General features: G+C 54.1%; 4 protein-coding genes across 13 annotated transcripts in view; 3 read left to right on the top strand and 1 right to left on the bottom strand.

Annotated features, from left to right (window-relative positions):
- The window catches only part of SDHAF2 (succinate dehydrogenase complex assembly factor 2), an 11,973-nt gene extending 6,826 nt beyond the window's left edge, over positions 1–5,147 (top strand). Inside the window, exon 4 of the mRNA XM_081064337.1 lies at positions 4,318–5,147. Coding sequence (XP_080920463.1) covers positions 4,318–4,448 — 131 coding nt within the window. The 3' untranslated portion in view covers positions 4,449–5,147. The remainder of the gene's footprint in view (positions 1–4,317) is intronic.
- A 16,635-nt stretch (positions 5,148–21,782) lies between these two features.
- SAXO4 (stabilizer of axonemal microtubules 4) lies at positions 21,783–33,298 on the top strand. 6 transcript variants are annotated; one of them, XM_081063071.1, is made up of 14 exons: positions 25,578–25,646; positions 26,184–26,321; positions 26,765–26,882; positions 27,127–27,280; positions 28,125–28,253; positions 28,831–28,894; positions 29,352–29,464; positions 29,870–29,929; positions 30,062–30,148; positions 30,420–30,533; positions 30,615–30,709; positions 32,303–32,467; positions 32,897–32,981; positions 33,190–33,298. In XM_081063071.1, the coding sequence occupies exons 2-13, from the start codon at positions 26,213–26,215 to the stop codon at positions 32,967–32,969; spliced, it is 1,281 nt and encodes a 426-aa protein (XP_080919197.1). In that variant the 5' UTR covers positions 25,578–25,646; positions 26,184–26,212; the 3' UTR covers positions 32,970–32,981; positions 33,190–33,298. The 6 variants fall into 6 exon arrangements, with proteins under 6 accessions (XP_080919199.1, XP_080919197.1, XP_080919198.1 ...); XM_081063073.1 differs by lacking the exon at positions 25,578–25,646 and adding an exon at positions 21,783–21,853 and having other exon boundaries at positions 32,897–33,298; XM_081063072.1 differs by having other exon boundaries at positions 32,897–33,298.
- Positions 33,299–46,028: 12,730 nt separating this feature from the next.
- Positions 46,029–48,279, top strand: LRRC10B (leucine rich repeat containing 10B). Its single transcript, XM_081063077.1, has one exon. It carries the CDS (start codon positions 46,282–46,284, stop codon positions 47,158–47,160), a length of 879 nt encoding a protein of 292 aa, XP_080919203.1. The 5' UTR covers positions 46,029–46,281; the 3' UTR covers positions 47,161–48,279.
- A 2,281-nt stretch (positions 48,280–50,560) lies between these two features.
- Positions 50,561–113,216, bottom strand: SYT7 (synaptotagmin 7). 5 transcript variants are annotated; one of them, XM_081063605.1, is made up of 13 exons: positions 112,816–113,216; positions 88,751–88,854; positions 84,551–84,630; positions 80,919–81,050; positions 79,783–80,007; positions 75,656–76,024; positions 71,630–71,752; positions 66,758–66,893; positions 62,415–62,685; positions 59,076–59,245; positions 58,486–58,600; positions 57,763–57,962; positions 50,561–55,549 (listed from the first exon to the last, which is right to left on the bottom strand). In XM_081063605.1, the coding sequence occupies exons 1-13, from the start codon at positions 112,844–112,846 to the stop codon at positions 55,445–55,447; spliced, it is 2,061 nt and encodes a 686-aa protein (XP_080919731.1). In that variant the 5' UTR covers positions 112,847–113,216; the 3' UTR covers positions 50,561–55,444. The 5 variants fall into 5 exon arrangements, with proteins under 5 accessions (XP_080919731.1, XP_080919733.1, XP_080919732.1 ...); XM_081063607.1 differs by lacking the exon at positions 79,783–80,007; XM_081063606.1 differs by lacking the exon at positions 80,919–81,050.
- Positions 113,217–140,271: the final 27,055 nt, after the last annotated feature.

Here is a 140,271-nt window from a genome sequence, read left to right as displayed (position 1 = left end):
TTCAGTTCTCTGTTTTTGCTTCATATATTTTAAAGCTCTGCTATTATGTGAAGACATATTTAGAGCTATCTTCTTAATGAATTGATTCCTTTAGCATCATATAATATCTATCTTTATTGCTGATAATATTCCTTGTTCCGAAACATCTGATAGTAATTTAGACACTCCAACTTTCTTTCAGTTAGTTTTTGCATGGTATGTGTTTTTCCATCTATTTTAGTTTTCTATAACTGTGGAATAAATAACAACAAACTTAGTGACTTTAAACACCCATTTATTAGCTCATAGCTCTATATGTCAGAAGATGTGACCAGATCTCAGTCTGAAATCAGAGTCAGCTGTCTACTTTTCTGTCTGGAAGCTCATTCAGATGGTTAGGAAAACTCATTTCCTTACAGCTATAAGATGGAGAACTCCATTGTCTTGCTAGCTGTGATCTCTTTCAGCTCCTGGAAGCCCTCTCAGATCCTTACCATATGGCTCGCTCTATCTCAGCACTGGAGATCCTACCTGACATGGGATTCTTCTCATGCTTGAAATCGCTTTCATTTCCCCTTCTGTCACCTGCTGGAGAAAGCACTGCTTTTATAAGTAGGTCAGAAACACCTGGATAATTTCCCTGTCCAAAGGCCAACTGTCAGATAACATAGCCTAATCATGGGAGTGAAAACCATCATTTTCACAGTCCTGGAGATTATACAAGGCTTGTACAGCGGGGAGTGGGATATACTGGGGCCGACTTAGAAGTCTGCCTACCACACCATTCTTTAATTTCAAATTGTCTGTCTTTAAATTGAATTTCTTGTAGACAGCACATACAGTCTTTATTTTTTTAATTCAGTCTTATAGTCTATCTTTTCATTGATGTGTTTTGGCCATTTACAAAGAATTAATTATCAATGTGGTCACATTAAAATCTACCATCTTTTTTGAGAGTATAATGCTAAGCGAAATAAGTCAGACAGAAAAAGCAGAGAACCCTATGATTTCACTGATATGTGGTATATAAACCAAAAACAACAAAAGAACAAGACAAAATCTATCGTCTTTTTATTTGTTTCATATTTCTTCCATCTGTTCTTTGTTCCTTTACTCCTCTATTTCCATGGGTTTTTAATTGAGTATTTTAAATTTCATTTTACCTCCACTGTTAGTTTATTATTTATACCTCTCTTTATAATTGTTTTAGTGACTGCCCCAGGGTTTGCAGTATACATCTTTAATTAATCACGGTCTACCTTCAAGTAATATTATACTGCTTCATGTATAATGTAAGGACTTTACAATAGTATACTCCAGTTCCTCCCTCCCAATTTTTGTGCTGTTGTCATACTTTTTATTTTTACGTAAGCTGTGAGCCTATGTTACATTTGTATAGTTTTACTTTAGACAGTTATCTTTAGAGCAATTTAAAATAAGAAAAAAAATTATATTTGTAGATACACAATATGTATATGTATAACATAATGTATAACATTTATAATATAATGTACTAAGTACATTGTATTTTATATTTACCTTCATTTTAAATGCCTTTGGAGATCTTCATGTCTTTATGTAGATAGATACATGTTTCTATCTGGTATCATATTCCTTCTGCCTGAAAATTTTCCTTTAATGTTTCTTGCAGAGCAGTTCTGCTATTATGAATTCTCTCAGCTTTGTTGCATCTTTGTTCCTTTGTAATGTATCTTTTCTTTCTGAATGTTTTCAGTATTTCATCTTTGGTGTTTAGTTGTTTGAATATGATGTGTCTAGGTGTTTTTTTTTGGTATTTACCCTGCTTGGAGTTCTCTGGGCATGTTGGAACCATTTCACTTAGATTAGACTGTTTAATATTTTTTTTTACATTTTTTTTTACAGCTTTTGGATTCTCTGTTTTGTGTCTTTCACTCTTTTAATGTATCAGTTTGAATAATTTGTGTTGGGTATTATCTGTTGCCCTATCTTCAGTTCACTAATTCTTTCCTTGACTTTGTCAGATCTCATGGTGGGCCTGTTGAAAGGTCATTCTGCTTATTTGCCACTGTATTTATTTTTAACATTTCCATTTGACTTTTACAGTTTCTAACTCTCTGCTGGATTTCCTCATCTGTTCATATATTTTGTCTAGTTTTTCTGTTAGCGTCTTTAACATTAGTCATAGTTACTTTAAATTCCCTAATAGTTCTAACATCTGGGGCATTTTTTCATCCATTTCTGTTGATTGCTTTGTCCCTTCACAGTGTGTTAGGGTTTTTTTTCTTCTTTTATGTATGTGTATCATAATTTTTTATTGAATGTTAGACATCATGAGTATGACAATAAGGGCTTGCTAAATAGTACTTATGCCTAGGAAAGGGCATGTTTCTGCTAGGCTGTTAGTGTGGGGATCAAGTCAATCTAGTTAGGAGTTAAGCTCACCTTGGATTTTGTTATTGCTTTGGTTCCCTTCAATGCACCACCAGCCTTTGTTGTTGCCCTGTGCTTAGGGTGGGGGCTGAGTTTCCAGAGGGTATTTCTCAATGTTCTTGTTTTACCCTCAGCTTTAGTCTTCTCCGTATTTCTGTACCTCAAAGGGAATCTCTCTTCTTGCTTTTGCCCTCTCCCAGTGGTAGATTCTGGTTGCTTTCTACTTGGTGCTGGTTTGGGGGAGGGGAGGTTGGGAGGGCCTTCTTCATTATCCTGATCCAGCTTCAGTCCCTGTCGCCCTTGGTGCTGTAGGGGGGCTTTCTCAGTGACCCTGCTCATCCCCCAGGGGAGAGGATTTTTTTTTCTTTTACCCTCTCACCAGCCCTAGTGGGTCCTCATGTGTGCTCATCCCCCAGGGGAGAGGATTTTTTTTTCTTTTACCCTCTCACCAGCCCTAGTGGGTCCTCATGTGTGCCCTTTAGGAGACAGGATTTGCTGAGCTACCCCCAGTCACTTGAGGCTTTTGTTCTATAGAGGGAAGGGCCAGGCTGTGCTTTATGCTTTCTGTCCAGTCTGTCTGCTCCCCTTCTCCTGGCCTGCATCGCTGAGGGAGGCTTTCTCCGCCTCCTGCGCTGAACCCAGTCTGTGTGTGGAGCATATTCAGTCGTGGTTTGTTGAGAAGAACCAGTAGGCGGGTGTGAACCCCACTGTGTCTGTGGCTAGCCCACACTAAAAATTTTAGCTGTATTCTTCTTTCCTGCTTGTATAGTGCCCAGGGTCTCTTTTTCCAATGCCCTGTCTCAGGTGAGCAAGTGTTCATGTCCAATGTCTCCCTTGAGAGACCTGTCTTTCCTTCGGTTTTAGTCTCCTTGTTTGCTGTGTGACCTCGGCTCTCTGATGACTTCAAGGAAACGCATGATGTTTGTAGTTTAACTGGCTTTTTGTTGTTAGGATGAGTGCAGTGTGCTTTTCACCTTTCTGCCTCCCAGAGGGAAACCTAAATGTCCTTCACCTTATTTTGATGGTCACCAAAAAACAAAACGGCAGGCCCACTGGCTGCTAAGTCCTACGCTGAGTGAGGGGAATCAAACTTTGTTTAGAAGAGGTCCTCTCCTGCCGTTGTGTTTAGTCTTCATAGGAGGGTAATTCCAGGTCACATGACCTAGGCTTTCCCAGTGGGAGGCCCTGCTGGTAATTTGAATCTTGAGTGAATGTCTCAGGGTGAGAAGAGAGGTTGAAGGGGAGCAGCACACTGTCGGACTCGCTGCTACTAGACTGAGGCCAGCATTCCCCCTTCTGTCCTCGTGGTGTCCTTGTGCCTTCCGATCTGGTTCTTCAGCTTCATGTCACTTTTGTGTGCCTCTAGCAGCCTTCCAGTACATTCCTTTTTGCTTAAGCTTACTAGAGTTCTTAGTTCCTCTCACTTAAACAACCAAGGGCCTTTGCCTTAGGAACTTTATAGGTTAGAAGAGGAAACACAATACCCAGAAAACCACTGAAACTCCAAACGCAGAGCAAAGTAGTACAGCTAAGAGTGGACAGGCTAGAAGTCAGCAAACCTGTTCATAAAAGACCAGATATTCTATAAATATTCTAGTAAGACCAGACATTCTGTAAATAATCTAGTCTTGCTGCCATATGGTCTTTGCTGCACCTGCTCAACTCTGCCATCATAGCACAAAAGCAGCCGTGGATGATATGTAAACCAGTGGGAGCAGCTGTTCCAATAAAACGATTTGCAGGTACAGGCTGCCGTCGTTTGCCCCCTCCGGGTATAGGCTATCGTATATATTTAGAGGAAGAATGGAGACCATCTGTAGTATCTACTGAGGCTCTTAGCCAAGGCCAGAGTTTCGGGTTTCAAGATCCTTATGTCTGGCTATTGACTGACTGACATAATTCTTTCTGCCAATTCTTCTCTCACAGAAGCAAAACCAGCGCCAGAAATATTTGAAAATGAAGTCATGGCACTACTGAGAGACTTCGCTAAAAACAAAAACAAAGAGCAGAGACTGCGTGCCCCAGATCTCGAATACCTCTTTGAAAAGCCACGTTGAGCTATGTGTGCACCACTGCCTGCCCTGGAGGTTCGGTCCGTGGACCCTAACTGCTTAGACGGATGCTGACCTTGAATTCCTGCTTTTCCTTAGACACTCAGCCCACCTGGACCATTCGTCCTGCCTCAAATGATGGGCCCACCTGTCCCCTGGGCCATGTAAACGTTCATTGTGTCTCATTCTGACACTGTTGTTCAATTCTAGGCCTCAGAAGCGGTTTGTCAGTAGCCTGGCTGTCTCTCTGGCAGGCCTCTGCCACAGGAGGGCACTGCGGGGAAGCAGCTGGCCTCGCTCATTGCTACAGCCAGAAGCGGCCTTGTCAATAGAGGCAGCCCGCTGCGGGTGCTGTGTGGAAAGCTTCCCCAGCGGCTCAGCGCTTTGTCCAAGTAGAATTCCCCCCGCCAGCCCGGGAGGGTTCTTTCTGCCGACGAAACTGATCCAAATCCCCTGAGTGGAATCCCTCAATGGCACGGCAGGCAGAGTAAGGGCAGCAGTCAGTAATATGTGTATCTGCTTAAGAGTCAGCGTCCTCCTCATCCGAGTCTCTCCAAAATGTTCACTTTGTAAACCGAACAATAATTAGAATATTAAAGCATGTTTTAAAAAGGAGAATCGCAATTTCCCCACCCTCACACAATTATTTAATTTTGTCTGTATAATTCATAGTCATATGTTTATTATAGTTTTACAAGATTACCATCATGGGTTTTATTTGCATGTAGTACTGTAGCAAACGTTTTCTATATTTCTACAGCCTTCACAATTATTTTCATGGACAAAATAGCATAAGAAATACTATGTTAGAATGAATTAGTTGAAAGTGTTTAGCCCTAGGGCCAGAAGACCTCTGTGTTGCTGGGGCGGCCTCACTGGAGAGCGTTTGCCCTCGGAGCTGTGTCCTGTCAGAACAGCCATCACCCAGAGCTGGCCGGCACCGTCGACAGGTGTGGACCTGAGGCAGGCAGGCCAGAACTGATAAGCAGATGGCTGGTGATCGTAAGAGCAGCACGCAGGGAGGAAGTCCGCATTTCCAGTGTTTCCAGTGTCGTGGGGTTCCCATGGCACCTCCTCATGGCTCTGCCTGCTCTTGAGTGTCCCTGGCTAAGGAGAAAAGACACAAGGGCCAGCCTTTACTTACATGATCTCATTAAAGCTTCACAGCAGTCCTGCAGACACGTGGTATTATACCTATTTTGTAGAAGAGAAAGGAGGGCTCAGAGAGTCATTTGTCCAAGGTCAAGTAGCTATTCTGTCAAAAAGCCAGAATCTTGTTTAGCTCAGCCTGCCTCCAAAGCTTGTGTACTTTCTTCTGGAACACGCTACCTTACTGGTGGAAACTTAGTATAAATCTACGCTTTGAAAAGTTACAGCAAAGAAACTTGGCAGTTCTGAGCTATGCCCTGCGCATCTCATAGCAGGCGGGGAACTGCCAAATGCTTCCCCAAGGAAGCACTCGATCACGCAGGGTCGGTCACGCAGGGTCGCTCTCGTGAGTGGGGACGCAGCACAGGCACTAGTTACAGGTTCAAATCCTGGCCCTGCCTCTTACTTGCTGGATAAGTGAATCGGCCTGAGCCTCAGTTTCCTCATCTAGAAAATGAGAAGTGACACCCCGTCTTCCCCAATTGCGAGAATCAGCTGAGAAGGGATAAAGCATACGAAGTTCTCACATGCTCCCCAGCACACAGCAAGCTCTCGCGAGATAGTAGGGGTCAGCGTTTGGTCGTGGCCTTAGTCTGAGACTTAAAACCTGTCTCCTAGCAAATTGCCTGGTGTCTCGGGAAGGTCACCAGAGCTATATGCAGGGCAGTCTCGTCTGCAGATGAAAAGCCGAGCCTATGAAAGAACCACGGGGTGTCTTACCAGCCAGTGAAGACGAGAGGAAACACGCTGGTGATGAGACCTTTGATGGCAAAATCTATGGCATTCACCCAAACAAGCAATGGGAATGGGATTTAAAAGGCAGAACCAGGTCAGACGAGAAGATAGGTGTCACCCTGGGAGCTTACCACAGACTGGCCATTCTCTGAGGGGGCCTCATTTGATGTACTGTGGGGTGGATGTTAAACAGGCAGAGTTTATGTAGAGAGATATATCTGGACTGTAAGAAGTGCTCATGAATTGGGCAGCGGCTTGCTCATCCATCCTAGACACTTACGCAACAAACCCCAGTAGCCAAGTATGCAGTTAGGGTTTTTTTCTCCCTGGGGTTTGATCTCTCCTTACGCTGATTTTTGTTTTATTTAACATAATGTTCAACTGCTGCCACTTTCACCTGGGGATGGCATGCTTCTAAAGGAATTGTTTTCTTCCCAGGCTGCTGGCTTGTGTCATCTCTGAAAGTGAAGAATCGTGCTAACTTCAGCTGCTCAGTGTCAGACCCAGGGGTGCTATGAAAACAGTTTTTCCCTTTATTAGGCATTAAGAAAAACTAGGCCGGCCACAGTGCATTAAAATAAAAATTAATAAACATATAGCAAGGGCCAGCTGCCCCCCAAGGGCCCGTGATGGGCAGAAGCTAGCTGCATTCCTCTCGGTTGGACACCTCACAGCTCGCTGCCCTCATTTAGAGCCGCTGCCAGGTGGATGAGCATCTGGCCTTCCCCTGCCCCAGCTGAAGTGGTCTCAAGAATGCTATCTCCAGGCTCCCATATGATACATCAAACTGGGTTAGTAAAAGCCATTCTCTCCCCATCGTTTCCTCACTTAATCATTTTAAGTCTTCAAAATCCATAAATCCAACACCTTTTGCCCGAGCTCTGTGCATTCGATGGAGCGTGTCTGTTGCGGGTCATTGTAGAGGCACGTCTTGCGGGCTTTGGGCATTATCTGGATGTCATCTGGCCTGTCTTTCCAGCTCCAGCCAGGGCAGCACCGCCACAAACCTGGCTCCTATTTTCAACATCACTAGGGAAAAGAGTTCCTCTGGGAAAGCTGAGTCTCACATTTATCCTTCAGCCCATCTGCTGCTATTGTGGCTAGACAGGAAGATTCCATGATATGGAAGCTTGAGCAGCCTTAAATGTGTCTGGGAGACTGAGCTGACAGCCCTCTTAGCACAGCCTGTCGCGTCAGAGGATGGTGGACTTGCCATCCTGCAGCTTTCAAGTTGATGCTGATCAAATTCCAGTTAAGCCACCTTGTGACACCTCAATTTCCCAGTGAACCCTCTGAGTGGTGTTACACTCTTCCCCACTTGGGTAAAATGGCATTGGGACAGGTAGCCTAAGGCAAGTAGTGCTTTTTGCGCTTAAGAAACAAATGTCTATTAGCAGTCAGACATCTTCGAATGGACAGTAGAAAAGCTGAAGCTATCCGAGAGAACATCAGGCTTCAGAGGAGAAGACGTGTAGAGAAACTGACCACCTTGTAGCCTAAAACCATAGAAGGAGAGTCCAAGTCTTGCTGGGTCCCACGTCTTGCCTGAATCCAGATACTCCTGCCAAGGAGGAGACTGTTCTCTTTCAAAAGGGCAATTGAACACATCTACCCATCACCGCACGTCACTTTAAAAAGCAAATTATAACATTGAGACACACATTTTATTTCCCAGTGGATTTCAGTTTAGTTAGTTACCATACGAAATGTTCACATTTGGTGATGCCCTGGGATACGTGACCCACATGTGGACAGAGCAATTAAGGGTGGCTGCTTGGGAATCAGACCAACGTTAGACTCCTGGCTCTACCATTGGTCAGCAGGTGACCTTGAGCACATTATTTAATCTCTCCACACTGTGTCTCATCTACATAAGGGGGGAAAAAAGCACCTCACCTCGTGTGGGTGTAAGGGCTAAGTGAAGTGTGTAAAGTGCTCAGTGCCCTGTTAACACTCGGCGGTAACAATGGCTAACAGTGTTTGCTTATGGTGTGCCCAGCACCGAGCTTTACATGGATTGTGTTACTCAGTGCTCACAACCGGAAAAGGTGATAGGCACAATGATCATTCCCCTTCCACAGAGGAGGAAAGTGAGGCTCGCTGAGAGTCAGCTACTTGCTCTAAGTCACAGATGGGAAGGGGTGGAACTAGGAGCCAGGTAGTACTTAGGCAACATATGCTACCCTGCCTCAAAACGTGGGAGCCATCGTCGTTATTCTGCCACTGACTTTTCATCCTGGACCTTTTCTTGGTCCATGGAGGGCCGCCGTGCGGAGGACTTTGCAGAGACCCTCTCTCGGTCCCCTGTAGGACTCCTAGGACCATCCTCACAGAGAGGATGTCACCACCTTAGCAGCCCCAGCCTTAACCACCTGAACCTTCCAAGCAGGACAAGTGGAACCTAGCTGTTCAGGTGATGGAGTTCAGAGAGACTTCCTTTGGATTTGGGGGTGGGTGAGGAGAGCCAAATGGCAGGGCTCCTACTCTGCCCTGCTTCAAGGCTTTCGTTCTTACTCTGAGCCACAGAGATGAGGTTGGAGGCTTCCCGGCTCTCCCATCACTGTCCGTCCTTTCCCTCCATGTTGGAGGCTGGCTCTGAGAGCTGGGTGGATCTGTTCAGGAAGGCTCTGGGAAGCCCATTCCAGTGGCCCAGGATGAGTTGCCCAACTTGTGTCGCAGCCACTGGCTCCAGCATTTTGCTGACAAGCCAGAGGCTCTGATGCCAGGCTCCTTGTGAAGAGGCCCTCACTTCCCTGTTTCTCTGAGCTCCCACCCCCTTGTCAGTCATCCAGAGGGAATAGGTTTCAGTGTATGTTGCACTAGATACTGTGCTTCTAACACAAGTAGAAACAGGCAGTCAGCTTGGTCGAAATAGGAAAAGTGGTACTCAGAAATCTAATTTGAAAGATACACTGTAATGGTCTTCACCAAATACAGGGATCAGAGAAGCACGTGTCTTGTCTGTCCTTGAGGAATTCATTGTTTATTCTTTCACTCTTGACTTCATTGAGTCACAAGCAGAGGTTGTCTATACTAACACTATGTGCTAGGCCCAGTGCCAGGAGACACAGAGATGAATGGGATATCGCTCGTGTCCCAGAGGGCCTCTGAAGGAGGGATAAGTGAAGAGAAGAGAAATGACATTGGTCGGTGTAGCCCAGGCACTGACCCAAGTGCAGGATGCAGGACATCCAGCCTTGTGTGGCACGCCTGTCCCCACAGGAGGGCCATGGAGCTCTGAGACACCTACTTTAATAACTTAGAAACAGTTTACCTTGTCCTGAAGTCACCCTCACCAACCAACCTTATGATTCTCTGGTAGATTCTTAGTTCCTGTATCCACGCCCTTTGCCATGTAACTTTTCAGGGTCCTCCCCTGTGACTCTGGGGTGAACCAAGGACCTGCCTTGGCCAAGGAGATGTCAGTAATCATGAAGCAAACAGAGCCTTGAAAAGTGCTTGCACACCTGGGCTTGCCCTAGCTCTCGTACCTCTGCCCCCACCTGAAAACCTGCCCAGGTTAGCCTTCAGGAGGATGAGAGACATATGTCCATGTTACCCCAGGCACCTCAGCCACGGGCAGCTGACAGGTAAGTGAGCCCAGTCAAGACCAGAAGAATAACCCAGCTAAGCCCAGTCCAAATTGCAAACCCACAGACTTGTAAGCTAAATAAATGCTTATTATTTTAAGCCACCAAGTTTTGGGATGATTTGTTAGGCAGCATTATTGTAGCAATTGATAACTGATACAGATGGTAATTGGGCTTTCCCAGATAGGTTTGCTTACAGAGAAAAAAAATAACTGGCCAGTACAAGTGAGTACTCTGTCTCTTGGACAGGTGAACCTCTCACTTTAATGTTTTTAAAAATGTGGCTGCTTAGCATATCAGACTCTTGTGAACTTATTATATCAGTCTCATATGGACACATGTAATTCCTCTTCCACTATTTGAACAGCGGCCGTAACAGCTAACATTTACTCAGTGCTTATTCTAGACACACATTGGGCCAACACTACATGCATCGACTCACTCAGTTTTTATAGCAGTCTCATGAAGCAGGTTGTACTGTTATCTTCATCTTGTCAATGAAGAAATTGAGTAACTCCCGCATGGTGACACTGGCTTAGCAGTTGGACAGAAGTGAACAGAGAAACTGACATAGGACCCTCAAAAGGCATGCCTCCTATTTATTTTTCCAAATAGCCATTAAGGAGAAAGGGAGAGGTATGGAGGAGAACCAGCAAAACAAGTCAGGCTCAGGAAATATGTCTAGGAAGAGACTTTGGGTGGCGTGGCTAGTGGCACATGGAACTGACTAGAAACAAATCGGTTAGAAGCCAACTAAGTCTGCGAAGAATTGTATTGCCAAGGGAACCAGGAGCCGGGGATCCCCTCCCCCTCACAAATTAAAGTCCTCGACAGTTTTCAACTATAAAACTATAAACTATAAACTTAAAACCTTTGGACCTCCAACCGCCCACCAGCAGGAGGGAGCGTGTGCCACCCCCAAGGAGGGCATGCTCTGCCATGCCCATTTCAGATGTGGCCAAAGATGGCCAAGGGGGAAGCTCCTGGAGAGAAGAGCCAGGGCCAGGGTGAAAGCGGATGGGACAGTCTCTCCTGGGAGCAGAACCAGAGTCCATGAAGGAGGATCCCTGCAGTTCTCTCCCGTTCCACTGCTGCATGAGGCGGAGCGAGGGGTGCACCTTTCTTGTCTTTTTAGTTCATGAGGGAGCCTCTCATGAACTAGTTCAAGAAGAGCCTCATTGGATGAGACGAGACGGTGGCACCAGGGTCCCCAGAGACCCCGGGCTTTGAGCCAGACGCAGGGCTGGACAGGACTTTGGATGGTGTCCCTTGAGGACAGTGTGTGCCATGAGTGAGAAGAAACACTTGCTGGTTTGGCAAACGGAAGGGTGGCCTGTGACAGCGACAATAGCGTCTGCCCACCACACCGGTTCTTCCTGAGCCTGTAGGAAGAGAGCATCCCTTGTAATAAGGCTGGTGCTATGTGATTGAGACTGGCCAGCAGAATGCGCAGGAACGTAACGAGAGCCACTTTTAGGCCTAGTCCTTAAAAACATCCTAAGTGATCCCCAGCCTGCGGTCACCCTGCTCCAGATGTCCAAGCCACATGTTCCTGATGGGGTGGCTACACAAAGGAGGATGGTCACCTAAACTCCTTCAAACTGTGTCAGTGAGACATGAATCAAGACGGGGGCATTTTCTGCCTTATGCAGATCTTCATCCCGGCCTATTCTATCCTGAGTTGCGCATCTTGTATCACCAGGGCACCTTACTGTAGTACATAGACAACACCTTGGGCAAACTCTCGGTTTCTGTGCTCCCACCTCTACGATGCTCTTCAACCTCATCCTCTCCACAATGCCTCTCACCCAGGGCCTTTGCACATGCGGTTCCCTCTACCGAGAATGCTCTTTTCCTCCCTTTCTCTCTTGACCCCATTGTCTTTCATAGCTCAGCTCAGGTGGCCAGTTCCTCAGGGAAGCCTTCCCTAAGCTCTCAATTGCAAATCCATCTGGTGATTCTCTGATTGATGCCTGTCTCCCCACTGGGCTTTAAGTTCCATGAGGACAAGGACAAGATCTATTTTTTGTTTACCTTTATATCCCTAGCGCCTGGCACGTTGCTTGGCTCACACAAGGTGTTTCTAATTATTGAAGAGATGAGTAAAAATAAAAATTGATATGTCCATTCGATTGCAGAGCTCAAAGCACAACTTCCCAACAGCAAGATCTGTGGGTCTGCAGGAATCAGAGGTCTCTTGGGCCTCCTGCTATGGGGAGACCATCCCCTCACCCCAATCCCAGCAGTTCAGAGTGCTTGAAGGATTGGTCCCCAGCTTTCCAAGTGGCTGGATGCTCTTGGATGAGGGAGCCGGGTTTTAATGAATTAGGTCTGTCTCACTGTGGAAAATGGAGAGCTCTTGGTTCTCTGCCCGGGCCTCTGGAAGACCTGGGATGTTAAAAGCAGCAAAGTTCCAAACCCAGGCGTTCTTCAGGAAATGGACCCGAGTGTCCACCCACCACAGCGGAGGGTAAGCATCTCGTTTCCCACAAGGAAGATGTGCTGCAGAAGCAGCAATCACGGAATCGTGTCTGTGTGGGCGCTCCATACCAGCTCTCTCTCGGCTTTCTCCCCTGGTGGCCTTCTTAGAGTCTCTCCCCAACACACGCACACACGCTCCCTGCCCCACTGTGTCCTCAGACTGTAGTCCCAGATAGCAATGTTCTCTGCCTTTCTCGTGTGCAAGGAGGGAGGTAACACTGTGACCACCCAATAAGCTGTGCTTTCCCTGCTCTGTCTCATTCATACTCACCTCCCTTCAGAGGAGGCTGCATTATCCCATTTCTACATGAGGAAACCGAAACCCAGAGAGCCTTGCCACGCTCACACAATAGGAAGCAGCAAGACAGGTTTTAAGTCCAGGTTCCCCTAGAACTTGGGTATTTCCAACACCCCCTTGTCCAAGACCGATTCGTTTACTTCTTGTCATCGTGAACTTTGCCATATTCACGTGCCTTCGATATTGGCCATTCATATATCTTCTTTTGTGGAATATCTGTTCAAGTCTTTTGCCCATTTTAAAATTTGGTTGTCATTTTATCATTAATTGTAGGAGTTCTTTATATATCCTGCATGCCAGTCCTTTGCCAGACAAATGTTTGAAAATATCTTTACCCAGTCTGTGGCTTGTGTATTCATTTTCTTAACGGTATCTTTTGAAGAGCTGAAGTTTTAATTTTGGTGAAGTTCAATTTCCCAGCTTTTAAAAAAATGGTTATTTCTTTTTGTGACCTATTTAAGAAGACTTTATTTTCAAGTCATAAAGGTATCTTTCTATCTTTAATTAATTTTTAGGTGTGATGTGAGGTAAGGTTTGAAGTTCTTTGTTTTTTCCATGTAGATACCTGGTTATTCCATCATCATTTATTAAAAATACTTCTTTTTCCATTGTATTGCTGTGGCGTTTTTGTCAAAAATTACGTCTGTAACCGTGAAAACAAACACAACAACAGTGTTATTAAATTTTAAAAATTATAAATAAAATATTTAAATGAGGATTAAGTTCAAATACAAGTATTCTAATTGAGTTACACAAATTCATATTTAAAAGTAAATTCCTCACTGAGAAAAACGGAACTGGTTAGGACTAGTCTGTCATGAAAGGATGTTTGGTTTAATGTCGTTTATATCTGAAATGAAGACGAAGTTCTCCATCAAAATGCAATTCCCTTTTTTAAAACTGTGATATTATCCAGCATTGAGAATGCCAACAGCCATCTGTACGTAGGTGGAGAGAGCAAAAGATTTTAACTGATTTCTCTGATACAATTATTTATCAGTTCATCACATAAAAAATGGTTGTCAACGTCCAGAAGGAATGTTTGTTGTGTCGACATGTGTGTGAACACCCACACCCGTGATCTCTACCACCTACATTGTCCATTGGCCATGTGGCAGGAGGTTCTCGTGATCATGTGCTTGGTGCCCTGGTCAGTGTCAGGAAGACAGCCAAAACCATGTTTCTTTTAGGTTTATCCTGAGACTAATAATAGGCGCATGAGCTTATGGGCGAGGCATGTCTAATTTAGCTCATTTACTTGTCATAAAGAAAGGTAGAAGCACTTTGATCATCCCATTTTAACTGCGGAACTGGCGTGCCAAAAAGTTGTGCCACTTGCCTCGGGTCATTCAGCTGGTGAGAGGGGGAGGTGGGACAAGAAGCCAGGCAGCCTGGTTCCACACCGGTCCTCCCAGGCCCTCTGCAGTATTGCCTTAGCATAAGAAATGTACTGTTTCCATCACTAAGTCATTTAAGCACACAAATTGCTAAAAACCTGTTTGTTTACATCCCTCCTAAAACATCAGGGAGGGTGCCCCCTTTGGGAACCAAACAGGGCACTTTGGGGCCTCCTGATAATCCTCCGAATCACCTCTTCCTCAGGGTCACTGCCACAGCAGCCGCAGACTCTGATCTCTCTTTCCCCTCTGCACGCCCTCGGTTACACACACACAACTAACCCTCGTTATCTGCCTTGCTCTCTGGTTGTGGTAACACACAAGATACCACTGAATAAAATGGCCTTCATCTATGAAAACAACACCCTCTGCTTCAGCTTGCGAATGAGCTCCTTGAGGCATTTCGTGACTTATTCAGATCTGTACTTACGAAGGGAGCTGCGGCTGGGAAAAAGCATTCCAGGCAGGGGGAAGTGCCTGGGCAAATGCAAGAAGGTGGGACAGTACTGGCGGGCTCGTGGTTGACTGGTAAGGCTGGAACACACCTGGGGAGAAAGCGTTAGAGAGGAGGCTCGGAAGGGAGGATAGCAGATTTTCTGTCATGTTGAGACTTTTGCACTCAATTTTGAAATAAAATAATATAATAATGTTTAAAAATGATAAGGCTTAAAAGTTAGAGTGGGCGAAGTTGTGCTGTGATCACAACTCGCCCCAGATCTCGGTGGATCCAAACAGCACAAGGGTATTTCATGCTCACATTGGGGTTGTGTGGATTTCTCAGCCTACTTCCTGCTTGTGGAAGTTTCAAGTCTCAAATAGTCACAGGCCTTTTCTTTTTCTGTTTTCAGATTTTAATTTTTAAATTAAAATTTTTTTTGCTTCTCTGTTTTCCAGCTTTATTGAGATATAAATGGCATACAACACTGTGTAAGTTTATGGGGTACAACACGATGATTTGATATATGTCTATATTACAAAATGATTACTACAGTAAGGTTAGTTAATATATCTATCATCTCACGTAGTTACCGTGTGTGTGTGTGTGTGTGTGAGTGTGCATGTGTATGCGTGTGTGTTTAGTGAGAATTTTTAAGATCTCCTTTCTTAGCACCTTTCAAGTATACAACACGGTATTGTTAACTATAGTCACAATACTGTGCGTTAGATCCCAGAACTTACTTATTTTATAACTGGAAGTTTGTACCCTTTGACCACCTTCACCCATCCCCCCACCCCACCCCCACCTCTGGCCACTACCAATTGACTCTGTTTCTACGAGTTTGATTATTTTTTTGATTCCACATATAAATGAGACCATATAATATTTGTCTTTCTCTATCTAACTTATTTCACTTAGCATAATGCCCTCAAGGTTCACCCATGTTGCAAGTGGCAGGATTTCCTTCTTTTTATGACTGAATAATATTCCATTCTAAATATACTGCTTTATCCATTCATCCATCAACAAACACTCAGGTTGTTTCCATGTCTTGGCTATTGTGAATAGTGCTGCAATGCATGTGGGAGTGCAGATACCTCTTCAAGATAGTGATTTCATTTCCTTTGGATATATACACAGAAGTGGGGTTGTTGGATCATATGGTAGTTCTATTTTTGATTTTTTGAGGAACCTCCACACTGTTTTCCATCGTGGCTGCACCAATTTATATTCCCTCCAACTGTGCACAAGGGTTTCCTTTTCTCCACATCCTCGCCAGCACTTATCTCTTATCTTGTTGATAATAGACATGCTAACAGATAAGAGGTGATTCCTCACTGTGGGTTTGATTTGCATTTTCCTGATGATGATTAGTGATGTTGAGCACCTTTTCACGGACCTGTTGGCCATTTGTATATATATTCTTTGGGAAAATGTCTATTAATGTCCTTTGCCCATTTTTAAACTGGGTTATTTGCTTTTTGCTATCGAGTTATATGAGTTCCTTAGATATTTTGAATATGAACCCCTTCTCTGATACATGATTTGCAAATATTTTCTCCCATTCCATAGGTTAGTTTCTCATTTTGTTGATTGTTTTTTTTGCTGTGCAGAAGCTCTTGTTGTTGTTGTTATTGTTTGATCTAGTCCTACTTGTTTAGTTTTGCTTTTATTGCTTGAGCTTTCGATGTTATATCCACCAAATCATTGTCAAGATCAATGACAGGGAGCTTTTCCCCTATGTTTTCTTCTAGGAGTTTTATAGTTTTAGGACTTACATTTAAGTTTTTAATCCATTTTTTCATTCGGCTACAAGCTTTTTAGAAACCAGGTTCATGGTTACTTTGGCAATACTATTCTCTCAAAACTTCAGTAGGTCTCTTATCTATCTACTGTTCATATGATGGAATGTAATGGTTAATTTTATGTGTCACCTTGACTGGGCCACAGGGTGCTCCGATATTTGGTCAAACATTATTCTGGGTGTTTCTGTGAGGGGATTTTTGGATGAGGTGAACATTTAAATCAGTAGACTGAGTAAAGGAGATTGCCCTTCCTAAAGTGCGTGGGCCTCATCCAATCAGATGAGGGCCTGAATAAAACAAAAAGACTGACCCTTCCCCAAATACGAGAGAATTCTTCCTGCCTGCATGATTTCAAATTGGCTTGTTGGCTCCTTTCCTGCCTTTGGATTCAAACTGAAACATTGGCTCTTCCTGGGTCTCAGGCCTATTTATCTTCAGACGGGTACAATACCATCAGCTCTCCTGGTTCTCAGGCCTCCAGACACAGACTAGAATTAAACCATCAGCTCTTCTGGGTCTCCAGCTTACTGACTCACCCTGCAGATCTTGGGACTTGCCCGCCTTTATAATCACACAAGCCAATTCCTTATAATATCTCTCTCTCTCTCTCTCTCTCTCTCTCTCTCTCTCTCTCTCTCTGTCCCCCCGCCCCCATTGGTTCTGTTGCTCTGGAGAACCCTGACTAATCCACAGAATCACATCCAAACCTCTTTCCCAAGAAGTCCTCACATCTTCAGTTCTGCGGTAATAAACAAAATCCCAGACTCTAGGGGCTTGAAGCAGCAAGGTTTCTCCCTCGAGCATATCCCTGTCTGATGAGGGAAAGGCAGCTCTCCGGGGCAGCTGGTATCCATGTGGTGACTCAGTGATCCAGACTGCTTCCATCTTTTGGTTCTTCCATCCCAACATGGGGTCCCCACCCACTGAGAATGGAAAACTCACAGCTCCTCCCAACTGGGAGTACTGCTCCTTAATTTCTCACACAGCTTATTGCCCAGAACTGGCCACACAGCCCTTATCTAACTTCAAGACAGGCTGAGAAATGTAAAATCATTAAATACTTATTGACTGCTTTCTCTAAGCCAGGCTGTGTACTAAATACGTAAACATTGTCTTTTCTGAATCCTCAGCCTAACTGCATTTCTGCTGTGATCTCATCACACAGCTAAGGAAACAGGCTTCGAGAAGTTAAGAAATTCTGAGAGTTCCGACCTCAAGGTAGGGCTTCAAATTCGAACCCAGATCTCTGTGCACCCAGAACACACTCTCTTGACCCCATGCCCTGGCTTTTTTGCTGATCACTGCCAAGAATATCTCCATCCCATTGGAGAGCTGGGCTTATGTTTTGCTCCATCTCATTTCATCTTCCGCAAGAGTCATGAATTTTTAAACCTTGTGCGAGATGAACCAGTTCCCCCAGAGGAGATAGGAAAAGAACAGAACAGGCAGAAACAGAACAGCCATCAAATAAGCATAACAGAGTTCTTCCAGGAAACATCCACTGAGGAGAGGAAATGAACTACAAGAAGTTATGCTAGCATGGTGGGAGGTGGAGGGAGAATGCTCAGACCATCAAGGGAGCCATTTCCTTTTAGGAAAATCAAAAAGAGAGATGGGAATTGGGCCATTAGGCTCTGCTATTTCAGTTCCTGGTAGTGATAACATAGTGCCTCTAGAGCCCTTTCTAAAGGTGGGAGTTTGAGGACCCCACCCCTGGAGCAGCTCTCCTCCCTCACTAAGGCAGTGGTCCTTCCAGAAGCCCAAGTCACACTGCAGAGAAGCTAGAAAATCAACAGTGGAACCTGAATTCATCTGGCCTGTCTGCTGGCTCTCAGTCTTTACACCTGTAATAATCACAGCCCCGTCATGCACCATTGCCCACTGTGCAGGCACCACGCTGAGCAACTTTTTTACAGATTTAATTTCATTGTTACGACAGCCTAGGGAGCAGCTGGCATCCTGTTGTTCCAGGGAGGAAAGTGAAGCACAGAGAAACTGTCCTCGGAGCCAGGATTTGAACACAGGTGAGCGAGGTCCCAAAGTCAGGGCTCCTACCCTAACCAGGCCTTTCATACTTGGTAGCCTCTGCACCTACTTCCCCCGAGTTGGTTACCTGGCCATCCTTGGATGCACTGAGCCCCCACCACCTAGGGCTCACCTGAGAGGCAGTTGTGAGAATCCAGGCCACTCTTCTCTTCCCACCCCACGGACAAGAGGGCCCCATGGGCTTGGCTTTGCCCCGATCAGCCCTTCCTGCCATGACCCCCTGTACGCTATGTTCAAATTACTCTCTCCAACAGGGTCACTCAGAGCAGCTGAGCTCCAGGTGACTACCCAGGGTGGTCTCCTGGGCTGGGTGAGTTTTGTCAGGTGGTGTCAGAAGAACCTGGACTCGGAAACAGTGTTCCCATTGGCAGAGTGAGGAGTCTGGTGAGCTCTGTTCCACGGACCCTGTGGCCTCCAAAGACACACCTGAGGGTCTGGGCGGGGAGACACTGCCAGTATGGATCCAGCAGCCCCAGAGGGCCAGGCCAGTGTGGGCTGGGGTGAGGCAGACTCCCTTCCACGTTCCCCTAACAGGGCAGAGGGGCAGGACCATGAAAGAGGGTGGGCTGGTGTCCTGCTGCCTCACAGAGGAGGGGTGTGGAGGAAGAGACATGAGGACAACCAGCATTTTGATATCTGTTTGAAGAAAGAGTCCCAAGGCCCTGAGGTGAAACAAATAACGCATCTCAAACTAAAAACAAACAAGCCAAACCTCCTGTTCTGGCCCAGCCCCTTCTTTTCACAGGCATCAGGACCAGAGAGGGGTGCGTAATAAAGGAATGCCACACAGCACTATTTGTGCCAGAACCAGATTTCTAACCCAAGTTCTAGAAGAGACTCAGAAAGGAGCAGGATATGACCTCCTCACTCAAGACATTAGCACTCCCCCTCTTTGTTTCCATGTTAGGGCTCAGCCCAGGCCTTTCTTGGGGGCAACACCTGATCCATCCCTCCTCCCTAGTACCTTCTTGCCTCAGGACCCACCTGAAGCCAGGAAACATTACCCTTTGTTCCTGCCCCAGCCTCCAGCACAGGGACTTCAAAAGTATGAGTATAATATGAACCAGCAATTCCACTTCTCATATATACCCCAAAGAATTAAAAGCAGGGACTCAAAAAGACAATTGTACACCCCTGTTCATGGCAGTATTATTCACAATAACCAAAAGGTGGAAACAACCCAACTGTCCATCTATGGATGACTGGATAAACAAGATGAGGTATATCCATACAATGGAATATTATCCAGTCTTAAAAAAGAAGAAAATTCTGATACATGCTACAAAGTGGTTGAACCTTAAGGACATTATGCTAAACGAAATAAACCAGACGCAAAAGGACAAATATTGTATGCGTCCTCTCATATGAGGTTCCTAGAGTAGTCAAATTTATAGAGACAGAAAGTAGCTTGGTGGCTGCAGACGCCAGGGGGAGGGGAGATTGGGGAGTTCGTGTTTTGTGGGCACAGAATTTCAATTTGGGAAGATGAAAAAATTCTGGAGGTGGATGATGGTGGTGCAGTATTATGAGTGTATTAATGCCACAGAACTATACACTTAAACATGGCTAAGATGGCACATTTTATTATGTATATTTTACTACAATTTCTAAAAACGTATAGATATACGTTCCAGCCTCCTGCTCTGTAGGATTTAGTTCCAGGGTCCTGCTTCCCCTTCCCACTTTTTGAGCATCTTGGCCAATTTGGATAATTTTAAACCTTTGTTCTGTGGATTTTTGCCCAGCAGCGCCCAGCACAGACCAACGAGCTGGATGTGGGAGAGAGTACGAGAGGGATAAGTTTTTAAAAACTGTCATTGAAGGTCAGATTTTCAAATAGCCTGGAGAACCTCTAGCAATGTCAAAGTAGTCACCATCACAATTTTGGAGCCAGCCTGCCTGGATTCAGAGAATAACCCCTCCCCTAGTTTATTAGCTGTGTGACCCTGGACAAGTTATGCAGCCTTTCTGTGTCTCAGTTTCTTCGTCTATAAAATGAAGGTGCTGACACTACCGACACCACAGGAAGACACCACACAGTGGTGAGGTTTAAATGTGTTAATAGATGTGAAGCTTAGAACAGTGCCTGGTACCTAATGAATCCTGAATGAGAGTTTGCTATTATTGTCACTCAGATTCAAGCAGACTCAAACTTCTGCTTGCATGCCTCCTGGGATGCAGAACTCACTCCCTGCAGGGCAGCCTATTCCTGTTAGGAGGTTAGGTGTGGTAGGAAGCTTTTCCCACCTTTAAGAGATAAGGAAGCTTACCTTTTCCTGATAAGAGCCCTGGGCCTACCCTCTGAGGCCAGCCATGAAGACACACGTCAACCAAAGCAAAATGAGCCATGCTTGGTGCTGTGCTGTCTGTTTTGCCCAAGCTGGTCCTCCTTTGGGGGCCTGATGCTCGCACAGCCCAGAGTGCAGACATCTGTCCCCGTTTAGTACTCAGCAGCCAAAGGGTGGTGCACACTGGCCTCGGACACCTCAGGGCCTGTCCCCATTGGTCCCAGCTAAGAGTTCCATGGGTGTAATGCAGGGTCTCTGGCTCCGCTCCCTGCACCAGAACGCAGGATATGGTGAGGCCAAAAAGGAACACCCATGGAGCCATAGATAGGGGAGTCATACCACTGTAGTCTCGCTGGTGGCTGATCAAGACACAGGAAGCAGGAGCCACAATCTGCCGCCCGCTTCTCCGCCAACAAACCAAGCCCCTAGGCTAGCCACCGCAGTTATATCAGTGGCTAATGGCTAACTGGTTACAGCTGATGGCCATCTACTACCCAAGCCAGCACCTTTCCACGTGAGGCTGAGAGCCTGGAAACTGCTCTCTGGGACTCCGTCCCCACAATGGGCCAGGGCCCCAAAATGTCCCCTTGCTGGTTCCTGAGCCTCCACCTTCTGGGCTTCAGAGGGGAGGCAGCTGCTGTTGCCTAGGGCCAGCCCCCATTTTTCCATAGCCCTTCCTTCTCACATGAGGGAAACACAAGTGAATCTCACTGCTCAGGACTGGGCAGGTGTAGAAAGGAGAAAGAGGTCACCCATCTAGCCAGGGCTTTGAAAACCACTGAGCTCACCTAAGTGGTGTTGAGCCCAAGGCTACCTACCCAACACTTCACACCGAATTTGCCAGCACATTCCAGGAGGTTTGGTGCAGCTGGCTCCACTCTTTCCTGCCTGTGAGGCCTTAGGCACTTTCTTAACTGTAAAATGGGGGTAATAACAATAGTTGCTGTCTTGTAGGCTGGAGTGCAAAGAGTTGACTCTCAGCTCCGTGCCTGGCACAGAAGAAGTGGTTAATAAACGGGGACAGTTATGGGAAGAGGGGCTGGGCGGGCCCAGGATTTCCAACTTAAAATCTGGAAGGATTCTTCAGTCTGTCACTTCATTTCACAGATAGAAAATCTGAGGCTCAGAGGTGAGAGTTCCAAAAGTTACACAGCAATTGGGCTACCATTGGGACCAGCACCAGGTGAGCAGTGCCCCTAGGCTTCTTCCCATGGGTTCCGGACCCTTGCCCTCACGGAACACTCTGCCCAGGCCCGCCCTTTCTGTTCTGGAGAGCGTGGGGGTGGGTGAGGCTGGGCGGCCTGTGGGTGGGGCAGTCTAGTCGCTCTGCCCACTGCTCGCGCCTTGCACCCCTCCAGGAGCCCCCACAGCCTTGAGGGCAGCAAGGGTTGCATCTTCTGTAGTTCCGGGTTACGGCCGCTGGGTGTCGCCACACAGCAGGAAAAACAAAACAAAACAAAACAAAAACACTGGCTACCGGGAGGCTTGCAGCTGGTGGACCTAATGGGAGACTGGGAGAGCCTCCGCCTCTGGAATTCCTGCCCAGATCTTTTGTGGGTTCCAGCCCAGGCTGTCCCCAACAGCTCAAGAGCTCCCCTCACAGCGCTATGGGACTCTTTCAAATCTTTCTCAACCCTCCTAAAAGGAAACCCTGGCCGCAGCCTCCCTGGAGGCTGCCTATCCCAGCTGAGACCCCTCCCCCCCGCCCATTACAGTGCCCCAGCCATATGGGAGCACCTACCTCCCCGCCTTTGCCCTTGCAGGGCCTTCCAGATGGAGTGCCCTCCCACCACCTGGTGCAGGCCAGCCGCTTGCTAGACACTGTGCATAGGGTATGTAAAATCCACCAGCAAACTTGCCAGGCAGGTGCTGTGTTCCTTCCTTATAAGTGCAGAAACAGGCTCAGAACGGTGAAAGCCAGAGCCTCACAGCTATTAAGCGGCAGAAGAGGCTTTGACTTCAGTCCTTTCAGGTTCCTGAATTGAGCTTTCTTTGGCCCCATCGCACAGGCTGTGTCTGAGACTCCTGTAGGCTTTTGGCCCTGAGGGCAGGGCCACGTGGAATTCCTGTTTTTAACCCGTGAGCCCAAACCTTTGCCAAGGCCTTTCCATAACTCTTAGATGGCACTTCCCATCTAAGTGTGCCTGGTACTGGGCTAAATGCTTTCCATGTACCACAACCCCACAGGTAGGTACCATTATTACCTCCACTTTCCAGAGGGGGACCTGAGGCACAAGTAACAGGCACCAAAGTCTTATAGTTAGTTATTAAGGGGCAGAGCCAGGGCCCATGCCAGCTGGCTTCAGAGTCTGAGCTCTTGCTTGTGAGCACTTCTCTACACTTTGAGCACAAACACTCCTTCCCCTTGCACCTGGGTGAGCCGCACCCCCCTCCACACCTATGGCACCTTATCTTTTGTGGGTGGGGCTCACCTGAGCCTCTGTCATTAGACTGGAGCTCCTCATGGAGGGCAGGGCTGTGTGCATTCAGTTCTGTCCTTGCAGCTTCTGATCCCTGAACAGAATCCTGACTCTGGAGGGTGGGTGCCCACCATACCTCCCCAGGGTGCTGGTCACTTCTGAGTCCAGGGTCTCTCTATGGGGATAAGGTGTGAACACAAGCCCCCTTTCTGGCAGGCCCAGTCATCTCAGGGTGAGTGCAGCAACGGCATCTCCTGGGCGAGGGCAGCCCCTTGCCCTGGGCCTCCCCTTTATTCACACATCTCACTCCCCCCAAGGGCAGGGGTGCACTGGAGTCAGCTCTTACTGCACATGAGAGCTGAAGGTGGAACTTCCAGGAAATTTACAAGTTGATTGTTGAATTCAGCCACCGTTAAAAATTAAATTATACAATCTTGCAATTTAACAAATTAGAGTAAAAATCAAGGTAGTAAGTGCTTCAAAGTTATATCATCTCTCCGTGATGTTGCTCCATTTCCTGTCATTTATGCTCCAGGTTACTTCCATCTATGGTAGCTGTATGGTGGAAGTGCCCCTTATTTAGAGCACGTCTTCCCAGCTCTCCTGTTGTGTTCAGTGACATTGGGTTGGTTAGTAGTTTAAAAGCAGCCGTGATGGGAGTTTTTACACCCCAGAAATTGGCAAATGCTACAAATCAGGACTCCGCCACCCCACCCCCACCGGCTGCTTCCCAGAGATCCAACTTTTAAGTGTTAGAGCCACTGTGTGGCAAATGGGCTGTCTCAAGAGTAGAAGGGACTGGCTCACTCCCGTTTTTGTTGTTGTTGTTGTTGTTGTTTTACCAGGCTCCGCCTCCGCCAGCTGTGAGGCCCGAGTGATTGTCCTTGGGCCTCCCCTTTTCCATCTGCAAAATAAGGTTGAGAAGAGCAGCTTTAAAAACTGAGCATTGGGGCAGCCGAATGGCTCAGTTGGTTAGAGCATGAGCTCTCAGCAACAAGGTTGCGGGTTCAATGGGATCGTGGGCCGCGCCCCCTGCAACTAAAGTTAAAAACAGCAACTGGATTTAGAGCTGAGCTGTGCCCTCCACAACTGATGTAGGAGTTTCTCTGTGAGTCCCCAAATGATGTAGGGGACTTTGGAGTGAGTGAGTGAGTGCCAGGATCACATCTCGTGAGACTGAAGAAGGGAAACACGGACCCAAAAGAGGCAAAGAGTTTTAAAAAGAGGATAGTTTATTGAAAGCAAAAGGTCAGAGTTCCCAAGCGGGAGGGGGTCCCGAATGGGGGTGCCCAGTGACTGAGGCAAAAGCTCTTACTTTTATACCTTCCCTTTGCCTGTTTGGGGAAAAGGGCTGGAGCCTTCTAATGGAATTCTATCAGGTCTATCAGGTTTGTCCTGTTTGCCCATCCTGAAGGAATTAACGAAATAACCCATTCCTATCTATCAGATCTGCTCCTTTGTCTGGCCAAAAGGGATTTGAGATAATTTATCAACCTCAAGGCACGTTCTAATATCTTTGTCCTGGAGTAAAGGAGACATTCCAGAACGTAGAGTTCAGGATATGGCTGCCGTTTGCTTATTCCACCAGGGACCTTCCTGTCTCCGTAACGACATGCTAACCTGTCTTATAACAAGATTGAAGTACAACAACTTGGAGCTAATGGGCCTGGAGAAACACACTGTCCTTCAATATTCCCCAATAAAATTTATAAAAACAACAAAAAACTGAGCATTAGCTATCAGTCAGGTGCTGAGTCCTTGCTCACAAAATCTGCCTACAAGGCAGGTCCTGTTTCAGCCCTGGGTAAAATGAGGAAATGGGGGTGTTGAGAGGATAAGTATCTCATCAAAGGTGACAGATCCGGTTTGAACCACACTCTCCGCTGCTGTGGTTTATTGGCCCTGCAATAACAATCCCCAGTGTGCGGCGTGGTTTGGGGGATGATTATATGAGGAAATGTGTGTAAAAGAGCTTGGCACAGATATGGGCTCTAGAAGAACACAGTAAACATTAATTTACCGAGGGGCTGAGAGTGAGGTCTGGACCCACCCACGTCTGAATATCAGTCCTATTTTCTGATTGCAAGATCTCCAGCCACTTTGCTTGTCCAAACCTCATTTTTCCTGTGTGAAAAGAGGGATAATAATAGCTGCCTGTAAGAGCTACTAAGAGGACTGGATATAAAGAATGCAAAGTGAGAAGTGGGTGCTCAATAAATGGGAGTGATTGTTCAGGATTATCTTTTATTTCCTGTCACTCAGACAGCCACTCTGCCAGGCCCTGTCGGGCGGGAGGCTAGCGGTAGGGGCCAGAGCCAAGGAGGCAGGACCTTGCCTGGGCAGCTCCTGGCCGCACACCCTCCCAGCTAGGTCAGTCCCTCCGTGGGCCCTGGCCTTAGAAGGGCTTCAGAGGCAGGGACGCTGTTGCTAGGCACCAGTTGCTAGGCAACACACTGTTTCCCCTGGCCTGGCCACCTCCCTGAGGGCCCAGACTTCTCTGGAGCAGCTCCTGCCTCTGCAACCTCTCGCAGACCTCAGAGCCACTGTGGAGGGCAGGTGAGGGTGGGGCCAGCTGTGGTTGGGCCCTGGGGAGAGCGGAGCCAACTTCTAGCAGGAGGCAGCCAAGGCTGGGGGAGAGACAAGGAGCGTGGAGAGTCCAGCTAGGGTAGCCAAGGATTCCTGACTGGCCGGAGGTTGTCAGGCCACCAGTCCCCAGAGGAGGGCATGTCGGGTGAAGAGCAAGGGCTGAGGAGTCGAGGAGTCAGGTACCCTGGGCTTGAATCCCCGCTCCACCACCTATTATGAGCTAATCATCCTTCATCACTTGGAACTGCAGTTTCCCAGCTGTAAAATGGGGAGTTCATAATAAGATGTGGGAAAGGTGAAATGGGACGCAGTGTACATGAGATAAGTGTTGACAATGGCTACTCTTTTCTTCAGTTTGGGTGTGTCAGTAGAAAGGGACTGGCCCGGGGAAGAGGCGGCTGGGTGGGGTTTGAACACCACCTTTGGGATCTTTACAGCCTGGGCCTGGGGCCAGCTTGGGGCCCTTGGGCTGCTGCACTGATGAGGCTCTTTTCGCTTCCTTCCTAGGCCCCCCTGGGGCCCTGCCCCACAGCAGCATGTTGGGGAAACTGCCCTTGGGGGTTGTCTCCCCTTATGTGAAGATGAGTTCGGGGGGCTGCACGGACCCCTTGAAATTTTATGCCACCAGCTATTGCACAGCCTACGGTGAGGACACCTTTGTGTAGGAACCACCCCTAAGACATGAAGCAGGACAGGGGAGGCCCTCACGCCGGGAGAGCGCAGCCCTCCTGGCCCATCACCCCGTCCACTGAACTGACCAGTCCCCTGAGCGCCCCCGCCCCCTGAAGACTGTATCCACATCTGTACTGTTGGGCTAGGTCTGCCCTGCAGTCCCTTCCCCTGAATCCATCCTGTGGTCCCGCCACACTGACCTTGTCTCTGTCCCATCGACTCCATTCCTTCTGCCACAGTCCGGAAAAGCCAGCCTTTCAAGCTTCCCTTCCCACCTGTTCCTGCCCCTGGCTCTGTGCCTTCTCCCTCCCTGGACCCCTGGGCCTAGGGGGATGCCCACCCGGTCTGGGAAGCCCCACCCACTGGTCTCCCACTTGTTGACCTGCCTTCCTGTCTCCCTGCTTCCCCTCTGGCAGGTCGGGAGGAGTTCAAGCCCCGGATAGGCAGTCATAAAGGCAGCGGCTACGTATCAAATCTCCAGCCTGTGGTCTCATACCGAACCAGTCTCGGTGCCCTGGACAACCCAGCCATGGGGTATGGTCTGTGTCCTCTCTCCTTACCTCCTGCCCAACTGGGCCTTAGCTCTCAGGGACATCCATGCATCGGGACCCTGAGCCTTGCCTGCCTATGTCTGGGGTCCTGGGGGACTCAGGTCATGCGCCCAAAGGCAGGTGAACTCCTGAGGTATCTGTGGGAGGTTTGAGGGAGGCAGAAAGCTTCTGGAGATAAGCATTGCAGGCCCTGGTGGGAATAGCTCCTGCCCCTGCTCCTCCCTCAGGGAACAAATCCAGGACAATATGCAGACAGTAACCAGTCAGAGTTACCGCCCTCTCGAGGTACCTGATGGCACATACCCGCTGCCCTCCAATGCGTACCAGACCAGCTCTGGCTACTCTAGAGAGAAGGTCAATTCAGTGCCCCCCACCAAGGAGGTTAGTGCTGGGCCAGGGCCAGGAAAGGGGGGGAGCCCTAGGATGGGGTGGAGGGAGGACTGGGGGTAGAAAGAGTGGGGATTCCTCCAGCAGAGTGGGACTGCCTTGCCAAGAGTTGGTCCAGGCTGAGATGTCTGCGTGTGAAGGAGCCACAGTGTGGTCTGGGGGTCCGCTCACATTTATCACCTTTGAACTCATCCCCGCCCCCACCGCACCTCCGCCTCCATTTCTATCCCCAACCCTATCACCATGATCATCTCCACCAACCCCACCCCCTTTTCCATCCCCATCTCTACCATTACCAGCATCCCCGCCATCACCAGCATCCCCGCCATCACCACCATCCCCGCCATCACCACCATCCCCGCCATCACCACCATCCCCGCCATCACCACCATCCCCGCCATCAGCACCATCCCCGCCATCACCACCATCCCCGCCATCACCACCATCCCCGCCATCACCACCATCCCCGCCATCACCACCATCCCCGCCATCACCACCATCCCCGCCATCACCACCATCCCCGCCATCACCACCATTCCCACCTCCATCCCCACCATCACCTCCCCCTCCATTTCTATCCCATCCCCATCTCTAGTTCCATTCCCTCCCCACCCTAACCGCACCCCCACCCCCATCCCCATCCCCATGATCTCCACCACCCCACCTGTATCTCCAAGCCCACGTCACCATCAAAGGAGGACCATGACCTGACCTCACTGTAAAGGGACCCCCTCAGGCTACTGTGCAGATCCTGTGTAGGGGTGAAAGGCAAAATCAGATTCAGGAAGTGACTGCCATCCCCGCACGGGGAGGGTAATTGGTGGTTCCCTCCTCCCAGGTCAGGAAGGTCCATTTTGACACCCAGGACTACGGGGCCCAGGCCATCACGGGGCTGGAGCCTAAGCACGTGCCCCTGCTCCACCAGCAGCAGAGCAAGGGCTCACTGGAGTGGGAGAACAACCAATATGTGAGTGGGCGGCACCCCAAGAAGAGCTGTGGGCTGGGGGGCCAGATCCACCTCCTTCTCCCTCTTGTGCACTGACTCACCCAAGAAGCCCACTGGAGGTGGGCTCAGGGCACCAGAAACTGGGGCAAGCAAAGGATTTGATATTTCCAAGACAGCGCCCACCTGGTTCTTACACGTATCTTAGGATTTACACTGAGCTCCCTTCTCTCCCTTATCCCATCCAGACACCCGGGCACTGGCTTGTGAAGTGAGCACCCAGTTTCTCCCATCAGCCTTCTCCTCTCTTTGGGGCCCTCCTGGTGTGGGTCCTGGGGGCTCCAGGCCCTGTTGCTCATTACTTGGAGTTCAGTGTGGGATGTGACTTGGTTTTCATTGTTGCAGGGGAACTGTGCTCTTGTGGTAGAATTTCTGGCATTGGGATGCCTAGTTAGAGAGGGACTTGTGTCAGGGGTCCTGCCCTGGCCCTCCCTTCTCAGACCATACCACACATGTCTGCTCAGAGCACAGATAGTGCAAAGAGCCCCCTGCCAGGCCCTGGCCAACCTGTGTCCCCATGGTTCCACCTTCTGTGTTCCAGGGCCCACGCTTCATGACTTCTGAATATAATTCCAAGTATCTCAAGGAGCCTTCACACTGGCCAGGTGGGTGCTTGTCTGAGCTCATGCCCCCTTCCCATTATACCTCCCTACCCCCGACCCCAGGAGAGACCTCCAGAGGACCAGAGCTGGCCCAGCACTAAGAAGCCACCAGTGGAAGAAAGAAGGACATCCAGGCAGTGTGGGGAAACCATCTTTCTGGGCTGACCTCAGTGCCTTAGGCCTGCCGACCCCCAAAGGACAGCTCACTGGCCTTGTAGGGCTCCTTGAACCTGAGCGTGACTGCCTCCTGGCCTGTCGGCCCTGCCCTTCCTTCTGCTCCTCTCTTGTTCTCTACGCTTGATTCTGGAGTCCCCCTGGTTCCCACGGTTCTGGTGCTCAGTCCTCCACATCCTCAGAGCCAGCTCCCTCCCCACTCACAGGGACCCTGAGTCTCCGGAGGCCACGTGCGCGCGTGAGGCCAGCGATCCTGGGGCTGGCACGAGGGGGCTATCTGTTGCAGATCTCTTGCAGAAGAAATCAATTGGTGCCAAGGAGGAGACAGGCTTCACCAAGGAATCCACCAAGAACCCCATTGTCTTCCAGCCACCTTCCCAGGCCCTGCCTGGGAACCCAGTAAGTCAGGCTGGATGCCACTAGAATCTCAGGGTGACTGAAGCCCTCTAGTCTGGGGATTCTTAACTTTCTTTAAAAAAAGAAAGTGAGGTTCAAAACCATTTGTTCAAACACAAGATGAAAGAGGTTGGGTGAGAACCACTGCTTCGGTCCAACTTTCCCATTTTATGGATGAGAAGTCTGAGGTTCAAAGAGATGCTTCTAGCTGAGGCCACTCAGCATTCCGACAAGAACCGTGCCTGCTGCTGCCCATTCTGTGTCATGCTTCCCCTCACTTCTCCCCAAACTCTCCCCTTTCCTCAGTTTCCCCAAGGATACCCATTTGTGCTGAGCCCCTCTCAACACTCAGGATAAGGGGACAGCTGCCTCTGTTGGACTGATGTTCTTCTGCCGGCCTCTTTCCAGGTCCTCCTTCCCGGCCGGAGTGTCACCAAGTCGGACTATGTCCCCATGACCCACCCTCATGTAAGTGGAGCCTGGGGAGGGATGCTTGTCTGCCACAGGCTGGGGTCCTCTTTGGGGCAGTCAGGACAGTGCCCTGGAAGGCACAGCAGGGGCAGTCATGCTCTGGTGCCAGTGGACACTTTGCTGCCTTAGGGGGACGAGCTCCTGCCAGGGCTGGCCAGAGGCTCCGAGCGGGAGACAGGCTTCAGCCGAGTGAATGAGAGGACTCTGAATTCCAGAGTGAGTGGCCTGGAGCTCCCTCTGAAAAGGGACACTCAGAGGGGAGGAGCCGGAGTTTTCTTGGACTTGGGTTGGGCTCTGAAGAATGGAAAGAATCAGGGTACTTGGCCCCCTGGTGGAGGGCTGAAGGCCCAGGGGCTGGAAAGGGAGGGGTGTGTTAGAAACAGTGAATTCTGGGTCGTGGCTATGAGTGCCTCTGCCTGCCCTCCTCCATCCTTGCTGCCTCAGTCTGGCCACCCAGCCACCCTTCTTGTGGCTCTGTCCCCTGCAGGTGCCCACTCCTGGTCAAGGACTAAGCAGCATGAGCCATTGGCAATTCCAGCCACCCCAGCGGGTACAGCAGACAAACGTTGCCCTCCTTGGCAGGGAAACTGTGGGGAAGAAGGTGAGACCTCGGGTAGCCAACCCCATCCCAAATCCCCACCCCCTCCTGACCTGGCATGCCCCCTCTCTCCCGCTTGTGCAGGAGCTCACAGGGTACAGCCTTAACAACCCTAGCTATGTCCGGAGCCCCCCTGAGCCTGACGTGGATAACCGATACCTGACCACCTACAACCAAGGGTGAGCCTCTTCCCTCCCCAAATAGAGCTGTGAAGTGGCACCCCTTTTACAGATAAGGAGACTGAAACTGGGACAAGTAATGAGCTCACAGCCTTGTGAAGAAGACCAGCACTGAATGAATGTGGGTCCCCAGAGGTGGACCCTGAGCCCAGGATTTGAGTGCAAGCCCTTTATGGGGGTTTCAGGGAGGGGGGCAGAGGGAAGGCATGGGTGTGTTATTAAGCCAGGTATCTTATGGGGAAACTCTAGAAAACAATGCAAACACAAAAACTCAGAATTATTCCAGCCAAAGTGCGAGAAAGCTGGGGTATTCAAACCCCCACATCCCTCATTCATTGGTTAAGGGCTATCCCCAGGGCAGTATATATCCCAGGTGTCTTCTTGCCCAGGCAGAGCAGGCTCCCACAGCCCAAGGGCAGCCTTCCCACGTAGATGCAAGGCAGGCCATTGGTGGCCAGGCTTGTGGGGCAGGGGAAGAATAGGGGGGCCCAAGAAGGTCTTGGGGAGCAACAAGCGCATCTGCTAAGACACTACCTCCACTCCATGGCAGGCAGGCTCCATGCACCCTCAGAAGGGAAGTTCTGTGTGTGCCCCGGACAAGGAGTAAATGCCCCTGGTCATCAGGGAGGACTTCAAGGAAGAAGTGACCTTAGAGCCAAAGGGAAGGCTCCCTGGGCCAGGACTAGATGGGGGAGGGCATTTCAGGAGTGGGACAAAGGAGGTGTGATTCTTGGGACAAAAGTCTCCCCTCACAGCATCTGTCATGTGTGTGCCATCTGTCTCCACACTGTCCCTGCTAGGTGGCCTCCCAAGGTGCACCCCTGTCCTTGGGGCTAACACCTGTCTTTCAGATGGGGACCATTTCAGCAGGAGAAGTGGTACATGAGCCACACAGCAGATCCCTGACACGTGCAGCTGTTCCGGTTCCCACGGAGGGCAAGGGGGAGTGGCAGAAATTCACTCTGGGCATTGGTGGGGGGACAACTATGTCCCTGCCCCTCCCTAGGCAAATGCCCTCCTCCTGTGGTTCAGCCCCTGCCATCTCTGCTGGGTCCTTCCCCCACCTCCCCATCGGTGGGTGGTGTTTCCTGAGTTCCTGCCTGGTGTGCCCAGAGCCCCCCGGGCATTGTAATCAGTGATTTCCACATTTATCTATGTCACCCCCTTTTCACAAGCCCAAGGGCGGGCCCGCATCTTACTCATCTTGGTGCCTTCAGAACCCGGCCCAGTGCTCAGTGAATATCTGCAAAATGGAAGAAGAGTTCAATGCCTAAAGAGAAAAGGATGAGATGGGGTCCCCCCCCACCTAAGATGTCCACAGGCCAGGAAGGGGGCACCACTTAACCAGTCCTTTAGTCTCATAGTGTTGTCTCAGCAACAGGGGGTAGCGCAAAAGAGGAGCGTCCAGCTGAGGGCCAGAGGACGGCAGGCTTCCCGAGTAGGCGTTCACCGACCGGCCAGGGGCTCGGGGAGTGCACGGCAAAGGGAACAGCACGGGCAAAGGCCAGGAGGCTGGAGGGACCTGAGGTAGTTTGTGCTCTGCTGGAGAAGGGCACAGGCCAGCTGGCCTTCACAACCCCTCCTGTGCCACAGGTACTTCGAGAACATTCCCAAGGGTCTAGACCGGGAAGGCTGGACTCGAGGTGGCATCCAGCCCCAGAAGCCCGGAGGCTATGCCCTCAACCAGCCTGTCACACGCATGGAGGCCGTCACCAACCCTACGGAGAGCCTGAGGCGCCTGCACCCCCACGTGGGAAGGTAGCATGCCCTCCCTCCCGCTCTGCCCTGGGCCGGTTCCAGGTCTTTCCCCAGCCTCTCCTCCCTCCCTCCATCTGTCTGTCCTTCTGAGAGGCTTGTTCATTGCTTCTCCTGCCCACATGGGCTTCTCCCCACGTCTCCCCAGCGACCAGAGGCCAGCTCCGCACCTGCTCCCTGCCAGGCTATATGCAAGGGGGCGGGGTCACAAAACTGAATGGACTGTGGTTCTGCCTCCCTCTGACACCTTTCTGTTCATCTCAGTTCCTCCAAAATTACATTTATACCGACACTGGCCCCGGGTTGGCAGGCAAAGAATGTCTGTGGCTTCGCTGCCCTGGCGGAGTGCTGTCCCCTCGGGAGGGGCAGGCAGACAAAAGGCCTCAGCTCTTTGCCCGACCCGTCCCTCATCTCACCCCTTCTTCCCTGCAGGACCCTGATCTCAGCGGACCCCTTCTACCGCACCCCTCCGTCTCACAGCCGACGCCTCATCCCACCCAGCTGAGCTGAGGCCTGGGTCAGGGCTGGGGACCCCCACCTGCAGCTGCTCCCTGTGTGGGGGTGGCTATTGTGGGCCAGCCCCACCTCCCAAGCCCGGGATGAAGGAAGCCCTGCCTGGGGACCCCAGCCCCAGACTTGGGGGTGGGCCACTGGGGCCCTCTCAAGAGCGAGTGAGTGCACAGAATCACCCAGAGCCCCTCAGACCTTGTCTCCATTCCCCACAGGTTTGTCAACCCAAAGGGACAAGAGCTGGCTACTGTCCCTATTCCCACCCCATCGCCCGCTGGGACTCCCCTGGCTACTTTCCAACTGGAATAAAGAGCAGTGAAGCAGAGCAGTGTGTCTGTCACTGTCATGGGTGGCTGGGAAACGGAGGGGTGAGGGCAGGGCAGGGATGCAGGGCTGGAGGGGCGAGGGCCAGATGTGGAATCAGGGAGGCCCGATTGGGCCTGTGGTGGTACTATGGGCAAGACACTTCACTCTCGAGACTCAGTTTCCTCTCCTGGTAAGGGTTCTCCGACGACCTGTGCTAAGGGCTGGGTCAAGTGTGGAAGGGAAGAGAGGACGGCAGAAGTGGGACGGGGTGGGTTGAGAGGCCTCAGATACCTGCTCTATAAAATGGGGCAGGAGATCAGGGCAGGACATCTGGGCCCTTTTGGGTCCCACACTGGATGGTTTAAAGGAGAGGGGAGGACAGGGCACGAGGAGTCCCAGAGATCTCTCTCCAGAGACAGATGGAGGAGAGTCCATGATGGATGGACATCTGGGCACCAACACCAGGAGGTTTGGGGGCTTGATGAAAAGGCTGGTGCCTCAGGGCAGCCCCTTTGTGAGACTTGGAACCAGGCACTGGTAGGCAGATGTCCCATGTGAGCACCGGACCTAAAGAGTAAATGTCTTGTGGGAAGAGAAAGGCATCCCTTCTTCTAGGTGCTACACCTGACACCAGGGTCCTCTGCTTGCAAGGCAGAATCTGGGCTGCCTCTCAGCACCTTCTGTCACCTTGCCAGGTGCACTTTTGCAGTGCACAACTCTGCAACTGCATGCTGTGGTCCTGCTGGCACCAGCCCCTTATTTTATAAACGAGGAAGCTAGAGAGGGTGTGTGAGCTGCTCAAGGTCATACAGGACGTAAAGGCAGCAGCAGCCCTGGCTGAGGATGTCCTCCGTACCTTGCACCCAGCCCAGCATGCAGAGGGCTGACTCAGTGAGCCAGCAGCTGCCCCCCACCCTCCCCTGCCCCTAAGTGGGAGTCTGGTGAGTCGCTCTGCTGGCCCTAGGCCTGGATGTACCCAGCAATCTTGAGTAGAAGGCCTGGAAGCTGTCCGTGGTCTGGCTGGGGCTCCATGTGGGATGTGGGTGGCTCCAGCTGGCTCTAGTATTAGAGGAGGGGAGTAAAGGACACAGTCTCTCAGCTACAAACGAGCCAGACTCAGGACCCAGTGACAGTCCCACAGACTGTGGGTGGGGCCTGCTGGTCCATGACCCCCAGCAATAGGGGTCACTCACCAAACTAGAGGTTTGCCACCTGAGCTGGCCACAGTGAGGTGGGGGAGGGTCAGCCAGCCCCTCCCACCCACAGTCACACCCCCCCCCCCAAAGCACACACAAATACAAGCACACAGACCCCTGAAGACACGCATGTGCAAACACATACCGTATACATAGGCTCACTAACAACCACACACAGACACACATGGAAACAAACATGTACACATGGTTCTTCACATAAACACCCAAGATGCTTCTCCAGGCAGACACAGACACACACATAGGCAGACCTACTGACACATCAACACGCATAGATACAGACACAGACACTCCAAAATGGATGGACAGAGACTTATAGGACACACGCACACACACACACACACGCACACACACCGCTCCACTTTTCCATTTCCTCCCCAATACGGTCCCCTTACAGCTCATGTTTCCTGCTTACCCTCCCTTTCTCTGGCTCAACAGCAGATACAGTGTCGGGGACACTAGAGCCTGATTGTACCCTCTTTCCACCACCTGCCCCTCCCCCATTGCCCTGCACCCAGCTTCCGGCTCAAGTGAGCTGGGGTTGCTTCACCCTGTTTCCGGAGCTGAGCTGCAGATGCCACCCAAGGGGAGGGGGCCGAGCAGCACCTCTGTGATCCCTTAGCCCCTGCTTTCTCCTCTGCAGCCTCTCTCCGGGCAGCCCATCCTGGCCTCCCTGTTTGGGTCCTGGGCCCCAGCCCAAGGGGCTGTGTGAGGACAGAGTGGCCCAGGGCTCAGGGTGGCAGTAAGGGGACCTAGGAGGGGCCAACACCAAACCTGGGGGGTTCTGGAGTCCCCACCTGGTGCAGGGCCTGGATTTCCCATCTCCCAGATGAGAACACAGATGTGAAAGGTGGAGCCACTCACCGCAGGTCACACAGCCAGTGAGCACTATGGGTGGGGGTGAGACGTGGAGAGGGAGCCCAGAGTGGCAGTAGCTGGTGGGAGGGGAGTGGACCCTCGGGTACGTCAGCTTCCTGACCTTTGCCTACCCACTGAGTTATTGCAGGGCAGGCCCCGTGGGGGAGGGGAGGTGCGGCAGACTGAATTAAATGGGCAGAATGACCAGTTTGGGGCACTGAGGGAGGCAAGGTTGTGGGCAAGGACACAGAGGAGGGACCAGCCCAAGGCTTGGTCAGAAGGGGGTGGAGAGTGCGTGTGGCTGAGAGGTGGGCAGCCCCTTGTGAAAGGCGGGTTGGCCAGGTTTTAGTGACCTTGACGGCCATGTTAAGGAGCTTTCTCTGTTCCCCTCCTTGATTATGAAACTCAACAGGGTTACAGACCACATCTGTCTTGTTCAAAGCCGAAACTCCGAAGTCCAGGACAGTGACTGGCACATCTGTAGGCCCTCGGTAAATATTAGCTGAGTGAATGAATGAATAAATGAATGCACGAACGAACGGTGCCTGCCAGCAGGGGCACCAGATGTGGGCTTTTGGGTGTCACCTACCCTGGCCCCAAGATGGCAGTGAACCAGGCTCCCTTCATCTGTGCAGGCTGGCAGCTAAGACCCTGCTGTGCCCCACCACTCTCTCCTGGAAGCCATGGCTGTGGCCCTTTGGGACTGTGGCCCCTTGGCACCACCCTGTGGTGCCAAGGCCACCCCTTCTCTCTCTGCATGTGCTCCCCTCACAGTGTGCCTAGCTTTTGACCGAACCCAATCAAACTCCTCTGCAGTGGCCTGAGGGCCTCACATTCCAGCCTTGAGCCCTGGTTGGCCCCAAGGCCACAGTAGGGTCAGTGTCCGCAGCCTTCTCTGCATGGCCAGGCAGGAGGGGTGGACACGTCTCACCTGTGGCTACTCAGGTTACTGAAACTCTGTCAGAAGGACTGGCTTTTGCCGTCACTCCCCCTCTGTGCTATCAGGTGAGTGTGGATGCTGATGTCGTGCCTGCATTGTCAGGGCACCTGTCCCCTCCCCGCTCTGAGAACGGAGACTTCGGTCTGGCCCCAGCCAGCACCCGCCTGAGCTCAGGCTGTAGCAGAGTGGAGCTGTGCAGGCCTGAGCTCTAGAGTCAGACTGCCTGGGTTCGGATCCTAGCACTCCACACCCCGAGGCTGCCTCCTCCTACCAGCTGCGGAGGTCACCTGAGTATTCTGAGCTGAAGCTAACGGCAGTACCCACCTCGGGGGCTAAATGATAGTAAATGACGTAGAGAGCGCTCAGCTAGCTGCCTTGATGCTGGAGCAGAGGAAACAGAGGCCTAGGTAGGAGCGTGGAGCTGGGCAAGTTCACACTGCAGAGAGTCACAAGGTCTGCCTTTGTCTCCTCCTGCTTGGCCCTGGACAGGCCCCCTCAGGACCCTTCTCTGGGAGCAGGTCCCCTCTTGTCTGGGAGAGCCAGGGTGGTGATTCACCTGTACGGCCTTACCTGGAGGCCTCGGCTGCCTCTCAAGGGGGCCAGGCCCCACCCTGTCCCTGAGGCCAACTTCTGCCTGGCTCTCCTGGCTGCTGCCTGCCTCTCCCCTCACCTGCAAACCAGGTTTTGGGGGTTTAGGAGAGTCACTCTTTCCAGTGGGTGCCAATCGTAGCTGCTGCCGAAAGCTTCCTGCCCTCCCCACAGATATTTTAGGAACCATTCTGAGAGGTACAATGACGATGATTAGCCTTTATTAAGCCCCCACAGCCTGCCAGGTACTGGGAATTTTCCGTGGGCCTTCATCTTTTCAGCAAGAACACAGAGGGCCTCCCTCTGGGGGAAGTTTGGGGACACGGGTGGGTGCTGCGCTGACGGCACTGATGTGTGGGTGTGGAGCCCCGAGTGCTGATGGGACAGCAGAATAGGAACAGACGTTGGGTGCCACACAATCGGGCCCCTATTCTGATGCAAGCAGACATGTGTGAGGCTACTACGCGTCATGGCACTGCGGCAGCTGATGTTGACAGGTACCATCTGGCCTAGGTCACGTGGTGACATGCAGAGCCACCAGCTCATGGGCTTGACAGCTGGCCAGCTGGGAAAAGGCATCTGTCCGTGGGAACTGGAGACCGGGGGTGGGGGATGGCGAGAAGCCCAGCACGGGGAGGCTGCAAGACGGTGGGTGGGCTACATGGAGACAGATGGAGGGCCTGAAACTCGGAACCCGGTCCCTCATTTCCTCTCTGACCATCTGGAGGGCCACCCATTCCCGAGGAAATGTTCCCTGAACAGTCAAATATGCAAGGACAGAGGAGGAATCAGACCCGGGAAACTGCCAGCCAGGGCCTCTGATCAAGGTCAGAGGAAGGTCTGTGGGGCGTCCCAGGCATCCCAATACTCCTTGCTTCTGAAGACACTACTAGAGACAGGGCTCTACCAAGAAAATTCTTTGAGTTGTAAAACTTGACCCTGGAAGGACCTTTGTGAGACCAGGTCAGCCTGAGCCAGAGAGATGAAGCAAACTCCCCAAGCCACTGGTTGTTCAGACACGCTTGGGCCTCTCTGCTCTGAGTATAGGCCTTTCCCATCACATCACTGAACTGGGGCCTCTGGTGGGCAGAAGTGGGGACTTCCGTTCTTTTGCTGAAGAAAAGGTATGTGAATGTGAGTGTGTTCGTGTGCTTGCGTGTGCGTGTTGTGTGTGTGTGTCTTCAGAGGTCCCAGGTAGAGATCAGCCAGAAGGGCATCCATCTCGCTCGCTCACTGTACCTTAGAGAGAAAGGTTGGGTGAGATGCTGAAGGAATTGTGTTCAGGAAAGCCTTTATGAGGCTCTGGGCCCAAGCAGCCTTGCTATGGGCCCAACGACATGGTGTGACCATATGGCCCCGTTAGGTCCCTATAGTAAGACTTTGCAGCAAGGCTACATTCTCCTGGTGGGCAGAAGGCTAGCACTGAAGAACATGGGCAAACTTATTCCTGAGCACATCTGGGGCATGTGGCAGTGTGGGGACTCCTGGGTGTGACAGTAACGGCTCTGGGGCCATGGGGCAGTGGTTCCTCCACTATGATCATGTGACTTTCTTAATGATCGTGGGCTGGAGTCTGGCCACGTGGGCAGGCAGCAGTCAAGGAGAGCTCTTTGCAAGCTACAGCAGCCAACGTTAGCTAATCTGAGAAGAGGAATTTATTAAGATTTCAGAGCTCGCAGAATCTTCAGGTGGACCTGAGAACAAAGCTTAGAGGTTACCCAGCCGAAAAGTGGGTCCAGACTGCCCCATGGGTCTGAGCCCATGGTGACAGCATGCCTCACCCATTGCTGGGCACTGGACACCGCTTCTGCTGCTACTCCCCCACCCATCTTCAGAAGAGAATCTGCACCATCCCTTTTGCTCTGCATTTCTCACTTCCGATTCAAAATCAGGGGTGGATGCTTGTGATGGGTGGCTTCCAGGTCACATGCCTGCACCCAACTTGCGAAGGAAGCTGGGGAGGTCAGTTCCCCGCGTTTTCAGCTTCCACAGTGGGACTTGTGGGTTCTGTTTTGTAAGGCAGTTGGAATTCTCCAACTTAGGAGAACGCTGGGCAGCCCAAAGAGTTGGAGTGTCCTTCACATGTGGGTTGCCAACAAGAAGGCAGTGAGCACTTGTGGAGTGTCTCCTGTGAGCTAGCGCCTTACACACCTGCAGGGACACTACTGGCCCTGAAGGGCCCTGGGTGGGACATGGGAAAAGATGCCCTTCCTCAATCCCAATGGTTTACCAATCCACGAGGTCCCTGATGAAACGGGGCCCCTTGGACACGGTTCCATTGTGGGTTGCACAGTCTATCAGCCGGCCGTCAGCCACACCTTGCTCATTTTGGAGGTGCAGAAACTTCTGGATGCTCCCCCTCATGACACAGGGCTGTGTAGAGGATTCAGCAGAAGGGCTAGCTCACCTCCCTTTTGACTCTGCTGAGGCTTCTCCAGAAAGGTGGAGGGTGGGGGGCTTGTGGGAGGCCTGTTGTGTCCTCAGGCCACACCTGGTAAGGAAGTGCAGGTCTCCTCTGCCCTGGCGTCCCCCAAATATACCTGGGACTTTTTCATGCCACCCTCAGGTTCAGCCCAGACAGGGGGGCCAGGGACTCCTTTGTAGGCGGCATCCATGTTTAGGAATGCTGCTCTGCCCCTTCTCTCCCACCTGCTAGATGAGCCTTTATCTCCTTTTGGATGGGATCCTGGTTTCCGGGATGACACGTGCTTCCCCACTTCGGGGCTTACAGCATCAACTTCCTGCTCTTTAAGTTCAAAGCCAAGCTTTTGGACCTACAAAAAAGATTTCTCTCTCAAAACCCCACGCTTGCAAGGCTAGTCTCAAGTCTGGGATTCAAAGCCTCTGTTGCAATTCAAAGCCAAGGATTGGACTCTTTGTTCTGAGTTTCCCTTGGAGAGTGAGAATATAGGATGTCAATTTAACATCTCAATAGAGGGGAATGGATACCAGAATATGTGAGTATCTCACAATGACAATACCCAGCTCCCTATTATCTCACTGATGCCTCATGACAATCCTTCCTGGGGAGAGTGAGTGCACCCATTCCAGGGCTGGGACCAGGACGAGGTGGCTGAGGCACTTTCCCAGGCACAAAATTTGAAGTGTCAAAAAACTGAGTAATTTGGACAAATAATAGTTTCATGCCATCATTTTAAAAATCAAAATTAATGCAAAAGAATCCATAATGAACAGATGAACAAAATATCAAAATTTTAAATACAGACAGGATTAGACTACTGATTTTTCCTTTTGCCACCGGCTCCAATATAGTTCATTAGAGCACTGGCACTGATTCTGGTCTTTATTGCATTAAACGATTATTTACCTTGATTACTGAGTTTTTGGGCCCCTCCTTAAATTTTGTGCCTGGGGCGAGTGCCTTGCTCACCTCACCCTAGCCCCGTTCAGATTCATTCTTTAGATGTGAGAATCAAGGTTCAAAGAGTAGCTCAAGTGGAACAGATGGCCCCAGGGAATCTGTGGGAGAAACACGTAGGTCTTAAATGGGTGCAGTGCAGTAGCCCCGGGGGTGAGAAGGTCCGACTTGAAGCTCGTCACAGATCTAGGAAGGTACAAACTTGCGGACAGCTGCCTGCCATGACCCCTGTAGTCTCTTCCAGGAGGAAGGAGTCATGCTCAGAATACATTTTGGGAACGTGGAGGCCTCCCAGAAGCCATTACAATGGTCAGGTTCCCCTCCATGGTATTGAGCTACGTGCCTGGGCACCAAATCAGCTTTACTTCCTTGGCCCCTGTTGTTCCAGGTGTCATGTCCCTGGGAGGGATAGGGGAGGACTCTCAACTTTCAACAGACCAGGCAGGTCAATCTCAGAGCTCTGGTTTCAGGGGAATGTGATCCCTAGGGTGTATCTGAGGAGCATGATGGCAGTGGCTAATCTAGCCTCATGAGTTTGGCTATCGAATGATGGACTCTGAGCCAATGGTGGGCCAGTCATTGCCTGGTATTTGCTAATAAGCAAACCCTGGGCCCCGGTCACAGCCTTAGATTACCTCTGGACTTGGGGGCCTCTTTGCTCTGCCCTCTTGAGCTTATATTAGGGTTCTTAGGCTTGCCCTGTGGGTTCTAGGATGCCCCCAGTGGGGCAAACACACTGAGCCCCGAGACCTGGGATCAAAATGTCCAGGTGGGGCAGTCCTGGAAATCTTTTTGCTGTTTGCAGGATGGGGGCAAGCATTTGGACCTCCTGCATAGTTTCTTCAATTTCCCCCAGTGGAGAGAGGCAATAAGCCATAGGAGAAGTCCAGGCTTTGCAACCAGATAGATTGGGTTTGAATCCTGGCTTTGGCCCTTTCTAGCTATGTAACCTTGATCGAACTACTTACCCTCTCTGAATCCATTTTTCTCATCTGTAAAGCAGGGGAATTTAGTACCTGCCTAGCAAAGCTGTGGTGAAAGGTAAATTAGATAACCTGGAGGTGCTCAGCAAATGAGAACCATAATCATGTGTAGAAGAGGACCGAGATGAGAGGGGTACAAGTTACACAAATTCCTTCCCCCAACACACACACACTCACACACACACACACACACACACACACACATATACACCCCTTTCTTGCAGCTGCAGCCAAAGGGATCTTGTTAAAATGTGTGTCAGATAATGTTACTCTTCTGTTCGAATTCTCGAATGATGTCTCACTCCCAGGCAAAGCCAAAGCCTTCACAAAGGCCACGGGTCCTTGATAGTTACCCCTCCCCCCACTTACTTTCTCTCTCTGACCTTTCGGCAATGCTCCCTTGCTGCTCCATGACGTCAGGCACACTCCCACCCCAGGGTCTCAGCCCAGCCATCCCCTCTCTTAGAATGCATTTCCTCCAGACACCTGTGTGCATGGCTTGCTTCCTCTCCTCCTTCCCAGCTTTGCTCAAATGCCATCCTGTCAATAAGGCCTCCCAGCGACTCCGTTGCAGATGGAGTCCTCAGTCTTCCTCCTCTCTGTTCCTTGCTTTACTTCCTCCACAACCTGACCATCGCCTGACCCCCTCTGAAATGCCTTTTGTTGATTATCTCCACTCCCAAGTCCCACAAAGGCAGGTTTTTTTGATCTGGTAATACGTTCGCATTCATAGTAATCCCCAGAGCCTAGGCACACCAGTAGGGGCTTAATGTTTGTTGAATGAATACCTGGATGAAGGCGACATCCCGAGTTCTGAGGGGAGCAGGTAAGGGAAGTGGGCCATGGCATGAAGGATGTTGTCACTTTCCTTTTTTGCCACATGAGGGAGTTGCAGTAGACCCCGGGTGACCATGAACCCGTGGGAAGTGTGCACGTCATTGGGTGAGCCTCTGCCTCCATGTTTTTTTCTGGGACAAGGGTCCCTAACTTCCTGCAGACAGTTGACAGAATCTGTGCTCTCCCAGCGGAGCTAAGCACCCTCCCTGTTCTGACATTTCATGGCTGGGTCTAATAGGCTCAAATCTTTGATCTCTAAGGACCTCTGAGGCTAACGTTCCATGATCTTATTCAAGAGTCAGCAGCCACAGGGGCCCTTGGCCCTAAAGAGGAGAGGGGGAACCAGAGGGGCGCCGGGACAACATTGTATGGTGAGGGCTGGGGGAGGTCTGTGTGGACACAGGAGTGGAGACAAAGGAGACCTCTATATTACATGTGTTGTTTTCCTCCTTTCATGCAAAAGAAGTGGATTTAAAGCAAGTATGACTAAATGTCTACAATTGTCAATGCTGGATACGGCACAGAGGTGTTTAGCACAGAGAGCTTTGTACTTTTCTGTATGTCAAAAATTTCTTTAGAAATATAGATTTAGAGGTGGGCAGGACAGTTACAGCTTATGATTAGGAATGGGGACTGTTTCTGGGGGCCTGAGGGACCCGGACTTTGGGCATTTTTTCAGTGTGTGTATGGGCAGAGGGGATGGCTGGAGTCTGGGCCCATTCCTGCAGCTGCAAACCCACTGTCCTCCCTTGCTCCCCCTTCCCAGGTTTCAGTTTTCCTGCCTTCCTGGGGAGTGGAGAAAGGCTGAGAGGCCTCGTGCTGGGGGTGAAGCTAATTCATTAGTGACGCCTCAACAAGGGCTGGGAGCCCGCAGTGCCAGCGTGATTCATCAACATGATTGCCCGCTGCCAGCCTGCGTGGGCCTGGAATGCCAGCACATTTTACCTGTACCCACTGAGAAGGACCTGGTGGGAGGCAAAGGTACAGAATCTACCCAGAGCAAGAAAAAGACTCAGAAAAAGAAGAGGGCTGGTCCCCGGTGCCCTGGAACCTAGAAAGCTTTGTCAGGCTGGTGCTGGAGTTGCAGGGCACATGTCACTCTTGCCCATTCAGGCAGAGCCCAGGAGGGCCGCCTGGTGCTGGAGTGTCAGCTCCAAGCATGTGGTGAGGGGGGTGCTGGCTAGGCTTCCTCCTCCACAGCGAATGTTTCCTTGGGGGAACTGCTTGAGGGGCAGCAGGGGGTGGGGTGGGGGAGATGCTTATCCTTATCCTGTCAGCTTGGCTGGGCTTCCCTCAGCTTTCTGGTGTGTGAGGCAGCACTTCCAAGAAGTTCTCCCAAATGAGTAGAAAGGAGAGCGTTGGATTGGGGTTTAGGAGAGGTCTGGAAGGAGCGTGAAGCCCCTCTGGCTGGGGCTCAGAATCCTCCTACACCCCAGGTCTTGTGTCTGGGCTCCTCTACCTCGTTCTGAAGTTCTGTTTGCATCTTGTCCGTCTCCATCCCAGGACAGGGGTCCGGGCTAGTTCCTGGCTCAAAGCAATACCTGCCTCTGTGTCCCCTGTCCCCTGTTCACTCGATGACACCCCTTGCACGATTACAACAGCTATTGCTCTGTTCTTTCGTTCCTTTATCATATATACCAGAGGTGCCAAAAAATGTACACACGTTTTAAGAGATGTTAACACTTTGGTCAATGTTGCTCAAGCAGTAGTTCGCTGTAATCAGAAGTGTCTGGACCCTGATGGTAACCACTTTGAGCACCTCGTGTTGTTGCAGAAGTCAAACGTGACTTGTATTCATCTTTTGTTATCAGTATATATTGAGTATTACAATTTTAATATAGTTTTTTCCTTTCTTAGAATGTATATACAGGGTGGCCGGATGGCTTAGTTGGTTAGAGTGTGAGCTCTGAAAAACAGGGTTGCTGGTTTGATTCCCACATGGGCCACTGAGCTGCGCCCTCCATAGCTAGACAGAAGACAACGAGCTGCTGCAGGGGCAGCCAGATGGCTCAGTTGGTTGGGGCACGACCTTTCAACCACAAGGTTGCCGGTTTGACACCCGCAAGGGATGGTGGGCTTCGCCCCTTGCAACTGGACCTGGAGCTGAGCTGCGCCCTCCACAACTAAGATTGAAAGGACAACAACTTGGAAAAAATCCTGGAAAAATACACACTGTTCCCTAATAAAGTCTTCTTAAAAAAAAAAAAAAAAGAAAATGGCGACTGGACTTGGAGCTGATGAGCCCTGGAAAAACACACTGTTCCTCAATACTCCCCAATAAAAATTTTTTTAAAAATGTGTATACATTGTTTTGCCATATACATATGGCCAAATACGTATTACATGGGTGTTCACATTTGTCAAAAGTGATAATACTGTACACTTACAATCTATGCATTTCACTGTATGTAAAGTTTGCCTCCCTTTTTTAAAATGTTAAACATTTTCATTGAATACCTACAGTGTGCCACAAGAAAGATAAAGTTGCCTGCCCTGTGGAGCTTATATTGCAAGGGGTGTGGTTCTTATCTTGACGTTGCAGTGGCCACTGCTCTCAGTCCTTGAGCTAGCCGCCCTCTCCAGCTGCCCTGGAGATGGGAGTGGGGGTGGGTCAGAGGGCAGGGTGCTGCCCAGAGGTTGTTCCTTCAGCCAGTTACATGGTCACACGGAGGAGGCATGGAGCCTGCACACTCTGCTCCCTAACTGTAACCTCTACTCACTGTGAAACCTTAAGCAAGTGCCTAATCCCTCTGGGGCCACTTTCTTCATCTTTCATATGGGACTAACGATGCCTTCTTCGTAGTTCTGGCATGAGAGTTAGAGGCTCCATTATGAGAAAATTCATTGCTAGAGGTGGAGTCATCATTATTTCCACTTATTGGCGTGGTATATGGCTAAGAGCACAGGCTGGAGAGTCGCACTCCCTGGTTTCAAATCCTAGCCATTCATCACCCAGCGGGGTAAGTCACCCACTCAAGCCAAACGTCTCAGAGCCTCCATTTCTCCATCTTTAAAACTGGGGTAATGAGGGTACCTACCTCATAGGCATGTCGCAAGAATTCAATGCAATGCTCTCAGTAGTGCTGGGCACACGTCAGGCTGGCAATAAATGGGAGCCAGTGTTTCTGCCTGGAGCTTTGGCAGAAGGGCTCTGAATGGGAGGAGAGAAGGCAGGGGCACAGGGCTGGGCTGTTGGCGGGAGCATGCGCAACAGGAAGAGTCACAGAATGAAAGTGGTCAGCGTCGCTGGTGCTCAAAGGCGCTCACGTGTCCCAATCCTCTGTCCGCTGCAAGCACACAGACTTTGAGCATAGCAGGAGGGACGTAGCAGGAGATAGGGGTGTGACTACACTAACGAGGAACCTGTTGGGTAATGAGCGTGTCCGGGGCAGGCAGGGGGACGGAGCCAAGCCCCGAGTTCCTGAACATCCTCCGATGTGACCCACCCTGAAATGGGCCAGAAAGTAACACTGTGCCGAGTTACAATCCTGAAGTGATTCTAGCGGGAAGACCGGTCGCATGCCGCTGGACGTAAGTGGCCGGCAGTGACCACAACCCTCAGTCCCTCCTCGAGACCCACGTGTCCAGAGTCCTGGGTCGCGGGCCGGCGTCTTCTCCGTCCTCGGTCCCCTTCTTGGACTTGCCACTCTGGGAGCATACGACAGCACACCGAAACGGCTCGTTGTGACCGAAGAGTGGACAGCACCTAACGTCGGGTCTGTGTTGGCACAGAGCCTGGCTTGTGAAGAGCGGACCTTAGGTTCTTTCGGTTCGCGCTGGCTCCAGGGCGGGTCTGTTGGGCGGCCGCGGAGCCGGCCTGGGTGCCCCGACCCCGCACCCGCCGCACCTTGGCCCCGCCCCGCTCCTCCCTCCCTCCGCCTCATTGGCAGCCGCACGCGCGTCGGGGGTTGCCAGGGCGACGTGTCGCTTAGTTGCGAGTCAGCGCAAAACCGATCCAGTCGGCCACCAGCGGAGGGAGCTGGGGGAGGCCCGAGGAAGGGCAGCGGAGAGCGGCGCGCGGCGGCCGGGCTCCAAGCGGGCGCCTCCTCGCGGCCCCGCACGGCCCCCCTCCCGGCGCAGGGGCAGGCCGGGGCGGGGGGCCCCGGAGCCGGCGCGGCCTCGGCCCCGTCGGGGAGACCAGGGGGCCGCCAGGTCGGAGCGATGCCGGACGGCGGCGGCGGCCCCGGCTGGGGCCGGTGACCATGGGCATCGCCGAGTCCACTCTGGACGAGCTGCCGTCGGACGCGGAGGAGCAGCTGCGCCACGGCGAGCAGCAGCTGGAGCTGAGCGGGAAGCGGCTACGGCGGCTGCCCAGCGCCGTTTGCACGCTGAGCCGCCTGGAGAAACTGTACGTGAGCGGCACGGGGCTGCGAGAGCTGCCGGAGGAGATCGAGGAGCTGCGGGAGCTGCGCATCCTGGCCCTCGACTTCAACAAGCTCGAGCGCCTGCCCGACGGCCTATGTCGCCTGCCGCGCCTCACTCGCCTCTACCTGGGCGGCAACCGGCTGCTGGCGCTGCCCAACGACTTCGCACAGCTGCAGAGCCTGCGCTGCCTCTGGATCGAGGGCAACTTCCTGCGGCGCTTCCCGCGGCCGCTGCTGCGCCTGGTGGCGCTGCAGTCGCTACAGATGGGCGACAACCGGCTGCGCGCGCTGCCCGCCGAGCTGCCGCGCATGACGGGCCTGCGTGGCCTCTGGCTCTACGGCAACCGCTTCGAGGTGTTCCCGCCCGCGCTGCTGCGCATGGGCCGCCTGCACATCCTCGACCTGGACCGCAACCGCCTGGGCGGCTTTCCGGACCTGCACCCGCTGCGCTCCCTGCGCGTCTTCTCCTACGACCACAACCCGGTTACTGGTCCCCCGCGGGTCGCAGACACTGTCTTCCTCGTGGGCGAGGGCGCCGTCGAGCGCATGGCGGAGCGCGACGAGCCCATCCCCCGGCCTCCCCCTCGGCGCCGGGCCCGGGCCTTTGAGGACGAGGAGGAAGAAGACCTGCTCATAGGGGGCGGTGGTTCCAGGGCTCTGGCGCCTCCCGGGGGCAGCCTCCGCGCCCTGGATGCCGCTCCAGGACTGGGCACCTGAGCCTGTGCTCTGGGTGATGGGCTCGGCCACTCTGGGAGGAGGTGCTCTGGGAAGGTCTTTGGAAGCGGTGGGCAGAGGAGGGGCGTCTTTGGGTGAGCTGCAGAGGACAGGCAGTCCTGGGGGCCATCTTCAGACATTCTTGGGGAGTAAGAAGACTGCCTCCTGGATGGTCTCTGGGCAGTCATCAGACCAAGAAGTCCTGGCTCTATCCAGTCCCCTGTATCTCTGTGCTGTCCCTGATGGCATCGCTGACAGCACAGTAGTGGCGCCAGCTTCCCCTTGGAACCAGGGTCGCCACTGTCTGCAGAATCATCACCTAGGCTGGGCCGGATGCCTAGGATGCCAGCAGCCTCCCTCCTCCTGGAGTTTGGATCTGCTAGACCCACCTTTTCTGGTGCAGGAGCTGCTACCTCTGGGTGGACTGCATGCCGGTGTGAAGCAGGACTGCTCTTGAATGAGGGCCTGGCCCAGGAGTAGGGGCTTGGAGAGGCCGGTGCCCAGGACAGAAGTGAGAAACGGATTGGGGCCCTAACACCGCAGCTGCCCTTGCCCCTTCGGGGCTCATCGTACATACCTCCCTCCCCAGGCGCCCTAACATTTGTGTGGGGAAAGGGAGCTCAGGAGGCAGGATCTCCACGTCTGTCTTTGATTCAGTTCTCTTCTTCCAGCTTGTGCCTGGAATCTTGCTGGGAAAGGCTCTGCTCCCCTACCCACAACCTGATCCTTCCAACTGTCAATTTTGAAAAGAAGCCACTGTGCCTCTAGGCCTCCTGCACTGAAGAGAGAGACTCTGTGCTCTGGGAGGCTGCCCCAGTGCCTCTCCCACTGCCTGCACTCTCCATTCCCTTAAATGGGCACAGTCAGGGTGGCTGGCACGGCATGGGGCATGGGACGAGCACTGTGTGCCTCTACTCCGTCACCAGGGACAGCCTCAAGGGGGTGAGGAGTGGAGCCTCGCTCTGCAATTCCCAGAGCCAGATCTTTCCCATCCAAGCAATAATGGGAGGAGGGGGCCAGGGCCAGGGACACTCAGGGACACTGTCAGGGGCAGTCGCCCCACATGGTAGTGTTTTCTTTAGGAAGAAAAAAAAAACGAGCTGTAAACATAAATTACATTTCTTGGAGAAAGAATGTGCATTTCCCACATGCCTGTTTATTTATAAGCCCTGGGAGCACTGGGTCCCATTGCTGTGGGGACCCTGGGCTCCCTCTGGCGCTGCCCTCTGTCCATGTGCCCCAACTCTGCATTAAACTGGCCCAGCCAACTGTTAGGTTCTGTCTGGGGAACAAGCACTTGTCCTCAGTCACAAATGGCTTTGGCTGCTCAAAGCTGGTCTCAGGTCTTGCTGTATCTTACTCTCTGCTTCCCAGTCTCCCACTGCACCCTACTTCCTCGGGCTTCTCCAGTTTAATTCTCAGGTCCCTGACTCTTAATATGTTTTTGAATCTCCCTCAAGCTGGGCTGAACTTTCTGTATTTCTTCATTGGGCTGACCCTCCTCCTTCCCCTCTGTAACTCTATTCTTTCCTTCCTTATTCTGTTTTCTTCTGTCTCTTCATCTCTTTTTATTCAGTTATAGGATTACTTTCTCCCCTCACTGTTTAGGGGGGAAAATCAAATATTTAAAGAAAGGAAGAAAATTGTAAAGTCTCAAGCCTAGAGGCTCATCTCCCCTGAGACGATGCTGCCAGGCCACCATTACCATGGCAACAGGACTGATGTCATACAAGACCCAAAGGTCAAGCCTGGCCCATCAGCTCTGCTGGCCATTGGGCTGAGCCTGGGTTAGGAGGAGGTTGGGGATGGTCTGGAGCCATTAGCTTGCAAGTGAGAGAGAAGGCCTTCAAATGCACAGAAAGAGCTGGTGGATGGGGAATATTGGAGGCAGTGTCCTTGTTTAGGAGGAAGAGGGGTCTGGGGTCGCTGCAGACTTTGTCTCTCCCAGGGCTCCTCAGGTGCCCATGCTCCCCCTGTCAGAGGGTTCTGGGAACTTGGAGGAAGGAACTGAGATTTCAGATCACTCGGGTGGAACAGGAGTGGCAGCAGGCCAGAGACTCCTCTGACTCCGTGACTCATGTCATGCAGGGAAATATTCCTGGTCCTGGAATCAGAAGGTGTGGGTTCCAGTCCTAGTTCTGTTAATGACCGACTGACCTTGAGTAAGTCATGGCCCCCTGAGCCTCGGTTTCTCCATTTGCACAGGTGGAGTTGGATTTATTTAGATCTTATGTTGCAACTGAGGATTCCGTGCAACCTTGTGTTTGACCACCTTCCCTGTATGCAAATCTCAGATGGAGGGGGTTGGTAGTGCAGGTGGAGCCACGGTAACCCTGGAATAACTGCTGGCACTGCCAGCCCAGGTGTCCTGCCTCTCTCTGGTCTGTTTTGCTAATCCTCTTCCCCTGCTGCGTTTGCCTGAATACTCTAGGTCGGACAAAGGCCCACGATGAGCCCCCCCCTCTCCCGCCATCCTGACCCTGGGCCCCGGCTTTGCCAAAGACACACGCTTGCTCTCCACCATCAGGAGCCACTTTCTTCTGGAAGTTACAGAGTTTGCTTAAAGTGGTGCTGATCCCTGGCTTGAGAGCAATATTGAGGGGCTCTGTCTCCAGGAGGACATGGGGGAGATCAGGGTAGGAAAGGGGCTCTTGCCAGGGACAGCTGGGCATCATAGCTCCCCTTGATGATGAAGAGAGCGCAGGATTAGGAGTCCTAGCCTGCCCCCCACTTAACTGCCTGTGACTTCTCACTTGGCTTTGGGGGGCAGGAAGTAGGGGAGCCAATTTTGGACAGGCATTTGTAACAATGCTGTTCCTTCAGTTGTGTGGGGGTCGTCAGCAGGGTTAGGGCCATGGGGGAGTCGGGCAGAAGAGCCCTGGAAGAGTTATATTTGTGCCGGGCATGCAGGGCAGAGGCCAAGGCGATCAGCAGATCAGAACTGGAAGGCAGGCAGTGGGGACCGGAGCCCAGGGCAGAGACTGTAGCAGGGGCAAGAAACAGCCCAGGGAAGGAGACCTGCCCACAGTATGAGTAGGAGGTCTAACCCAGTGCTGGACCCATACCGAGTGAGGTCACCTCTGTCCCTGGCTGGAGGTCAGGTCTGGGTGTGGTGGTCATAACCTGCTCTTCCTCCCTCCTGGAGCCTTGAGACAGGCTTCCTGGCGAGCAGAGCAGGGAGGTGGGGATTGGATCCTTGCCTAGCTTTATTACGGCCATCTCCCTCTTCCTGCCCACCCTCAGGGGCTTGGGAAAGTAAGAACAAGGTGCTGGGGAACCGGAGCCCCTGCCCAGAAGCACCTCCCTGCCTCCAAAGCCACTGCATGGGCTTGCTCAGCCATCTGTCCCAAAGCTTCCTCAAGACTCCTGGGTACTCTTGTTCTGAGGATGGACATTTATTAGCACATCCAGGTGTGCCACACAGAACATGTATTCAGACAGGTGTCCCTGCCCAGGGGGGCTCACAATCTAAACGAGACACAACATATACACACAGGACACAAACACAGGAGGGGGGCATTTTAAGGGACACAGATGGTCAAGGGAACTACGGGCTGGGGCATACAGCGTGTTCAAGCATTGTCCTTCTGGGTGTCTTTGTGGGGGAGGGAGAGGAGAGCAGGACATAGCCCAGGATGGCCTTCCAGAAAGCAGGGGAATCCAGGAGGGACTTGCAGGAGAAAGTGAACACCAGAGGGCAGTGGTTTCAGGCACAGGGAGACAGGGGCAAATTTCTCAGTGTAGTCCTGGATGAAGAGACCCAATGAAGTAAAGGCAGAAGAACGAGGCAAAAAGTCCAGGAGAAGGCCCCAAGCCCATGGCAAGAGGCTGTCACCTCTGCCAAGCCGAGCTGTCCCTGTTTTCAAGCCGAGATTTCCGGAGCCGTTTTCCCAGAGAAAGCCTGAACAGAGGTTCCGGCAAGGGGCATTCTTGAGAATACTTACCTGACCTTGGGGCTCTCTCCAATCTCTGGGACAGAGATCAGAAGACAAAAGAAATAACTACCTTTTAACCAGAACTTTAAACCAGGTTGGCAGAAATTGATGGGGCAGGAAGGGGGAGGATGGGCAGCTTCGGGTGGGGGTACTTAGTGCAGCTCCAGGAGGCAGCTGCCGGCCAGGTGCTGGGGAGCAGGAGGCGCGATGACCTCCCTCACTCGAGTGGGGCCGGAGCCAGCAGGTGACACGTGACAACGGAGGGCACTCGTTGCCTTTGTGCCTATAAGAGAGGTAGCACCTTCCTTCTGAAGTACCCTGAGAGCTGCCAGGCCTCAGCTTCCCCTGGTGGTGTGTGGGAAGGAAGGGAAAGGGGCTGGAATGGTTATTGCTCCTGTGCAGTCTGAGGGAACTGAGGCCGGAAGAAGGAAATAGCTCACCCCAGGCCACAGTTGCTGGAGAAGGAAGACACTGGGGCTCAGTTCCCTCAGGCTGGGTCTGGCCATGGGCTCTTCTTAGTTGGAGAGAGTTTTCTAATCCTACAGGATTAAACCCAAAAAGGGTAGAGAGAAGCCACAGGCGCAGCCAACAGAGCTAGAGCTCTGTAGGGACCAGGAAGGAAGGGGAGAAGCTGACCTGTAACCACGTGGCCCAGCCATAGTTCAGGTAGTGTTGGATAGTGGAGGGTCCCCCTTTGATTTGTCCGACCTGCCTTGGAAAATGGGGAGGGTCCCCTGGGCACTGAGGGAGGGGATGTTAGTGTGGGTGAACTACAGGGGTACCCCTCAGACCTCAAGGAGACTCCACTCCCAACAAGCCTTGCTTCAGGCCTGATCCGGGAGGTGGAGCTGCTCCCTTGCTTTCCGGGCAGCTGGTGGGTTTATATTCCAGATCTGAGGACAGGCTGGAAGGACCTCATCACCAGTGAAGACACATCTCCAGGGTGACAAATTGAAGGGAGATTCCGCCCCAGGCTCCCCAGGCTCCCCGACTGCTGCTTCCCCTGGGAGGTGAAGGAGGGCTGGGACCCACGGAGGAAACAGCCAAGGCCCTACTTTTCCACGATCCTTTATTAATCAGAATGGGCCTCGCCACAAATAGCAGGGCCCATTCCCACAAAAATATGATTTTGCAAAGAGGAAATCTTGCTGGCTTAGAGGGTGCGTATGGTGGAAAATTTTTGTATGGTTCTTTTTTCCTTTTTTTTTCTTCAGTTTTTCTTCATTTCTCTTTGCTGCAAAATTTTTTTTGCGACAGTGGGTTTTTGTTTTGTTTTTTTATAAAACACTTGCGCTCAAGGACTCAAACACAATACAAACAATGGCCATCAACCCCCACCCCTGGGGTCCCAGCCAGGCTGGGGGCTCTGAGACCCCCCTTGGCTTTTTTGTGGCTGTTTTCCTGGCGTCTGGCGCCGGTGGGCAGGTGCGGGGTCCTGGGATAGGTGGAATTTGTACAGCAGTTCCGGGGAGATGGTCACAAGAAAGGATACATGAACAAGATAACTAAGTCTAGGGCGCCCACAAAGACGGCAGGTGACGCTCATGAAGGGACCAGGGACACAGTGGAGAAGAGACAGATAGGCCCAGGCCGGCCTTGGCTATCCCTGGAGGCTCTGTGGGGGGAGGGGCAAGTGGGCCTTGCTTTCAGGGTACAGTAATAATACTTTGCTCGCGGGTAGCACCTTCAGTTCTCCTGCCTTGACCCCTAGGTCAGGTGACGGCGGCCTCACAACCTCCCCTATGAGGTAGGTGAAGTATTATTACCATCATTTTACAGATGGGGAAACTGAGGCCCCGAAGTATGGGTGATTTGCCCAAGGTCCTGGGATGGTGGCAGGGCTCCGGTGCCCTCCCCCACCCTCAAGTTCCCCCATTCCCTGTTCTCCTATAGGCCTAGACCTTCCCCCCCGCCCTCACCCCATACCACCCGCCTCCTCCCGTGCCAGCCCACCCGGCTCTCGGCCCACCACTTGCTGCCCCTCCCCTGTGTCCCGGGTGGTAAGGATCCCACCCTGTTCCCGGGTACACATCTGAGGGCTGAGGAACCGTAGGAGGGTTACACCAACGTGCCTGGGTGGGATCAGACTGGGAACAGACAGCCTGGAGATGCTCTGCATATGATTGGCTAAGAGTCCCATGGGCGGGGCTCGGAGAAAAAAAAGGGACGCAGTTACCCCGCCCACTCTTTACAAATCGGTTCAATCCCTGGGGGCTCTGCAGTAGGCAGGGGGCCTGGGACGGGCTCGCTCAATCGTCCGCCTCCCGCGGGGTGGAGGGGAAGAGGGTCCCCTCTGCTTCTTGAGACATCACCCTCTCCGCTTCCCCCACAGCTTCCAGAATCTCAGCCCTCCTGTCCCCGCCGGGGGCTGGTCCCCAGCCCGCCCAATAAGGACGGTGCAGTTGGGGCAGACCCCCATTTTAAGCAAAGCTGCAATAGAGAAAAATTTGGATTTACAAGGAATGTGGGTGACTGTTTGCTGTTCATTAGCACTCTTCACTCTACAAAATAATTCACCTACTTTGTGATATTCCTCCGGATCCTAGGGGGAAGGCTGGGGGCGGAAGTGCGAGATTCAATATAAGAAAATTTTGATATGGGCAAAAATGTGACCTGTCTACTGTATAGAGCAGAATGCTCAGCTCAAAGGGGAAGCCTACTGAAGGAAAACGGTTCCTAAATGCCTATGCTTTTGCCATGCTCTGTAAACGGGGACCTGGGTCTCTTTCCTGGGGTGTCAACCCCATCTGGGGTAGAACTGAGGTCCGACGCCGCGGTCACAGACTGCGGTCTCCCGGCGCCACCTGGCGGTGTGTGTCGGAATGTCAGGCCCAGGCTCTCGGACCTCGGGAATGGAGGTTGTCACCAGCTGTCTTGTATCAGTACCAGGGCTCACGTGGGGATGAGCAGGCTTAAACAGGGATCATCCTGAAATCTGCTGTCTCCAAGGGGAAGCCAATTCTAGAGTCTGCAGCAGCCAAGGCGGAGAGGCCACAACTTCTTTGTATGGGGCAACCCCAGAACTCAGAATCCTGGCATTTTCCCTGCTTCCTCTGCCTTAACTGAGAGGGACAGAAGGAGCTGCTCTGAGGGACCCAGAGAAGTGCGGACGGTGAGAAGACATTCCTGCAGAAGGTCGCATGATGCAAGATCAGAGACCACAACAGGGAATAAAAGGGAAGGTCTGTGAGCATGGAGGGTGGAAGGGTGGAAGGGTGGAGGGGTGGAAGGGGAGGGAGGTCTGCACAGACAGTGAGAGAGAAGGAAGGAGGAGGAAGCTGGGAATCATGGAGAATATTGCCAACATGGCTGGGATATGAGATCTGGGAAGGATGAGGGTGTTAGGGGAAAGACTTAGTGGGGGCTTGGGAGCCGGAGAAGGAAAGGAACAGGTGACACCTCGTGGAATGGGATGCACACAGTAGGTCCCTAAAAGGTATGCAACAATGTCCAAGAGATGAAATTGCTGGGGAAAGAGCTACTGGAGAAGAACTGGAGGCAGAGAGGGACCCTGGGGGGGGGGCGAGGGCTAAGAGTCCCATGGGGGAAACGGCAGGAGGCAGCCCAGCTCTCAGCCCTCGTGTCTGCCCCTCTTTCCCACCCCACCCTGCCCCATCCCTGCCTCACTCACCCCTCCCCTGCCTGTCCTCTCCCACGCCCTGGCTCAGTGCATTGTCTTGTCCTCTCTGGGCCTCCAGCCTGGCCTCTCTGCACAGTGTAGTCTTCAGCACTGCTGGCGCCAGGGGGACAGGGAGCGAGCGCCTCACCCCATACACACACACACATGCACACTGTGGGCACAACACAAGTACACAGGGCTGCGGCTCCAGGACCCCAGAGGGGGCTATATACTATCCTTGGCATTCAGGGGCCAGCCGGCAACCTGAAACTGCCCTGGGACGGGCCTCTCCTGGCCAGGCCAGGACCAAATGCCTCAGCCTCCCCTCTCCTAGGCCCAGAACCGAGGGCTGTGGAGCGGGCAGCCTCTCTCCACTCCAGGCACTGCCTTAAAGAAAACGGGGACCGTGTCCACCTGGCGGGCCTCTGGAGGGATCTGCCTGTCTGGCTCTCACGCTTTTCCCCGCTTCTTTAGTATCAGCAAGTCAGGAAGGAAAGGGGCAAAGCAGGAAAATGGCTCCCAGAGCCCCTCCCCTGGAGGTGGACTGGTGGAGGATGGGGCTGGTACTTCCTAGAAATGGGGCCCAAATGATTCCTGGGACCCCCTCCCTGGCCAAGCCGTCAGGGTCCTCCCCTCATCCATGGCAGGGGGGCCAAGCCGGGCGTGTGCATAAAGTGGTGAGGGCATGATGGGGACCCGGGCCCTTGGTCCCCTGGGCCTCCCTTGGCCCCACTCAGGCCTTCAGCTGGTGCCACTGGGCCACAGGCTGCCGGGGACGGGCAATCATGTCCTTCCAGTGTTTCACCTCCCCAGGCCCACTCTTCCAGGACAGGTAGATCTGGGGAGAGAGGGAAGAGGACAGCATTAGTGGCACTCTCTGAGGCATTGTCCCCTGCTCCCACCAGGGAGTGACACTCCAGCTCCACAATGACACCCTAACTTGTGGTCATGGGGACCAAGGGGCCTTTGCATGCAGTGACAACCTCCCCCACAGGGGCCGTCTCCTCCCTCCCCCTGCCAGCCTAACCTAGTTTCCTTGTTGTAACTCCCCCTGGGGCCCGGGCAGGCCTGGCCCTTCTGAATTAGACTCCTGACCTGTTTTGCAGGGTGCGGGGGTTGAAGGTGGTGGTGGGGGGTCAGTTCACTTCCACGCCCTTCCCTGCCCTACCTGTTGGGGACTGTCTTTCCTTAATTGCAGTGGCTCCTACCTCCTGGGTACTTACTACACGTAGGCACTTAGCTAGGGGCTCTATGTACATAAATCATCATATTTTGACCTGTGAGGCAGGTGTATTATCCCCATTTTAGAGACAGAGAAACAAAGGTGCAGAGAGTTAAAAATTTTACCTACAGTCACAGAATTTATAAGTGGTGCAGAGGGATTTAAATCCCGGTCTTTGGACGCTACACGACCAGCCCGATCCTGCCGGCCTCTATGTTAGGTAGGGGCTGCACAGTGTCGGGGGTGGGGGTGTGCACATGACCTCCCAGCCTTGTGCCTGGTGGCTGGCTAAGAGCATAGGGCTCCCTGAGCTACCCAGGCCAAAATCAGAACAAACTCACCTCTGCCTTGCTTCAGCCAACAGAAGGTAGGACTGTTTCAAAAGGTATCTAAGGAACGCCCAACTCCAACAGGCTAAGCTACAGAAGAGCTTAGCAATAGATATGGTTCCATGGCCGTTGGCCTGAGCTGGTCAAAGAGGGGGTTCAGCAAGCCCCAGCCGCACTTAGAACACATGGTCCCGCTGGATATGGGTGATGCCATCCTGGAGAAATGTCTCGCCTGTGACCACCGGGCAGCCAGCCACGTTCCCTGAGCCTGGCTAGGTTAGCAGACGGGGCCAGCTCTGCTCTTTGAGGCAGCTACTTCCCTCAGCCCCAATAGATAAGTTCTCCATTCCCATCTGTCTTAGGGGCTCCTCCACCTTGGCCCCCTTCCTGGTGGGGACCTTTCTTGTTTTCCCCACACAGGGCAATGCCTTGGGTGACCATGTCTCACCTAGCTTGCTCCTGGTACCTACCCTTCCCATCCACCTGCTTTGATTGCTGCCTTCCTACACTGGTCAAAACTCCACGCCTGAATGGATACACATGCCCTTCGTAGAGACGTTTCAAAAATAACTTTTATTCTAACAGTAACTAACATATACATTCCAAGTACTGTGCTAAGCACTTCACCTGTGTTATTGAATCCTCCCAGCACACTGTGAGGTTGGGACAGTCTCACTCATTCCAAGAGGAGGACATGAGGCTCCAAAAGGTTATGGCTATTAAGAGGGAGGGCTGGGACCTGGACACTGGCAAACTGACTGCCAAGCCCACACTCTCAACACTAAAACATAAATAAATACAGGAATAGACATTTCAAAGTAGAACAATGGAAGGGTTTATGTCACAGAAGCACATCCTGGAAAAACTCAAGGCCAGGCATAGACTTTTTGGCTAATGTATGACAAGGAGAGGTCACTTTCTACAAGAACATCCACATATCTCAGGCGATTCTTACATCACCTTGTAAAGTGATGTAGGGTCAGTATTAGTAGCTCCATTTTACAAGTGAGAACACTGAAACTCAAAGAGGCAAGGGACTTGCCCAAGGACACACAGCCATTTAGCAGCCGCTGAGGTGGAAAGCAAAGCTGGGTTTTTGGAGTCTGACTGCAGCTCTCAACACTGCCCCCCCGCAACCCCCACATAGCTCACCCTCTGCAGATGGGCCCCTGGGTGACGTTGCTCCCAAGGTCCTTACCCAGAGGATCTTGTCCAGAAAACTCTCTTTTTGAGATCCAGGGCACTTTTTCCTCCCACTTACTTCTTTCCCTGCCCTTCCAACAGTCTGTCCTCTGCTGACCAATCCACAGTATGGCACTTAGGGAGGATCCCATCCAATCCCTTCATTTTCAGATGAAACAGGTCCAGAGAGAGGAAGGGACTGACCCTGTCTCTCTAGCTGTCCAGCCCTGCGCTCGGCCACTACGCCTGGGGCTGCTTGAAAGGACAGACCCTTGCTGGGCGCCAGCTGGTGCGTCACCCCACCTGCCTTGCCCCTACCTTGCCGATGACATCGTTGCGGCTGAGTTTGTCCTTGTCCATGACGGTGATGATGATGGTTGTCTCTCTCAGCTTCTCCGTGGGGATATCGAAGGCAAAGGACTCGTTGAAGATGGGGTTCAGGTTCCTCTTCATGGTCACTGTCTTCTTCTTCTCCACTCGCTTGTCCTTGTACATCAGCCACACCTTCACGTAGGGGTCTGGAAAGGAGGAGGGGAAAGGTCAGAGGGGCAGAAGGGGCTCTCCTGGATCCCCTTTTCTCTCCAGGTGTGGAAGCTGGGGCAGGAGGAGCTGTGTGCTTTCTGCAGGGGGCCAGGAAAGTCCCAAGTGAGAATGAGGGGGATCTGGGGGATCGGCAAATGTTGGAGCTGGAAGGGAACTTGGCCATCACCTTGTGCCCTCCTATGAACATGAACAAGGAAACCGAGCCCCATAGAGGCCCGGTCTCGCCCGAGGTCAGACAAGTAGTATCGAGCTGGGGTTGAAGTCAGGTCTCCCACCACAGTGTCCCCTTCTTCCTGATTCTGGGAAGGACAGAGTCCAAGATGACGCTGACTCAGAAGTTGCTCCAAAGTGGCCCACCCAGGGCTTTAGGGTAGAGGAGACGAGGCCGGATGTGGGGCATAGGGAACAGGAGTGAGGGGCACAGAGGGACATCCAGCACGGTTCCCGTGTCCCTGTCTCCCTGGCCCACCTTCCCTCTGCCTCGAGAAGCCCCAGTACCTGACGTGCCCCCGATGTCCATGGCTTTGAGGTTCCGGGCTTTGATGATGTTCACGATGATGGAGTTGGCAGAGGGGTTGTAGCAGAGAGACAAGAGCAGCTCCCCTCGGCTCCCCTGGGAGGGAGGGACCAGGGGAGGGCTGAGGCTGGGCCCTGAGGGCTGCTCCCCTCACCTCCCCTCAAAGGGAGACTAGGAATGGCGTGGGGACTAGGCAGGGGGAATGGTTTTTGAGCTCTCTGGTGGGGCCCCCTGCCCCAGGCCCCCTCCATCCTGACCTGGGTGTTCACTCCCTTCTCTGTCTGCCACCTCTGTCAACACTTGCTCTCCCCTCATCTGGTAGGTCTGTGCGCCGCCCCCCATGGCGCTCCCATACCCCCCCACTCTCTGAACAGAGCCCAGCTTCTTTATCACAGCTTAAGCAAGTCCCCCCAGGTGCCGAGCCCCAGCGCTGAGACTGCTGGTGGGAATCGCTCCATTGGGGCCGCCCATCCGCACCCCCCCCCCCAGCACTCTTGGCCTTCCTAAGGTTGAGGGGTATCTAGGACTGGACCTGCCAGCCCCCAGCCAGGGCCCTCAGCTGGGGCCTTACACTCCCATCGCTGCATGGCTTCAGATCCTTCCAGAAAGTCTGCATCTGGGTCAGGTCCACCTTGTTGAGGGGGATGGACACCTCCCCGATGGGGTCGTTGCGGCTGAAGCGGTCATAGTCCAAGACCTGCAGGTAGAGGACCCTCTGCACCACCTTCTCGTAGGGGAAACCTGGGGGACAGACAGTGCAGGTGAAGAGCGGGGCCGAGGGCCCGCATGAGGCCCAGGCAGGGCGAGGGTCCCGGGTAGGAAGGCCCAAGACGAGCAGGGACGAGAAGGACCATGGGTGGTGCCTTCCTGCTGCCACCCCCCTGGGCACAGCACGCCACACCTGGATTCAGACCTTCCTGAAGCCTTAGCAAGAACTGTCATTGTCTCATCTGTGTGTCTCTCAACAATTCTCTGAGGTGGACAGTATCTTGTCCATTTTACAGATGAGGAGACTGAGGCTTAGACGGCTTAAATCACTTGCCCAAAGTCCCACAGCTAATCAAGAGCAGAGCTGGGACCATTCACTCACTCATTCGTCATGTACCCGTCTCGGTGGCCGGGCCGTGGCCCCCTTGCTCTCTCGGCAGCCTTGCGACTGCCAGTCGTGCTGGCAAGTCTGGGCAAGTGGCTCTGTCTGTGATGGCCACAGCTGCCAGACAGGAAGCCCCAGGAGGACTCAGGGTGGAGGGAAAAGGGAAAGGCACAGAAGGAATGGACATGCTACCCCTTCGCCTCCTTCCAATGATCAGCCCGTCTGTCCGTCCTTCCTCAACAGGTCCCACAGCTGTCCCCTTCTCCACTGTCCCCTCCGTCATCCAAGCCACTAGCACCTCTTCCCTAGAGAGTCACAAGAGTCTCCAAACAGCACTCTCCGTTTGCTCACTTCTTCCTACTGTCCATTCTCAACGTAGCAGCCAGAATGAGCTTTTAAAAATAGAAATCACATCATGATACTCTGCTTAGAGCCTTTCAGTGGCTCCCAGTGCACTTAGAATAAAAGCCTCCCTTGGCTTCATCTCCTTCCACAACTTGGCCCGCTGTCCTCCACTCTTCACTCAGTGACGGCTCCGGCCACACCAGGCTTCTTCCTGGCCTTTCAGCACCCTGACTTTTTTTTGCCTCGGCAGCACAAGCTGGCACGGCCACACCCCATGTCCACTTTCTTTCCTGACATCCCTGATGGGGTCGGATTTCCTATTCTACACTCAAGCACTTTCCTTTCCCAGCTCATATCCCAGGCTGTAATAGAGATTTATCTGTCTGTTTCCTTGAGTCTGACTCTCTCACTAGGCTAGGATTTCCAGGAAGGTATCTCTATACTCAATCACTGGATCCCAGAGTCTAACAGTTTCTGGCACGTAGTAGGCACTCGATAAATATTTGTTAAGTGAATCAATAATTGACTAAATGAGTAAGTGCCAGTGAAATGGCCTGATGGAGCCGCAGGAGTGTGCTGGGTGGAGTGAGATGTAAGGCCTGAAGGACAGCTGGGCCAGGAGCTTGGATGGGAAGGAAAAGGTACTAGGAACCAGGGGAAAGTCTGAAGGTGGAGTCATTGGACCTTGGGAGGCTCCATTGGAGGAGGGGCCAGCCTGGGAGGTGCAGAGGACGCAGACCAGCTGGAGGTCTGCCGGGTCAGATCCAGGAAGAAGACAGGACACTCAACACCTTAGCCCGACTGATAAGAGAAGATGAAGAGCTCTGGAGGATTCCAGAGACACTAGAAACACAGAGAAGCCTCTGACAGGGGCAGGTACAATAGAAGAGGAAATCTTATGTTCTCTGAACCCCTAGCCTCTGAATTCCTTCGGGGCCCTTTCTTCATACTGAGGGGGCTATGTCTTGCTCATCTTGGAGTCCCCCAGGGAACTTACCCAGAAGACCCTTGGCATCTATTCAGGTGAAATGCACGAAGACAAGTGTACTGGAAATGTTGAAGGTTCCCAGAGGTCCCTGCACCTGAATTAATTCTCTTCAACACCAGAGGAGGCAGTCTCCTATCTGGCAAACTCCTATTCATCCATCAAAACCCATCTTGAATGGCCCCTCTTCTGGGAAATGTTCTTCAGCAACATTAAAGGGAGCTCATACTGGGTTCCTGCAACACCTGTCATGTGTTGGCAGAGTGTGGCTTAATTATCTATACATTTATATCCTCCTTTATACAGGAATGCCTTGAGGGCCACAATTCTGTTCTGAAACCCCAGTCCCCAGGAGAGTGCCCCACTCAGAGTTAATGCTAGGTAAATGTCTGCAGAATGGACAGGTGGATTGGGGATCTGCCCATAAAACTTGACCCACCAACTAGCTTCAAACACCTCCAGACAGCTGAGCCTTTTGCTGTCTGTGCCATCTCTAAACTGACCCCCATACTAACCTGGAGAAGAGGAGGGTCCAGAAACATACAAGCACCCACTAGCTCAACCCCAATGATTTATTTAGTGGATGAGCTGGCTGCCACTTTGCGGAAGGGGTGGAGTGCCAGATGGCTGGGACACCAGATGGAAAAATCCGTGGGGCATACTGAAGGTTCTGGAGAAGAAGGTTTTGTTCTCACTGGTTGAATAGGGGGTTGGGAAAGGTTTATGGTTTCTCTAAGTGGGGAGTAGGGTCTGGGCACCCAAAGAGCCTGGGACAGAAATTGCTCCCTGATCACATACCAGCTTCCTGGTTACTGTGAATCCTCAGAGATAAGAGATAAAGAAGGGCCTGCAGGAGAGAGGACATTTCCTGTGCATCTGGAGGGGCCTATCCCGGGTGGGGGAGGGGGGCCAGAGACTGGGAACAGATGAATGTTTTTAACATACAGTAGAGTGTTTGCTGCGTACCAGGCACAGCTGTAAGTGCTTTTATAATTTGCTGATTTGAATCCAAGGCACAGAGAGGTTCAGAAACTTGCCCCAGGTCACACAGCTAGTAAGCACCAGAGCTGGGATCCAAACTCAGGCAGCCTGGGCTATAGCTGTGCTCTTAACTACTGCACTAAGGCCACTTGAGACGCTCCATTTCTCGATCCTGTGGGTGCCTCCCTTCCTTCCTGCCCTCCCCAGGATGAATCCTGTGTTTGGGCTGAAGTCCCCATGGTGGCCCCGCTTTTCTCCTCAGCCTTTGGCTGTGATGCCAGCTCCACTCGATGCTATAACCTAATCCCAGCTAGACACAAAATGCATCAGGTTAATTGGGCTAGACACATGCTGCGTGGGTGTGTGCTAGTGCACATGTGCGTGTGTTTGTGTGTGTGTACAGCTCTACACGTGCATGTGTGCCCGGGGTCACATGTATACATGTGTGTGGTTGGGTGCGGGGGGTTGTGGAGGCGAAGAGGGGCTTTGGGTGGGCGGGGCCTCACCTTCGAAGAGGAAAGTCTCGTTCCAGTGGGGGTTCAGGTTCTTCCTCTTCACCTTGGTCTCCAGCTTGTGCTTCTTGTCTGGCAGCAGGTAGATCTTGACAAAGGGGTCGCTGGTGCCACTGAAGTCCTTGGCCGGCAGCTCCTGGGCCTTCATGATCTTCACGGTGAGCGTGGACTCCTGGAAGTTGTAGCCGACACTGAACTGGATCCGGCCCAGATTCTCTCGGCTGCAGCCCTCGTGAGCCTCATCCTCCTCGGAGCCTGGGGAGAGCTGGGGGCGGGGGAGAGGTCCGCTGCGTTGGGGAGGATTCTGCTTCCACAAAGGCTCCACTACAGCCCAGCACAGCTAGAAGGCCCCCTGTGCCTGAGGGCAGTCCAGCTGCGGAGGGCTGCGTGCTCCCTCTGGTCACCATGTGGGGTGGGTGAGGCCCGTCCCACATTCACACCCTGGAGGATTCTCAGGCAGAGGGCAAGTGCCTTGGATAGGGCCCCACAGGGAGGAAGGGCAGAGCCAGGACAGCCCCTGTCTGAACCCCAGGCCGTGTGCACCCCTCTCCCCACCTCTCCTGGATGCCCTGGGCCTGCCACCCCCTCTGCTCTGACACAGGCTGCCTTTGTCTCCCCTCATCACTGCTCTACTGGCTTGCCCTGGGTCCCCAGCGGCCTCCCCCAGTTTTCCGCCCTCCCACAGCCCTGCAGGACATTTTTGAATATTTTGTGAAACACACCAACACAGAAACTTGGGCTACCAAAGAGATGAGGGAGATTGTTCACATCTCCCAAGACTTTACCATGATACTTTGGAAAATGACTCTCTGGGGTTTTGAGGATGATGTGATTTACAAAATGAGAGTCAGGGTTTCAGGAGCAACGTCTATTTGTGTAAGCAGAGACACTGGAAACACGGACTCCCAGACCCAGTCGGATGAGCCTAATATGATGGGGCTGGAGAGACCTGGGGGTGGGGGTGGGGAGGCGGGCAGCAGAGTTGTGTAAAAGGAGCCTCAGGTGACAGTACTGCACCGTGGGCCTGTGGACCATGGGAAGGGAGGCCGACACCCGAATTCAGCCCCCTCCCCCATGGGTGGCACTTGGGCCCACCCAGCAACTGATGGACATGTGGAGGGTGGCACGCAAGTCCCATTCCTAGGCTGACTTTGAAATACTACTAAGGAATTGGGGGAGGGTCTCCCAGCCAAATATTCGCAGCTGTGGCTGCTCATCGGGAATACCTGGGGAGGTTTTTAGAATCCTGCCCAGCCTCAGCCACTTGGGTCCCACCCAGGAGCCTGGGGGTCCATGTGGCCCAGGCATCCCTTTACTAAAAGCTCCTCAGGTGATTGGATGACAGTCAGGGGTGGGGCTCCCGGTACCACATTTAAGATGAAATTGATAGCCCCTGTTTTCTCTCCCCACTTCTCCCACAGGAGTCTTCTCTGTGCCCTCTCTTTTCTCCTGGAGAGGTGGCCCCAGGCTCTCAAGTACTAAATGATACAGATGATAAGAATACGTATAGTGTGCACCTACCATGGCAGAAGACTCTTACATCACCTTCTTACTGAATCCTGACAACAGCGGGCGAGGCAGTTATCACCACTCTAGCTGAGGAGACTGGCTCAGAGAGGTTAAGTCACACGCCCAAGATTGCAAAGCAATATGAACCCTCTCTGACTTGAAAGCCCCTTCTTTCCATTAAAGCAAGTCCTCATCCCAGGGCAATATTGGGACTTCCCCCCAAGCCAGTGAGGACTCACCTGTCCCAGGTAAGAAGTATCCAAGTCGTACAAATAATAGTAACTGCCACGTGCCTGGCCCTGCCCTGTGCTGGGTGCTTGGCCATCACGCTCCCTACAGCCTCCCGAAGAGGCAGGCCTGGCTGTGTTCCCATTTGGTTTGGGGCACAGAGAGATTACTAACTTGCATCAAGTTGCCTGTGATAAGTAGAGTGGGAGCTCGAAGCCAGGTCAGTGCCAGCCATGAGTGCCCTTCCAGCTGCCCTCACTCTCACATTCAGATCCAGTGTCTGGGGCTTCAGCAGCCACACCCCTGGTTCCTCCCGGAGCTGGAAGGGGAACTGAGCTGCCTTTCCCGATCTTTCTCACAGTAGAAGGTCCCTCCAGCTCCTGCCCCTCAGCTGGATCCAGAGAACCCTGCAAACTCCACCCCAGGCCCGCTGAAAGTGTGGCTTCCCTACCCAGATGCAGTTTTCCCCTGGTGAGCCTTCCCTCTCCTCATACCAGCCCACTCCCTTTGAGCCTCAGTTTCTGCATCTGTAGGGGTCCTGGGAGGGTTAAATAGGTCCATGTTCCTTCCATAGTCCTGTTCCGCAGCCTGACCCCTGCCACTGATGCCATGGAGCCTGTAAAGACCACTTGCCCCTCCCTGTTCCTCCAAAATTTGGTGTGGAGTTCCCGGTGACGAGTTCAGGTGGCCCCAGACCCACCTGAGGACGCCCTGGTCACTTGGCTCTTGGTAGTCTGGAAGGTGGGTGGGTCAAGTGGGCTTCACGTTGGAAGCAGGCAGTGGTTTTGTGCCTGCTCCCAGCCTTCCAGAACCACAGCCCTGAGCCCTAATTAACCAGCTGGGGCAGCTCCTGGAGCTGTTTCCATGGCAACTGGGCTGGCCACCCCTATCACGCCCTGGGGGAGGTGCTGCCTGAGTTCTGGTGGAAGTAAGCATCAAACACCATTGGGGCAGTGCCCTGGGAGATGGGGCGGGGTGGCTCAGATGCCGTGTGGCCCGGCCTCCTTTCTGACCCCTCCCCTCAGGCCCTTCCTCTGGCCAGCTGTGGGTACCTGACTCCTCCTGACCCCCAACTTCTGACAGCCTGGGGCCTGGAGACCAGACAGCGGTATCTTCACTGTTGACGCTAATGACCTGGCTTTGGCCTAGGGCTGGCCAATTAAACCCTGCCTGCCCACCTCGGAGCCTCAGCTGAGAGGGCACCGGGCCTGCACTGCCTTCCTCTGCCTGTGGCTGTCTGCCCCTCCCGAGGGCCAGCAAGGGGCAGGCAAGCGGGCTGAGACAGGGCTGTCCCTTTTGGGAACCTAGCTACCAGGAAGCTGTAACCAATTAAGAGCCTGTGCAGGGAGGCAGGACAGACTGTGGTGACAATGGCTGGGCCACCTACATGGGTGGGGGACAGCGGAGAGCCAGGCACGCCACCGGGGGGTGGGGGGGAGGAGGGGAGGGGTGAGGAGGCCCAAGGGAGACCAGAACAGGAACAGGGAAAATCTGATGCTCTAATCTGCATCCAAGAGACATGCAGACTCTTTGGGCCCACCTCAGGCCTGCTGACTGGGAATCTGCATTTTAACAAGATCCTTGGGCTGGGCTAGAAAAGGGCAATGGGGATGGATGATTAGTCAGACAGAACCCTAAACGGCAAAGGGTGAGGTCTGGGGGCCCTGGGGGCCTCAGGGAGAGTGGGGGCTGCAGTGCCAAGGCAGTGGGCAAGGGAACTCTGAATTGAATGACATCAGCATCTTCCTTCTCTCTATGGGAGGGAGGGAGGAGGGTCCTAGTCCAGGGAAAGGAAGTAACTTGTCCCAGGTCATGTCCAGTAGGCATATGGCAGGTACTAGGTTCCCACCCTCACACCCTCCCCAAGCCTTCCTGGGCCTTCCGAGCTGCCAAACCTTGGACTGACTCCTGCATTCAAATCTCTAGCCTTTGAAAAGCACAGGCGGGGCAATTAGCTGTGACCCACTGCTACCACCAGGGGGTGCTATGTGAAAGTCACGACCTCTGCCTTGGTGAAACATGCCTGGGAACCCCAAGGCTGGGATCCTGGTGGGGTTGGGTGTGGACAGGAGAACCCCTCATAAAGATCAGGACCAGAGGGTTCCTGCTCTCCTGTTCTCTTTGGGCATTAACTGGCCCCCAGCAATGGGGCTTGGGGAGTATCCCTGGGATGGAGATATGAGACTCTCTCCACCGAAAGCGCTGCCTCAGACCTCTACTCAATTGGAAGCCACTCAGAGAGAAGGCACACCTTCTGCCCCAAGTCCTCTGTCCACTAGCCTTTTCTTCTAGGACCATAAAAATATCTCACATGAGTAGGTTTTCTTTGGCCCCTGTTCAACCCAGAAAGACACTGGAGGAAGATGGGTGTTCGTTCTTCTTCTCACGTGAAAAATGAGGAAACTGAGGCACAGAGAGGCTGTTTGGGTGAAAGAGCTGGGGAAAAGAACCCGGGCTTCGCTCACACAGTCACCATGCTGGCTCCCCTGCATGAGTGGATGATTCCTACAATGTCACCAGTTTCTACACATGCCCATCCCCCCGCCCCCGGGTTCCCAGCCCAGCTCCCATGTGGGCCCCAGGCCGCCAGCCCTTCTCACCATGAGCATCTCGCTGGTGAGGGAGTTGACAAGGTCTGAGACGGAGGAATGCGGCTCGGTGCGGCGGTCAGACTCATCGTGAGGCGTCTGGCTGGGCACTGGGGTTGTGTTCACTGCCTTCCCTCCTGTAGGCAACCTGGGGGCAGGGGGAGTCCGAATGAGCCTGGCTGAGGGGGGCGGGGCTAGGCACCACGGGCCTGTGTGGCGGCAGGACGTTCTCTGAGACCCAAGCAGCTGCCGTGTGCTGCGGCCAGTTGGAGCTGTGTTCTGGTCCACAGGGACCTGGTCTCCCCCCACCCCCACAGTGATCCTCCTTGACTGTCCCTGTGGGTACTATTTTAGGGGTGCTCCCACTCCTGTTCCCCAGAAAACCCCGCATCCTCCAGTCACTGCTTACGTGGTACTGTCTGAGTATGCCTCCCTCCCCAGAGGCCCCCTGTACCCCTGCTGGGAGGGAAGCCTCCGCAGGGGAGTTCCAGGTTGTCTCCCGCCTCATTACCCTCTGCAAACACACCCAGAATGCCTCTCTGGATGCCCCACCTGTTTGTTCAGGCTCAGCGAGAACTTAGGTGCCCTTCAGACACGAGACTGACCAGGTGAGGCCAGGACAGCTATCCACACAGCTCTGCCCAGTAGAACTTTCTGTGATGACAGAAGTGTTCTATATCTGTTATCCACGTGTGGCAACTGAGCATTTGAAATGTGGCCAGTGCAACTGAGAACTGAATTTTTCATTCTGTACAACTTAAATTCATTTAGATTTAAATAACCACCTATTGGATAGGGCAAGTCGTTAGCTTCTTGCTCCCCGGTCCCCACCCTTCTCCCACTCTGAGAACTGCACATTTGGGAAGGCTCTCGCCCAGGGCAAAACCACGGTCAATACTGAGAAGCCCCGGATATGACCATTGCACCCTGCCCTGTCTACACCCCATCTGCCTTGTCCATGCTATTTCCAGGAAGCCAGGCTCTCTGGCCTAGGTGGTGAACCCAGGCTATGTCCAGCTGGGATTCAGGAAGGGGGCACTAAAAGCCTGCCCAAGGACCAGGCTAGAACATCCCATGAGGAGGAGAGGTGGGGGCAGGCAGCAAGGAGGAGATGGGGAGACTAGCAGTGTGGCGCTTGGGACAGGCTACCGTACAAGAGCTTTGAGAGTACCAGAGCCAATCTTGGAGACCACACAGGCTGGACACAAGCCATGGGCCTCGGTATGGACCAGCCACCAGCACACAGTTGGCCACGCAGGCACAGACAGACATGCATGGAATATGCCAGGCCCTGGAGGGGAGACACCAGGACCCAACAGCAAGTGCATGCACACACACTCACGTGCGACACACACACACACACACACACACACACACACACACAAGCCCAACAGATACCCAGGGGAACACGGGGAGAATGGCACGGAGGACAAGGCAAGTCAACCAGAGCAGCAAGATGACACACATACAGCAATGCACACACTTCGATCACGAGAGGAAACACATTTGGACATGCCAAGGTGTGCTGGTGAAGTGGGACAAACTGAAACAGAAAAAGCAGGGAGCAGTCTCTGGGACAGACACCCTGAGAATCAGACACACGACGCACCTGCTGTGAGAACCCGGCCTTGCCTGGACAAGACGGAAACACTTCCCTCTGCCCGGGGACACACAGGTGCTCATCCCAGGGGCTCGGCCACAGCAGAGCACGCACACACATGGACACACATGTGCGGACACACACACACACGGACACACGCGCGGACACGTGCTTACGCAGGCAGGCACAGGGAGGAAGAGGAGACTGAAATAGCTGGAGAGGTAAAGTCAGGTTAAAAATAGAGGGGGAGAGGAGGAGAGAGCGGAGATTGACTGCTGAAGGTATGAGAAAGTTGGAGTTATTTTGGCCACACCACAGCGTCAGCGCAGCTGCAAAGCAGCCTGGGAAAAGATGGTCAGCGCCACTGAAGCTATTGGAGGTCACAGAACAGAGAAAGACAGAGAGACAAGTGCACAGAGAGGCAGAGGGAGAGGCGCAGGGGCCCGTCTGGCCCAGGGACATCCCTGTGAGGAGCAGATGGGAGGAAGGAGGGGGAGAGAGAGGCCAAGAAAGGTTAGTTGGAGACGAGTGAAGAAGGCTGCAGGGTGGACAAGGGCACAAAGAGGAGCGAGGCGGCCGAGAGGAGAGGCAGAGAGGAGGCGGGGACACACACCGCAACAGGAGAAACATGGTGGCTTTGGGGCAAGGAGAGCGATGGGGGTGGTCAGGTCCCCGCCCTGCCCTGAGCCCCACTCAGGTGGGGGTGGGGCCATGGTGGAAACCATTTGGATCCCAAGAAGCAGTGGTGAGAGGGATGGGTGAGAGCAAGAGGCTGGGGTGGTGCAGGGCACAATGGGTGACAGTGGAATGGGCACAGCACGGTGTGGGAGCTAGGACAGCTTTGGCCTCCCTCCTGGGCCGAAGAGCATTTTGAAATTCTTGGGGTTCACTGCACTGGGGCCCAGGAGCTGAGGGATCCTGGATGGGGGGTTCCCAGCCACCAAATATCCTCGGAGTAGGGGCAGGCACCAACCCTCCCATCTCGTGTTCCTTGCTAGAGGCACCCCCTTCTTGGTTGGGACCTAGAGTGGCCGCTTCTTCTCCTGGGGTTCTCCTGCTTGCAGACCTCAGGAGGTTGAATGTTCTCCCCAACAACAGCCAAGGGCCACCCACCCCTCACCCCAGGTCTGGAGGCAGAAGCTGAAGAGGAAGGGACAGCTGACCCAAGCCTAACATTCCAAGGTCCAAGGAGCCGGGAGCCCAGAGGGGTGGAGCCCTAAGGTGCCTGGGACCCAGCGGGTGTTGCCAATGCCAAGCTCAGGCTGGGGCGAGTGCTGGGAAGGAAGCGCTCGATTCTGGACACCCTTGCAAACACCCCAGAGGCCATGAGAAGTGAGCACCCAGGATGGGGTGGGCGTGACCAGGTGGGAATGGCAAGGGTTCACTCGGAAAGTCAGGCTGGGTCGGAGTGAGGTCCCACAACCTCCACCTCCACACCCACCTTTCCCAGAAAGGTAGGGGACAGCTGAGTAATGATCAAAAGGCATGCGTGTGTTAAAATATGGAATGAGACCTAAGTGGCAAAGAGGTAAAAATAGGCTGTGGGTGAAAATGGAGCCGGCTAATTAACACATGGGTGATGTGAAATCTCGTTTCCAGCCTGCATCTGCTCCCGCACACTTCACACCTTTCCAGGCAAGGGGCTCAGGGGCTTAGCAGGCTTTTCAGGGCTCCAGCCCCTTCCTGCAGCCTCTTAACCTTGGTCCCTGGCCCTCTCCCCAAGGCCCTCTGACCTGCCTGTGACCCAGCTCTCAGGCCCCAGCCCAGGAAGCCGGGACTCCTATGGCCCCAGGTGGCAGGCTCTGTTCCTCCTGCACCCCAGGACTTGGGCTCAGGGTGTGATACCCTCTGTACCACTGAGTGAAAGAACTGGTCCTGCTCTCTCCTCCCATTCTCTTGGGGACTTCCGACTTTGCCCCCCCCGTAGACATGTAACTGTGGATTAGGGTGGGAAGACATGAGAATGCTGGTCTCCAGAAGCCACCAGTGGGGCAGGCAAGTCAGCTGTCTAACTCCCTGCCTCTCCTTCCCTAACCCACAGGCCACTGGCAGCACCTTGGGACAATTCCTTCCTACACCTAAAGGCCTCTTAATGAGCAAGCGTCAGGGTCTCTGTCCGGCTGACAAGACCTGACGAGTGCCCCAGCCCAAGGGCCTGTTCCCACATTAGAAGCTTCCCATGTCTGAGCTGGAAGGGGTCAGCCTGTCCAATCCTTCATTTGATAGGCAAGGAAGCAGAGGTCTAGAAGGGGCTGTGACATGCCCAAGGCTGCAGAGCGAGGTTCTGGCAGAACCAGAGCTAGAAGCACGGCGTCCTGGCTGCTGGGCCACATGCACTGTCGGGCTTTGGTCTGACGAGAATCAGACCTAACCAAGGTGAGGAGCCCTCGTCTCATGACTACAGGTGTGTGGCCATGCCCAGCCTAAGGTCAAGTGAGAGAAGGCAGCCAGACCAGGTGCAGGACGACCCCGCGATGCTGACAGAGCCCTGGGACCTCCAGCCTTCCCCAGTCCCCTTCCTCTTGAGAGTTCTCCACGCCCTTCCTGAGATGGGGGCATCAGGGCATGCCTCCCTGAGTTCCCGATGGCTGTGGACAGTTAAATGCCTAGCCCTCTGCTCAGCCTGTGCTATGGCCACATAGGCTATTCCTGGTCCCCCCCCCCAGGGCCCTGAGGGCCAGCCGCAGGGCTGCCAGTGATAGGTTGCTCTGGGCCCCTCACCCTATGACCTCCTCTTGGTACGTTGGGCTCAGGGGCTGCCTTTCTGGTTCCTTCTGGTCACCAGGCCTCTCCCATGCCCCAGACCCTCCCCACCAGGGGCTCCTCTTCCATCAGCAGAGCAGCCGTTCACACCGTGTGACCATCACCCCAGCGGGGCCTCCAGGCAAGAGGGAGGTTGAGGTGGTGGGGATGAGGGAGAGCAGGCTGGCGCCCCTTCCCTAACATCCCCCCCATCCACCAACCACCGGAGAAACTGGGATTTCTGGGTCGGGGGTGGGGCAGAGATGAAAGATGAGGGGGCAGCAGAGGGGAGCCAAGCAGGAGGATGGGGCAGAAAGGCTGGCTTGCTCCGGGCAAGGGCAAACATGCCCGGGGAGCAGGCTTGATCCAGAATGGTCCCAGGACGGCCGCACTGGACTCCGACCCAAGGGACACCACCGGGGTGGCCGTGTGTGAGGGCACCGCCTGGGGCGGGGCTGTCCTCCCGCTCCAGCATCCATTGAAGACACACCGCCTCGTCCAGCTCTGCCGCCGCCACCGCGGGCCCTCGCCTGAGCTCGTACCTCTTGTCCCCCTGAGCGTTCTGGTTCTGCTGGGTTCCTGGGTTTTGCAGGTCAGGGATATTGGCAAAGTCATCCTGTTCCGAAAGCCCTAAGACCAAGGATAGCACCACCATCCGGCCTTCCCTGCCCGGGGCGGGCAGCCCACCAGCCGGGGTGAAAGGAGGAGGCCCCATGGACAGGGCAGGGAGGGGAAGGAGAGAGAGACAGAGACAGAGACAAAAAGAGAGAAGAAAAAAGCGTAAGAAACTGGCCCTGCAGGAGAGAAACCAAACTTCAGCACTGTCAACAGTTGCAGAGCAGAGTGGGGTGGAGGCAGGGAGGAGGGAGGGAATGGAGGGGAGGTGTCCAGGGTCTGAGACCCAGCTCGCCTGGGGACCAGAGCAAGATTCTCTGGAGAAACAGGGAAGGGGCTGGGCAGAGGCCTGCTAAGGTGGGGTGACTGGCACGGTCCTGAGGGGACACTCAGGGGAGGCTGAGGGGAGCAGAGCCCAGGCCCTGGGACAGAGACTTCCAACAGCTAATTCATCTGCAGCTGAACAAAGGCCAGGGAACACTGGCGCTGGCCATCCGGGCCCCTGGGAGGAGAGGGAGGACTCTGTCGCCATCTTGCTTCAGGACTGTGCAGGCAGGTTTGGGGTCCCAGCTAGGAGGTTCTTAGAAAGTCTGGAAATCCACCCTATGCTTATGGAAGACCCTCATAAAGACATCTCCAGGTCGTGGTCAGCCAGGTGTGCCTAATGCCAGGACTCGTCTTCGAGCTTCCTCCCAGGTCCCTGGACACACAGCCCACTGGAGGGGAATGGAAGTCACTTCTGGCATCTGGTGTGTTTTGGCCATGGTGGGCCTTCTCCTGTGTCCCCCTTCCTGGAGATCCAGGCAATAACCACCAAGGCTTTTGGATCCAGTTCAGGGGCTACTCCTTGGAGAAGCAGTCCAGAAGGCACCAAAAGACAAGGATGGAAAGACAGAAAGTACAGGAACTTGGCGAGGTCAGGAGAAATCCAGGCAGGACTCGAGGGAGCCTGTGTCTTCAGTGAGGACAGTCTGGAAAAGGCTGGCCAGTCCCAGCAGAGTGGCGCGGGCAGATTAGAAGGTGAGGACCTCTTGGCCTTGTATTGTGGGCAGCAGCATGGGGCCGGAGGTCAAGGTGTGACATCATTAGTATGGCTCAGTCTCAGAGAACCACTGGGCGACTGCAAGGTCACCTGCAATTTCAGGGATAAATGTGGCCCGCTGCCCCTCAAAGCCATTTGAGTTGGTGGGCATTTTCTGGGTACTGTGTGGAGCTCATCCAGCATTGTCTGTCATCTGACAAAGGGAGAAGAATTCTCAGATGGCGCAGGCATGAAAGCATCTCAAGAAGGGCCAAGGGAAAGATGGTAAGTAAACCTGGTGGAATGTTCCAGAGGGGGGCAGATCCTGGGAAGCCTACCATTTCCACCCCCATCCGGGAGGGCGAGGAAATGATAAGCAACTGGCAATGGCTATTTTCCAGACAGGTTATCAAAAGGGAACTCTAGCAGGTAAGAACCGGCCTCTGAGGGGAGGGCGGGAGCACAGGGGGCAGCTGGCAGTAGGCTCTGGGGAGGGGAGGAAGTTAAGTGGTTGCACTGCCTTCTCTGTCTTTGTGTCTTTGTCCTGGGCACGGTCATTCCAGGCTGACACCTGCACTGGCATCTAACTTTTGGGAAACAATCCACCCTTCCTTCAGGACGAATCCTCATTTTCTTTGTTCTCTGCCCACCGGTACTGTTTTAGAGTTGGTAAAATTCCATTTGCCTGCTTGGGAGCTGGTTGAGCTGGGGGAAGGCAAACCCAGTGAAAACATGTTTTTCTTTTGTTAATGCATTTTTCAGATACTCCTTTTGCTTTTCTTAAAAACAAAATGGCTCCTCTGCATAAATTCCCAATTTGTCATTCTCTCCAGATCGCAGGCCCCAAGGGCGGGAATGAAGGCAAGACAGGGAGAGTTGGGGGAGATATGGTAGTATTGGGGGGGTCACATCCATTAAGCAGGAGGAATGCCTGCCTCCCTGAGAGAAGAGGTTGGGATCTTGGGGGGCCTGGCTCGCCCTCTCACCCTGACACTTGACCTGGGCTACTTGTGTTTAGGTGAATGAAAGGCCTCAGAATCTAAACTGTAAGGCAGGGGTCCGGGGTCAGCAAACTACAGCTGGTGGCCTACGTTTTTATAGCCCACAAGCCAAGAATCGCATTTTAAAATGCGATTGAGGCGACATGTGTCCCGCAAAGCCTAAAATATTTATAATCTGCCCTCTACACAATTTGCCGACCCCGACTGGGAGGGACTACAGCGGAGGGGGTGTGGGGTTGGCTAAGCCCTGGCAGTGGCCGGCAGGTGAGGGGCACGTAGCTGCGGTGGGCAGAAGCAGCGTGGACAAAGGATACTGGCTCCTGAGAGCCGCTCGTCAAATCCTAGTTGACTAGGGGGGCGGTAGGCAGGGAGGAGGTTGTGAACAGAGGCTTTCCCGCAGCTGGCTACTTTCTTCCCAGAACCTGGGGATAGCCCCTGTCCCAGTCTGATGGCTGTGAGAACAGAAGGCAGGGCTGATGGCTGTGCAAGGAGCAGCCTGAGGTCAGGAGGAGCAGAGGGGTGCAGGGACCCGGCTGGCTCTGTTTTGTCCAAGCCACTGCAGCAGCAATTCCCTCGACTCTCCTAACCCATGCCAGTGCCACAGCATCTGTCTCAAGCCAGGAGGCTCTGCTGGGCATCTTGTCATGCAGGCGTCCAGCTGGATTCCCAAGGGTCCTTGGGTGGGGGAGAGCCCTAGCAGATGTGCTGCCCGGAACTGCCAAGTAGACTCACAGGCAGCATTTGTGGGCCAGGCTGGGGCCACAGGTCACTTGCACCAGATTGGGAAGCTGGTGTGGTAGAGCCTCTTCTGTTGGGTGCCTCTGCCAGGGGCAGCACTCCCGTCTGCCCTGGAAATTCGGGCTGGAATCTCAGTCGGAGAGACAGGATGGTCTGAGGGACCGGCTTGCCTTCAGGATCCCCATATCTTGCCAGTGAGCTGGGCCTTGACTTTGGCCTTCCCCTTCCTCCTCCCTTGCTCCTCTCCCAGGCTGGTGTGCTGATCTCCTGCTTGTGAACACTGCTCCCAGGAAAGAGCTGGCCGAGGGGAGTAATCCCCAGAGCATGGAAGGAAGGTCATGTTAGGCCCAAGGAGGTGGTGATACCAAGGACAGACGCCCTGGCCTGCCCTGGGTTCTGGGTGCGAGCATAGGTGCCCAGAGGGATGCTGGGGAGAGGGTGCCCTGGGTGGGGGGCCCCTACCAGCGAGAGGGGGAGAGGGGCACATGGCTGGGGGAATGGCTAAGGTTCAACACTGACGGTGAGTGGTTACTTCTCAGACTTGCACACCTGAAATAAGGCTCTGATTTAGAAACAATGTTCTCCGGAGCTTTGGGAAGAGCATCCAAGGTTTGTCCTTAGGGGACGGGTCATTACAGGAGCCAGGGCAGGAGCTAGAGGACAGGTGGCTATAGGAGGTCGGAGAGGGAGAGGACAGGGGAAGTGAGAGGGAGGGAGAAAGCATGCAGCAGGAAGGTGAGCAGAGTAAGGTTACAGGGAAGAAGTAAACTGGAGGGGAGGAGGCAGGGCCTGGGAGATGGAGTGAAAGGAGACCAGGTTTGGAAGGAGGGGATGAGAGAGGTCACAGGAGGAGAGGGCGAGGCTGAAGGGAGGCCACCAGCAGCGAAGAAGAGACAGATCTGGGGACCTCAGCAGCTTCCCTAGTGTCTCCACTTACTTTTAGGGGAGACCTTCTCTGAGCTCCGAGACACTGAGGATGGGCTAAGATCATCAAAGGGGTGGCTCAGAGACAAATCCTTTCACGGGGAGGCTCAGGCTTGAGCCATGAGCCCTAAGAAACTGGGGAGGGCATGGCCAAGTTTGCTTGGCACTCTGCCCAGGAGATGGAAGGCCTGCTGGCAACTAAGGAGATGTAGGGGAAAGGTGCTGGGTCGGGGAGGTGGGGAGTCAGCCCGCTCAAGGGGGGGACTTACAGGAAGGATTTCATGTCCAAGCCTCGGTTTCGAATCTGCCCCACCACGTGGTCCCAGCTGCCCGGGTTGGAGCGGCTACGGCCACCGGCCGCCCGGTACTTGGAGCCAGCTGAGGTGCCCTGCCGAACCTGGCCCCGGCCATAGGCCCGGGGGTTGTGGCCCGCCACTGAGGCCGTGTGGGCCTGCAGCTGGCCTAGGCTCTGGCTGGTGGTGGGCTGGCTGGGCTGCCGGCCCCGCTGGTGTTGGCTTAGCGGCTGCTGCAGGCTCTGCTGCCGCGTCAGAGTGCGGGGTCGTTGGCATTTCGGCTCTCCCGTGGAGCTGGGGATAGACTCAAGGGTAGTGGTCGTGGACAGAGTGGAGTCCTCGAAACTTGGGGCGGGTGGAGGAGAGGAGAGAAAGGAGAAGCAGGTGAAGGGATCACAGTGGAGGAGAAAGAAGCCCAGAGCCGGGCCTACGAGGCCCCAGTGCAAGCTGCGCTCTGCCGGACCTCGCCAGGCCTCCATTGCAGTTGTCACCGCTCGCTGCTGCTGTCGCCGCTGCCACCACCTCACCCAGGAGGCCACCCTGAGGCCCTCAGGTGGGCCCCGCCCAGCCCACCCTCTGTCCTTGATTCAGCTAGCGCCCAAATTCCTCCCGTCTGAGCCAACCTCTCGGCTGGTCTGAGTGGGCCACAGAAGAGGCAGAGGCTGCGTGGTGAAGGTGGGTCCCCAAGGCCCTGCGGCGGCCTGTCATGTTAGAATGGGAGGGGATGGAGGGAGCTGCTGCCTGCCACCCCCGCCCACTGTCTCACGGGGGGAACCCCAGGAAAGTCTGCCTCTGTGTTCTAAGTACTCCTGGCCTTTGGAGACACAAGGAAATCCAGGCCAATGCAGAGCTGGCCTAGTAATACACGGTGATTTGGGGGAAGGTGGCAATTCTTATGCTTTGTCCGTGGAAGCCGTGAGTGTCCTCAGGCTCCCACACTTCTGCCCTGTGGCCAGCGCTGCCTCCAGACTCAGGCTCTGGCACAGATCTTCGCCCTCCTTTCAGGGTTCTGTTTCTGAGGTTAAGGGACCCCTTAACCTCATGTCTTGGGGAATGACTCCTAGTTAGAGGAAGGGACCTTGGAAAGGAGCAGATGCAGTGGGAGCCCTAGGAACCACTTGTCTGAACGCTTTGCCACAATTTTGACAGAAAACAGCTTGACTATCCTGTCCTCTCTGCCTCTGAAAGAGGGCACCTGCCTCACGGGCCCACCAGCATCTCAGAAAAACGCTGGGATTGGGGGAGAAGGACCCACAGGAAACACCTGGCTGATCAGAGGCAGGATGAGGTCAGATACATTGGTTCAAAACCCTTCTCTGCCACTTCCTAACTTTGGAAAAGTGAGTCTACCTCTCAGTTTCTTCATCTGTAAAATGGGGCTGAAAAATAAGCCCTGCTGCCTCTGTCACAGCGTTGCCATGAGGACCTAATGAGGTTGGGCCCAGGGACGTGTGGTACAGTCAACACTCCCTGTGGCAGCTGCAAATGTCTCAAGGAGACGGAACTGGGAGGACTCAGAGCCTCCTGGCTCCTCGGGCAAGCTGCCTGCCTCCTGCCCTGGCTAGAGGTTCCAGCACACCTGACAGGCAAGGCCAGAGCCAGAGGTCCCAACGTCCTCCTCCTCTGTCCCTTCCCTCTGCCACCCAATCCAATGGACTAGGGGAAGATATGGGCCCTGGGCTACCTGTTTTTGTAAATCAAGTTTTACTGGAAGACAGCTACTGTCATTAATTTACCTCGTTTCATGGCACCTCTGCTTTACTGTGTTTCATAGATACTGGGCTTTTTACAAATTGAAGGTTTGGGGCAATCCTGGGTGGAGCAAGTCTATCAGTGCTATTTTTCAGCAATGAACTATTTTTTAATGAAGGTATGTATACTGTTTGTAGACATAATGTTATTGCACACTTAATAGACTACAGTGTAGTGTAAACATAACTTTTATATGCACTGGGAAACCAAAAACTTTCACGTGACTTGCTTCATTGCGACGTTTGCTTCGTTGCGACATTCGCTTTATTGCAGTGGTCTGGAATGGAACGCACAGTATCTCCAAAGTTTGCCTGTACATTCTGTCTATGCCTGCTTTGGGGCTACAATGGCAGGGTTGAGTAGGTATAAAAGAGACTACATGACTTGCAAAGCCTACGTATGTATTTCCTACCTGGCCTGTTACAGAGAGAACTTGCCATCTCCTGATCTAGGGCACCAGGGCAGCCATGTACCCCCAAGCTGCCCAAGGGAAGGGGCCCCAGGGCCCTTGGAGCCGCTTTCACCACTGCAGCCAGACCTCAGCTTTGCTCACCCCCAAGCCTACCCTAGGAACCAAAGGACAACAGTTAGGCTGCCCCTGTGGGCTGAGAGAGAGAGAGAAAGAGAGAAAAACAGTGATAGAAAGTCAGAGAATAGTAAAGAGAGAGAGAAAAGGAGAGAAAGAGAGAGAGAGAGAGAGAGAGAGAGAGAAGCGAAACATGGCTTTAGCTGGGGTCTTGGAGTGGGCAGCAACCTTGCCTGGCTCGGGCCTGGAATCAGGGCTACCATCAGGGGCAGGCCCAGGCCTGGCCAGCCAGGTAGGCTCGCAGCTCCCGGGGGCAGGCGAAGCAGGGGGAGGACAGCACCTGGGCGGCCGCCTCCTTTTCCTTGCTGACCTCATTTTGGTTTCCTATCATATCCAAAATTAGTCCAATTTACAACCTCTCAGTCACAGGCAACTAAAATTGGTTCCTCCAGGCCTTGAGCCAGCGGATGGCATGGAGGCCTCAGCCAGCCTGGAGTCTGTGGCCGGAGCAGCTTAGGGAGGGCAAGGTACTGGGACTGGATCTCAGACGTGATGTGGAGCTTCCCCCCAGGGTCCTCCTGAGGCCTGACGTCAGGGGCAAAATTGGCCTGTGTTCCCTCAGGCCAACAAGCAAATGAGACCTGGGTACAGTGGGCATCAGTGGTCCCCAAGGCAAGAATCACAGGCCTTTTGAAGAGAACCAGGAGGGCCCAGATTGAGGCAACAGGGTAGCCCAGCAGCTAAGAAGGGGTCCGGGTCCCCGGCCTTCTACATGAGAGGCTGCTCCATTAGCTGGGAACAAGGCAGTTCTAATAGCTGACAATGGAACTTATGTCCCAATGGTCAATGAGAATGGTCATAGTTCAAAGGATTTAGAGCCTGGAAGGGCTCAGTTGTGGGGAAATAGAAGGTTCTCAAAGCCAAGATGAGAATAAGGCTTCCCTATGGTGGGGGAGAGGGCAACATACTATCTGCTGAGAACAGGGGCCAGCCCTAAATCCATCGCCTAAGAGAGGGACTGACTATCTGCCTGGCAAGCTCAGACAGCTATTAAAAAGAAAATAGAAATTCTGTCTGACGTCCAGACCACCCTCATCAGAAAAGAGATGTTAGCTGGGGCTCAACAACCCAACCTCCAAGAACACACAATCCCAACAGCTGACAGTGGGACAGCCTGCTGACCAAGACTGGGACAGCCAGCGATGATGGCTGAGGTGACGATGAACCGATGGGGACAGCCTGGCTGTTCATGGTGGGCCTATGTAACAGATGGTGTCATGGTACAGGCAAGACTGAGACAAGTCAATGGCTCACCTGATGGTCAAAAATGGAACGGCTCAACCTCTGGGTCTAGAGCCATCTGCTGACTGTAAGAGGGAAGGCCTGGTGACGGATGAGTGGCATAAAACACAGGCTGAGAGTGGGCCAGCTCCCCAAGGATGGGATGGCCCAATGGCTGAACAACCACAGGCCTGCTCCCCATGGAGGGGTGACCTGATGGCTGAGATGGGGCTGCCAATCAAGGAGGATGGGATGACCCCAGGACTGAAATGAAGTTGCCCTGGGGGCAGAAAATGGAATGTCCTGGTCACTGGCAAAGAAAGAGACTGATGGGGGCAGTGCCAGAGGCTGAGACGGAACACTGTCTGGCTGCTAGTTGTGCTCAATGGTAAGGACGATGGGAGTCTCGTGAAGTAATGGAATGAGCCAGGGGCCGAGGACGGCACCTCTGGGGGCAGCAGCGGGCATGCCAGGGGTCCCGCTGTCCACCCTGGCGGGGGCAGGCCTGAGCTCACGCTCCGGCAGCCATGGGGCCATCACTCACTTGGACAAGTTGAGCTTCCCTGCGGCCAGGTGGCTCTGCACCGTGCGCCAGCGGCCTCTCCCCGCCTTGCCACCGCTGCCTGGCTCGCTGGGGGCAGTGCCGCCGCTTCTCAAGGCGTCCTCTCCAGGTGGCGGCACCGGTGCTGGCTTCTCCCCCAGCCGGCCTTCCCGCTCCACCGCCAGCCCCGCTGCAGCGGCCACTCTGGCGCCTGACAGGAGAGTGCCACTGGAGGCAGTGCCACGGGCGAGGCAGCCAGGTGAGGCACCCGGGCCAGAGGGGCACCGGGGGTGGCGGTGGGGGAGAGAGGGCAGGTCACACGTGGGGGTGGGGAGGTAAAAGAGGAGGAAACACAATAACAGATAAAAGGAAGAAAGAGACAGTGAGAGAGGAGGAGAGAGACAGACGGACAAGAGACAGACAGAGAGAGAGAGAGAGACATCAGCACTGCAAATGCGTTAACAGCAGAGCCTGCAGAGAGGAGAGAGGGGACCAGGGGGCCGGGAGTCGGAGAACAACGCACCACACAACGGAGGGGGGCCCCTCCCCACCGCCTTGGGCAGGGGCGGCAGGGGTTGGGAGAGGGCAGCCACCTCCAACTCTATCCCACAGGACAACGAAGGGTTAACGACGGAGGAAGAGCGGGCTGTCCAGGCCAGGAGGCCCCCAGGCAGGGAGAGAGAGAAAGCCGTGTTAGTCAGAGTTCATCACCACGACCACCATTACCGCCATCACCGCCACCACCTCCACGACCGACCACCGACCACCACCACCGAGCAGCCAGGGCAGCAGCACACAGCAGGGAGGAAAGCTGAGCCACACCGAGAGGGAGGGACCAAAACGGGCAACCCCATCCTGACTGCAGAGGGGGTGGGGCCACGGGGACCAGCTGGGGGCCAGTGTGGCCCTGGAAGGGGCTCTCCTGCGTGGCTGGCCCTGGGGGGTGAGGACAGGAGAGGGGCAGGCAGGCGAGGGGGGGCAGGAGGGGTTGCTCGTCTCCATGGTCAGCCTGCCCATGGGGTGCATGGGTAGGGAAGGGGGGGAGGAGAATAGGAGGGGGAGAAGTGAGGGGCTGGGAGGGGGAGGAGGACGTGCGCGGATACTCAGTACATATGATCAAACCAGGTAAAGTCACTCACTTGAGGGACAGTCGTGGGTCGCCATAAGGGGCGTAGGGTGAAATGTTTAGAATAAACTCCTTGGGAGGGTAGGAGCTCCATTTCTGCTGCACTGTGCTCTCATTGTTATTCCAAAAGTCTCTGTCTAGATCGCTGGAGGGGCAGAGAGAGAGGGGAGAAAACAGGGAGATACAAGAAGAAACAAGAACCGCCAGTCCTGCGGGGCAGAGGGGCCGGGCTGGGCACACAGAGGGCAGGGTGGGCCAGGGTCGACTCCTGCAGGAGGAAGAGAGGTGGGCAGGCTCGCAGCCGACGCCCCTTGCACGCACATACACACAGGCACACACTCCAGGGCGGGAGAAGCCGTGCAGAAAGGAGGCGAGCTGCAGGTGGGCCACTGGGGCCTCACACCCTGGGAAGCTGGTGGGAGAGAAAGATGGTGAGAGAGGAGGGGAGAGGGGACGAGGCCCCCGGGTGGGATGTGGTGGGGAGTAGGAGGAGGAAAGGGAGCTGGTTTCTGTCTGTAAAGGGCTGAAAGGTAATCAGACCCTGCTGCCAAATTCCTGGGCCCCTCTCCTCTGGCCTCAGTCCCCCTGCCTGTCAAACCAGAAGGCTGGCTGTAACTATTAAGCCAGTCAGCTATCCTGTGGCAGGATGGAGGCCCCAGTTTGGAAAGATCCGAGCTTCTCCCCTTTCATCCACTTCCAAGGGACAGGCCCTGCTAACTGCCCATCTTTTTCCTCTTCCCCTTGGCCTGAGGTTCCCAGCCTCTTCTGCTCTCTCCCACCTCGGGAAATGAAACCTTTACACAGATGGGCAGGATCTCAGCTGAGCTGGAGACCTTCTCTGCTCACTGCAAATGTGATGGTTGGGTCACTGCCCCCCTCCCCACAAAGGGAAGCATCTGCAGGCCTTCACGTAGCTGAGGGCATGACCAGGGTCACAGAGGCCCTTCAGGTCCTCTGTCCTGGGGCCTGTGTAAAGGGAGCCTGCGCTTCTCCGGGGGGACAGTGACCAGACTCAGCCTTGGGCCCTTGCCGTGTACCTGCTCGGGCAGCCTCTCCCTGCGCCCTGTGCCTTTCTAAGGTGGAGCTGCTTGGCCTGGAAGGGATCTTCTGCCCCAGTGTTCCCACCCGCTCCTGCTCGGTGACATGTTGTATGGAAGCACACAAGCCGTACAGAAGCTGCCAGAAGGCATGGCCTGGAAACCCCAGGAGCTGAGGACAAGTTTGACCTTGATTTTGGTTCTCAACCTCAGACTCAGAAACAAAGGAGAGAGAGACAGAAGCTGGGCTGCCACCACAGGACTCCTTGGGCCTCCCTGCTGTAGACAGAGTCTCTGTCCAGAATATACCTTGGAAATGTCTCACAGGGGACCCTGTGACCAGGGTTCAAAGCCAAAGCCCTGAGCCTGCTCACAGGGGCAGGGGGGCCAGGGATGCGAGCGGCAGGACCGGCCAGGCCCTCAGCAGTGGGAGGCCCCTGCCTGGCGAGGCTCCCTCAACAGAAGACCCTATTCCCACCAGAAACATCCATTGGTCCTCCCTCCCAAGTGTAACAGAGTGATGGGACAGTTGGAAGACTTCCTTTCCTTCCCGGCCTCCAAATCTCCAAAATCAGGGCCATCCAACCCTAGGTACCGGAGAGAAAGATTCACCCAGGGTCATCACTGCCAGGCTGGTTTCCAAGGAACATACAAGCCTATGTTCCAAGGAATTCCAGGGTCCCTCAGGTTGTCCACTGCCGTAATAGGTAGACAAGGGGGTCTTAAATTAAATAAGTTTGTGCAACACTGGTTCCTTTAGTGCAGGACTTCTCCAGTCTTTAAGGTGTCAATGAATACCAGTATCTCCGAGAAGGAGCTTGCTGTGCAGTGTTTCCCAAACTTAGTTGGTCATGGAACCCTTGATTTGTGGAATAATTATTATTTGTGGGGCATGGGTGCTTTGAGGAACACAGTATGGGAAGTGAAGCTAAAGAATGCAGCTTCCCAGAAACTCTGACAAGCCAGTCCCTTTAAAGGAAGCCCTACGGCCAGGGGGGAGATTGTGCAGTGGGTAAATCTTGCTTCCTGCCCCTCCCCTGTCTTTGGGCCCTGGTCAGAGGCACAGGCCTAGGAACCTGGGGTATGTAGACATGAGTGGTGTCTTTCTTCCTCTGAGGCAGAGGGTCTGACAGCTCAGCAGGGTGGGAGGGGGCAGGGGCTGCAGGGCTGTAGACAGGTGGAGGACAGCCCACTACGGCCCTCACTTTATCTTAGAGAGCCCTCATGCATTTGCCACGCAAGCTCTTGTGGGGAATCCTGTCTCCTCCCGTGGACCCTGTCCAGGACTCCTGCTCCTGCTCCACACCCCCTTGCCCAGTAAGTTATGGTCACCTGCCCGAGACAGCCCCCCTGGCCTACACCATGGCTACAAACTCAGTTCGGAGCTTAGCCTGGAGGCGGCACAGGTGCTGGGCTGGCCCAGTGCTCCCCCCACATGGTCCCTCCGCCTTCAGAAAGCCTGGCGCCTGGGCTCTGCAACAGCCCAGACCAGCCAGCTCTGGCTTTGAAGACTGGAGAGTGTGCAACAAAACCCAGCTTCAAAGGCTTCCCGCGGCCTCCTCAGGAGCCTTCTCCCATCCCCAACCTCAGCCTGGCCCACCTCTCCACTTACCCGCCCAAACAGACACACACCCAGCAGCTTCTGTGAAGGCCGCAAACAGTGTCAGAGCAAGAGATGGAAAGAGGAGGGGGCAAGGAGGGGCAGAGAGGGAAGGCCTTAGGAGGCTGGGAGAGGAAAAAGGGAAGTAGGAAGGGAGAATGGGAGAAGGGAGGGCCAGGGAAAGGCAGAAGGACAAGGTGGGAAGGGGGCAGAAGGAAAGGGGAGGGGAACGGCGGGCCTTTGGCTGGCAGGATAAGATGGAGGTGCCCTCCGGCCCTACCTCAGCCTGACAGCCTCCCCATGAAGGTCTGGGCTCAACAGAGGAACAGGCTGGGGCCATTGGCCAGAGGGCAGAGAGTCCTCTAGAGGGAGCCCCTATTTCCAGATCCCCCAACCAGGTGGGGCAAGGGGACTTCTCCTAGTATCTCCCGGTGACCCTTAGCAGTGGGCTGGCCCACGTGGTTCCCCGTGGAAGGCAGGACTCTCAGAGCAAAATGGGGAAACCCAGGTGAGTCAGAGGCAGCAAGACATGCAGTGGGCACCAGGGGTGATGGGGGAGGGCAGTGGCCCGGCACCGGCCTGCCCTCCCTCCAGGTCACCCTGAGAACACTGATGGGGTCTGAGAAAAGAGCTGGAGAGCTGGGTGGGGTTGGGCACAATGTGTGTGATGTTAGGGTTGATGGAGGAATCAGCAACCAGGGCTGAGGGCCCTGCAACATTGTGAGGGTCTGAGGGGCACAGGCAGAGAAGGCACCCTGAGGTGTGTGGGGGGGTGGGGAGGGGAGAGACCATGGTACTGGGGTGTTCGGTGCTGGGCAGGGGAACCGGACAACAGGTGTGTGTCTGTGTGAGTGTGTGTGTGTGAGCGTGTGTGTGAGTGTGTCTGTGTGTGAGTGTGAGTGTGTGTGAGTGTGTGTGTGTTTGTGTGCAGATCTGGGGAGGGGCAGGGGCTCCTCCCAGCTGGGCTGCCTGTGTGTCCCCACCCCAAACTCGCAGCCTGGCACCTACTTGATGGCCTTCTTCTCATTGCGCCCACGCCCTGAGTCTGGCGTGCCCACGGTCTCCAAGGAGTTCTTGTAGCGCTTGCCCTGTGGAGATAACACCAGGTCACTCCTGGGACAGAGGGCTGCACCCTCCCTGCCTCCCCAGCATGCCCAGCCCCCACTCCCGGGAAGGGGAGTAGACTGGAGCCCAGCCTTGCCAGCAAGGTCGGAGGCCAAGGTGTGAGGGTGTCACCACTGTGGGGTGCCAGCCCCACCAACACTTGCTCTTTGGTTGCCAGCTCCTGGGCCCCATTGAGCCCTAAGACCTGCCCTACTCCCTTGAAGTGCACTCCATTCCTGATCCCAGAGATGGGGCTCCTCCTGTCCCCCTGTCTCCTGGGGCTCTGGCCTGGCTCCCAGAAACACATCTCTCTCTGCCACAGACAGACGGCTCTCAGGCGCCTGGCCACGTCACACTGGCCACGTCACCACCCCCAGATGGTGGGGTGGCATCCTGCAGGCAAGGCTGGCAGTGGCCCGTGATGTGAGCCTCAGGGGCAGAGAGAGTGCATGTGCCCAGTCCTGCCCAGGCTGTGTCTGTCATTGTCTGGGGGCTCCCTGGGGTCCTTGCACACAGGGGTTGGGAGGCAGGGCAGGGCCTGAGCACTCTCCTTTGTGGGAAAAAGCCTTGGGAAGAGAGACTGCTCACTGACTCGAAAGCGGGGGCAGCCTGGGCCAGCCCCCCAGAGTTCCTCACACCAGCATGAGTCGGGGCAAGGGAGGGGCAGGTGGGCACACCAGGTCCCTGATTAGTGGAAGGGCCCTGGCTGCGGCGGCAACTGGGCCTGCCGCCTGGAAGGTGAGCACCATTCACCTTCTCGGTTTGGGTTTCTAAATTTAGCTCATGCAAAGCCTGGCACAGTTAACATTCCTGGCTGCCACCAAGTGTCCTGGAGCACAACTATGGGCCATGGGCAGTGCGGACGGGGGCTGTGCAGGGGCTGGGGCTGCCCCCACTGTCCATTCTCCCCCTGGGCACTGGCCTGCCCCTGCCCAGCCGAGTGGGGACACACACATTTCCCCAACATCCAGTCACGTGCACCAACACCACAGCCACAACAGTCAATTATTCTATTCTCCCTAAAGCAAAATAAAAGCCATACAGCCGCGTTTCCTGGCGCTCCTGCCAGCTGCAGCCCCTGCCTGGGCTCAGCCGCCTGTTCAGGGAGAACGGCAGCTCAATGGTGCGCCACTGAAGGGTGTATGGGGTGGGAGGAGGGCCCTCATTCTGCCTCCAGAGCCCCTATGTCTCAGGGGTGCCAGGGTCCTGGTCCCAGCACTGCCCCATGTTCCGCACGTCACCCTAGTCAAGTCCCTTGCCCTCTGGCCTCCTTTTCTTTCTTTCTGAAATGGTGTGGTGTCACAGGATGAGCCCTGGGTCCCTCAAGCCTCAAGGCTCTCATCATAGATATTATTTTTCTCCTTACTTACTTCAGCTCCCACCCCTGGGAATGTGGTGCCCAACAGCAGGGACCGGATAGCCTCTAGTACTTGGTGTGGAACCTGGTACCCAGCAGTTCTCAAAACTATCAACTGGGAGCGCCCTTTAGTGGCCCCTCCCCCCAGGTCCAATCCCCAGGCTGTTGCCTCTGAGCCAGAACTTTGAGAGTTAAAAAACAGAGCTGCTGCATTCTCTGGGTCCACAGAAGCTGCCCTCGCTCAGCTCCATCTCTGATCCTTCCCATCATTACCCAACGTTCAAATCCCAAACAATTCCTAGTTCCAACAGGGACAATCAGGGCCTAGAGCCCTCTGTGGCAGTCCAGGGCCCTTCTTGGGCAGGACCCTCAGCAGGAGCCCCGCCCCCACTCCTCTCCATCGCTTCAGTGTGGGACCGCTGCTGAGGGCACCCCAACCCTACCTCTCACCTCCTCTCCTCTTCCTTCCTAATCTTGGCAGGAAACTGGCCCTGATAAGCACTCTCTTCTAAGGCTGGTTAGCTGTCCGTCCTCAAGGCCAGGCATGGCTGGGGTGGGCTGCCTTGCTCACCCAGGGCTGCTCCCCTTCCTTCCACAGCTCAAAGAACCCTTCCCTCAGGTGGCAACTATCACTGCAGCAGGAGCTGGGGTGCTATGGAGAACAGGAACCAGGGACAGGATTTGGGGGGGTGGGGGGAAGTTAATGGAGCAAGGATAGGAACCTCAGCCGGGGTCCAAGAGACATCAGACAGCTTCTAAGTAGCCTATACCATCAGCCTGCTCATCAGGGAGGGAGGTTGGCCAGGCTGATCTGGAAAAAGCCAGCTGGAGATTAAGGAAGTTATTAATGTTTAGAAATGTGATCTGGGCTGTCAGGGTATCACATCACTGCTGCTGAGGGGACAGGCAGGCAAGGAGAACCCAGCAGGGCACATTTAAAAGCCCCTTCCATGCAGCACAGAGACAGCCTGGGCAAAAAGTTCCCTGGGTTCTGTGACCTAGGGGTAGGGGAGGGATGGTGGCAGGCTTGAGGGCTTGGCAGCTCAGAGGAGCAATCAAAAGGGCAGGCTGTGGTCTGGACCCCTGGGAAATTTCCTGAGGTTCGGAGGAGAGGCTGGGACCAGGGGAGGTTCTGCATCTCTCAGCTGCCCACCTGCCACAAAAGCTGTCATCTTTAAACTCCTGTCCCAGGTGAGGGAGATTGGGGGTGAGGTTCTCACCACACACACACACACACACACACACACACACACACACACACGCTCTGGAGCACTTACCAGGGTCAGTTCACTCAGGGATATGATGAGATGATCCCCATTCCTCTATGCAGAGGTGAACAGACACACACACACTGCACCAATACCCTCAAAGTCCACACGCTCAACACAAACACCCGCACTCAAGGTCACCAGCAGCACCTGCTCATACACCTACCCCTGCCTTATAATACAGACAGACAGACAGACAGCCTAACAGGCACAACAAGATGTGCAGGGCTGCAGCGCGGGCTCAGCCACTCCCACGGCCTCTGAGGACACTCACATACGAGAGGCACGTGGCCAAGCCCCACACTCCACCTCCCCTGAAATTCTGAGACAGACGCCGCCACAGGAGATCCAGGAACAATGCAGGACAGCCAGCCTGGCTCCACCTGAATGCAAGGAGCCACTGGGTCCCAGCGCACACTCTGAAGGAGCTGCTGGAAGTTGTATGTCCCAGGATGGAGAGGCACGTTCCCAATTCCCCGAGTTTGCCTTTCCTGAAGGAGGCACGCTGGGTCCTCATCCAGGGGCATCTGCCCCTTCTCTTCCATAAGGGTGGGGCATGAAGCCCCCGCCCCCACATTGCTGCGGCCACAGCCCGCCTCCCTGGGAGAGAATGAATGGGGCTCCCAGATGTGGTACCCTGCCCCCACTCCTTCCGTTCTCAAACTGGGGGATGGAAGGTACCTGCCAGGGACTCTTTCGCATCTACCCCCAGGAAAGGTCCCACACCTGGGAGCGCTCCCTGCCCACCTTCGGGGATGTCCTCCTGCAGCCCCTCGAAGTGCCCACTGCATTTCTGGGCTGGCGCGGCAGGACTGCATCCGAGGGAGGGTCTCCTGGGGCGGCCACCCTCGGGGAGCTGTGGGCTACGCGCGGGCGGCTCAGCCCGGCTCCCCCTCCCGGCGCCCTCAGTGATGAATGTCTCTCCTGATGGTCTCGTTACTTATTAATGGCCTAATCCTGCGCGTTAATTCTCCAGCTCTCGTTAAAAATGAAAAGAAGCGGTTTGTGCTTGTACAAACCCTGAGAACCAGGATGGATGTGCGGGCGCTGGGGGCGGGGCGGGGCGGGCGCCGCCGCCTCATTGGCCAGGAGACACGCTCGACCACGCCCAGCCCTGAGGGAGGGCAGCGGACCGAGGGGACAGGGCCTCGATTCTCAGTCTGCGCGTGTGTGCCTGCGGCTTTTTCTGCGGGAGATGGGGCGTGTGTGCGTGGAGTTGAGAGCGTGTGAATGCCCATGAGACGCATGTGTGTCCGTGAATGTCCGCAGGTGTGTGGCTCTGGGTGTCCACGCAGACATACTGAGCCAACACCTAGGCAAACGCAGTGCCTGCATGCCTGTGTGAATTTCTAGCGAGTGTGCCTGACCATGTGAGCAGGTGGGTCATCTGCACACGCCCTTGAGAGCGTTCAGGAGCCTGTAATTGTGGGGGGTGGGGTGCAGGGCCAGGCCCCGCCCCCGGGCCCTCAGGAGCCTCACCAGTTTGCGCTGACACCAGTGGCAGAGGCCGCAGAGGACGACAGTGACGCTAAGGCTGACGGTGATGATGGCAGAGACCAGCAGGACATCGCGGGTGGGCGCCCCTGGGGAGGACATGCACAGGTCAGACCCTCATTGGCCAGAGCCAACCACCCTCCTTTGGCCCAGAGCCCCCCAGAACAACCACGATATCTTTTCAACTGTCCCCCACACTGGGAGCTCTGAGAAAGTTCTGCTGGTTCTTTCTGGCTCGCAGATCCTGGGACGTCTCTTTTCCTCTCTGTGCCTCAGTTTCCTCATCTGTAAAATGGGGGAATTGTACTGGTTGGCATTTCTCCTGGTCTCTTCCTGCATGGGCCCTGTGTGAGCCCATGGCATTTGCACCATCCTCCAAACTTGACATCTTTAAAAGGAGAGGCCAAGTGTGCCCCTAGCCCAGCCAGGCTTCGCACGCCCTTCAAATCCCTCTAAAATAGCCACTGTTTTTTTAAGGCCTTCCTGCTGAGCACAATTCCATCCCCTACCATTCATACTCTGAGCCACAACGCCAGCTGAATTTGCCCAAATGGTTATCATTAGCTCTTACAGTCCCTCTGAGGACATCTGCCCTATGGGCACTAACAGACACTGTTAAGTATCTGGCCAAGACTCGACAGCCACATGTACAGTCAAAGAGGAAATCTCTGGAACCCTCTGATTAGTCCTCACCTCCTTCAGCCCAACTTTCCTTGGGCTGGAAGTCCACCTAGCTGGCCTCTGCACACCCCACCCCCCACCCCTTAGTCCCTGAGCTCATTGTTTGCAATCTCCTACATGCTCACAGGGCAGCCCAGCAGCTTCCATTCTGAGAGCTCAGGGGTCCTAGACTTCAGGAGTGGAAATCTTCATGGACTTGCCTTAGGAGGAAAACCCCAGGTTTCTGTGCAAATCCCACCTCTCACTCTGTGTGTGGCTTTGGATGAGTCACATAACCACTATTTTCTCTTCTGCAACGCAGAATAAACCTTCTCCCTACCTTCTCACAGGTGGTTGTTGACATGAGCCCAAACCCAATGTAAGGAAGGCGAAACATGACCAGAAGCGATCATGTGGGGAGTTGAGTGAGAATGGCAGAGATTACATGTGCACTGTGAATATGTGTGCATCGAGATGTGTCCTCAAGTCAAGGAGACGCTGTTTATTTACAGAGGAGCCTGTGTGGGCTTTTTGGTGCCAGTGATGGTGGTAATTAAGAGCCAACGATAGCTGTCTGGTCCTGGTTCCTGTGGTTTTAGCTTCTGGCCTCCGGTCTCTCTTGTTTTGCTGTGGGGCCTCAGGAGCAGGGCCAGAGGTCATCCCAGCTCTCAGGACCATCAGGGCTCCCTCCCACTACCACTCCAACGCCCTGGGCACCTGGTTCGCTACCTACTGTCCCTAGAAGCCTGCTTGGGCCCCACTTCTCCCTTCCCAATTTCCTGAGCCTTCCAGCTGTGGGAAAAGGCCACCCTCACCTGGTCCCCACCTTCCAGGCCAATTAAACTTTCCATCTACCTGCCAGGCCAATTCAACTTCCTCTTGTCCGGAGTCCATAGCCTCAGCCCCCAGGGAGCCCCTGTAACCAATTCACTGTCAACTTCAGGGCCCACAGCACCAGAGAGCTCCCACTTGGACAATCTGCAGATGTCAAAGAACTGGCCCAGCCCTTCCCTTCCCCAGGTAGAGGAGCACATTTGCCAACATTCTCAGGCCAAATGAGATGCCTCCATCTTTAACCTCCAGACTTTTGGGGCGTGGGAGTGGGCAGGACAAGTGGAGAGAGTGATGGCCATAATGCCACAGGGCATGGCCCCAGGGCCTCAGGATGCAGAGCTGTGGTAAGGAGATGGGCTAGTGTGCCTTCCGGGAAGGGGGCCTACACTTTTTCCAGCCCTCTCTGCAGGAACTGCCCCTGCCACACTGGAAAGGTCTGGGGGTGTCATTGGGGTTGTTGAACTTCCTTTTCAATAAAGTAAATTCCATTCTTGGGCTGAGCTTTCCTCAACCACTATCTATTGAGAATCTACCATGAGGCAGAGGGGACAGGCAAGAATTCAGCTAATTATTTCTTAGTATGTTGGGTGCCCCACAACCAGCGAGTGGCAGGACACCAGCTTGGGGCTCCAGGCTCCAAAATATCTGAGAAAAGACCCAAGTGTGAGTAGAGCCTCTGCCTCTTTCTAAAAATTATATATATATATATACAGAGGGTGCCAAAACAATATATACACATTGTAAGAAAGGAAAAAACTGTATTAAAATTGTAATACTCAATATACACAGATAACAAAAGATGAATACAAGTCACGTCTGACTTCTGCAATGACAAGAGGTGCTCAAAGTGGTTACCATCAGCATCCAGACACTTCTGATTACGGTGAACTACTGCTTGAGCAATGTTGACCAGTGTCCACTTGTATACATTTTTTGGCACCCCCAGTTTTTATTTATATATATATATATATATATATACACACACACACACACACACACATATATATATACATATATACATACATATGTATATGTATATACATATATATACTTTTAAACTGATTTTTCAATTATAGTTGACAAGCCTCTGTTTCTCAATCACTCAGGTCTCCATTTTCACCTTTATAAAGATAAAAATGGCATCCACTCCATGGGATTCTTGCCAGCACTCCATAGACAGGTATTATTACTAGGGTTGTTGGTGTCAGTTTTGTCACAGGTGTAAACAGAGGGCTCTGGGAGCACAGATGAAGAAATGAAGAAGTGATTGCTGGATGAGGGAGCTATCTGGGAAGGCTTTCCTGAGGAGGTGGTATTTCGTGCAGTCTGGGGCCTGGGGGTGAGGTTAGGGTAGGCCATTCTGGGCAAAGGGAACAGCAAGAGCAAGGGGGAGGTAAGAAGTGTCAGGCACATTGCCTGAGGAGTTCGACTAGCTTATGGAGTGTGAAATATGGAGACCAGGCTGGGAGTGAGAGTAGGGAATGAGAGATGGGAGTCTTTCAGGCTGAGGTGCTTGTGTTCTGTAGGCCATGGGTGTCATGGAAAGTTTGTGAGCAAGGGAGGGGCAGGATCAGAGGGGGTATTAGCAAGCTCGCGACCTGCTAGCTGTGCTGCTGAGGTAGGAGGCCACACTCAGGTGGGCTCCTCGCCACACACACACCTCTTGGCCAAGGGGCAGTTCTCAAAAGGGTCACTTCCCTGGAGCTCCCTCCTCTCTTTGGCAAACAAGGTCCTTTTCAAAAGCTGCCCATCAACCTCTGCTGTAGGCTGGAGAGCCCCTGAGGACAGAGCCTGTCAGTCCCAGAAGCCAGTGGGCACCCTCTGAATGGTCCCCAAAGACCCAGGGAATGCCCATCTTAAGCAGTTAGCTTTCTGTGTCATGCAGAATGAGCACTGGGCTTGGAGCAATAGGCTGAGGCCCTCTTCTGGCCACTAAGCAGCTGTGTGTCTGTGGGCAAGGTGTTCAACCTCTTGGACATCAGTGATTTCGTCTGTAGAAGAACTGACCCTTCCTTACTCTGATGATGAGCAGGCGTCCTAGGTGTTCCACATGAGGTAATAACTTAGTCCTCACAACAACTACTGAGGTAAGCATGACGGTTATTCCCATTTTACAAATGGGGAAACTGAGGCACAGAAGGGTCAAGTACCTTGCCCAAGATCATTCAGGTAGGTGGTGGAGCCATGGTTCAAACGCAGGCAGTCGGGCTCAGTCTACACTCTTTTCTTTTGTGCTCTTGGGAACTCCTAGGGTACCCGGGACTTTCTCAGGGGGTAAGAAGGTGGATGCTAAGTAGCTGAGGCTGTGGTCTCAGGCCCTCTTTAACCAAAACAGCATCATTTCCCTGTTTTACATCTTGGGCTTTTGCAGACAATTCCATTTGAAGAAAGGGATGCATTGCTAAGGAAAGTTGAGGCCCTGGAGACCGGTGACCCTGGGACCCCCTGCAGCATGAGTGGAAGCCATCCTCTTTCAAGCAGCTGACCCACCAAGACGCCCAGCTCCCTAGAATCCCTCAGACAGCCCTTAAAGCCAGGGTGAAACAAACGCTTGTCATTGCAAAGTGCATTGTTGGTTGCTGTGAACAAATGTGAACAATGTCCTCGGGCAACACATGACGCTGCCGTCAAGGGGAACAAGCACGTTCTCACCTGCCAGCCAGAGTGAGACCATTCCCAGAGCACGGAGTCAGGGTCTCAGGCTGGGAGGGACCTCGGAAGTCATGGGGTCAGGCCCCATCAGTGCACAAACCCCCTGGGCAGCCCTGTGGGTGACAGGAAGCCTCTTCTTCAGGAGGCAGGCCCTCCATGGATGGGCACTGTTAGCGAGGGCCGCTGTGCCTTGCACTGAGCTAACTCTGCCTCCCTAGAACTTCCCCAAGCTTTCCTTGGTCCTAAGCTTGCCCTCCAGAGCTGGTGAAAACAAATTGGCTCCTTCTGCCACATGACAGGCCTCCAAATCCTTGCCGACGGCTCTCATGTCCCCTTCCAGTCCTCTCCAGGCAAACCTGCCCCAGCCCTTCTAAACCCTTCCTCTGATGACGTACATGGTTTCAAGTCCCCGTAGCGTCAGCATATTAACATTTGGGGAAAGAAAATATTGCGGCCCTAGTCAGCCTTTTGACAGGGCTGACTTCCACGACCTATCCTTGGGCAGAGGAGACATCCTGGGCCCCAGGGGTGAGACCCAGACAAGGGCAGGCGGATGACATCGGGAGACCCGGGAGGCAGGGTGGGCCAGGAGCAAGGAGAGCCAGGCCTCCTGGGTCCAATCCCAGGGGTGTCCTGGGAGTGAGGTGTGAGCTCAGGCACATTGCTGCCCCCCTGCCCAGGCCTGTGGCGGGCACGTCAGCTGATCAGAGCTCAAGATTACTGATGAGCTGATGGAGTCCTCTGGGCAGAGCCTGTGCTCCTGACCATGCCATTCCCCAAGGAGCTCTCAAGGAAGAGCCTGTGTGCTCCAGGAGACAGCCCATGTCTGAGGTGAACAAAATGCTCACACACAGTCTCTTCCCCTCTAGTATGTCAGCTCCATGAGGCCCAGGATTGCTATCCTGTTCACCACTGTCTTCCTAGCACCAAGGACAGAGCTGTACAAATAGTAGGTGCTCAATAAATGTTTGTTGAAAGAAGAGTAAGGAGGAATCCCAGGCCTCTAGGGATACTGATAATAATAGAGGCTACCATTTATTAAGCATCTACGGTATACCAGATTACAGGGTCCATGAAGGCAGGGGCTGTATCTGCTTTGCCCATTCCAGGATCCTCTATGAAGGCTGACACATGGGAGGTACTCAGTGAATATTTGTTGAATATTCAATTCTTGCATACGTCATATGTTACCTTGCTTGTCACCCAAACACGATAGGGAGAGAAGAGATGGGAGAGGCTGCAGTGATAGAGTTTGAGAACCTCTCTCTTTTACACACACACACACACACACACACACACGCACACGCACACACACTAGGACCCCTTCCGTTCTTCCCCTATGCCTACCTTTGCCTGACAAGCCCTGACTTTTCTAGACCCAAATAAAAAGCACCTCCTCCAGGAAGCCTTCCATAATCTCCTCACTGGGAATTAACTTCTCCTGCCTCTGAGATCCCCTCACCCTGTGCCTGCGCCCTTCTTTTAGGGTTCAGTGATTAAGTGCTAGGGCTCTGGACCAGACTGTCTGGGCTCAAATTCTGGTTCTTATTCTTCCAAGCCATGTGACCTAACCTCTGCATGCCTTGGTTTCCCCATCTTTAAATGGGAGCTAATAATAGTACGGGCCTCATAGGACTATTGTGAGGTTTAAAGGAATTAGCACATATAATGCGCTTAGCACAGTGCCTGACACAGAATAAATAGGCAATAAATGCTAGCTAGCTATTATCATAGCATTACCATGTCTTGCTTGGTAGGAGAGACATCTAGGGCATGAAGTGTTCAATGAAATGCTGAACTAGATACACATCTAGTTTTCCCCACAGGCAGAGGCCAGGGTCACGTCCCACTCCATTCTGTGTATCCTCTCCCCACACACTGCCCAGGGCCTGATCAGAATCAAGCATCAGTGAGTGCCTATGGCGGGGAATGGGGAGGGCTGAGGCAGGTGTGGAGTGGGGGGGAGGTGTGGGGGGGTGTTGGGGGACAGCTGGAAGCCAGGCTGGACTTCAAGTGTGAACTGCAAACCTAACCCCGCCCCTTGCCAGGGCTCTGCCCCCACTCCCAATTCCTTCTCATCTCCTCAGCAAGCCATGATTTATGGATAAATAGAATCAAAGAGGGCGGCTGGCTGCTGAGAGGCCCAGGGGAGCTGCTGGAGAGGGAGTGAACTTCTGCAAGCAGCTCACCAGCTGCCCAGGGGGGACGGCAGGGCTGCCAGAGGAGGAGCAAGTACCCTCACACACAGGTCACAGACACTGACACCCCATGGCTGGCTCGCTCGCTCGCACACACACACTGAACACGCCACAGAGACTCACCCTTGGCACCGACACCCATGCTCACACTCACACACATGCATATGCATGGACACCCATAGCCATGGCCTGAGCAGTTGCCCAGCCCATTCTGCCATCCATGCGGTCTATGTGTTCATACATTTCCTCTAGCCTGGAATTATCTTCTTATGTCCATTGCTTGTCTGTCCATCTGAGGCAGAGCAGTGGACAGGAAGCAGACTTAGAGGCAAATGACCTGGGTTCCAGTCCCACCTCTGCTTCTGGCCAGTGACCCTGGCGTGACCCGCTCTGGACCTCAGTTACACCTTCAAATGATGACAACAACCCCTAATCTCTCTGGCTGGGGTCCTGTCAGGATCAAATAACAGCTCACATTAATTGAGCACATGCCTTTTATGGCAAACACTGTGCCAGGAAGTGTATAAGCACCATCTTGTGTGATCTCCACAACCTTGTACCACTATGATTCCTATTTCGCAAAGGAAGAAACAGGCGTGGAGAGTTAAGGCAACTTGAGCCTGTCCTTCACACAGCTCCAGCGGTCTCCTCTGAGCTGAAGGACGTGACCGCATTCTGTAATACACTACACTGTGTGACCTAGCCACACCTAGCTTTTCTCCTTCCTTCCAGAAGGCCATCTTTCACACCTGAGGCTTTACATAAGCTGTTCCCTCTGCCCGGAATGCCCTTCCTTCTATTCTCTACCCTCAAGATCCCTAGACAAAGATGGCCTTTATTCTTTCCCACATTTCTTTCTGCTCCCCCTGTAACTATCGCAATTCTTCCTTGGGTTAATAATTAGCACTGTCTGTCTTTTCCCCACTGGGAGCACCTGGAGGGCTGAGACCCCAGATCACTCATCCCTGTAGCCCAAGATCTGGTACACAGGAGAGGCTGGAGAAGTAGGTGCTGAACAAATGGCATGAAATTATTCAAGCTCCCAGGTAAGCCTACCTCTTCCAGGAAGCCCTCCCTGATGGCAAGTGCTCACAGCAGTCTCTTTCTTTTCCAAACTTGAACCGACCCTCTGTCCAACCCCCTTTTCTTGGGAGTAGTCTTGTTCCCCAAGCGGGACCAATGGGATTAGGTCCTATCTCCCCACTGCTCAGGGTCTCCCACAGCCCACAGTCCATAGCCCAGGGCACAATACATAGAAGCTACTGGACACACTGGAAATCTGTGCACATAGGCTCTTTTCCCCAGAATTCACTTGCTCTTACACTCTCAGATGGTGACATGTACATTCCTCATATCTAGCCCTTCCAAAGTTGTCCCATAACCCCAACACCCTCCCAAACTAGACTGTTCCCCTCTCTTGGGCACCCCCAGATCCCAGGCCCTCATGCTCTTTCCAAGTGCCTTTAATCACAGTAACTAATGTATACTCAACACTGAATCATGTTCGCAGTTTTCAGCACCTTTCTGAAGGTAAACATCCTTATGCTCATTTGACAAAGAAGAAAACTGAGGTTCAGAAGGGTTAAATATTTGTCCGAGAGCACACAGCAGAAGAGACATAAAGGCAGAATTGAACTTGGAGTCTGTAAGACTCCAAACCCTGCAGCTCTCATGCTGTTCTACCCTCTGGGAGCTGAGCCTTGAAACAAGTCACTCTGAGGAAAGCAGAAAGAGCAGAAAGAAACCCAGTGAACACAAAATAAAGAGCAGCTGGGGAAAGGGCTTATTACACTTCCCCACAAATTTTACCAAAGAGAGCTATGCCCACTTACCCCAAGCACTTCAGAAGTCTCTTTCACACACACACCTTTCCCTGGGCTCCTTTCTCCCTCCACTGGTCCAGCCCTTGGCCTCAGTAAAGTACTTTCCTTAGAGAGAGGCTCAGTCCACCTAAAGGTCTCAAAACAGGTTGGGGGGTGAGCAGCTGGTGCTGGACAGAGTAGGAGCAGGAAGAAATGGCGGGAGGTGTGCCTGAGGACTTGCCTAGGGTCCTCTCTCTGGCGCTGACTAGGGTTCGACTACTATTTCATGATATTGGGGGTGGTTGGGGCTACATCTGCCAGAGTGTTCCCATCCTGATCCCTTCTTCTCCCACCTGATTCTGCACCAGGATGTATCATGCCCCAGTGCCTCCCCCATCCTTTGGTGGCTGCAGGATGACGTTCCAGGTAGAAAGCAGTGAAAGCTGGAGTTACAGGTTTCCATAGGAAGCAGCCCTCCACGTGCATGCTGAGCAGTTGGAAATGGAGGAAGGTGGGAGGGCATTTACAAGTGCAGAGCCTACCAGCACTAGGGCTATTTGGGCATGGGAAGGGAGGCATCTTTTGTGCCTATCCCACCTCCCTCTCTCCTCCCAACCCAACACACACACACACACACACACACACACACACACACAGAGAGAGAGAGAGAGAGAGAGAGAGAGAGAGAGAGAGAGAGAGAGAGAGAGAGAAACACAGAAAAAGGCATAATTGGAGAGAAAGCAACAGAAAACCAATGAGCTAAACTCTGAACCCCAGACAGCCAGTCAAAGCACCAGACCTTCTGTCATGATGGATTTTTTGCCCTCTTTCCATTCTAAAATCCCTGCTCCAGGCCACCCACCTTGGGAATGGGGGCAGCTCATTTCTTGCTATAGGAAAAAGAAAATAAGATGGGCCGGTAGAAGGAAAAAAGAGAAAGAAGGGAAGGAGAGCCAGGCACTCATTTCCTAGGAAATCTGGGCCTCGGCCCTACCCCCATACCCTCCGGACAGTCTCTGAGTGTCCTTCAGAAAGCAGCGGAGGCACCCACAATCCCTCCAGCCTCACCCGGAGCAGGAACAAAGCTGGCAAAAGAGGAGGCCTGAGGGGAATTGTTTTGGAAAGTTACAAGTAGCTGAAAATAGGGGCTTAGCACGAGCAAGTCTCCTCAACCTTGACTGTAATAAAAACAGATAATGCGTGAGTGAGCGAGGGAGAAAGTGCTGGCAGGGGCCGCAAAGGCCTGCTGGATGCAGACAGTTTAGAATTCAGAGGAGATGCCAAGTGAGTAAACAGCGAATGAAGGATTATCCGGATGGGCCAGGAGCTGTTCCAGCAAGAAATTGGACGGGGACATGTCAGGATCCACCAGCATTCCGACTCCTCATCAGGGAGTGGGGCCTGGCGGGCTACCCGGGCCTCAGCCATGCCTTCTCTCCCTCTGCTCTCTCTTCCAGCAGAGAGCACGGCCTTGGTAATAATGGCTCACATTTGTTCAGTACAGAACAGTTTACAAAGTGCTCCAGAGTTTACCGAGGGTTTCACATCTATTGTCGTGTTTAATGGAGGTGATGGGGTATCTTCTCTCCAGTGAGCCCCTCCACTCACCACAGCCACCCCCACTTCCCACAATTCCTGGCTTAGGGAAACCTGGTGCATCTGGATTCAGCAGTCCGCCTCCAAAAAGGGGGAGGAGGAGACAGGCCATCTGCAGACCCCAGAAAGCTGCTGAATCTGGAAGTCATGAGGGTCAAAGCCATTTAGGATGAACAGGGCCAAGTGCCAGCTCTGAGCAGGGAGCCCAGGTTAAAGGGTGTCCAGCCAGGAGTTAGCCTGGAACCTTCCATCCTCCCCAGCCACCCCTATCTCAAAGCTCATGAGCTGCCTGGCAGCCATGAAAACAATCACGTCCATCAGAGCAGCAGGAACTCAGATGGAGGGCGTCTCCACCATGAGTGTGGAGCAGGGGCAGGATCAGGGACGTGTGATGATGAAGTGTAGGCCTTGACCACTAGTTACTCCCATGAATAATACATTGTTGTGCCTTGGCCTAAATCAGCATCTTACTGTTATTAATAATACACGGCTGCAAAGACGCTGGGGTGGGAATGGAGTGCAATATTTTATTTGAGGATCTCCGAGCACTTAAGAGTGCCTCATGCTGATGACTCAGTTTTACCTCCCTAAGTCATAGGTTTCCTTACAGGCCAGGGCACCTGTTCTACCCTGACACCCTCCCACCTAAGGTTGGGAGTCATATTCCATCCTGAGATTCAGACTCTTGACCTGGGCTTTTGGTGGGGGAGGGGGTACACTTAATCTTCGCCAGCTTGAGAGCGCTCAGGGATGCAAGATAGTGTGAAGCGGCTCCCAGAGGTGTTTAGGAAGGAGGCGGATAACTAGCGGGAATCCGGTTGTGGGAGAGAGGGATGGAAAGAGATCACTGGGGATCTGAGTCCAGTTCTGCCCCCCATCGTGGCACTGTGGCTGTGTGACCTTAGGCAACTAACTCAATTCTCTGGTCCTAAATTGCCTCCTTAGAATATAGGGTGTCTGACATTCCCCATCGGAGGTGCCATGCCACCATATTTTAGGGTATTTGCATGACAAATATTAAGACAGAGCAACCAAGCACGGCTCCCTGAGCTCTATCCACGGTACTGAAACAGCTACCGGGCGGCTCTGCCCCTGTCCTTGGTGCTGAAACAGGACGCAGTCCTGGGGCTGAGCACTCCTCCAGGCCACCCTTTGCATTGCTCCAGACGAGCGGCATCCAACTGACCGGAACCTTTTGCAGGACTGCATCACAGTGGACCCACCTTCCTCTGTCAATTCCTCCCCGATCAGCCCCAGGGTGAAGCCCCGCCAGCAACCAACCGACTTCAAGAGCTCCCTTTACCCCGTGAGGTCCTCTGATGCCCAGGACCCCAGTCAGCAGGCCGACGGGAGACCAAAAGAGCCTCCCAGCTCCTGTAAGTGCCATATTCCATTTCCTCAAGACGAGCCTGCCTCACTGCCTCCTGGAGGCTGGCGCGGGTACTGCGCTCAGAGAAGGAGCACAGAAGGTCCCCAGGGTGGGGCTGGGCGAGTGGGGGTGGGAGCGGCAGACGGTCTGGCCCCTCGCCGCCCCCTCACTCCTCGCGGGGCAATCTGGTGCTGGGAGCTTGCAGTGCTGCCCAACACTGGCACGCACGCTCCAGGCTGTCCGTGATCCGGCAGCCTTGGGGCGCCATGCTGCCTGGTACACAGTGAAGACTCAACCCAGGGGGCCAATCCAGACCAGGCAAAACTTCCTGCTCCCTCCTCCAAGATGAGTGGGGTAGACCCATTTAAACAAACACCACCTTTTCTCCCAGTACAGGGCCAGTCCTACCAAGACGAACACAAAGGCCTGTAACACCCCTCCCCCAGGGCAGAGGCTCCCTACTTCACACCCACCCAAATAAGAAACTTGCCCACAGCCCCTCCCTAGGAAAAAGTGGGGGGGTGGCGGAAGAGGCCACAGTGGCAGCCTACTCCTGTCCCTCCACCCCACAGGTGAGGGTTCTTTGAGAAGCAGATCTGTTTGGTGTTTCTAGGGACTGCTTGACATTAGCCTCACTGGGTGTAAAAATTCGCCTCCTTCAAAAAAAAAAAAAAAAAAAGAAGCAAAACAAATAAAACCACCTGAAGACAACAATCAAAATCACAGCTTCTCTGGATCCAGGCAGGGAGTAAAGATAATAGCCTTTAATTACAGTGGATACTATAGCTAATGTCATTTATTGAGCACGTACTATAGGCCTAGCACTGTGGTAAGAGCTCTGCAAACATTATCTCATTTAGCCTTACAAGCCCCCTGAGGGGAACCTTCAGGATCAGTATCCTACAGAGGATGAAAGTGGGGTTCGTAGAGGTGAGGTGACCACTCAGTGGTGCAGCTGGTGAGTATTGAGACTGGCATGGAAAACCTCTTCTGTCTGCCTTTGTCAGCTGAATCTACCTCATCATCCTTCCATGTTCCAGAAGGCTTGCTGCCCCTTAGGTGTTTCCAAGACCACCCATCCGTGCACCATCCTCACATCTCAGCTGAGAGCCACATGGAGGAAGACAGTAATACCTTGCACACCCACAGCACTTTACAGCCTGCTAAGTGCTTTTATAGCCACTGTCCAAATCAACCCTCATGATACTGAGGCCCTCTTCTCATCTTACAGGAGAGAAAACTAAGGCTCAAAGGAATAAGTGGCTTGTCCCAAGTCACACGGTAAGTAGTGGAGCAACTCAGATGGAGATGGTGGGACTCTAGCCCAGTGCTCTCTGCCCTCTTCTCCAAGGCTGGGGTCCTTGAAGCAAGCCAGGGAGGGGGTCCTAAGGGCCTTTGTCTCCTGAGGGGCTTCCTGAGCCCCTGACCTGAGCTACTTCCCTCCCACTACTCCCTAGGGCCCATCAGTCGGCTCAGCTCTAACTTGGAGTCTCGACGTCTCACTCTAAATGAAATTTTTTTCCAGGCAATTACTTCCTGCTAATTAGGAGGCAAGGCTGCCAGTCCCTGGGCCCTGGGCTGACCCCTTTTCTCAAGTCACAGGGGTAGGGGTACAGGGTAGCAGCACCAGCCACAGAAACTGCCTGGGTCCGCCCCATCAGCTGAAGGAGGCCAGGAAACTTTTGAGGGTGGGGGCTGGTAGAGGAGTAAGGAGCCCCAAGGAACTGGAGGAAGGGAGGCTGGCTGCTGGGGAGGGAGGGACTCTGAAGTGGGAGAGAGCCAGGGGACAGGAGGCTGGAAGAGCCTCGACATGTCATGCAGAGTAAGAGAGAGAACTAGGCTCAGGAGCAGCTGGGGGAGCCAGGAGGATCCAGAGAAACCAGGACACGTGTCATATTGTAGGAAGGAAAAAGGAGGAATCACAGGAAGCAGAGAGACAGAGGAGGAGGGAGAGACCTCCCCTCTGCACAGGGAGAGGAAGGAAGAAAACCCCCTGGAAAATGGTCAAGATTACAGACGTGGAAGAGGCAGAGAGGGGGAGATACTGGGAAACTCCAGGAAGGGGAAGGAGAGAGGAAGGACAGGGAGGAAGGAGGAACTGCTGAAGGAAAGCCCTGGGGAAAACGGGGGGGGGGGGGGGGGGGGGGGGGAAGAGTAGATGGGGACAGCTGGAGTGGCAGCTCCCCGGGCCCCAAGAAGGGCTCTCTCTGCGTCATTGTCCTTGAGCCTCCCCCAATGTCAGTGCCCAGCCAGTCGGGACTGCATGCCCCTTACGCATCCACAGGTACCGGCGGCATGATGGCAGGCCACTGGCCGGCTCAGGCCCAGATGCTCCATCCGCCCAGGGCAGTTGGCCCACCTCTCTTCCTGGCAACCTGCCACCCTCTCCAGTGGGCTAAGCCAGGGACCCTCCTAAGTCACACAGCAACATGACCAGAAGTCTCTGGGACTGTGCGATCCAGCTTCCCCACTTTACCGAGGTCGGATCAAGGCCCAGAGAGGAAATGGCGCTTGTACAAGGTTATGCAGCAAGTGAGAGACGAGGCCAGGTATCCAGAGCTCAGGGGCTAAGGCCCAGTGGTGAGTCCTGTTTCCTCCTGGACAAAGCCAATACTAGCAGGAGACAAAGACAGGTTCTGCTTTCCAGCAAGTCAGTCTCTGATGAGTTTAAGCCCTGTGGAGTGTGGGGTAACAGGCGGAAGTGAGCAAGGGTACTCAGGTCTGGAAGGGAAGCACAAGAAGTCACCACTTATGGAGCACTGGGTTCCATCCACATGGGTTATAATTATAGCTGACATTATTGAGCATTTACTAGGTACAGTATTCCAGTGTTACATGAAGGATCTCATTGAATCTCCACAATAACCCTATCAAGTATGTATTACTATTATTCCAGCAGAAGGAAGAAACTGACTTAGGAGGGTTGAGAGGTTGGCCAAGGCCACAGGCTGACCAGCGCCATGGTTCTAACTCAGACCGCTGGCCCCGTTCTGAGGACCCCTCCACCTGGCATTATCTAATGATGCTCAGATTCCTGAGTTCCCAAGGTCCCAGCCCAGCACTGGCAGTATCTAGGCTCCAGATGTCAACAGGGTTACAATCCTGTGTTGTGGGGCTTCTTGTGGCCCAAAGGGTGGGAGGCAGTGTCCGGAGGTCCTAGACTTGAATAAGCCCTGTCTTAAGGCACTGCAGTCTGGGTTCTAGTCCTAGCTCTGCCACTAACTTACTGTGTGACATTGGACAGGTCATTTGCCTTCTCTGAACTTGGGACTCCCACCTATATCATCAAAAGGGAGGAGACCAGGTAATAAGAGCTAGTACACATGTGGTGCTAACTCTGTAACACGCCCGGTTCTAGGCAGTTTACATTCATTAATTCTTAGAATCCTCCCAGCCGCCCTCTGAAGTAGGTGCTATTATTGTCTCCATTTTACAGATGGAGAAATGTGGCAATGAGAGGTTAATCAACTTGCCCATGATCACAAAGCTAATCAATACACAGACAATCGGGGATATGAACCCCATTACTTTTGATCCAGAGTCCCTTCTATGGCTGCCACACCACATTATTTCCCAAATGACTTTCTCAGCCCGCTTGGTGCCCCGGAGCGGTCTGCTTATATCCATCTGCACAGGCACACACGCCATCGTGTTTCCACATGAGAAGCACACACGCACCGTCCTGTGTCTGTATGACGACACATGTTTGTTTCCACACCTGCTCCTGTCTTCACGCAGTTGCCGTTCGGAATAACCACGCTCGATCATACACTTCCATAAGCATTCTAGTAGCACCAAAAACAGGTCAACTCCAGCAGGTCCATACGCACGCACACACGTCCCCCTTTCTGGGCACCGGTTGACTGGTGGGGGCCCTGGGCCATACCTCAGCACACAGCCATGTGACAGTGACATGGGCCACCATACCCCTTCTCCCCTCCCCCCTCTAGCGCCTGGGTGGCTCACACGTCACATCACACACCTGCCAGCACCCCCATCCATGCTGCCTTCCTCACGCCTCTCCCCTAACAGAAGCAGGCACCTTCTCCAGGAAGGAAGCAGGCACAGGCCCAGCTCCCACGGCCTGAAGATGCCAGCCAACCCGGGGGTGGAGAGGGAGAAAGAGGCATTGACCAGATGCTCAGGGGATCTGGGGTCCACAGTGCCTACCTGAGACCAAGCCCTTCCTTGGGCCTGAGTGCCAGAGCTGAGCTCTCAAGACCCTAGAGATGGCCCCCCTTTATCATTGCCAGATATGGGGCTAGATGGGGGACCTAGGGACCTCTGTCCATCCCTCCCAAGCAGGACTGTGGTGTCGTAAGGCTTCTCTGGCCAAGCTACCATTGCACCCCCAATACCCCATCCCTGGTCCCTGCTCTCTCCTCCCCCTGCCCAAGCATCTCGGAGTTCTGAGTATTTTTAGGCCTCAGCTGACAGGCTGTGAAATCGCTCCCTTCGCACCTCCCCAACCAGGCGGGGGCTGGAGAGGGAGGAATGGGGTTGGGGGGGCACACAGCCAATTCATCAGTCTCCTCCATGGCCAAGCAGGGAGTAAGAGGTGCCTCCCCCTGAGTGAGAGGATCCTTCCCCGGTGCCTGTAGAGAGAGGCAGGAGACGGGTGGGAAGGAGGCTCCACCCCACTCCAGGAACCTGAGAACAAAGGTTTTAGGGGACATCTCAAGCACTGAGGAAGCGCTGGGAACAGCCTGTGAGTCAAGCTCTGTAGCCAGTAACAATTCCCAGCACTGCCTTCCAAGAGACAGGCTGGCTCGGCTCCTACTGGGATAAGGGAGCGGCAGGCAGTGTAGCCAGTGGGTAAGACCTAGCGTTGGAGTGAGGCTCACTTGACACTCATCCCTGCTGAGTGACCTGGTGAGACACTCCGCCTCTCTGGGCCTGTTTCCTCATCTGTACTACAGGGATAACGATATCTCCCTTCCAGGACTGCTGTGAAGATTGAATGAAATGCTGTCCGTGAAGAACACGGTGGTCCGAGGACCCCCCAAACACTGCTAGGAAGCCTCTCCCTTGCCACTTTCCCTCACCTGCACGTGCTCCTAACTGCTCCTTCCTTGAACTGCTTCTCCTACTGTGAAGGGGCCTGCGGTTCTTCATCCTGGCATCAGGCTCTCGGGTGCCTGCCTGTCCTTCTTCCCCAGCGAGACAAGTCCCCAGCTAAGGTGTGTAGACAATGCAGGCCACTCTGCCTCCCTGCTTCCTGTTGCAGGGCTTACATACACATCCTGTGTGCACATGGACCCACATATAAAAGCGCATGTGTTGCCAGCACTAGGTGTGAGGTGTTTGTTCTGGGACAACCCCCTAGAGAAGTTGGAGGATGTACCCATGTCCTGCTGTGAACGGGTCCCTGTACCAGGGCCCTGGGCACAGGGCGGTGGCGGGGCCCGCCTAGTTGCCATGGAAACCGGTTGGCTCTGGAGCTCAGGCCTGGCTGCTGGAGTGTGAGCTGTGTGGCTCCTCCCGGGCCTAGCCCTGATGCCCACAGTGGGGGATGGGGTGCAGATGGAATCCTCAGGAGTATTAACTGTGTCCACTGGGCCCTGGGCCTGCCTGTCTTGGTTCTACATCCCTCCCGGGGAGGCTTTCTATGATACCTGAGCTCCCCAGGGAAACACTCTGGGGGTGTCCATCCATGCCCATCTGTAGTAGGCTGTCCCCTTGACTGCCCATTACCCAGCACTAGCTTTTGAAGGGCAGGCCCCCAGTCTGGCTGGACACTGCAGACCTCCTGGAGTGGGTGTCTGGGGCTCAGCCCTGTACAGGTGAGAGCCTCCACACTGCCTCAGCACTAGAGTTCTTTATAGAGACCTGCTTAAAAGCCATCCATGGCTCTCCATGGTTCTAATTTTTTTAAAAAAATCGCGTTTTCCTATTTCAGAAGGCCAGGACCTTCATAACCTGGCCCATCCTACCTTTCCTAAGCCTTAACTCCTATAACGGTCCCCCCAACGCCTCCCTTCCAGCCACATTCAAGCACTCACTGCTGCCTCAACTGACCAAGACTTATCACACCTCTAGGCCGTCGTGTGTGCTGTTCCCACCACACCAGATGCCTCACCCTGGCTTGTTCACCCTGACATGGCAAGCTCTTATTCTTCCTCAAGACCCAAGGCCCTGGACCCAAAGCTCACGCTCCTGGGTCTGTAGTATGGCTGGAATCCCACACTGACTTCTAACTGCAAGTTCCCCCTCCAGCTGTTCTGATGGTAACTGACTGACACCACCTAGATGGAGCCCTCCCCTACTCCTCCACCACGGCTGAAGCAGGAGCATGTCCTCCTCGGAGCTTCCAGAACCCTCATCCCACACATCAATCACTTGGAGCAGGATACCGCTGATAACAGCTGCTGTTGGCTGAGTGCTTACTATATGTCGGGCTGTTTGCAAGACGTTTCCCACCTTATCTCGCCACATCCTCCAAACTCATTCTCATACCCATTTAACAGAAAAGGAAACTGAGGCCACAGTGGTGAACTAACTTGCTCCAGGGACACAGCAGCAAGTGCCTCTGCCAGGATTCGGACAGCTGTTTGACCCCAGAGACCCCGCTTAAGCAAGCCACACCCTGCTGCTCACACGTAACTGCTTAGCTTATACTGAGCGCTCCACAATAACAACTTGCTGTATTTATTGCACTACTATTATCGCAGAGTGTGTTGCGTAATCCGAGAGGGCTTCCTTAGGCTGGCCCCCCTATAAAGCACAAAATCCCCATTCCTGGAGAAAGTAAATAAGGGCGCAGAGGGGCCCTTGAGCTGCCAGGAATGGGGGTCAGGATAGTAGAGAGGTGTGCAGGGAGCCCCAATATTTGAAACTGGTGGAGTGGGGAACCTGAGGAGTGCTGGAGTGAGCAAATGCTCAAGGGGGGCACAGCAGGTCCAGGATGGGCAGAGTGGGAGTGGGCCCTCTGTGTGCTGAGCTGGCCATCGCTCTCTGGCCCCGCTGACACCACCCTGTGGTAATGAGACGGATCCAATTTGTACCCAGGGCCCCGCCGGGAGCAGCTGCCGTGGCAGGGTTTGAAGTAATTTAATTGGACACATTAGCCACACAGCTCTCTCCTCCACTCCCCTCGTGCAGGGCCTCACGCAGGCGCCCCTTGTGGCCTCCCACACCCCATACCACCCTACGCTGGCTGGGGGCAGGGTGCACGCTGCACCCACGTGCACTGTGAGACCCCCACCTGCGAGGACTGACCCCTTGGCACCCCTCCTCTTTCATTCTGGGGGCTTCTGGGGCTCCAGAACCAGAGGGCTTGCTGGGCTCTGTAGGCCCCAGGTTCTTCCCTTTCTCTGATACAAGCAGCATGGGAGCCCCTGGGCTGCAGCTCAGACCTCTCCCTCCTGTCTCCTCTGATGGACAGCACAGGTCACTTCTTTTTCTCCCCCAGCCAGCCTGACAGGCCCCCCCCCCCCCCGCTTCCTGCATTCCTGGAAGGACACTGAAGGAACAGGGCCACTACCACGATGGGGGGGGGCAGTCTTCCTCTCAGGTTCTGAGGGAGGGGTGCATAATACATGCACAGAATCAGACGTAGTCACAAACAGAGATGCGCCTAGTTAGACCCAGACACAGGCACACACAAACACACGCATGCTGACTGACCCACGCACAGTAGTGGAAATGCCGGTATTTGTACACATCAAAGCTCTAACGCCCCACGTCCACACCTGTGCATGCCACGCAGCCAGGTGAAGCCCTGCTCCTAGCAGATGGAGGCCTCAGAGGCCGCCAAGCTGGCAGGTGGGAGGGTGTGGCAGGGGGCAGGCAGGGTCCCTGGAGGGCACAGGCCCTGCCTGGCTGGGTACAGGTCCCCAGGGCTGGGTAGGTGCCCTCCCCCAACGCTTCCCGTCACAGCTCCCTGCGCACCTCCGAGCACCTCCGCGCACCTCACTACAAATACACTCATTAGCTGCTGTTTACAGCGGGCATGGCACTCAGATGAGCGCAGCTATTACGGCAGCCGTTCAGCTGCCACCCGCGCTGCACGGCATGTAGGTACACACACAGCAGTGCTTCTCCCCACTGACCCGTACCCTCCCTTTCCACCAGTGCTATGGCCCCACACACAACCACGGGGGGTCAGGATAGTACATGTTGGCTCTGAGCCCAGCCCCACAGGTGACACACCTCTTCCAAGGAGCCTTCCAGGTGGAAGCTGTAGGGGACCCCCGCACCCCCCGCCCCAGCACAGGTCTGATGTGCCAGCCCACCTTCCAACCAACTGGGTCCAGAATTCCAGGCGCCAGCTCTGGGCGCCGTCCAGCCCCTTCCACAGGTCCCATGCTGTCTGCCAACTGTTTCAACCCTTGGGGAATTTTGCTGGGTGAGACCAAAGCCCTGCCCTCCAGACACAAGTTGGACAGGGCCCAGCAAGTTTGCCCCTGCTGCCTGGAAGGTCAGGGACTTCCATGTCCATGGAACTGGCACAGTCCGCCTGGCACCACTGGCTGGGGTTCCCTGGCAAGGCAGGCGGGCACTAGGGTTGGGCCTGGCACAGGCGAGCTCCGGCACCTGGCCAGACCAGTGACCGCCCCAACAGAGAGAGCTGACCTTACCAGCTGCCTGTGCCACCTACCAAGCACTGCCCATGGAGCAGGGCACTGGCTCCATGCAGGGCTCTGCCTGTGCCCACCTGGAGGCCTCAGTGCCTCTGAGGAGGCTGTGCGGTGGACTCCTTTCGCAGCTGAGTCCCCTGCTCAGGACTGGGCCTCCTCCCTCCCACCCCCAGGAGGCCCCCTTCACCACTCCTCTTCCTGCTTTTCCAGCCTCACTCGCCTGGGAGAAGCAGTTATTGAAAATGGTCCATCAGATTCAATAAGGATTCAAAGTCCCTGAGAGAATAGGGGGTGGGCAGGGAGTGGGGGTGGGGGAAAAGGAGGGGAACCACCCACTCCTCCTCTGCCTTCCCTGAAAGACTTTCTGCAGTAGCAGGGCTGAGGGGGAAGAGGACCGCTCCCCACTGGCACTCTATGTTGCCTTGTGGGCCCCTTGGGCCTGAGCTCCGGATCAGCCAGGGGCACGGCCCAGCTGCCCAGGGCCTGGCTTGTCTTTGCTCACCTGACACCCACCTGTTCCCCTACCTTCCAGCTGTCCCTCACCTGTCACCTGCTGGCCTCTGTCTTCCCACCCTAATCCAGCCTGTTCTAGTCCCTCTTTCCCAACTACCTAGGAGGGGCTTTGAGGCTATCTCCCTCCCCACCACCCCATAGTCCGTGAGCACCCAACCCATTGATCAAGCTGTCCCCACAAGGCCACTGAACAGCATGACCCGAGGCCAAGGGGTCCTGTCTCTATGGGAAACACTCCAGCCTGGGAGCACTGGCTACCCTCACCCGCGTCCCATAGAAGCCCCTCACGCCCGCCCTGCATTTCAGACCTGCTCAGCCCCCGGCACCGCTCGGGGCCATGGACTGTGGGGAGATTATTTGATCTTCAGTCCCAGACTCTGACCCAGGCCCAGGACGCAGGTCGGGAGGTTTGGGCCTGTGCCGATGGAGCAAGTGAGGGGTGGGGGGGTGGGAGGGTGGACGGGTGGATGACGGTGTGGGGAGAGTTTGTCAGTGACATGGTTACCCAGAGTCAGGCCTTGGACTATTCCATCCCCCAGCCCTGGTCCCTAACCCCGGTCGCCCTCCGAGCTCACCCCTGTTCTGCCTTTTCTGCCGTAACCCTCATTCCTGCCCCACACCTCATCCATTGCCCCTAACTTGTGCCCAGTGGGTGCCCAGTGGCCTGGGCAATGTTGTAGATCCTTCTGCCTTGAGAGAAACCTACCCTGCCAAGGCCCCCTGACCCATGCAGTGTGTCCCCCCCATACTCCCTACGGACAGGAATGACCTGTCCTAAAGAGTTGCTGTAGGGGACAGAGCCCACTAACAGGTGGAACAGATGAGCCCTGCTACTCCCGGGGACAAGCTGGAAGAGGCTGGGGCCCGGCAGGCAGCCCTCAGACCTGACTTCTCTCCCCACACTGCTGCACAGGCCCAGACCTTCCCTCTCTGGCCCTGCTCACTCGGCTCACCGCAAGGTCACCTCTCCCTCCCTCCTTCCCTGCTGCCATCCTGCCTGCCCACTGCAACGCTGACACCTGCAGGCCTGCTGAGGCCCTGCCCAGGCTGGGGACAGGCACAGAGGGACACAGAAAGGCCTGGACAGGCCAGCTTCGGGAGGAACAGAGGATGAAGGCTAAAGGCAGGGAGAGGGCCCAGTGCCTAGCGGAAGGGGCAGAGGTGAGTTTGCAGGCATGGTTGGGGTAGGCTGGGCAGTTTGGAGCAGAAGCCAATGGGGGTCTTCATTCTTCACTGGGCGCCAGCTTTTTCCCATAGTCCCTTGCTTCAGCCTTGATCTGAGTGGGTTCTTCCCCGGGGGTCAGGGGCCCAAGTGGGGAGGGAAATATGTCTGTTGCCTGTCCTGTCGGGTAAGGGTCTTAGCAGTAGGCTGAGCCCTATGGGGACTTGTAGAGTAAGTGGCATGAGGATGGGGGTGGCACAGGGACCCGCTGGAACTAGCCTGGGACATGGGGGAGCAGGAGAGGACAGGAAATTTAAAAAATTTAAAGGATTGGGCCACAGGTGTTCCTGAGAGTGGGATGAAGGGATTAGGATGTAAAAGGTACTGGCCCCTGGGGGACAAGGGGGCTGGCCTGAACAATTTGCATATCTCACTCCCACCTGGTGCCAGACAAAGGCAAGATGGGGGAACAGAAATGGGGCACACATAGCCCTGGCTGGGGGAGCAGAGTCTGGGGGGCCTGGGGTGAGCTGGGGGGGAGGGAAAGTCTAGCCTGTAGCTGTAGGAGTTATAGGAGGTGGGCAGGGATTCCAGGGGGCACAGAGGCCAGAGTGAGGTCTCTGGCCCCTCAGAGATCCCCAGGGAACTAGGAGCAAAAGGAGACTCTGCTGTCTGCAGCCTACGACAGACCCCACCCAGCCCAGTGCCCACACCAGAGAGAAGTAGCCCTCAGGTCAGCCTGTTTCCCAGAGCTGCCCCTGCCATGGCACTGGTGGGCCCTGCAGCTGTAGTGCGAGTGGGCAAGACAGGCATCCACCCCAGACAGGGAGGCCCATTTGAGGAGGGAGGAGAGGGAAAGGTCTAGGGGCTGCCAGCACTGGATTCCAGGCCCTTTGCCCAGGAGATGCCACGCACATCAAGTTGGCCTCCATGGAGAAGGTAGAGGTGCTTGGAGGAGGGGTGATGTCACAGTGCCCGGGGCTGAAAAGGAAGTGGGGGAGAGAGGACAAGGGCACAGTCCGGGGCCACTGGCCTAACAGGAGGACGGCTGCCAGCCTGGCCATGCAGGGGGAGGGGAGCGTCCTTACTCCATCCCCCCTTCCATCTTCATATCCCAGAGCTGGTCTCTGAACTAAGTAAGCTATTGGCTTCTGAGAGGAGGATCCAAGCAGGAGAATGTCTCTGCCCTTGGTCCAAGTGCTGGAAGCTGGCAGCCCTTTGGGGGAAATTGCCAGCGTAGGTGACCTGGGTCCAGATAGATGAAGGGAGGGATCTCCAAAAGTAATGTCCCTTCAGCAATCACCTAGAGGACATTCATAGATAGGCATGAGGTTCTAGAGAGGGAGCTGAGTCTCTTTCACCCTTATGCCCAAGCAGTGAGTGAGTGCAATGCCTGGCACCAATAGGTCCCCGTTCACTGTTGGGCTGCAGTGACGTGATGAGAGTGAGAGCAGACTTTTCAGGAGTCAGGGACAAGTTGAGGCTGCCCCAGAGGGAAAGTGCAAAGTGGTCGCCCACTGGACTGCCCTCAAAAGCCCTGGGGCTCTAGCCCCTTCTGTGGAGGGTCTTAGACCCGGTCCCTCCCTGCAACACCTTTTGTCCCCAGGATATCGGCAGCAGTACGCCCAAAGGCTCTCATTTGGGCGCAAGTCCACAGGCTGGGGTGTCATGCTTTTAGCATCAGAGAGAAACCCAGAAACTGAGACCTGGCTGCCAGAACTGGCAGCCTGAGGTGCTGGGCCTGGGGTGGGGCACCCCAGGTGGGAGGTAAGTAAGACTGAGCCTGGCAGGAAATGCAGGGGACCTGCCTACAGGTGGGCACTGCGAGAGGAGGTGAGGAGCTGTCTGTCATAAGCCAAGGAGGAAATGGCAGAGCAATTGCCCGAGGAAGGAGGAAAGGTTCCTGGCTTGGCTCTGAGGATGCCAGGATGCTGGGCAGACGTGGGCTCCAGGCCACTCCCCAGCTCCGGCTCCAGAGAAATGCAGAGGAGCACAGCCCCTCCCCCCCTTCCCTGGACAGGACTGGAGTGAGTTTGGGGTTCTTGGCTTTCCCCCTCCCCAAGTCCAGGAGAAAATTCCCCTAGCACCCCCACCCCCATCAATCTCGGCGCTTTCCCTGTAGGTACTCCTCCTCAACGCTCCTGCGGTCCTTCCCCAAGCCCCCTCCCCTGCTGCTGCACCAGATTCCCACTTGCCCCCTGGCACCCTCTCAATTCAGTTGGCACCGCCGATGTCACTCCACTCCCCTGTGTCCACAACCTTGGCCCAAAGCTGCCCGGATCCTTGTCCCGGGGTCCCCTAGCGCTGGCACCCTCGGGGCACTGGTGCTGGGGACCCGGGGATGCCTCTGAAGGCACTGCCCGGCTCCTGCGGGGGCAGCGGCTGCTCGCTCCACCAAACACGTTGTCCTTGGGCTGCTAGGGGCGGGGGGAGGAAGCCCTTGTGGGGACACTGCGAAGCTGGCACCGGGCATCCAGCCTGGCAGTGCCCTGACTGCGGGGGACCGGGGTCTGAGCCGCTGCTGCTCAAGCCCGCGCCCCGGGGCTGGGATGACCCTGGCGGGGGGCAGTCTGCGCGGCTCTGGCGGACAGCAGCCCGGGGCTAGGGCTCCGAGAGGGCGCCCGGCGCTGCCGCCGTCCGGCCCGCCGGTGCGGGGCGCCCCAGCCCGCGCGGGGCCGCGCTTACCTGGGCTGGCCGCCTCCGGGTCCCGGTACATGGTCCCCTCGTCGCCGGCTCCTTCCGGGCTCCTCAGAGCCGCCCGCGGCCACGCGCTGCTCCGCCGCGGCTGCAGGGCATGGGGCCGGGCGACCCCCGGGGGCGGGTCCGAGGGCTGGGGCCGCGCGGGCTGCAGCGAGCCGCGGAGCGGGGGAGCAGGGGCCGCCCGCCAGCCCTCCCGCCTGCCCGCGGAGCACGCTGCCGCTGTCGCTGCTGCTGCGGCCGCCGAGCCTCCTCCCTCCGGCCTAGGCGCTGCGTGTGCGCGCCGGAGCGTGTGTGAGTGTGTGTGTACGAGGCCGTGTGTATGTGTGTGTGTGAGCGCGTGTGTGAGCGCGCTCGGGGCTCCGCCGGCGCCGCCCGCCCGCCGCCGAGCGCCGCGGCCACAGCCCGCACCCGCTGCTGCCCGCTGCCGGCCGCGCGCCGCACTGCAGCCCGCGCCCGCCGCCGCCAGGAGCCGCCCCGAGGGCACCGCCACCGCCCCGCGCCCCGCCCGCCCGCAGCTCCCACGGGGAGGGCACGGCGCCCTCCGGCTGGGCTCTTCGAGTCTGCGGGTCTCGCCTCACTGCGCGATCCCCTCGGCCCGTCGGCTCCTGATGACAGCGGCTTCGAACCCGGCAAGACCTCAGAGTCCGCCTCCTCCTCCGAGGTGCTCATTGACTCCGCTTCAAAAGGCGTGGAACGCCAGTCCATGTTTTCCACTTGGTGGCGGCTCGAGGGCGTCAGCTTGGGACTCGACACCGAGATGGTCTCGGGGAGACGGGCTGGTGTGTGTCAAAACCAGGAATGGAGTTTTTTTTGCCAGGCTGCGACTGGATCGGCTACCCCGGCCATCCTCAAGCTTGCAAACAAATAGAGCCAAAAAGTCTAGGATTGCCACCTCAGTGAGGGAGTAGGCCCAGTGACCCTCCCTACTTAATCCAGTCCCACAAAAGAAGAAATAGACTTTACAGCCTGTGCTCATCCCTCTCCCACATGGCTGGCTTCTCCACTGGCCCCCTTCCTTGACCCCAGGGCTTTAGTAGGTAGGAAGAAAATCCATCCTTGCCCTTTCAACCTTGGAGCTCTCTGTACCCATCTGCCAGCTCAGCTTAGTCCAAATCAGGTGAACCCTAATTCTTCTTTCTCTACCGAATTGGAACTGTTTGACTCCGGCAGGGGAGAGAAGAGGCCCTTCTCTCAAGCATTTGAAAGGCCTGGAACCAACCCTTCGGTGGTTTCAGGTACAGAGCCTTCCCTGCACACACCTACACACCTAATCAATGACACCCCTCCCCACCCCAAATACACACAGGCACACAAACACACCTCCCACACAGGGAGATACAGACACTGAAGGGTCACACAACACAGGGCCTATCCCTACCCTGAACTGAAGCAGGTTGGCAGGGGGTATAATCCCAGGCCTGCCATAGCGTCCCTTCCTTGCACTAAGAATGAAGTTCAGGTGAGCCAGGCTTTCCAGAGTCAAGGTTTCCTACCCCTACCTTGAGAAATTCACTTAACGGATTTTTACACTGCATAGCTCATACCCAGCTACACCTCCACCTTCCCACAGCACAGCAGGCAGCCAGCACCCACAGGGACAAATCTCCACCTCAAGTCTCCCCCAACACACACACACACACACACACACCATCCCCTTGAACTCACATGGAGCCTATCTCACACACACACACACACACACACACACACACACACACACACCTCCACCCACAGCTTTTCCGGTTGAGAAACAGATAAGGAAATTCCTCCAAGCAAACCTCCATGAAGACTGTTCCGGTAGAGAACAGATTTCCTTGGATTGAATGTTCTAATTAAAAATGGAAGGGGAAAAAAAGGCATTTTAGGTTCTAGCCCACTATTCCTCAGTGGCCAGACATCTCAGCCCTCATCCCCTGGTCAAGCACCATTACTTTTCATATACCCACATACAGCCAATAATTCAGGAGCTATCCACATACCCCTTTTTGGCAAACCCCAGAAAGCCAAGCCAGCAGGCTTGGACCTCAGAATCTCCAGCCTGTCTTGTTCCCACTCCCTCTCCAGCTACCTCTCCCATTGCCCTAGTAAAGAGCAAAGAGTGTACAACTTCCCCCACCCTTTCCATCTCCTCACCCCTGCAACCCCATCAATGGGCACCACACAGAGAGGTTCCCTGTTCAGGAATCTCCCCACCCATCAACGTGAGCGTCCAGAGAGGGACAGAATTCATCACTGCAACTCAACAGATCTTCCTAAGTATCTAGAATCATGGAGTTTTTCAGAGTTGGAAGGGAAGAGGACAGCTGAGAGATAGCCTAGGCCACCCCTCAGGTGACAGATGGTGAAGACAAAGCCTGTAGAGGGAAAGGAACTGATCCGAAGAGATAAAGGCCCCGAACTAACAGCCTAGGGAGCTGATGAGAGAGCCAGGAGCAGAGTCCTTGGTCCTGACTCCCAGCCTGTGAGATTCAAGAGAAGACCCATGGTTGCTCCCCTCCAACCGCTTACAACCTGTTCCTTACAAAAATAAAAATCCCAATCTCATTCACTCCCAGCAGGCATTAGACAACCATTGTTCCAGAATGTCAGAGCTGGACTGTCCTTCAGACATACCAGGTAAACCCCATGAGGTACTGTTGTGGAAACTGAGGCTCTGGGGCATTGAGAATCTTGGGTGGGTTTTTATTTCCTGTATCACTGACACAGTAAAAGCTTTGAAGACACTCTTTTCTGGGCCTCAGTCACTTTGTCTAGGGAATGCAGAGTCATTGGAAAGAGTAAAGAATATAGATTTGTGTGGTTCTCTCATTCATAGCTATGTGGCATGGGCAGACTACTTCACACCTCTGGGGGTATATAACCATACAATGGAGATAATAATAGCACCTATTTCCTTCTACTATTTTAAAGATTAAATGAGATGATACAACTAAAGCACTTAAAATGATACTTGGAGCATAGAATTGATAGATATTAAATACCATTATTGTTATTTATTTATCCTTAACAGAAACACCGCATATTCCCCATTTCCATGTTTTGCCTGTCAGGGAAGTTCTTCTAAATGTCTAACCTCGAACCACTTTGCTACATTTGAAAGCTACTCTTTCCTGCTAGAGCATCAATGAAAGCTAAACCAACTGTGAGTTCTGTCTCCTGAGCACTCATGGAGGACCGGGCACAGGCAGGAAATGAAGTCTGAGGGAGTGAGCAGGTCCTCAGAGGGAGTGAATCATCTCTGTCCTGCCCTCAGATCCTGTCCTTCACAGGTGAGGGCCTGGGCTTTGGTGTTCTGCCTCTCCCTTCCCACCTCCCATAGTGGGGGGCCCAGAGAGGCCCTCTCATTCTGTGATGCTGGCCCCTGTGTCCTGGGTTTCATGACGTGGCAGGAAATGCTGGCAGCACCTGGCTCCTCAAAGACTGCTACATTGCATGCTGTGGACCCCTCAGGCCTGTTTCCAATCTGGTGCTGTAATCAGGGCCCAGGTGTTCTGGGTCAGCTTCAGGAGGGACTCAAAACAGGGAGGGACATTCTTTCCCTCAGGAGCAGATGCCTGGCCTGCACTCTTCTAAACAGGGCCCCTGAGGCCACCTGGCTGTGTTGCTAGGCCACAGCTGGGAGGCAGAGCTCCTGGGTTTCCCTCTGGCCTCTACCTGATATGATCTCCAATGCTGCTGTCCCCCACGGCTCCTGTCCCCCCCCCCACTCCCTCAGCCATGGGCTGAATTATTAATAAAAATGCTGAGGAAGCTGTTTGTGCTCACATGACAGAACATACCTGTCTCCTTGCCACCATCCATGTGGCAAAAGACTTAGGCTGAGCATGCACTTGATCCAGGAAGGACAGGCTCAGAGACCAGCCAGAAGGCAGCTGTGAAGGGCAAAAGCAGAGCCCCCTGATGTGCCAGGAGCCAGGACCTGCTCTGCCATCCTGTCCCTATAGCTACCCCCACCCCAATCTTCTCCCTCCTCTTCTGCAGAGGACAAGAATCTGGAGAAGGGAAAAGAATAAAATTCACAGACATCACCTCTCCAGAAAGGCTGCAACAACAAACTCTGAGAAGTAGCTGCAGCCATCTCTATGCCCATGATGGGGATTGAATCAATGCTTGCTGATCAATCACTTCTCTCCAGACCCAGTAACTACCGAATCTTGAGGCCCACCTGGGGTCCACACTTGTCATGCATTTGCCCAGCCCTGCTATAGAGGCCTGATAGTAAAGATGCAGGTCTGGCCCACAGTATCAATCTTAGACTTGAACTCTGGTCCTGCCTCTGCCACTAGCTAGCTGTTTGGCCTTGGCCAATTACTTGATGCCTCTGTGCCTCAGTTTTCTCATCCATAAAATAGGGCTTATAATGGCACCACATAATTATGTGAGAAGACACTGGGGAGATGGCAAGGCATGGGCTGGATGTCTTTCTTGCCTCCCTAAATGTGACCCCAGGCACCAAGGACCCTGCACCAAGCTGACTTTCCCCAGTGCTGGTTCTCATTCCACACCCTTGGGCTATATTACAGGGCCAGAAACATTTTCTTGCCAGAAACCCCTTCCCCAACCTCAGCTCACCCCCCCATCTTTCTCCCTGTAACCTCCTCCCCAACCAGATTCTGGCCCTGAATCTCTCCATGGTCACCTGACAACCCCATGTGCTTGACTCAACCCCTCAAACCCTTTGCCACCCCAAAAGATGAAAGCTGGTACCCCTTCTTCTGTCCAGCCCCTGCTTGGGACAGTCCCAGACTCAGGATATTGGCCTTAGGCCTCTGTTTTGAGACACTCCCTACCTTTTTCTTAGTCTTGGGCAACTCTGGGACCCTGAGGCTGACTGGAAACCATGGGACTAGTGAGATGCCCTAACAGGATTCACTGTGGAAAGCATCCCTCCTTATCAGTTATAAGTTGAGTGACCTGGAATAAATCACTCAATCTTCTGAGCCTCCATTTACCAGTCTGCACCACAAGGATGTGAGTGATTAATCTTGATTTGGCCTTGGACTACTTTGGGAATCTAATGAACCCCATGGACCTCTCCTCCTTAGAAAAATGTATATACAAATATAGATTCATTTTCCCCCTAATTGGGTGGGGGAGTCTTACAGCCTCCAGATAAAAATCCTTAGCCCAGAGGCTCACGTGGTTGCTCCCAGTCTGACTGTCTGAGCCTGCTTCTCTGCCCTGCTCATCCTCCACGCAGTGATTCTTGGGTTGTGCTGCAGGTAGGCTCCTGTTCTATCCCCGCTATTTCTCCCTCCTGACTCGGTGGCCCCTTCTCCCAGCACTCCCTGTGGTTGCAGCCAACTTGCCAGCATTTCAAACCCTCTTGGAGCCCATTGAACAAGCTTCACCTGCCTTTCAAGGTATTTAAAGGTTCTTTTGACCAAATGCTTTTTGATCCTCTGCTGATGGGAACCAAGCAGAGGCTTTTTCACCAACGGCCCCTCTCCTCCCATATATTAGTGACTAAGAGCTCTTTTGATACCGCAGAAACCTTCTGTGGTTTGTTCAAAGCCCTGGCCCTTGTGGTCACATACCCCAGAGATCCACGCCTCTGGTCAGCTCTAGCTGCCATCGCCCACCTCCAGCAGTGGCCTAGTTAATGGGGCTTCTAGTGCTAGAGGGCTCCCACCTGCAACTGCGGGACCCCAAGCCTGAGCCCGGCTGGTAGAGGACCGCTTCAGTCAAGCCCCACTCCTCCCTAGGAGCACCTGCCTGGTCTGGGTATGATGGGGTCTGAGTAAGCATCCCCCAGACTGGGAGAACAGGCCTCCTCTTCCCGCCTAACGGAGGCTACATAAACGGGCATGCAGCCCAAGGGATCCATTAACCTGTTTCCAGGGCGCAGTAAATGAGGTCCCTCGGCCTGAGGCTGAGAAGAGGAAACTGAGGCTTTCAGTAGTCCAGGATACAAGCCTCAGCGATTGTGGGACAGGAGCCGGTACCCACTAACTCAAGACCTTCACCCACTCCGCAGCCCCCATCACAGCGAGTGCCACTGCTCCGCCAGGGCCACGCTCAGGGCCCTGGGGTGGGCCCCAACTCCAGGATCCAGGGAGGAGCCATTAGGTTCAGGGCCACGGCCGCCATTGCCCCGCGACGGTGACCCTAGCGTGGCCGTCCTTCTCACCAACTTGGACAGACCCATCCAGAGCTCCCGAAGTCTCCCGCCAGGTGGGTGCTCGGGCGGGAATGCGCTTGCGCGGAGCCCGCGTAAGCTGGTGAATTATCGTGTGTGTGGGGGGGGGGGGGGAGGACCCTTCCGCGCCTGCCACCGAGAAGGACGCAGCGGTGCGTCCAGGTGAGGGTATGAAACGCCCCGAAAGAGCCTCAACCCTGGCCTTTAGGCCCCATCCCCGCGCCCCAGCTGGAATTGAAGACCGCAGTGCGGGTGAGGGGTCTCATTTCTCAGCAGGTGTAAGGGTTGTCAGTGCTGAGGGAGCTGTGACTGCCCCGATTCAAGGATGCCTGGCTCTGCGCTTGGGAGGGTAACAGAAGGGGCCCTAACACTCCGGGAATGGGCGACTTTAGGTCACCAGGTCCCCTCCCTAAGGGCTAAGGGCTCTGGGGGCTGCTGGGCTCTTTGGCCCCGGCCAAACTGCTCTCCAGAATCCAGTCCTGGCCCTGTAAGAATCGTAATAGCGACAGCCACCATTTATTAAATTCTGAGGTCTTTCCAGGCCCAAGTGCCAAGTGCATAACGCGGGATATCCCACTTAATAGTCACAGCAGCCAGAAAAAGAAGTCCGTTGCGATCCCCTCCAGAAGCTGTCAAGGCTGAGGATCAGAGGGGGTGTGGCTTACCTGAGGTCACACAAGCCAGAAGTGAGGGAGGGGGACAGCTGGGAGAACAATCCAGCTCTGACCAGTTCTAGAGCCCAAGCACTCAACCACTGGGCTTTGCTGCCTTTCACCTTAGAACTTTCCGGAGTTGGGCAGGTGCCAGGATGGGCTCTTCACCTGTTGAGCCCAGCTCCTGGGAAGCAGAGGGGGGAGCAGAGGGGGGGCAGCACTGGAAAAGAGGGAGAATATAGGAGACCACCCCCCACCTCTCTGGCTGCTCCCTTTCCTCCTGGATCCCCTCTCTTTCCGCTCCCACCCCTCCCCCAGCTGTGGGAATCCTCCAAGGCTCTATCCTTAGCTGTTATCTTCTTTCTCACCCTCCACTCTCTCCCGTGTGAGCTCATCCAACTCCCACAGCCGTAGTTTTTGCTTCAGCCCAACTCCCAACTCTGTCTCCGGGGCCCTGACCTCCCTCCCAAGCTGGTGTCTGCCTTCTTAACGCAGCATCTCCGCCCAGGTAGCATGACCTCATTACCTGCCTTGGGAAGCATCCCCTCCCTGGGATCTCACCAGGCCTGTCAAGGCTCCATTACTCTCCCAAGCTCCAGATCAGTTCTCCAAAGCCTCCTGAGCACTTCCTCCACGTCAACTTGGTTTCCAGATCCCTCAGACCAGTTCTTCATGGCGGCTCTCCCATTCTCATCATGAACTTGGCAGCAGCCTCTCTAAGCCGGCTCACAGCCTTCTTACCCTCTGCCTCAGCAGTGGCTCCTCACCAGTACATTGCCTGCCTTCTGCATTCCAATCGAGTGCCCACTTTCACTGTGATTTTCTGGTCATGTGATCACACTGCTCCCCAGCAACCCACCCCTAGATCTTTGATGGCTCCCCACAGCTTGTGGAGTCAGGTATGAGAAACTTTGCCTGACCTAGAGTCCTCCCCAGGATGATGACCCTGCCGTCTTGGTCTTGTACAATATCCTACCTTCAACTTAGTTACTGCCATGTGTTTTCACCCTTCAAAGCCCATCTCAAATGCCACTTTCTCCAGGGAGCCATCCTCGATTTCCCCACATAAATTTGAGCTCCCCTCCTCTGTAGTTCTACACTACTTCCTCAGCACTGCACTGTGGAATTGTTTAGTAATGTTTGTATGCCTCTCCAGTCCTGCTTCCTGCCCACCTCCCCCACCCATGCAATGGATCCAGAGCTCTTTAAAGGCAAGGATCACCCATTATTATCCATCCTCGTCTTCCTTCCTTCATTTTTTTTTTTTATTGACCCATTCAGCAGACATTGTACTATTATGCTCTAGGTACTGCAATATACAGAATCCCTATTCTGGGCTCCTCCTTGGATAATTGGCATCTAGTGGGACAAGTGCAGCAATGGAGGCATTCTCAGGGCACGTTCAGGGGGTAAGTCTGCCTTGGGCAAGCATTTCTCCAGGCTTCTGAGTGCCAGACCCTGGCCTGGGCACTGCGGGGGAATGTAAGTTTGAGGAAGACCAGACCCTGCCCTCCAGGATTGTGGGTATATAGAAAAGCAAGATGTGCACAAATGCAGGTATGAACAAAGTGCTCTGAAACCATAGAAGACAGACAATGGCTTCGGCCCCGGGAAAACCCAGAAGCTTCTCAAATGCCTAGTCCTTGTACCTCTTAAGTTTTCGCTGAATTAAATTGGGTGGGAGAAGAAAGGGACATAATATAAACTGAAGAAGAAAAGGAAGGTTATGGAGGGGAAGGTAATGACAGCATTTCCACAACATTTGCACAAAGTGGTCCTATGACCCATCCCAGAGTGGGGTCTTGTAAATGAATGAACTCTTGGATGTGCAGGCCTCTGAACTCCCAGGAAGAAAGGATCTATGGATATATATATACTGGTCTAATAATATCGGTGATATTATTAGTCTATCCCATCAGACCAGTAGGTCCTTCTTTCCAGGAAGCATCAGTTTCCCCCTGGGAAAATCAGGTGTACCCTACAACAAGTTGATTCTCTCTCTGGGCCTCAGTTTCCCCATCTGCAACATGAAGATGTGGGATGAGACGGTCCTGAGTGTCTCTGGCTCTTCCAAGGAGATGCTGTGTGGGACAGCTGTGTGTGACCAGGAGATGCCCTCTGTCTTCTCCTGCTCACCACACCCTGGGCTGAGCTCAGGAGTCCCCATGATGTCACAAAGGCAACTCCTTGTCCTGTTTGTCTTTCTGGTCAAACAAGGCCATGCAGAAAGTGAGGCGTGTGTGGCCTTCTCAGCTGGAAGTCTTCTTGTAAATTTTGGGGCATAGGCTTCAGGTCTGTATTCTGAAAATGTCCCCTGTGTGGGCAGTTCCCTTCCATCCCAGGTTCCAGCTCTGGGTTCCCTGTGGGAAAGCCCCATCTTTCTCCAAATCTCCATGGACTTCTCCCTTTTTGTCCAAAAGTGTTGGGGTACATGATAACCCCAGTGAAAGGGGAGAGAGTCTGTATGGGGGGAGAGAGAAGCTTCTACCATAGACCTCCTTACCTCTTTGGTGTGTGCTCCATCCCCATTCCCTGTGCTGGGCCAGTGTGTCACTAAACCTCACCCCCTACTCCAATCCTGTAAATCAGACACCTTGGCCGTGTCCCTACCTCCCCTCTTTTCCTTACCCAGAAGTGTAATTGGTGACAAGTCCTGGCCTTTCCCTGCTCCTGGCTGTCTCTAGTCCTTTTCAGCCTCCCCTGCCCCACATTTACTACCCTAGCCCAGGTCCTCTCCTTTCTCACCAGCTTCCTCCCTGGCTCCCCTCCTCTGGCTTCAGCTGGCTCCCCCTCCCTCCATTGTCCTAAGGCATCAAAGCACAATGGTGACCATATTGCTTTTCAGCTCAAAGCCCTTCTGTGGGAACCCATTACTCTTGGGGAACAGCTCACTCCCTGTCTGGCAGGAAGGGCCCTTCCTGACCTAACCAGAGATGAGCAATCTTTGAGAGGGTTCTGAGCGTCAGAAAGCGCTAGCTAAAGGGTAGTGTCGGGGGCGTATTTCAGAGAGAGGGAGCAGTGAGTGCGAAAGTGGGAGATGTGTTGTGGGAGCCTGGTGTGGGTGTCCAGAGGGTACCCGACACACCTGTGTGCCAGGCACTCTTCTCAAGCTGGGCATACAGCATTGACCAAAACAAAGAGCCCTGCCCTCGGGGAGCTGGTACCTAGTGGCGGGGATAGGTAATGGGCAATAAACAAAATAACTAAATATCATGTTAGAAAGTGATTAGTGTTGTGGGAAAATAAAGGGTACGGAGAAGCAAGGTTTTCTGGAATGCTAGGGATGGATTGCAATGGTAAGACAGGGTGGTCAAGGCTGGCCTCACTGAGGAGGTGACATATGAGTCAAGATTTAAGGTGGGATTTAGCCCTGTGGCATTCTGGGTAGCAGTGTGTTAGGGATAAGAAATAGCCAGTGCAAAGGCCCTGAGGTGGGACTGTGCCTGGAGGGTTCGAGGAACAGCCAGGAGGCTTGTGGGGCTGGAGCACAGTGAGTGAGCCAGACAGGAATAGCAGAGCAGGTCAGGGGAGTAAATGGGAGGGCAGGTCACTGTAAGAACTTTGGGAGATGGGAAGCTTCTGGAGTGTTCTGTGCAGAGGAGGGACGAGCTGCCATACTGTAAAAGGATCACTCTGGCTGTGTCGAGGGAGCAGGAACAGTTAGGAGACTGTTGCATTAATCCAGGAGAGAAACGAGGTGGCTCAGACCAGGGTAGATACAATGGGGGTGGTAGAGAATGGTTGGATTTTGGATCTATTTTGAAGGGAGAACCAACAGGATTTCCTGATGGATTGGATGTGGGTTGTGAGAAAAAGGGAGGAGGTGACATTACCTCCAAGGTTTTGGCCTAAGCAATGGAAAAATAGGATTGCCATCAACTGGAGGGGGAAGTTTATGTTAGAACAGCATTTCTCAATCTTTTCTCATTATTGCCTACTCTCAAGGAGACTTTCTAGAATTTTTTCTCCAATCACCCCCCCCCATGAAATTTTAATATCACAGCTATAATGTATATATGTTTATGTACTTTGACCCTTCACAGAAGGCCAAACCCAAGAACTAGTTTTTAACCCCTTGTGGAAGATGGCACCCCCATGGAGAATGCACGTGTTAGAATGAGTTGTACACGGGAGGGAAGGAGCTCATGTTCACACGTAATGGATTCGAGAGGTCTGTTCCAGGGAGGAGGTGTTGAGGAGACAGTTGGCATTTGAGTTCCAGGCTCGAGGAATGGGTTTGGGAATCAATGGCATACCTATGGGGCTGAAAGTGATGAGACCTGTGAGATGGCCAGGGCGGTGAGTACAGAGAGAGACCAGGACGGAGACTGGGCTTGGGGCACCCACAGTGAAAGGTCTGGGAGGACAGCAGGAACTAGCAGAGGAGACCAGGAAGTAATGACCAGAGAGGTTGGAGAAAAACAACACAACAGCTGACCTGGAAATCAGGCAGAAAGAGTGCTTTAGGGGGACGGAGTGCCAGACTGTGAAATGCTGTGGGGAGGACCAGAGGCAGCAAGACTGAGAACTGACTGCTGGGTTTGGCCACGTGGAGACCATTGGAGATGTTGACAGGAGCACTTTTGATGGAGTGGTGGGATACAAACAACTCCAAGAAGCTCCCCTGCAGAAGGGAGCAGGCGGACCGGGGGTAGCTGGCAGGGGACGTGGGAGCCAGGCAGGTTTGTGTGAGACGGGAGGAAGAACTGGGAATGTGTTCAATGATCTGGTGAAGCGGGCGAACTTGATGATGTGGGGGAGAGAGAGAGCATGGGGGGCTTGCTGGAGCGTCCTTGAGCAGAGCAGAGGGCTGGGCTCAGGGAGGAACATGGCTGACATGTCTCATAGGACGTAGGACGAGGGAGGCAGAACGTGTGGGTGCAGATGCCGGTGGGGGTAGATGTGCCCATGTGAATCTGATAGCACTTCTGAGAGACTGGATTGTCTCTGGGGAGTGGGAAACAAGGTCAACAGCTGAGAGTGAGTGTGGGGGAGGCAGGGACGCTGTGTGAGGTGAGGAGATTGTGCGCGAGGAAGAGTCACCTCACTGGAAGGAGCACAGGTGGTGGGTGTGAAGGGATCTGCAGCAGTGAGCTTCTACCCACCCCGGCCCGGGTCAGCTGCCCACCTTGGGCTCCTAGGGCTTCTTTCCCACTCTACTGAATTTGAGGTGTTCACTGCTCTGTTTCCTCCAGGAGAGGGTCTTGTCTTTTCCTTGGCAAGGGCTTGTACAGTCAGGCAGCCAATGTTTGAATTCTTCTCCACGCCACACTTGCTTGTAACCTTGCCAAGTATTTTTTTTCTTAAATGTCCCTATGGCTCAGCTTTCTCATCTGTGAAGTAGGGGCAACATGCGAAAAAGCACTCTGTGTTGTGCTATTGTGTACCTGTTGCCTGGCATAGAGGAGGGCTCAGTAACTGAAGAGTGAAGGGATGAGTGAAGGGAGGAGAGTTTGCCCTCAGGCCCTGCACGCCAAGGAGTAAGGAGAACAGGGCTGGTGTAAGATCTGTGCACCCCCTCCTCACTGCTGATGGCCTCCATCCCGCCAACCCCAGTGCTCAGTTCCCACCGTGTGAGCTGGGGACCCTGACATAGCTCTCAGGTGGGCAGCGGCGACTGGGGACAGACCCACCAGTGCAGCCCAGGACAGTCCCTAACTCAGCCCACAGCCAGGGCCCATCAGTGCAGGCAAGGAGAGAAGGGATAGAGTTGGCGCCTCCTCCCCAGACCCCACCCTTGGAACTTCCTCTTCAGCCTGGCTCTTCCTGTTTTTTCTCCCTAGTCCTCGGAGGCCATTTCCTCCAATGGGTTAGGGCAGGACCTTGCTTTCTCTCTCCAGAGTCCAGAACTTTCTGGAGTTGCAGACTTCCAGATCTGGGTCTTTGGGACTCCCTAGAAAATAACCTACTAGCTAGCCCTGTCCCCAAAGCTGTGATGCAGGGGACTCTGCTGAGGGCAAGTGTGTGTGTGTGTGTGTGTGTGAGTGTGAGAGAGAGAGAGAGAGAGAGAGACAACACACCATGGAAAGAGCTGGCACCTGGGAGGGTCTCACATCCTGGCAGAGGGACCTGGTCAGTCATGCCCAGCTGAGGCTCTTGCTCCTGGAATATCACTTATTCGCCCCCATCCCCCTGCAGCCTGAAAGTAGCAACAAAGCTTCCCTCACAGGGGGCCTGTAAGGAGCAAGAGTTAATGGCCAGAATGGGCTCCATACTCTGTTATGAGAGCCACAATGTTCCTTACCGTTCCCAAATGTCTGGTGGGAGGGGTGGGGAGGCAGCTGCTAAGTGCCAGGTGGTGGTAAGGCTGGAGTGGGGGTGGGGCTGATGAAGTGCTCAGCAGGGCCCTGGCCCTGCCTCTCACCCCCTTAATGACCCAGCTAGCATCCACCATCAGCTGGGTGGTTAGGCCTGGCCAGAGGCTTGCCCTGAGGACTTGCACCCTGCAAGTCGGGGGCCTAATAGAGCCCAGGCTCCCGGAGCCTCGCAGAGACTGGCGGCTGCCCTATTCACACTTGTGTCCAGCCCTGCCCCTGAACTCCCTACCTCAGAGGGAAAGGGTCAGTGCCCTCAGACAGGCCATGGCACAGGGTCCAGGAGCAGATCCTGGAGCTGGGCTACTTCTGTCATCACTTAGCAATGCTTTCCCTGAACTGTAGGAAGTTACCAAACAGAAAGGGCACCATTCCTTCTAGGATAATGGCTGCCTCCCTCTGCAATAGCCAGACTCCTACGCTTCCCTTTAGGGGACTATGGAATTAAAGAAGTTACTCCTTCCTTCATCCACTAGTGATATCAAGCCAGAAGTAGCTTGGCAGAGTGACAATAACTGCTCCCTTTTGTTGGGGGCCTGCTGTGTGTCAGGCAGTGTTCTGGATGTTAGGGATACAGTGGGGAATGAGGCCTGTCCCTGTGCGGCTCACATAATTGCGTGACATCCTTGTAACACGCTATGTGGTCAGTATTGCTATCGCCGGTTTATAGAAGAAGAAACTGAGGCTCAGAGAGACTAGGGAGTAAAGTGAGGTGCCATAGGCCGTGAGTGGGAGAGCAGGGATTTGAACCCAGGTCTGTCAGTCTCCATCCACAGCCTGGCCTCTCAACCACTGATATACCAGGAAGTACCTGGAGTCAGAAAATGCGCATTGGCCGATTAGTCCAAGGCTGGGCTCTGGACTTTGGGACAGTCTTCCCTTCCTTGGGCCTCAGTTCCTTTATCCATAGGCGATCCAGAAGGTTTTTGCCAACATTTCTGCAATTCTGAAATGTAAAAAGACCTGGAAGTCTGGCTTCCTGGAAGATCCAGTCAGGAATTCTCTTCTCCCTACCACTGTACGCCGGTTGGTGGGACAGGAACCCAGCCACCCTAGGACAAACCTTTGCAGCAAATGGGAGGAACAGAAACCGTGGTCAGGTTTGGGCCCTGGTCCTGTAGCAATCTGGCCTGGCTTTGCCACGGTTCTCACAGTGATCCTGCTTTCTGTCCCCAGCACTGATCGAGCCCTGGGACTAGACTGAGAAGGCCCGAGTTCTAGTCCTGACTGCTTCCTCTAACTTGCTGTGTTACCTTAGGGGAAGTCCAGACCCCTCTCTGGGCCTCAGTTTTCACATGTATTGGATGAGACCATTTCTTATGTTTCCCCTGACTCTGCCGATCTGATTCCATAAGCATGTTAAGCCCTTCATGGGCCCCCCCTTTCCTAGAATCGAGCCAGGCTTAGCGTGTTTGCTGGTTGTAGACTCCACTCTAGCTCCTCACCCCCGCCCCCCCAGTCTCCCTATAAACCAGGAAGGGAGAATGACCTGTCTCAAGCTGGTCCTAGGGCTCCCCTTCCCTCCTCTGCCCCCTTGGCCTCACACCTAGGCTCTGAGTCCACAGCCCCACCATGAAGGGTGTCTTCTCCGTGGCCTCCCCGATTACTCCAAGGCTGGGGAAGACAGGGAGCAGGCAGCCAGCAGATCACGACAGGTAGGGCTGGGTGGGAGCAGGGGCTCTATGCAGACCACGCTCCACAGAAAGCATCTCTCATCGTGGGCAGGCCTGCCAGGTGGTGGGAGGACCATTTCTTTCTTTTCTTTTTTTATCCCCATCCAAAGTGGCTGGCTAGGAGGGAGGCCCAGGAAGAGAGACTTCGGAGATGGGAAATGGGTCCATGGCCTGGGATCTGACTGGTGGGAATCAGCATCCAGGCCCCCCCAAATCCCACCCCTTCAGACACAGGCCCTAATCCAGGCTGCATCCGGTGTCTGGGCAGGGCAAGACCTGGGCCTGCTCTCCTCTCCTCCAGGTCTCTCATAATATTAACCACCTGGGCCTGAGTGGTCCACCCCATTTAACAGATGAGGCAACTGAGGCTTAGAGCAGAGAAGTGACTGGCAGACCAGGGGGCATGGGGCAAGTAGCCAACCTCTTGAGGTTATCTGGCCTTTTCAGGCAGGGATAAGGGTTTGGGAAGCTGCAATGGGAGAGAATGATCTCTTCTTTTATTAGAGGGGTGGCAATAGGGGGGAGCAAAGAGGCCAACCCAACTACTGAGAGTTCCCAGAATATACTGTGTGCTTCCTCTCCACTCCTCTGCTTGGGCTAGTCCCTCTTCGTGGAACTCTGCTCCACCTGGTTAACTTCTACTGATCCTTCCATTTATGGTTTAGAGGTTGCTTCCCCCAGGAAGCCTTTCCTAGTTGTCCCAGGGTCAGGTAGCCCTGATGTGTGCTCCATTGCTGTCTAGGCTCCCTCTACCAGGGCACTAATAACCTTCCATGTAGTTGTGTTTCTCCTTATCAGACTGGGAGCTCTTTGAGAGTAGGGCTGTATCTTATTAGCCTCTAATGTCTGTATCCTACTACCCAGTATGGACCAGGTACACAGTTTGCCCCAAGAGCTGTTTGTTGAATAACTAAATGGATGTCTATAGAGATCAACTATGTCCCAGGCCTGTGGTGGCCTGGGTGTCCAATGGATAATAAGACCCAACCCAGCCCCATGGGGCACCCACATACACAGTGGTCCAGGACACTGTCCAAAGTGAGCCTGGACAAGGTGTGATGGGAGCTCAGAGAAAGGAGGGGTAGCATTAGAGAAAGGAACCTAAGAAGCTCTGGGAAGAGGTTCGAGAGGCCTGGAATGACAAATAGTGCATGTCAGGGATTTGGGGGAGATGCTTAGTCTTAGTGATGCAAAAATAGGTTGTTTTGTCCCAAGCCTGGGACTGCACCCAGGAGTAAACTGGTGAAGGGGCCGCTGGACAGGGAAGTCAGGTCAGGTTATTGCTATTTCCAGGTGAGACCAGAAAGGGCAAGCATCGTGATCAAGGTAACACAGCTGGGCAATGGCTGCCAGCCAGGGCTCTGCACCCTCCAGCCTCCCTCCCGCTCCCCCCCCCCCCCCCCCCCCGCCTCCTCCGCCCAGCAATCTCCTGGCTCTGGGCAAACAAGCTGCCCCAGGGCCCTGGGATGCAGCACAAGAGGCAGGTGACAATAAAAGCTATCAAACAGCATGTACGAGGCAGCCACAGATTTCAGTGGCTAAGTAATCTGTGTCTAATGTTCTTTAGCAGAGCATGAGCCTCCAAATGTCAGTGCCAGCAGTCTGACCCTGCAGCGGCGAGGCTGTTGATGCTGGGCAAGCTAGTCACTCAGTGTTCCTAGAGCTCCACGCCTTGGGCTGCGGTGTAGGTGGGAGAGTTTTCAGATGCCAGACCGTTCTGGGGGCCTCAGCTGGCTGCTTCCCTGTGGAGTAAAGAAGCATCATTTCTGGTCCTGGAAAGGCCATTCAGGAGCACGGAGACAGAGCTGCCCACTTACAGATGGGAAGATGGAGGAGGCTGGCCATTTGAATCCACCGCTGAGTGACTTAGGAGCCTTGTTTTACCCATGAGCCTCTGCTGCTGCTGCATGTCCTGGGGCCTCTGCATGCCTCTCCCAAGGGGCAAAGGATAGGGGTTCTGCCCTCATTCAGCCCCCTACCAGGGCCTTGGAGATGAGGTCCCCATGGGCCACATTGAGGTCAACCTCGACTGTGAGCCCACATGTAAGGCCGTGGGGTCTGCCCCTATCTTTCTGTGCCATCTCAGGCAAATCCTCAGCCCTCCTGGGCCTCAGTTTTCCCATCTGTCAAGTGGCTAGAAAACTCTCCAAGATTCCATCCATCTATAATATCTTACAAGTGATGAATGAGGCAATGTCCCACCCCCCACATTACTTACCCTGCTCTGCTTTTCCTGTTCTCCGAAGCGTATAGGGCCTTGTTTTTCTCACTGTGATATTCCCAACGCCACAGCACTGCCTGCCATATTGTAGGTGCTCAATAAATTTTGGTGGCTTTTAAACTCCCAGCAGGTACCTCGCCTCCCCTTTGCAGGTCTCTTACCAATGAACACCCCCTCCATCCCCCCAGGTTCTGTTTTGGCCAATGTGGCCAGAACTATGTGGGGCTGCATTGCAGACCTCTGTGCACGTGTTGATACGAAAATCTGGAATCCTGTTTCTAGCCCTCCTTCTCCTTTCCATAGTGGGTGCGTGGGAGCCAGCCGTGTCTTCTTTTAGATCCCCCGGCACGGCTTGGACCTGTGCCAGGCCTTGGTGGTACAGCCAGTGCTCCATAGAGTTGTTTACAGTCTGCCCCTGACTCACCCACCATCGCCTGGAGAAGGCTCTGCCCAGGCTGGGCCCAGGCATGGGGAAGCAAGGGACACCATGGTCTTAAAAGCCCCCTGGGATCTTGGAACAAGTATGGGGGGGTGGGCAAAGGCTTCCCAGAGTAGCTCTGGCCCAGGGGAGCTGGCACAGGGATTTGAGGGGCCAAGGATGGGCCAGGCTGGGTCGGGACTCAGATCTGTTCTGGCCAACCCTATATCAGGGCCTCACTCTGGGCACCCTGGCCTGGGAGCCGGGGGCCTGAGATGAATCAGCCCAGGTCTTGACCTTCAGGAATTCACAGAGATGAAAAAGGTAGTGGGTATTACCAGCTCTAAAGGAAGCAGCCGTGGGAGGTGTGGGGGTACAGATGAGGCTGTCATTCAGTGGGCTGAGGCCTCACTGAGGAAGGGCTTTCCTGGCAAAAGGGACAGCACATGCAGAGACACAGAGGCCAAGCTCAAGCAGCAACTGCTTTGCCCTCCTGCTCAATGACCTTAGCCATTCCTTCCCCTCTGCGGGTGTTTCATCTGTAAAAGTGAAGGTACTGTTGCTTGGGTAGGTGGTTAGGGGTTGTCCTAAAAGTTTCCCAGGGGCCTCTCTAGCTGACAGGTATTCTGTGGGAGCGAGAGGAGGGCGAGTTGTCAACAGGACAGGGACAGTCAGGTCCTGGTGGCTGGCAGACAGGACAAACAGGGCTGTCTGTTTAGGCAAGGAGGGGAGCCTGGAGTAGGACACTGCCAGCCAATTAGAGTGTCTCTCCAGGCCCAGTGTTTGCTGATGGAATAAGAATCAGGTGTGTCAACAGTGGGGCATGAGGTGGCCCTGAACTACACACATGGGCTATCCCTCGAGCGAGGCATCAAGAGAATCATGCAGGGCGTGGTGTCGGGAGCCCGCGGAGCCCCATACATGATACACCCATTAATGGAGGAGCCCAGAGAGCATGCCCAGGCTGGGTCTCCAGCCGGGTGTGGCCCTCCCCCTATGGGTGGGGGAGAGCCCCTGGTCCAGCTCCTGAGGTCCCCATCCCGCTCCCCCGGGTAAGTCCTGCCCTGTGGATTCTAGTCTTGACTGCCACCAACTTGATGGGTGCTCTTGGTCAGTTCCTTCCCTCTGTCGGCTTCAGTTTTACTCTCTGAAAATGAGAGGCAGGGAGAGGAAGCACGTTAGCAATCTTCCAAAGGGACCCCCATCTTTTCTTCAGCCAGAGACGTTCTGCTTTAAGTAGTTTGCCTGATGATTCCTTCATGCTCCACACAATTGCTGAGCGCCCACTCCACGCCAGGTAGGTATAAAGTTGTATGGGACAGCCAGGTTTTCCAGCCCCAAAGAGTTCCCTCTTTAGAAGGAGCCCCCAATCCCAGAGCCTGCACGGGAGCACGTGTGGGTCCACAGCTCTGTGAGATGGCTTCAGGCTGGTTCAGCCCCAGTGCTACCACTTGCTAGCCAGGCAACTGTATGTCACCCTTTGTGCTTCAGGTCCCTCATCTATGACTGGGTAGGAGGAGAACCACTCACCTGGGAGACCACCTGGCATAAAGCCTTCAAAGTGTGCATGGTGGGTGTCCGGTAATGTCCTCTGATCCAGGCAGGGGTAGGAGAAAGGGGATGAGGACCCCCAAATTGGTGGACAGCCTGGGGTTGGGTGGAACTAAAAGGTGCTGGGATGTAGTACCTCTACCCCTCATCCCTCTCCACTACACCCCATCTACACCCCAAAGAAGTCAGCAGATCAATTGTCCTCTAAAGGACCCCAACACACACAGGCCCCAGGCCTAATGTTGGAAAAACACAGTCCTGCACTAGGTCTGGTTGGCTGGGAGAGCAGAGAGGGAACCAGATAGCCATTTCCTCATGCAGATGGAGACACCAATGCTCAAGTGTCAGGGAAACAAGTCATTCAACATCTACCAGGGGCCAGGCAGAGACCCCAGGCCTTCCGAGTCCCCAGCCTGCACCTCTGCCCCATTTGTGGGGAGCGGAGTGAGTCTCAGATCATCCTAACCCCAGGCCAGGTGTACCTTGGTTCCACCTGCCCTTCCTGGGGGTCTAACCACCCTGGGTGCACCCTCTGCAGAGCTGGACTCTCCAAGGGAAGCAGATGGTGCCAGGTCTGCTGAGAACTGACTGTCCCAGAGCCCAGCTGTTGTGCAGATGTGAGCGGGAGGAGGTGGAATGGGGGTTAGGAAGGCAGGGACCCCGGGCAGCTCGGGCCTGAGTCACCCGTCCGCTCAGGAGTGGTAATGAGCAGATTAGAGTTATTACAGCCAAATGACTCGGAGCGCGTCTGCTCACCCAAGCAACCGCCTGCGAAGGGCTGACTCTCTCTCTGTGTCTCTGTCTCTGTCTCTGTCTCTGTGTCTCTCTCTCTCTCTCTCTCTCTCTCTCTCTCTCTCTCTCTCTCTCTCTCTCTCACACACACACACACACACACACACACACACACACACACACACACGACTGCTGCTGCTGTTATACCAGGCCCCCCTTGCCCCTGCCCTTCCACCAGCCATGACTCTGAGCTCACTCCTGTGGCCTTTGCAAACCTGGCTGTGCCCACCGGCCTACTGCCCAGACGTCACCCCTCCCCCTCTTCCTGGGCTCAGCAGGGGGACACTGGAGCCTGATGTGGAGACTTGATAAGTGGACACAGTGATTCTTGTTCAGGGAAAATGATATGAAGTCCCCCGTCCACATGGAACTAGGGCAAAGACAGGGAGTGGCAGGGACCCAGCCATCAGAGCCAATCCTGGCCTGTCTGGTCACCCACCAGGGGCGTGAAAACACTGGGGCCACCTAGATCTGGGCGAGGGATCCCTGAGTCTGCAGTGAGGGCAACTCCTCCTTCCCCACTGGGCTTCATGTCTTCCCATTTGCTTCCCCTCCAAGAACAGGAACACAGAACCCACATGTCACATAGCATACGGCTGAGTGTCAGGAAGCCAGTAATAATAAGATAGAGCAGATAGCTAAGACAGTGTTTACTATGTTCAACAGGCACTGCTCTAAGTGCTGGAACTGTCTTACTTCACTTCGTGTCACAACAGCCCTGTGAGATGTATTCTCATCATCCTCATTTTATAGATGAAATGACTTAAGTCCAGAGGGGCCACGCAACTGGCCCAAGGTCCCGCCGCTGGCAAGCAGTACAGCTGCATTCAGGCTAAGCCTCCTTACTCCAGAAGCCTTCCTTAACTACCCCATTCTGCTTCTCACTGCACCCGCCTCAGGGCCTCGCTGCCTGCGTTGATGCCCCGCTGCGGCCCTGCTCGTCTACTCTGGGAATCACCTTCTGGAAAGACACTTCTCATCATGCCTGTCCCCAGTCAGAAACCCCGTGTTGCCCCAATGCTCACCAGCTAGGCTTCTATCCTGACATTTGGACCCCATCCTTCCTGACCAGTCTCCTGGTCCCCCTCCATTCCCCGTGATTGTCCCCCACACTGGGCTCGCGTCTCACACTTCCTGTCCACGGTCTGAGTGGTCTCACCTCCATGCTTTTGTGTGAGCTGCACCCTCTTCCTGGAGTGCTCATTCCTATAGGCTTTACCCGGCTCCATTGCCACCTGGCCTGTGAGTTCACCCAGGACATACAAGCACCTACGGAGGGAAGAGGTGGTGGGTGGGAGACAGAAAAGAGACCAGGGACTTTGGGGGCAGGTGTGTGACTTCAGAGGAAGTCATCATTTCTCTGAACCTCAGTTTCTGCAAAATGAGAATATGTATCCCAGCTTCTCACGAGGTTCAGTGATGGTGTATGTGAGGGTCCTGGCTCATCACCTGTTTTGACAGGTATAGGCAGACCCTTCCTCCATTTGTGAAGCCCAGCGAAGGCCCTCTGGTGTTGGCAACACAGGAAAAGCTGTCACCAGAGGCCTTTGCCCTGGGGAGCCAACTACCTTCTGTCCCATGACTAACAATGACCGGGAAGCGTTTCTGTACACCAGGCAGCCCCAGTGACCCGTCCTGGAGGGCCCTCCCCCATCTCCGGGAACCCAGCACCAACCATTCCCTGCTTCTGGGAGGGGGTGGGTGACATCCTCCCTCCTCCACATCTCTGCTGCCTCAGACTCAGGATCCAGGGAGACCGTCTCCTGGCAGCAGAGCTCGTATGGCCCACCCCACATGGTGTCTGTGACGCTACCACACCCAGGGGCTATAGGCATTCTGGCATCAGGGCTGACTAGACCCTGGGAGTGGGCAGGGGGTCCGGCCAGGGAGGCTGAAGACAGGGCCAGCCGCAGCTACCCGCTTGCCAGGGGGCAGATACTAGCTTGGCTCACCCCCCAGGGAGTGCGGGCAGGTGAAACGGCAGTCCTGGCTACTCCAGGTCTGTTCCATCGTGAGGGAAAGCACCTGGCACAGGTGCACAGCAGGTGCTTGGTGAGTGGGAAGAACCTTCCCCTGGTGGGACTCTGAACACCTTGGGTGCCAGAGGGTCTGAATTCCTGGGGAAAGGGGTGGGCATTTGACAATGACTGTTGAGAGGATGTAGAATGTCCAAACCTTCCTCCCACAGGGGCCGTGGTGACCTCAACCCCAGGACCCTCCGCATCCATTCACACCCACCCGCACCTTAGCATGTCTGCTGCGAGCCAGAATCAGTCGGACGTGGGCAGAAACTGTTCTCAAGGGCTTCACACCGGCTTGGGGGCCATGGATGGGCAGGTGCAACGCAGCTCCTCAGTCCCAACCTTTTCCCACCTCTGGGGTGGGTTTGAGGTTCCAGGCCTGGCCCACCCAGCTCTCGGTGTTGGGGTCCCTCCTCATTGCCCAGACCCCTGAGCCCAGCTTCTGAGGCTCCCCAGTCAGCATTCGCACCCCCAGAAACACAGAGCCAAAGCACATCTGAAGCTCAATCTCGGCCAGGAGGGTGCAATAAAAAAAATGGATATTTTAAAAATAATTTACAAAAATAAATTTAAAAAGTAACTTACACTTATATTTTGAATGGGCCATGAATTCACATGATTCAAAATTCGAAAAGGATGTAGAGTGAAAGTCGTTTCTCTGCTCCGCCCCGGCCACCCAGGTCCCCTCTCCAGAGAGGGGCATTGTTGCCAGTTCTTGTGTTCTTCCAGAGACTCTCTATGGACAAGCCATCACCTTTGCATAAGCTCTCATTTGTTATCCTTTTTTAAAAAAAAAAATAAAATATTACATCTTTATGTGGGTTTTTGTTTTTTTCACTCCAGCCAACTGAGCCATTGGGAGCTCAGCTCAAGGTGCCGTGTTCAATCTTAGTTGCAGGGGGCGCTGCCCACCATCCCTTGTGGGACTGGAGGAATCGAACTGGCAACCTTGTGGTTGAGAGCCCACTGGCCCATGTGGGAATCGAACTGGCAGCCTTTGGAGTTAGGAGCATGGAGCTCTAACCACCTGAGCCACCAGGCCAGCCCACCATTTGTCATCCTTTTAAAATACATACACAGCCTGCTGTGCACCTGGCTTTCTTCCCTTAAAAATACATCTTGGTTATTTTTCTATGTCAACTGAGAAACAGTTCCTCATTTTTATTTTATCGTTGCAGATTATTTCGTTGTATGGAGGGACCACAAATCATTTAAGCAATCCCCTACTGAAGGACATCTAGCTTGTTTCTAGTCTTTGGCAATTATATTAAATGTTGCAATAAATAACCTTGTAGGTACGCCACTTCAAATGCGTGCTAGTGACCCTACGGGAAAATTCCCGTGAGTGGAATGGCTGGGTTGGACGTGTCTACGTGAAACTGTGAAGGGATGGAGAGGGTCAAATTGCCCTCCCCACCAGCCATGTCTGCATTTGTCTGCTCTGCCACAATTTTGCCAGCATAGTGTTTTATCAAACTCTGTGTGCTTTGCCAATCTGATATTTGAATGATGGTATGTCAGTGTGATTAGAAATTTTAAAACAGCAATTATATTGTTGGCTATTTACTGAGTGGGAAGACCTATGTTACAAGTGACATTATGCTCATTTCTCACAAAGAACCATTAGAAGCAGATAGTAGTTGTCACACTTTATACAAGAGAAAACTGAGGTTCGGAGGAGTTAGGTACTTTCTTAAGGTCCCACAACTTTGAAGAGGCCGAGCGGAGATTTGAACCCGGATTGTCCGCCTTGTGCCCGCGTTCCTTCTTCATTCTTGGCTGCTCGGCTGTGAAGGGCTGCTAAAGATCCCTAGGCCTGGGACCACCCCTTCCCTGCCCAACCCAACCCCACCCAGGCTCTGGGCCCATCCAGGAATATTGCTCCCAGAAGTGGCTGATGGGTGAAGACTTGGTCCCCCGCAGCCCTGCCTGGGGGTGGGACTCCCTCAGAAGGATGCAGCAAGCCCCACATCTGCCCTCCCAGGGTGAAGGCTCTGCGGGAGGCGGGCTCCACTGGTTCTACGCTCTGCAGGTTGACATCCTCCAACAGCAGAGTCAACACCAACTCCCTTGGCACTCACAGGGGTTCGTTTCCTGGCAGCAACTTCCGCAGGCTGCTCCCCCAGGCCTCTCCCTTTCCGGAGCGCTGCCCCTGCCCTCCCCAGGGAACCCAGAGCCCCAACGGCCCTCTGAGTCCATGCCCCCAGCTCTTTCTGTCACAACCAACAACCAACTGGTGAGTGTGTCTGGATTCAGCCCTGGTAAGCCCAGAGGTAGGGGAAGGAGGGCACTGAGCCGAGGAGGTGTCCACATCACTGCGTGCCCCTGGGCCTATCCCTCTGCCATTACTGGGCCTCACTGAGCCCATGGCCTCTTGCAAACCTCCCACATCTGCCAGCTCTTCCAGGGCTGGTCACTATTCCAAAGCAGGCTGAGAGACTCCAGGGGCCAGGACGTACTACTCCCCTTTGTACCATCCACCAGGAGGCTGTGAGGCCTTCCCTGCTAAGGCCTTTTTTCCTGCTCCCCTCCCCCTAGGCCCCAAATGGCTCAACAACTCTGAACTCTGATCCATGCCTGTCCAGTAATGGGTGGGGCGGGAGGTTCTGTCAACATCGGCAGAAACTTGTTAACCAAATGTCAATAGGATTAAAGACTCTGATGGTCCAGTAGCCAAGTGTGACATGATGTGACATGATGGACAGTGGGGAAGGGCTCCCCAGGCAGGGCATGTCTGAGTGTGGTGTGTGTGTGTGTGAGAGAGAGAGAGACAGAGACAGAGACAGAGAGACAGAGACAGAGAGACAGAGACAGAGAGAGAGTTTGCAAATGAAGATTGAACTCTAGAAGCCTTTGAGGAGGCAGTGGACGGTGTCCCCAGGGATTTAGAATGGCAGGTTTGTCACTCAGGCAAGGTGTATCAAGCACCCCCGGGGGGTCAAGTTCTGCACTGGTTTCTGGGGGTAGGTGGGAGCTGGAAGAACAAAGAGAGGCGGTCAACTCAGCCCTGGGGTTTCCAGACCGAGAGCGGGCAGGGGTCTGACTGAGAAAGATCCCTGACCAATGCCCTGGGGGTCACTGACAAGTCTGAGGCTAGAGAGGCGAGATGAAGGTCTCGAGATCACTCAGCAAGCCAGGCGAAGACCTGGTCCTGGATTCCCGGCCCAGTGCTCATTGCACAGTACCTCATACTGCACAGCTCAATGGGACACACACACACACACACACACACACACACACACACACACACACACACGGTGTGGACGGCATATTTCCAGGTCTGTTGGGCTAAGCAATTTGAGGGAAGATGGCCAGGAACAGTGGGGGCTGCGTGAAGATTAGACTCCTCCCTGCAATGTAGGTGATGACAGAGACAGGGGTTTGAGTCCCGGCTCCAGCATTCTATGGGTGTGTGATCTTGTCAGGGGACTTTCTTCTCTGAACCTCCGTGTCCTTTCCTGGGACAGCCGGATGACAATGGCAGGGTTGGTAGGAGGACGAAAGCAAAGTCCCTGACCCCCAGCAGGGCTCCTGGATTCTGCCTGAGATGATCAGTAAAGTATCATTGATGGACTTGGCCCTGGAAAGCATCTGGATGAAAACAGATAAATAAAAAAGAGGGCAGCTTTGTGTCCAGTTCTTCTTCCCATGGCTGGCCCCTGGGATCTCTCAGCCATGGGACCAGGAGAGATGATGGCGGAAATCCCCGGCTGAAGGCCTGGTTCCAGCAGGACAAGCTGGGGAGGGGGCTTGCTGAGCCAGCCAGCCAGAGGAGTGCTGCCCAGCCCCTGCTGAGCCCCCCCCCCACACCCCAGGACCCTCCTTAGGGAGGTGCCTTCAGAGTCGGGAGTCCCAGAGCCACCCTGTTCCGGACAGGGCCCAGGACACATGCTGTGCCCACACTGCCCAGGCTGCCAGCTAGCATACAGACTGGCAGGCAGGCTGGCTGGCCAGCGGGCACTGGGAGTGTAAATTCCACATTTGCATCATGGATGTTCCTGGTCCCAAGGGCTGTTGACCTTTACAGCTGCTGCCTCGGTCCTTCTTGTCTCCCAGGCCTCCTAGCTCAGCCCGGCTGGCCATCAATGCTGGAGCCTTGTAGAAAACAGCAGGAAGGGGCAGGGGCCAGGGCTCCAGGGGGATCTGGCCTGGGGACCTGGGACATGGGCCCTGCAGAGACCAGTTTGTCCTCCCCTCTTCACCCAGGCAGGGGGAGCTCACTGTCCCCTGACCAGCATCAGGCCCTCCAGCCAGAATCTCCTTTGCTCCCCACTGCGAGTCACTGCCTGACACATCGGCAGCCTGGGTCCCCAGATTAGCAGTGACACTGACACATGGCTGCCTGTGATGTCTCCCTAAGGATTGCCCCATCTGTGCCGAGTGGCGGCAACGCTGAGCACACTGTCAGCCTGTTTCGGCTCAGCAGTCAGGCCTGTGCCTCTGAGGGGCAGAAACCCCTCCCCAGTCCACCCCTACCCGCTCTGGCCCCAGAGGGCTCTTGTCATGAATAGTTTGGTCAGCCAACTGGCTGGCAAATTCCCCAAGATGCATCTAAATTAAAATCCACCTACAGGCCCTTCAGGGGAGCAGGCCCTGCCCTGGGTCCCTGCTACACAGATGGGGACACTGAGTCCTGCCCTTAGAGGCTCATAAGCATAAGACCTCGTTTATTCATTTTTATTGTCCATCCTACAGGTTTCTCTTGGACCAGGTGGTGGGGATGCTTTAGTGAGTGTTTTGGGTTCAACTTATCTGCCCAGGGGATATGTTGAAGTCAAATTCCCAGTACTTCAGAATATGCCCTTATTTGGAAATAGGGTCATAACCGATGTAATCAAGTTAAGACGATGTCACGCTAAAGTAGGGTGGCCCTTAATTCAATATGACTGGTGTCCTTATAAGAAGAGGGAAGACGGCCATGTAAAGACACAGAGAAGAGCAGACAGCACCACGTGACAACAGAGGCAGGGATCGAGATGCAGCCACGAGTCCAGGAACACCGAGGATAGCCGGCCACCACCAGAAGCTCAGAAAGAGCAAGGGGCGGGGAATCCTCCCCTACACGTTTCAGAGGGAGCAGCGCTCTGCTGACACCTTGATTTTAGACTTCTGGCCTCCAGAACTGTGAGACAACGCATTTCTGTTGTTGGAAGGCACCCAGTTTGTGGTACGTTGTTAAGGCAGCCCTAGGAAATGAATACAACGAGTGACACGGTCCTAGGCTTCAGGGGCCACCGTGTAGCAAGGAGAGACAAGACCCATGAAGCAAATGAACAAAAACATATATAATCAGAAGACATGGTGCTCTGGTAATAGTAGCTGAGTATTCGCTCCCTTTCCAGCTGTGTTACAAAACTTTGTACGTAAGTCTTTCAATCTCCACACCAAAACTGTGAAGTAGGTGCTCTTATGATAAGTCCATCGGGAAACCGAGGGACAGAAAGGTTGAATAATTTGCCCTTGGTAACACAGCTGGTATGTGAGAGGGGCAGGATCTGAACTGTATTTTATCACTTGCTTGTCCAAACACAGCTGGTCCATCAACAGAACCAGCTGTGGGGGGACCCTTTAGGAAGAGAACTAAGGATCCTTTTCAACACAGATAGGACCATATTGCCCTCCTCTTGCTCAGACCATCAACGCCTCCCATTTTCCAAACCCA

This window comes from Rhinolophus hipposideros (genome assembly GCF_964194185.1).
Source record: "Rhinolophus hipposideros genome assembly, chromosome: 10".
Lineage (NCBI taxonomy): Eukaryota > Metazoa > Chordata > Mammalia > Chiroptera > Rhinolophidae > Rhinolophus > Rhinolophus hipposideros.
This window is presented reverse-complemented; position numbering and strand designations above follow the sequence as displayed.

What these genes read in the sequence shown, in the direction of transcription:
- SAXO4 (XM_081063073.1), top strand. Translation starts at nt 26,213, where the DNA reads ATGTTGGGGAAACTGCCCTTGGGGGTTGTCTCCCCTTATGTGAAGATG. An exon ending in AGTGGGAGAACAACCAATAT is followed by an intron (nt 28,254 to 28,830) that starts GTGAGTGGGCGG and finishes TCTGTGTTCCAG; the next exon opens with GGCCCACGCTTCATGACTTC. An exon ending in GGAGCCTTCACACTGGCCAG is followed by an intron (nt 28,895 to 29,351) that starts GTGGGTGCTTGT and finishes TATCTGTTGCAG; the next exon opens with ATCTCTTGCAGAAGAAATCA.
- LRRC10B (XM_081063077.1), top strand. Translation starts at nt 46,282, where the DNA reads ATGGGCATCGCCGAGTCCACTCTGGACGAGCTGCCGTCGGACGCGGAG.
- SYT7 (XM_081063605.1), bottom strand. Translation starts at nt 112,846, where the DNA reads ATGTACCGGGACCCGGAGGCGGCCAGCCCAG. An exon ending in CCCGGAGGCGGCCAGCCCAG is followed by an intron (nt 88,855 to 112,815) that starts GTAAGCGCGGCC and finishes TGTCCTCCCCAG; the next exon opens with GGGCGCCCACCCGCGATGTC. An exon ending in AACGCTCAGGGGGACAAGAG is followed by an intron (nt 66,894 to 71,629) that starts GTACGAGCTCAG and finishes CCCTGCCCCCAG; the next exon opens with GTTGCCTACAGGAGGGAAGG.